The sequence below is a fragment of the Tenrec ecaudatus genome, chromosome 5 (assembly GCF_050624435.1).
Source record: "Tenrec ecaudatus isolate mTenEca1 chromosome 5, mTenEca1.hap1, whole genome shotgun sequence".
In the NCBI taxonomy this organism is placed as follows: Eukaryota; Metazoa; Chordata; class Mammalia; order Afrosoricida; family Tenrecidae; genus Tenrec; species Tenrec ecaudatus.
The window spans coordinates 7,638,311-7,760,206 of NC_134534.1; the positions used below are offsets into that span (position 1 = coordinate 7,638,311).

General features: G+C 54.5%; 2 protein-coding genes across 4 annotated transcripts; one reads left to right on the forward strand and one right to left on the reverse strand.

The window, feature by feature from the left end:
• The first annotated feature begins 39,800 nt into the window (after nucleotides 1-39,800).
• NDRG1 (N-myc downstream regulated 1) lies at nucleotides 39,801-83,646 on the forward strand. Its single transcript, XM_075549231.1, has 16 exons — nucleotides 39,801-39,931; nucleotides 54,047-54,127; nucleotides 54,870-54,905; nucleotides 63,564-63,669; nucleotides 64,926-65,046; nucleotides 66,762-66,824; nucleotides 68,139-68,199; nucleotides 69,418-69,504; nucleotides 71,172-71,228; nucleotides 73,058-73,161; nucleotides 74,438-74,494; nucleotides 74,901-74,952; nucleotides 77,269-77,316; nucleotides 78,581-78,616; nucleotides 79,423-79,474; nucleotides 81,885-83,646. Exons 2-16 carry the CDS (start codon nucleotides 54,065-54,067, stop codon nucleotides 82,094-82,096), a joined length of 1,155 nt encoding a protein of 384 aa, XP_075405346.1. The 5' UTR covers nucleotides 39,801-39,931; nucleotides 54,047-54,064; the 3' UTR covers nucleotides 82,097-83,646.
• A 602-nt stretch (nucleotides 83,647-84,248) lies between these two features.
• Nucleotides 84,249-119,890, reverse strand: CCN4 (cellular communication network factor 4). 3 transcript variants are annotated; one of them, XR_012784460.1, is made up of 7 exons: nucleotides 119,644-119,890; nucleotides 104,471-104,750; nucleotides 98,613-98,876; nucleotides 94,397-94,590; nucleotides 93,174-93,473; nucleotides 88,778-88,835; nucleotides 84,249-85,832 (listed from the first exon to the last, which is right to left on the reverse strand). XR_012784460.1 is itself a non-coding variant. In XM_075549232.1 (6 exons), exons 1-5 carry the CDS (start codon nucleotides 119,710-119,712, stop codon nucleotides 93,174-93,176), a joined length of 1,107 nt encoding a protein of 368 aa, XP_075405347.1. In that variant the 5' UTR covers nucleotides 119,713-119,890; the 3' UTR covers nucleotides 84,249-85,832. The 3 variants fall into 3 exon arrangements, 2 of the variants coding, with proteins under 2 accessions (XP_075405347.1, XP_075405348.1); XM_075549232.1 differs by lacking the exon at nucleotides 88,778-88,835; XM_075549233.1 differs by lacking the exon at nucleotides 84,249-85,832 and having other exon boundaries at nucleotides 88,050-88,835.
• Between the last annotated feature and the right edge of the window lie 2,006 nt (nucleotides 119,891-121,896).

The window sequence follows — 121,896 nt, forward strand, 5'->3', positions numbered from 1 at the left end:
GCAGTCATTCACCCACTGAACACTGATTAACTGCCCAGTACATGCCAGCCCCGGGGGTAAGTGCTGAAGATGGCAGAAAAATACAAAAGTCTTTGTCCCCAAAGCAAGTGCAGATGGGAAGCAAGACAGGGTAGGGAGAGTGCAGCTGGCAATCTGGGAGGCTTCACCGAGGAGAGAGGCTTTGGGGGATGGCTGGGATCTCACATCTAAGTGCCCTTCCCATGACCCCATCCCAGAAACCCAGACGTCCTCCTCACCCCCACCTCCAGCCACCCGTCAGCAGGTCCTGTTCTCTCTACTTGACCCCAATCCAACCACTTCTCACCACTGTCGCCAGCTGCCCTGCACCTTCCACCATTGCCTCCTCAACGGCCCCGCTCTTGTCGCCTCCTCTGAAGTGTTCTGTTCACATCCTCACCCCGTGCAGCACCCACCAGCCCTCCGTAGCCAGGGTCATCCGCTTACAGAGAAGACCCAGCCCTGGATTTCCCTGCCCAAACTCTCTCGGGGGCCTCATATGCACTTCGACTGAGGCCCACCCTCCCGTACACATCCTACACGGACTCCCACGGCCATGTCTCAGACTCTACCGTTTGTTCTCTGCTCCATCCACACGGGCCCCCTTGAAGTTCCAAGTGTTGGCTGGGACCCTCCTGTCTCAGGGCCTTTGGGGATTTTCTCCTCCACCCCTTCCCCAAAGTTGGAAGCACCAAAGATTAACTTGGAAGCAGCAAGTGAAATGCATTAAATGAGAAAGCTAAATTGGTTGGTCAGCATCCATTGTGGCCAGGAACTGAGCCAACTCCAGCTTTGTGGAAAAGAATCAGAAGGCCTCTGTCCTCCTGGAAGAGAAGCGAGAGCCCAGGGAGAAGGACCCTAACAGAGGTGGGGTGGGTATCGCGACAAGGGAGACTTGGCTGTAGGGTAGAAAAGTCAAGAGGCCCAGCACCCTCTGGATCTGGGGGAAGATAAAGCCCATGTTTGGGGTTTGGGAGGCTGGGCTGGCATCGTTCTTCTGCTGTGTGTCACCAGGCAAAGGCTTTCCTTCCTGGGCCTCCACTTTCCCATCTTCAGTGGGGACATTAACCCCATTAAACTTTGACTTGTTCACAGAAGCTCCCTGCCTCCAGGCTGGCTAGCACTGAGAGCCTTCAGAGGATTTTCTATCCAAGACGGGGCCTGGCCCTTCAGGTTTGGAGGTGCTCTGGGGGGCCCCTCGGCCCCAGGGGAACAGCAGAGGCAATCACGGGCAGAAGCCACAGGAGGTACTTTTCAGGAATGTCTGAGGTCAAAACCGGAGCTGGGCGGTGCAGGCTCTGGGAGCCACGGGACCCACCTCTCCCTTTCCTGGTTAAATATTTGCCCGCTTTGGCCTCCAGAAGAGTTCAACCAGTCAACCCAGCAAATTCTTTTGGACATGGCCTTGTGAGCACCTGCGCTTAATGCTTAGGTGGCGCTTTTGCTATTTGGGCATTTAATGAACTAGAATAGAAAAGAGCGCGGCACCTGCCTTCATCCTGCCTCAGTGGCTCGACTCGGCACTACACATGACCTTGGTGCCGCTCAGCTTCAAAGTCAACTAGAGGTTCTCAGGTCACTGAATCCTCACTCTCCCGTGGGGACAGCGCATCTTGGAAAATTCCCCTGACCTCTCCATCCCTGTAGAATGAGCTCCGAAAGGGCTCCTGAACGGAGGCGCTCTGCCTCAGCCCTCTGCTCTCATGGCCTTGCTGCGCTCTGCGGCTTGTGCTGCAGCTCTAAGGGCCGATCCTTCCCTTCCTGACTTCTGTGTTCCTGCAGAGGTGCTGCATCCCGGACAGCTACACTCTGGACTGAGCACTCTGGGTGCAGAGCTCATCTGCATTACTTATTAGGGTAGGTTGCCTAATTTCCTTCAACCAATAAAAGGAGGGGTGAGAGTGGAACCTCTTTCTTAGGGTCATTGGGAGGATAAAAGAAGGTGAGGGAAGTGCAGCGTCACATGGTAACCATCACAATAAATGTCAGCATCACTGTTAGTCCTACCACACCTGAGTCCCTTAGCCCAGGTCACTTACCCCCCGGACACTGACTCTGCTCCTCCCAAGTCCTCCTCTTCCCTTCTGCCTTCCATCACCTTAGACCAGGGACCATGCTACTTCTTTATCCTCCCTACCACCACCACCACCACCACATTTGCCTTTAGGAAAGTACAGCCCAAGTTGGATGTCCATCATTGATTCTGCCCGTTTGTCTGTGAATGCCCGTGGGCAGGGGTCAGCCAATGTTTCATTGATCCTCCAATCTCCAGGGCAACCATTTCCGGAAGGGATGAATAAATAGAGGGACGGATAAGGGAACTGCCAATGACCTTTCCAGCCAAACGGGTAAACACTCTTGGTCTTCACCAGTCAATAGTGGTCTGTGCCCCAATTTCTGAGTCATGCCCTAGAAAACCATGGCTCTGCTCCCATGCCTGACATCATGCTTATTGGAGTGGACAGCCTCTGAAGGTGAAGGGGAGTCAGTGGGGCAGTGTGGGCACAGTCTGCCCCCACCCCGAGGGTGAAGGAACTTCACTGTAGCAGCCTCCTAGGGTTTCTCTAGCAAAGTTCCACCGACTGGGTGGCCTGGGGAGAGCAGGCCTGGGTGTTATCTCACAGTTCTGGAGGGCCGAGGCTACACCGCTAGTGTCGGCTCTGTTGACCTCTCCTGTGGGTGCTGGGAGCAGTCTGTTCCGTGCCTCTCACTCTTCTGGGGAGTTCTCACAACCTGTAGCCTCCCTCGGGTGGTAGATGCATCATTCCAATCTCTGCCACCTCCTTCTCACGGCCGTCTCCCCCCTCTGGGCATCTCTGGGTTTCTCCTCCTCTGTTTCTCCAGATACAGGGTTAGGACCCACCTTGGCCAGTCTACGCCATTATAGCCCGGCCTTAATGGATGGCACCTTCACAGACTCTATTGCGAACAAGGTTCCAGGAGGTAGAACTTCAGGGTAACTTTGGTGGGTTTTGGTTTTTATAGTTGTTTTGCAGTTCAACGGTCACAATCCCATACATTTCTCCCTCTCATTCTGTGCACACCAAGGCCCAATCATCAGATGGTCTCTCTCAATGGCAGACACGACAGTTTGTGAACGATTACACATGAACCTGACTTGACCACACTAAAAGGAAGTCCTCCCTGCAGCCACACACTCATGATGCGGGGAATCCCGAGAGGTCGGACCACAGGCTGCCTCTAGGGACAACAGTGGGAAGTTCAGGGCAGCGCTGCAGGGCTCAATCTCCCGAGCCTGAGATCTAGCTGGTTCCCAGACCCACCCTCTGGTCTATGTGGAGTCTGACATGAAATCTGCCCAACTCTCCCCGCTGGAAAACATGGGGATCGGCATGTCCCAGCTGCAGAATGTTCCCGCGGACGCCAAACCCGCTCCCTCCTGCCCTCACAGCTTCAGGATCCCAAGGAGCTTGAAACCCAAGCCATGGAGAGCCTGCTCTGGGCCTCGCAGAATCCAGCCTCCAGATGAGCACCAGTGAGGGGGGATGGGAGCCACCGCCTAGCAAACACTCAGGAAACAAAGATCCACGGGGTGGGGGCATGATCAGAGACAGGAGGTGTTCTGTAAGTGAATGAACTTTCTGCTTGTAAACAAGGCCTAAATACTCGGCTTACAAAGCTGGGAGTGGCCAAAAACAGAGAGAAACCTACGTTCAGAGGAGAGAACTTGAACTCATTCCCAGCTCTGCCTTCACCAGGGGCGTCTGAGAAACACAGCCCCTCCCTTCCTCAGCCATATGGCCTGGAAAACGGGAACATTTGAAGAGTCAATGGAGGTAACACACGGGGTCCTCGTCTCCCCTCCCCCTCACTGTCTCCCCTGGGCCCTGTTGGGCAGGTCCCTCCCCACCCATTTTGTTGGCACCTCCCCTGCTTTCGTTAATTGATTTTGTTTGTGTGTGACCAGCCCAATGCTATACCTACTAATGTTTGCATTTTGCTTTTGAAATGTATGTCGTTATTCGCGGAACCACTTGAAAATAAAAAGTAGACATTATAACCTTCCATTCATAAATAGACCAGAAACTATCTTCTGGGAAAAGGGGGTGGAAATGGGGGGCCTTCTCCCCGTGTCCCTGCAATCCCATGATCTCACCTAAGGAAAGGAAGGCTCTATTCCTACAGAGGAGCCCAAACATGTGTGTGCTGGGCACCAGGAGAGGCTCCTGCCAAGGAGGCAGACCCACCTCAAGTTTTATTGTTGAACGCTCATGCTGAGCCTGCTCTCAAGAACCAGCTGGACGGGTGCTTCCGGAAGCCCACAGGCTCTTTTCCCCTCTCTTCCTCTCACAGGCTCCCAGGAAGAATTCCAATATGGTCAGCCCAAAGACCACACCAATGAACAGGCTGTCATGAACACAGCATGGTGAAGGGAGCTTGTAACTGTCCTGCGACGGCTGTGTCAGTCTGGGCAGACTGGAGAAACACAGCCACCGAAACTCACATGTATAGAACAGAGAGTTTAATATAAAGGGTAAGTGCACATTAAGAAAGCATCCCAACCCAGTGCTGTCCAAGCCCACAAGTCCAACATTCGCCTATATGTCCAACACCAATTTACAAAGTCATCCTCCATCTCACAAAACACACACAATGACGCTGACTGCAGGAGGAAAGCCGAGTCAGTGAATGTGTAAGCATCTCAACGCTGGCAGGGGTCTCCACAGGGCTGCTCCAGTACCCAGGGCTGCATCGGGGTAGGTCCATGTGGCTTCTCCTCAGGGATGTCTTGCAGGAAGTGAGCCTTGCCAGCTGAAGCAGGGAACTGACTAAGGCAGCTGCACCCTGGTCCGATCATCAGAAAACAAGAGACCCAAGAACTAGAAAGGCGAGGCTCACTGAGCCATTTGTCTCTCTGCCCTTCAGTTAATCTCACGTGTGTTTATCAGCCAGGTTGGCGCAATAAACCTTAACTATCTCAACTGTTAACTGCTTGATGTTGTAAATGTCAACCAATCAGGATTTGTTTTCCAGGTGTGTTCCCGAGTGTTCTGCATGTCGACTTTGTGAAGCATTCCGCTGGCCCGAGAACTTTGGTGAGTCCTTGCGCGATGCTGCCCACTCCCATTTCTGCATGCCTTCATGAGAACTCTGTGTGCCCTTGGACATGATGAATGTGCTCAGGAACCAGTCCACTTCCAAATGTCTCCAACTGTCCTCCCAAGACCTGTCCTCGCTCCCTCTTTATTTCTTGTTTAAATCGGGATCCAACAAAGACCTCTATCTCTCACTGCCTTACAGCCCACGCCGATGATAGGCAGCCTCTGGGGGAGGGCAGAACTGCCTATGCGGGTCTCTAACGCTGTGAACTCGGTATGGGACTAGAAAGCCTCTTCGTTCTCCCTGGCAGTGGCTGGCAGTTTTTGAACTGCAGACCTTGTGGTAAGCAGCCCCATGTGTAAACTGCTACTCCATTAGGGCTCCTCTAAAATCTCTGTTAAAAAAAAAAAACAACCAACTTCCCTCAAACTCTTATCTTTTTAGATGCCACACATTTTACATCTGTCTTCTCCTAGGAGGGTGCTCCTGCCGCTCTTGATTTGCATCTTATTCTTATTGTCCCCTCCTGACCTTGGCAGCTCGGGTAGAGCAGGCGCACGTGGAAGCACAGCCCCTACTCTGGATGTGTCATCTGTCTCCCCACCACTGGCTGCCAGTCCCCACTGAGCTTGAACCTGGTCATGTCCAGGATGGCTCAGGGCTTTCCCGGCAGGTAAAGGGCTATCAGATGACCCTCTCTGAGACAATGCACCCAGTGCCATAGGGTCAATCACAACTCACCTTCAACCCTACAGGACAAGGCAGCCTGAGACTGTTACTCTTTGTGAGAGTAGAAAGGCTCGTCTTTCTCCCTCGGAGCAGCTGGTGGTTTCAAACTGCCGACCTTGTGGTTAGCAGCCCAATGCATAACCACCGTGCCTCTAGGGCTCCCTGAGATAAGGGGGTGGTACCGACAGAGGCAGTCCTGAGGATCTCAGGGGAGGCTGGCGATGGTGTCACATTGCTTAGAAGAATAAAAGGCTGGGATAAGATTTGTACACATGGTGGAATGGGAAGCTGATTTTCCCTGCGAGCTTCGTCCAAACCACAAGAAAAGGTGCAAGAACAACCAAGACCTCTATCTCTATATTTGGGGGCACTGAAAGGCCCGTGGTGTCCCACTAATAGAATAGAGTGCGGGTGAAGTACATTCCTCATTAATTTGGTGGAACACAGTGCAGGAAATGGTATCTTAATGAATTTAGCTTTTCAGCCACCAACAGCCTCAGAATGGATGTGCCAACCTTTCCCGGCTCGTAACTGGATCTCCACCATCCGCCTCCTCGCGTGGTTTGTGCTTCGGAGAAATAAACAGAAGTATCACCTATGGAGCAGACCACCATGTCAGTGCGCGGGGGCAGACACGCTGACAAGGCCATCCCTTTGATCCCCAAGCCACGCGACGAGGTCATCAGCTCTTCCCAGAGCTGTTGAGGATGGAGGTGGACAGGCCCTGGGGACTGGGAGAGCAATTGGCACACCGGAAGCTGGTTCCATGATTGCCACCCATCCAATGGAACACAGTACAACCCACAGTGTCGTAGAGAAGAATGTAGCTCCCCTGCCATGATCTTGTTCAGAGAAATAAAAAGATTATAAACAAATGGAACAGTGTGTTCCCAATTGTGGAAAGCATTGGGGAGATTTCTGGAAATGCCAGGAAGCCTTTCTCGGACAGCAGGCTCTGAGGAGTGGGCCTTGGGTGCCGGAGGAAGCCTCCCTTGGCGACGTCATGTTCTTGGACACTCACTGGCAGGGCGTCTGGGGCCCAGTGAATATCCGACGGGCCTTCCAAGAGCATTAAAAGATCATGGGATTATTTTCAACCAACTTTTTGAAGCTCTCATGTATGTGTCTTTGTATGTGCGGGGAAAATATGCACAGCAGAAGACACACCCATTTACCAATGTGTACATGAATAATGCAATCACAAGTCATACTGCATGCTTCGTATCACATCACCATCCTGACATTCTCTACCCTTCTTGTTCCAGCAACACCGACTTAGACGCCGCCCACTAAACTTCCCCTCCAGCCCTGAGAGTGGGTATGGACGGCTTGATCCCGTGCAGAGAATTCTTTAGGGGTAGGACAATCGCGGCTCATGCGCCTTACCAATCTAAGCAGTTGTTGGGTTTAAACACGTCTTCAAGAAGCCACGTCAGTGCAGAGTTTGAAAGCTCCTTCGAAGGAATGGGCTCAGGGGTTTCTCCATTCTCCACGGCCCAGTAAGTCTGGATTCTAAAAGAAATTGGGATGATGTTCCACAATCTTTCCCCCTTTTGATCAGAACTCACCGGTTGAATCTGGGATCGAGATGTTGAGTAATGGCAACTGGGATGTATCTTAAAATGTAATTAGACCCTTCAAATGCACGGAGGGCAGGATATCTTTCTACCATCTTTTCCATTAATTCAGGGAGGCTTCCGCTCCTTTATCGATTCATTCATCAGTTTGGCACTGTGTTAGTCAGGGCTGACTAGAGAAACAAATTCATGGGCACTCATGTGTATAAGAGAGCTTTATATCAAATTGTAATTGTCTATTAAGAAAATGTGCCAGCCCAGTCCAGATCAGTCCATAAGTCCACTATTAGCCCAAATGTCTGATGCAAATCTATAAATTCCTCTTCAGACTCATGCAACAAATGCGATGATGCCCAATGCAGGAAGATCACAGGCTGGTGGGTGGAAAGTCTTGTGGGTCTCGTGGCAGTGGAAGCATTTCAGCACTGGCAGGGGTCTCCATGTGGCTCCTCCAGCTCCAGGACTCTAGCATCGCTCCATGTGTCTTGACAGCAGGAAGAGGAATCAGAGTCTGTATGTATCTGGCTTCCAGGGAGTTATATTGGTGGCACCTCCAAATAAGGAAATCAAGCTGCAACCTGATTGACAGGCTAGACTCCCCCCTTCGCAGGTTGATAGCAGATTATGTAACCACCACAGGCACCCATCAAAGGAAAGTGCCGGGGTAAAGAAGATGCGCTTGGGACCAAATACCTGGAGGCTCGAAGGGGAGTTTAGGGGTTCCTCCTAGTAGGGAGGGGTGGAACGGGAGAGATAGCCACTGACTTCAACCAGCTAGCTGCACAGTGCAGGGGTGCAGGGCAGGGGGCAGGGAGCAGGGAGGCTTCAATGTGAAGTGGCATTGGTGCAGGACCTTGAAGGGGCAGGAACCTGTGCCAGGGAGGGAGGCCAGGCAGGAACCATAGCAGCTGCACTGGGTGACACAGTGTCCTTCCAAACTGGGTGTCGGAGCCTTGGTGTTAGAGAGAGGTGAGTCTGTCTACTCCTGTCCACATGTCAAGTCTTGGAAATCCAAAGGGGCAGCTCTACTTGGCCCCAAAGAGTCACTGTGTGTCCGAATTGGCTCGTTGGCCGTGAGTCTGCACATGAAACCGAGTGTTGTCAATCCTAACTTCTGTGAGTTCCAAGCTAAACCGCTCACAAGGGCAGTTCTACTCTGTCTTACAGGGTCGACATGAGCCAGACCAGTGAGCTGAGGTGTGTGTGTGTGTGTGTGTGTGTGTGTGTGATCACGTGTGCACGTGTGTGCTGGTGTGGGTGACCTGTCCCACTTGGGATGGAGTTTTATTGTGTTAATGAGGCAGGATTAGTGTAGGGTGTATTTTGAGCTAATCGTTTACAAGAGATACAAAGAGCAGCTTCAGCATGCAGGGGTGAGAGATGCCACACCCTGAGCCAAACCCCAGGGCCAAGGACCTTTACCCTCCTGAGCTGGCTGAGAAAGAGAGCCTTCCCCTGGGGCTGCTCCCACCATGAGCCTCCTCCAGAATGAGAAACTGAACTTGTGGGTCAAGCAAGTGTCCGTCTGTGGTATTTCTGATCGAGTAGCACTAGGTCGATCGGCACAAATGATGAACGTTTCCAACTCAACTGACCTCTTTGGCAGGATCAGGGACACAGCCAATGGGAAGAGCAAAGGGAGGCATCCAGGTGCGGAAGAAAATGCAAGGTATGTTGTCATTCATCAGAGATGCAGCCATGCCACACCGTTTCAGAGTGAGATGAGGGAGTTTCTCTCACCATCCCCAGTCACCATAGCAATGGAGGTTTATCTCTTCCCCCACCCTACCCACCCCCCAACACACACACACCCTTGGTAGCTCATGATGCTACTCTGGTCCAGAGCATGGTGGGTGCCTTTTCTTGGGAACTGAAATGCACTGCAGCAGAAGGCAGGCGAGATGGGCAGTTAGCAGGGCTTCCCAACCCCTGCCACTCTGGATCGCAGGTGGAATCACTGTGGACAAGTTCCCTTCTCTGCGGAAGAACCAGCACATCCAGGCCAATCAACCCTCAGGGTCAGTGCAAAGAGGAATGGTGACGTTATCCTACATCAGGTGACACGAATGTAAAGCCCAGCAGTGGTAGTTACCTAATTTCTTGCCAACTTGAAGCTATATAAAAGTATAGGGGTGGGGTTTAGTCCGGCAATCAGGTCACAGACTGGTGGTGCCGCCTTGTGAGCCTGGCCTTCTCATGAGAAGGGTCCTGGGAACCTCCTCCCTCTCACTCTGCCTTCACCTTCCTGCTGGCTGGCCCTGGTTGCTGCGAGCCCTATGATGCAGCCACTGCCATTGGATCTACAAGACTCTGCACCCACCAGCCTGTGATCTTCCTGAACTCTGGATCATTGCACGCGGCTGCGTGAGTCTGAAGAGGGATTTATGGGCTAGTATTGGACTTATGAGTTTGAGTTCTTCTGGGCTGGGATGTTTCCCTGAGATACACCTACGTCTTGAAATAAATCTCTCTTTTACACATATATGACTGTCACTGGATTTGTTTATTCAACCAGCCCAACATACCAACCACCTTGCATTTTAAATGCCTGAGGCTGACAAAGACCCATCACTCTTCCTTTACTGCATTCTAGATTTCAAAATTGGTTTACTCTGTGTCCCGAAAGCAAAACTAAGCTTACCTCCATCCAGTCGATTCCAACCAGTCGTCACCCTATAGGATAGGGAAGACGTGCCCCTTTAGGTTTCTAAGACTTTAAATCTTTATGAGAATCGACAGCCTCATCTTCCACCCACAGAACTGCTGGTGGGTATGAACCACCAAGCTTGTGAGCGGCTCAATGCATAGCTCACTCCACCACCAGCTGTCCATACTGTATGCCCAGTAGATAAGAGTTGTTGTTGTTGTGAGGTAGCCTTGAGTCAGCTCTGCATCATAGTGATCCCATGTTCAACAGATCCAACAATGCTTGCTCTGGGCCATCCTCACAATCCTCATGACACCCACTGGGGTCGCCATTGTGTCAACCCACCCTATTGAAGGCCTCCCTCTTTTGATTACTTTTGGTTGACCCTCGACTCTTCCCAATGGGACCAGCCACTCCCTATCACATGTCCAAAGTATGTGCGATGAAGTCTCAGCATCTCTGAGGAGCATTGGGCTATGCCTCCTCCGAGACAGATTTATCCATTCTTTGGGAAGTCCATGATGTCCTTGACATTCTTTGCTGACACCACAATTCACATGCCTTCCGTCTTCCTTTTCATTGTTCCGCTTCCCTGTGCACAGGAAGCCATTGGAAATGCCATAGCTCGCCCTGAGTCATCAGAATGAAGAGCCCACCTCACTACCACTGAACTCACTCAGACTCAGAGCAACTCTGAGACACAGCAAAATGACCCATAGAGTTCTTAAGGCGATACATCGTTATGGGAGCAGAAAGCTTCATCTTTCTCCCAAGGAGCAGCTAGTTGGGTTGAACTTCTGACCCAGTGGGTTGCCGCCCTATGAGTAACCCGCCATGCCACCAGGACTGCTTTACCTTTACTCCTGAGTCCTCCTCAACACGCCGTGTTTTCTCTTGCCTTTGCACAGGCTGGAACTGCCAGCTACCCAATCCTCTGCCGAGAAAAGTAACATCAGAGGGGCCAACCTCTCTGACAGATGCCCATCCAAACGGGGGTAGGATCGCTCCTCTCTGTCTGTGTTCCTATGGTCTCTGGCTACCCAGCCTTTCTCTCAGTCCCTGCCCCCGTGCTAATTAGCTGCAGAGATGGGACGGGTGTTCTCATCTTATAGAAGAAGAAACGGATGTTCAGAGAAGTGCTCTGCTTCTGGATGGCAGCATCAGGATGAGAACTGCGGTCTTCCAGGTCCCACCCCTCAAATGTTCCCTCTAGATGACAAATAAAACCAAGCCAGGGTAGAAGATGGTAACTGATGCAGACTACAAGTTGGGCTGTGATCCTCATGGTCAGCAGTTCAAAACCACCACCAGCCCCTCAGGAGAAAGACTGGGCTTTCAACTCCCATGAACAGGTACAGTCTTGGCCAGCCTTGGCTCGATGGCAGTGAATTTGGTCTTGGAGTTTTGGAGGGTTGTACAAGAGCAGAGCAACTTAATTATTTCTAGGTTCAGGTAATCAGCCCTGATGGTGTACTGGTTTCACGTTTGGTTACTAACCGCACAGTCCTCAGTACAAAATCAGCAATGGTCCCATGGGAGAAAGATGGGTCTGTCTACTCCGGTAAAGAGTCACAGTCACGGAAACTCACAGGGCAGCTCTACCCAGCTCTCTAGGGTGGCTTTGAATCACCTTCAACTCAATGGCAGTGAGTAGGTTCAAGCATCCCTTGCTTTTTCAAGGTTTGCTTTACATCACTTGGCCTTTTCGGGAGATCCACATTCGTACCTGTTTTCTCTCACTGAGAGACGTCCAGGGAGGGTTTTTGCTTTCAAGGATAAACACAACTGGGTCTCCTGCTCATTGTTACTTAAACAGGATACAATCACTTAAGTTTTTAAGTATGCATAATTGATCATCTCAGGTATTTTAATCTAAAAACATTCCCATATATTAATTCCCCCTTATCTCATTGTAGTTTAAATTCTATACCATTGGCTAGTTTAATAATGTGACTATTAGAATTACCAAAGGCCCCCATGGAGAATTATTTATATTGTCCATCAAAAAGCTAAAAAGGCTGCAGCTAAAGTGAGGCAACAGCTAATCCCACAGTGAAGAAGCACATTAGCCTGTGTGATCCTAGGATTGTAGATGATACAACCCAAGATCAGAGCTTAAATTCCAACCACCCTGATTGCAGAAAGTTATGAATGACAGTAAACATCTAACATCAATTTGCAGAGTCCCCGCAGGGATTAAACACCCATTCCATTCCCTTGGATTATTGACCAGAAATGTGAATACCCTTAACTTCAGACAGAGTGCATCAGAAAGTGAACTAGTGCAGACATAGTTAGATAAAAATTTCCCATCATATCATTTGGGTTTCCCCTTTTCAATTGGTTCCAGTTTTCATTGTTTCTTCCTCCTTTTGGATTGAGATTTTTCTGTTTTATTTTGTCATTGTTGGATTTGTTTTTTGGTTGTTGTTGTTTTTGGTATGATTTACTCATATGAGATCCAGGACATGTACATCTGTAGAAAGAGTTATTAAGTTTCTTAGGCTGTGGCAGGGGAAGATTGGGGGAAACAGGAAGCTAAGAAAAAAGAGTACAAAAATGAAAATGTTCTAAGATTAGATGTGGTGATGACCGCACAACTCCTTTAATATATTTAAGCCAATCAAAAGATACAGCATCTGGGGTCTTAAAGGCTTGAAGTTAAACAAGCGGCCATCTAGCAGAGAAGCAACAAGCCCACATGGAAGAAGCACACCAGCCTGTGTGATCATGAGGTGTTGCCAGGACCAGGTAACAGGCATCAGAAGATCCAAAACAAAGAAACCAAAAAACATATTGTTGAGAAAGAGGGGGTTCAGGACAGAGACCCAAAGTCCTTCTGTTGACAATGGGACATCCACTCACAGAGGGGTCACAGGGAAGGGATAAGACAACCAGGGCGCAGTAAAGCACTGATGAAAAAACACAGTACTCCTCTGGTGCCTTGAGGCTTCCACACACACCCACCCCCACTATAATGACCCCAGTCCTACCATTCACTGTGGGCTAGACTAGAGCATGTGCACAGGCCCAGAGAAGAGCTCAGGACACATGGAATCCAGGAACAGGAATGGGAGTAGCAACACCAGAAGGGTAGGGGGAAGGTGAGCTGAGGAAGGGAGGAAGGGGGAACCGATCACAAGGATCTATACATAACCACACCACACCCCCTTCAGGGAGACAAACAACAGAAACCACTGGGTAAGGGAGATAGCGGTCGGTATATGACATGAAAATAATAATAATTTGTAATTTATCAAGGGGTCATGAGGGTGGGAGTGAAGAGGGAGGGAAAAAAGAGGAGTTGATACCAAGGGCTCAATAGAAAGTAAATATCTAGACGATAATGAGGACAAAATATGTACAAATATGCTTGATACAATGAATGGATTGTTATAAGAGCTCTAAGAGCCCCCAGTAAAATGATCTTTAAATAAAAATAATGATAAAAAGAAATGTGTGTGTGTGTGTGTGTGTGTGTGTGTGTGTGAGTGAGTTAAGCCATTGAGTTGCATGGTACATGAATAATGTCAACAAAATGGTTAAAAGCCAAAAGATGGAGGTGGAAAGCAAGCGGATGTTTGTGCTGGAGGCAGCGAGCTCTCAGCGAGGAAGCCTGCGCTCCGAGCAGCACAGGCAAGTAGGGTCTGCCCTCAGGCCTCTGAGGCAGGAAGCAGCAGCGCCAACCGTAGCTGTGACCTCTGCATGAGGGTCGCGTTGGGCTTGATCTGGTGTTTGTAAGATCAGACCGCTAACCACCAAGGTCTCTGGTTTGAACCCACCAGCTGCGTGCAGGGAGAAAGTTGATAAGCGTTTCTGTTCTCATAAGATTGAAGAGCCTCTGAAACCCCATCCAAGGGTCACTGTGTAGTGGAACCGATTAGACAGCAGTGGGTTTGGGAGCTTTAGCGTGGCTCAGTAGGGTCTTTGGGAGATACTCAAGAAAATTTCCTGTCAGTGAATGGTAATTTCTTCCTTTGCTTTATGACATTATGGGACATTATGGGTTTCAAAAATGTTTCCTAACCACTTGGGCAAAGGATCCACGGATGGAGCTGGACGGAAGTCCGGTGAAGAAATCCAGGGAGGAATGGCTGGTGGAGCCTCTGGGAAGCTCCCTAGGAGATGTTTCCAAGCCTGGAATTCCACGATGGTGCTCCCTGCCCCACTTTCCTCTTCCTGACCTACTTCTTACCCACAGGGACAAACAGAACACCCAGCACTAGGTGGCCGCCCATGCCTGCTCATAGTGCTGTGACCTGCCCCTCTTGACTTGTGGAATCAAAATCACACACGTTGTGAACTCCTGTGGCCAAATACTTAACAACACACATTTATGACAGTGATCAAAACGCATCACTGCAAAATAATCACGCTGCCTCCAATAAAGAATTTGATTCAATTCACCATTTCAAAAAAACAACCCAAATATACTGCCATTGCGTTGAGTCCAACTTATAACAGCCCTATAGGACAGAGAAGAACCGCCCTGCGGGTCGTCTGAGACAACGGATCTCTGCACGGGCAGACAGTCTCACCTTTCTGCTGACTTGGCTGCTAGCAGCCCAACATGTGACCCACTGTGCCACCAGGATTAGACACTTTCATAAAAGAAAAACGCCCACGCGAAGCTCTTGTCTCTTAGCATATCCTCCAGCTTGGTCATACACTCCTGAAGGCAGAGTTTCTGTCTAATGCAAGGTCAGCTGTTCGATATCACGAGCTGTCCCATGAAAGACAAGACTCTCTACTCCCATAAAGAGTTCCAGTCTCAGAAACTCACAGGGAGTGTTCTACCCTGTCCAACAGGGTTGCTAAGAGTCAGCATTACCTCAATGGCAGTGAGTTTGGGTTTTGAATAACCCTTCCCCCAAAGAATTCTGCGCTCTTTGATTTATGGAAGGGCCACTTTGCCATTCTCAAGATCTCCCAATCTTGGCGTTTTGAGAACAGAAAGAAGTTGGAATGGGGCAAGACCAGGGTTGTAGGTGGAGTAAGGTTGCGGAAGGTTTCTCAGCAAAATCCTGTAGTACAGCCTCGCTACCCTTGAGGAATGGGCAGGTACCCTGTCGTGGCAGGAATGTTTTCTCAGGGCGACTTTTTTCCTGGCCTTTTTGTTACCAGTGAAGTTTTCACTTGTTCCTATAAGCCCCATGATTGTCCCGTGTCCTTTGAGAAGATCGATCAAGATCACCCCTTGGAGATCGAGACAAAAATAACAGTCCTTCCATCGTCTGAGCTGACGTCTCTGTCTTGAGTTGAACAGGCAAATCTGCTGCCCAAGAGTGCCTTACCTTGTTGAGGAACAAGGTGGTCCCTTTGAGGACTGAGGGGAGTCTGGCCCCAGAGTGTCTTTTTCATTGCCCCACGTAGATGTGCATGTTGGACATTCAACGAGGAAGACAGAAGGAGAGTCGATGCGTTTGGAGTTTGGTACCAGATAAGACCATAAAAAGAACCAAGGTCTGCCAAAAGAACAGGCAGATCGGTCTTGGAAGCAGTCCAGCCAGAATGTTCCCGGGAAGCGAAGAAGACCAGGCTTCCTTTCACGTCCTTTGGACATGTGATCAGAAAAGATCAGTCCCTGGAGAAGGACATCCTGCTTGCTAAAGTCAATAGGCAGTGACAGTTAAAAAGGTCCTTGAGACGACATTGAATCTGCAGCTCAGGGAGAGGGACATATCTGATCGGAGCACACAGGAGCAGATGAAGGGGGAGGAGGAGAGAGTGGAGCACATCCTGGCCCACCAGGCCTTGAGGATGGTGACCCCAATTAGAGCAGCTAGTCCATAGAAAGGACCACATGGCCTTTCTATGAGGTATGACACCACTATGAGGTATGACACCCCTCACTGACCCATGGCCCTGCGGGGGACAGCACCGGAGACAGTGTGGGAATTGTGCCCGACCTGATCCCACCACACCGAGGCAAAGCACCGGGGGAGTGCAGCGGAACAGCAAGGGAATGGAGTGGCAAGGTCCCCAGGAAATGCTGAAAGTGGACTTTGGGGCCAGGGCGTGGTGCCCCAACAGACTGGACTGAAAAACACTCCTAAAGGCCAACAAACGTTCCTTGAACTAACTGCAGCTTTTCTTTCTTGTTGTGTTTTGTTCTTTGTCAGTGTTGGTTTTTTGTTGTATATCGTTGCTTGGTTTTTCTCTGTCTTGTTTTTGTGCATGTTATTATCTCTGCAGGTCTGTCTAAATAAGACAGGCTGGATGAACAAACTGGAGGAAAACAATGGGACCGACAGTTCCGGGGGGAGGGAAATGGCATAGGAGGAGGTGGTGGGGTAAGGAAGTGGTGTTAACAAACCCAAGGAAAAGGGAACAAGTGATCCAAATGAGTGGTGAGGAGGGTGTGGGAGGCCTGGTAGGGCATGATCAAGGGTAATGTAACAAGGTATTGCTGAAACCCAGGTGGGGATGGAGCATGATAGTGGGACAGGAAGAAAGTCAAGGGAAAAAGAGGAAAGAGCTAGGAGGCTAAGGGCATTTATAGAGATCTAGACAAAGACATGTACATATGCAAATATATATATGAGAATGGGGAAATAGATCTATATGCCTATATTTATAGGCTTAGTATTAAGGTGACAGAAGGCCATTGGGCCTCCACTCAAGCACGCCCTCAATGCATGAATACTTTCTTCTATTAAATTGACATTCTATGATGCTCACCCTCCTGACACAACTGCTGAAGACAAAGCAAGTAAATAAGCAAATGTGCTGAAGAAAGCTGATGGTGCCCGGCTATCAAAAGATATAGCATCTGGGGTTTTAAAGGCTTGAAGATAAACAAGCGGCCATCTATCTCAGAAGCAACAAAGCCCACATGGAAGCAGCACACCAGCCTGTGTGATCACGAAGTGTCAAAGGGATCAGGTATAAGGCATCATCAGAACAAAAAAATCTTACCATAGTGAATGAAGGGGGAAGTGCAGAGTGGAGACCCAAAGCCCATTTGTCAGCCACTGGAGATCCCTTTGCAGAGGGGTCTAGGGAAGATGTGTCAGTCAGGTGCGATGTAGCACAGATGAAGAATACAGCTTTCCTCTAGTTCCTAAATGCTTCCTACCACCCCACCCCCCGACTATGATGATCCAAATTCTACCTTGCAAGTCTGGATAGAGCAGAGGTTGTACACTGGTGCAGATAGGAGCTGGAGGCACAGGGAATCCAGGGTGGATGATACCTTCAAGACCAGGGGTGTGAGGGGCGATACTAGGAGGGTAGATGGTGAGTGGGTTGGAAAGAGGGAACTGATTACAAAGATCTACATGTGACCTCCTCCTTGGGGACAGACAACAGAAAAGAGGGTGAAAGGAGACATCAGACAGGGCAAGATATGACAAAATAACAATTTATAAATTATCAAGGGCTCATGAGGGTGGGGGGAGTGGGGAGGGAGGAGAAAATAAAGAGGACCTGATGTCAAGGGCTTAAGCGGAGAGCAAATGCTTTGAAAATGATGAGGGCAATGAATGCACAGATGTGCTTTACACCGTTGATGTATGTATGGATTGTGATAAGAGTTGTATGAGCCCCTTATAAAATGTTTTTTAAAAATAAAAAAAAATAAGAAGGCCCTTGGTGAGAGTGGTGGACAGACACTGAGGCTGCCACAATGGCTTAAACGGAGCCACTATAGGGAGGACTCAGGACCGGGCAGGGCTTTGTCCTGCTAGTCCGGCCGTTGCTTTGAGTTGGAACCGATTTGATGGTGCCTAACAACTAACCAAGCAGATCAGAAGCTGCCTTTGATTGGACCTTGATTTTGAAGGCACCCTAGGGAGGCTCAGCCAAGTGAATGACCCAGAGAACTTGTCTGCGGCCAGCCACCGATCACATAGGCATCTTCTCAACACGTTTTTGTTTTGTTTTATGAAAAATACCACCCGTGGATGGATGGACTGGAATACGAGCGGCAAGACTGTGACTTGCCCTTGTATGTGGGGCTGTGGGGGTCCTCATCCTTCGCTGGTGGGATTATAAAGTGGTGAAGCCAAGAAAGTCACTCAAATTCCCTGCCACCCAGTGGATGCCGACTCATAGTGACACCCCAGCCCCCCGTGGGTTTCTGAAACTCTAATGGCTCTTGGGAGTAGAAAGCCCCATCTTTCTCCCTAGGAAGGGCCGGTGGTTTCAAACTGCCGATCACGCAGGCAAACCATGGCCCAACAAGTAACCACTACACCACCAGGGTTCCTGGTGAAGCCACAGTGGAATGCATTTTGATCGTTCCTCAAGAAGTTAGAGAATTGCTGTACAGCCCAGGAATTCACTAAGGAATTCCCCTTCTGGGAGTGAATCTCAACGATGAGAAATCTGGGACTCAGAACCTGATGCACACGGCTCTGTTCCCAACAGCCTGCCAGTCTGCCAGCAGACGAGTAGACAGACAAAAGGTGCTCTAGACATCCAGAGGAACATTACTTAGCCATAAAGGCCAATGGAGATGACCCTTTGGAAGATTCTGAGTAAAATAAGACAGGCCTCCTTCAGGTCCGGAAATGAGCTCACCTCCCTGTTCCAATTATCCACCATTTATAGCCTACAGAGCTGCTTTGAGGCCAAGATGATGTTTGCAGACTGGGGAACAACGGGGACTGGAGAAAGTGGGCATGGCCGTGCCACACTGAGGGACGGCCATGAGGAGCTGAAGCAGGACGGGCATCACCTGTGGAGTGTACACCTAGAACCTACTCTGTAAGCCTTCACCTCATCCACAATAAAAAAAGTTTTAAAAACTATACTAATAGCAACAAGAAATAAGTTGATTGCAAGAGGACAAATACGGTCCGATCCCGTTTCAAGGAACTATCTAGGAGAGGCAATGGAATCCAAACTTGCTGAGTGGTTCCCAGGGATGGGTAGGAGAGGGGAAGAGGGTGGGGGATGTTCCCATAAAGGACACTGAGCTTCAACTAAAGTGGTGCAACAATGCGCAAACGGGTAGTGGGGTGATTGCTCAGCCCGAGGCACCTCCTGAACATCACTGTATCACACATGTGAACAGACGGTGGATGGGGCCAAGGCTCTGCAGAGCATCCCTCAGACGTGGAGCCTGCATTCCTAAGGAAGCTTCTAGATGGTTGACCCGAACAATGAAACCATGGGGAAGGTGCAGGGAGGCTACATGTGTCTGAAAACTCAAAGACTGAAAGCAGTAGAGCCTCGTGTGACGCAGGATTCCTAAACAGAGGACAGCCCTTGAAAAATCCTCTCTCTGGTTCGTATATCCCACCCAAAGCAAAACACAAGCTTCGCTAAACACGCATGGTGGTTGCCTCTTACCATTGAGGGCTTTGGGTTTGCTCTTTCCTTTCCTGTGATTGGGCGAAGGTCGACTGAGCCCGTTGGTTTTCCATCAAACAACCCACATGCATTTCACGTCCCGTGACTCGGACTGCAGCTGTTCCAGGGCACCAGGGCCCCTCCCCCACTCTCCGGGAACTCAGTGCTTCCACTCATCCTCCCCTCCCATCCCTCCCTGTGGACCGAGCCTTCTCCCTGGGCGAATGCTTCCCATGACATCCCTTGATGGGTCTGAGGAGTCAGATCACCCCCAGAGTCATGTCCACCTTCTAGACTGTCTGCTATTGGACTGAAAATGGAGCCACAGGACTGAGTTTATTTCCAGACCTGAAGGGTGGTAAGAACCATAGGGTCCAGGCTGCCAACCATATCTATCCGACCAGCAAGCTAAGGCCATCCCTTTTAGGGCACCATCTAGTGCTTCTGATCTCAGGAGCACAGAGGTTGATGCTAGTGTGGTCCATCAATCCGCTAGGCTAATTGTCTACCTGAGTCTTCAATTTCGTTCGCTCTTCTTACCTCCAGACAGTGAGAAGCCAATAGCTGCCCCTCAGATGACAGCTCAGGCGCCTCGCAGACCCCAGGCTCTGCTCTCCCAGGGAAAATGTAGAGCCTTGTCCTCACGGACCGTGTTATGCTGTGCACACCTGGTCCTGTAGCTCTCAGTGCAGCACAAGGAGACCTCTTCTCAACATCGCAGCTGACTTTGGAAGCTCCCCTCCACAACTCCCTCAACACCCGGCTTGCTAGACTCCCCCATCAAAACACCACCTCGCTTGCTTGTTGACTTATTCCACCATGCCCTCTCCTTCCATGGAAAGGTCTGTTCTGTGAGGACAAGAATGTCACGTTCTCTATATCACCGGTGACTTCCGGACGCCTTGCACAGAGCCTGGCTCGTAGCTTACACTTCATATCAGTAGGTTAAATGAAGGAACGGGAAGCTCATCCCCGCATCTCCTCTTTGCCCTGCGAGAAAGGCGAAGGCACTTCTCTTCGCGGTTGGAGGCCCTGACTTGAGCACACTTGGGACAGGACTTGACCCCCAGGGAGCCCTGGCCCTTTGGGAGGCCCTCTGTACCTGAGTCTCTTTCCTGATGGCTTTCCTGGGAGTAGGAGAGCCCCAACTTGTGGACTGTAGGACCCCGTCAGTCAGGTGGGAGGCCTCTGTGGTACTAACTTGGGTCCTTCGCAGAGTTCACACCCCACACCTGACTCATCCCCCTCCAGGCAGAGTGCACAGGGAGCTCTGTGAACGATCACATCCTAGGACAACCGAACCCCCAACTCAAATCAGGCTGCAGGCTCCACCGGCCGGTTTAAACCTCCCTGGGAAGGCCAGTCCCCTTCCCTTGGCGTCTGTCCCTGAGCAACTTGGGGTGGGGTAGGGTGGGGGGTCACCTACAGAGCTGCTGCCCTATCTGGTCAGCCTTGCAGTCCTACCTGTGATTGCCCAGAGGGGTGTTCCCTGCTCAGTGAGCTTCCTGCCTCCAGGAATCAAGGCCATACTGGGCCTAGGCCTGGGTTTTCCTTCCCAGGGCCCTTTGTGCTTTCTGCCCTGCGGAGGCACCCATCCTGCTCTGCTCCCTCCCTCCTCCAATAGCTCAGAGGCTAGTGAATTCCACCTTTGTGCCGCCAGCTTCTTGCAGGGGCAGGACTCCCCATCACCCATGCACCTGCAGCAGATTGATGGAGCCCCCACCAAGGGGGCATCAGGGACTGACAGCTGGGACCCTGTCCTGGTCTCACAATCCAGAGCAGAGAACAGCAACCAGCGGGGAGCCATCCTCAGTCCATGTTGCTCGGCAAAGAGGGATGGGTGGGGAGATAGAGAGAGAATGAAGTGTAGCTTTCCATTCCCAGGGACCCGACAGGGCGGAGCAGTGCTGCCCCACAGGGTCTCTCTCCACGGCTGTCAGTCTCTACAGAGGCAGGCTGCCACGTCTTTCTCCCGAGGAGCAGCTGGTAGGTTGGAACCACTGACCTTCTGTTAGCTACGGTGCCACCAGCACTGCTTTGAAGACACATGCTGCTGTGGAGGTGACAGGGTCGGTCACGGGGGCCCTGTAGGACAGAGCAGATCTGCTCCATCGGGCTTGTGGGACCGCCGGTCTTCAGAGAAGCTGACCACCTCGACTTTCTCCCTAAGAGCAGCTTGTGGGCTCAAACCTCCGACTTTGCCCTTAGCAGCCCCGTGCCTAAACAACAGACACACCAGACTCTTTAAAATCACATGACTGGAAAAAAATCTAAAATAAGACCTCTGTCTCAGAGCCAGCCTCTAGAGCATTTCTGAGATGGTGAACCTTGACAGGGGAGACAGTCTCCTCTTTCCCCTCAGAGAAGCTGGTGGATTTGAACTGCCAACGTTGCGCTTGGCAGCCCCAGTCAGTGCCTCACCCCCAGAGCCATGTGGGCTCCTTAGAGGACATGACTAGAGGAAACTAATGTTAAAGCTAAGAGCAGAAACGAATGGCTCAAGAGATGAAAGAAATACTAAACCGATAAATGAAGCGCAATGTTTTCATTTGGAAATCAATACTGGCTACACTACAATCCAACCTAGCCTTAAAAGGGGGGAAAGAAGAAATGAATAGAAAATGGTGCGGAGGAAAGAGATACAGAAAGCGAGAAAGCAGAAGAATCACACAAGGGACGTCGCCTGATTTTCCACATGAATGCGACGATCGCCACCGAGGAGGTGCCCTTCTCAAAGAACCAAACTCATTGCCGTGCGTCCATCCAGACGTGAGGCCACCCGGTCAGCCAGGGCAGACTGCTCAATGTGTTTCTGCGATGGTCACTCTTTACCGGAGCAGAAAGCCTCATCTTTCTCCCGAGGAAGTTTCAAGCTGCTGAAGTTAGAGTTAGCAGGCCGATTCATGACCCACTGAGCCACCAGAGTGCCTGTGGAATCCCTTTAGGGGGAGAAGAGGCAAGCCTGGTTTTAACTAAACATCTAAAACAAATGAACAAACACAAAGCAAACAATCATTTTTCTCCATCCGGTTGTTTCTGACTCAGTGACCCCATAGGGTGGAGTAGATGTTCCCTTTGGGTTTCCGAAGCTCCAAACTGTTACCGAAGAAGACAGCCTCATCTTCCTCCTGGGGGGGGGCTGATGGATTGGAACCGCTGGCCTTGCAGTGAGCAGCTCTGTGAGTATCCCATGACACCGCCAGGGCTTCAGATTAAACCTTGAGAGGCGCTTATTTTCTTTAGATTAAACCCCTGCTCTAGGGCCTTCAAACAAGGGGGTGTTTGGAAGCATGTCGGATGGGTGCTCTTTCCGTAGGGACGGCAGAAGGCCTGAGACCAGGGCTCGGCAAACTTTTGAGATGGAAGAGCCAATCCTGTCCCTCAACACAATTAAAAATTATTGGAGAGCCACAATATCGTTTTAGAAACATGCAGTCACCATGAGCTGAAGAGTATTCTTTAAACTGTTTCCGTGGGCTGTTGAGCAGACGTTCCGCCCAAGAGACGGACGGAGCTGAACGGCCTCAGAGGACTTTTGGGATGTGAATTTTACAGAAGCAGGTCACCAGGTGGGCTTGAACTTCCTACCACTCTGCTAGCACCTTCGGGAAGGTAATCGGAGTGGGTGCTATGGTGTCTCGGTGGGGTGGGAGCAGGGAAGGTGAGTTGTTGGAGAATGAATGAGAGGTAGAAGCTTCCCTGTATCTTCTTTGGACAGTGCCTACTGTTGTGATTCGTGGACCTTTAAATGGTATTTCTGATCCTGGAGGACATCGCGGACATTGAGACATTTGCAGAGCCAGCACAAATGGACCAGGGAGGACTCCAGAGCCTGCTTCTGCCCTCCGATTCTAGCCCTGCAGGGCCGCGTGTGGTGGACCAGACCAGGGGCAGGTCTCCAGACCGCAAGATTCCCCGTTCTCCTAGAACAAGCACCCAGACAGCCCCGGGGCGCTGAGTCACTGTCTGGTTTTGCCTCTCCGTGCAGAGAGATGACACCTTGAGGTGAGGCCCTGAGAAAAGCTCTCCTGGCCCAAGCTGACTTGTCTAGCTACTCACTCTTTCAGACTCATGCAGAATGAAGAAGTAAAGGGACAGGACCAATTTTCCCTGAAGGATTTGAGGCCAAAACAAAGGCTTGGGGTTCTTTTAATCAGTTCTCCCTCATTTTAAGTATTCTTCAAACAAATGTGCATGAAGGCATTTGGTGCGTGTCTTAACTCCTGCTTTTTTGAGCAGTGTCTGGGGTGATAAATGCTTTGAAGAGGTCGTCCAAGGTTCCCAGTGGATCTCCATTTACCTGGAGGGACAGAGGGAAGAGGAGAGCAGGGAACTGGAGCAGCAGGATATTGGATGCATACTTGAAACCGTCTCCTTGGCAGGAGACGAGAATTAGAAGGCACACAGCTACCATTCATGCACATGTGGATAAAAGAGTCGGTAGCAAAATCCTGATCAAAAGGAGGGAATTGTGGAACAGAATTTCTCATTCCTATAGAATCCATACTTTCTAGAGCCACGAAGGTTGGATGAAACCCAGAGAGGATTTCCCGAGGTAAATGTTGAACGGTAAACAAAACCAAATGCAAAAGCCGTGACATATTCTGGAAACGAAATCACAGTTTAGCTGAGCTGACTGAGGAAAGGTCTGCCTTGACTGCTGACTTTTCAGCTCGGTACGCTAGTCTGGGCCTCGACCGCCCGGGCAATTCTGGCCGGATTCTCTTGATTTCTGGCAGAGTGGTTCTGCAGCAAGATCTCCCCCGCCCCCACTCATTTCAGCTTATTTGATCTTTCTTTCCCTCCCCGCTTCTTTGTCAGTCTAACTGAAGGTCTTTCAATGTTATTGATCTTTTTGAAGCGCCAAATTCAATAATAGTTTTACCGACTGTTGTTTTCTTGATTTCAATTTTATTTATTTCTGTCCTGCACGTCCCTCTCTGTTTTCCTGGTAGGCATTGCTCTTCCGTTCCTGCTTCCTGGCACTGTTGAGTTGGGCGGAGCTCTGAATGCTTCTAGGAAGTATCTATTGCAGAAGGCAACACCGCCCCGGCTGGGGCCATCCTCACAGTTGTTCTGCATTGAGCTCATTGTTGGAGCCATGGTGTCAAACCATCTCAATGAGGGCCTTCCTCTTTCTTGACGCCCCTCCACTTCGCCAAGCAGATGTCCTTCCCCAGGGACTGGACTCTCCTGACAATGTGCCCAAAGTATGTGAGATGAAGTGTTGCCATCCTCGCCTCGAGGGAGCATCTGGCTGGACTTCTTCTAAGACAGAGTTTGCAACACAGGGGATCCAGGAGAGATAAGCCACTCCAGGCCAACAAGGAGAGTAGAGATACCAGGAGGATTAGGCAAGGGGGAGAAAGGGGAAATCGATCACAGGGATCAATCTAGAACCCCCTCCCAGGGGGATGAATAACGGAAAAGTGGGTGAGGGATGATGGAGGATGGTGTAAGATATGGAAATAATAAGCTATAACTTGTCAAGGGTTCTTGAGGGAGGGGGAAGAAACGGGGATCTGATATCAGGGGTTCTGATATCAGGGGTTCAAGTGGGAAGAGGATGCTTTGAAAATGATGATGGCGACATAGGTGCAAATGTGCTTGACACACTGGATGAATGTATGGATGGTGATAAGAGATGTAAGAGCCCCCAATTTAAAAAAATGGATCTCCCTAAGATCAAATTGACCACAGCCACTTGGATTCCATAGGAGCCAGGATGGGGGCAGTGGGTTCACGTTGATGGAAGAGGGGAAGGCGGGCTTGGATGGCTGCATGGCCTAAGCCCAGCATCATTGTCACCGAAATGGTAGAGGCAGAAACTAGAGTTGGTGGGTCTTCTGCTGTTGAAGTGCTCATGACACCACCACCACCAAAAACGCAGGCAGGGCATACTTTGTGCTCATCTGGTTCTCTGTCCTAGGAGCTCTGGTGACTAGGACAAGTGCCAGCTCTGTCCCCACTGCTCACCGTCCAGCTGTGCCCCAGCTTTGACTTCAATGGGCTCAGGGATGTGTGTAATTCAGACATCCTTCTCTGACCCTGGGTGCTCTCTACAGACCTGCCAAATCCTGGGACTGATGCAGACCCTCCAGCCAGGCTAGTCTCTGATGAGATGTCCCTGAGAGGCCTCCAGTTCTCAGGAGAGGACCGTTGCTAATTAGCAGGGCTAATGATTTGAGCTGGGCAGACCAGTAGAGAAGGGTCCAGCAAGATGTCTTTGGGCAAGAGAATGTTTTTCTTTGTTTAAACGCTTATCCTTTGGCCACAGAGGAGGGTTGGTGAGCTCCTGGCGATGCACACTGAGTCCATTCTGGAATTCCAGAAGGTCAAAGAATGGGACACAGGGGGTTTAGAGGGCTGCTGGGGAGGTTGGAGGAGTTAGCAGTCTCTCGGTCACTCCGTCCTGGTGGCCCCTGTTCTGACACGCCTTCTCCAACCTCGGGTTAGGGGACGTCTGTGGCTTAAGCACAAAGCAGGGAAGTCCCTCAACTTGGAATCAAATACTGGTTCTGCCACCTACTAGCTGGGTGACGTCTTCTCATCGCTGTCCCCATGTCCAGGTTCCTCCTGTCTGCCACCCCCATAGGCGGTCCTGGGGTTTCAAATATAGAACGCCCTTAGACTAGAACCTGACACCAAATTAGCACGTAAGACAAGTAAGTGGTAATTATGACGACGGTCCCTTGCCCACTCCTCCTGCTCACTTGGTTAAACCGGAAACAAGACTCTGCCTAAGGACCCCGCGCTCACAGAGCTTCCTCAATCTGCTTCCCTCCCCTTGGGGTGCAACGACCCCCTCCCATCTCTCACTTTGTGCTGCTCTGGAGTCCGTGTGTCCCCGGGATACTGGGAGGTGGGCCCATAGGACCTTAAATCCCAAAGGCTTACCTGCAGAGGACAGGTTTCAACAGAACACCCACACTGAGACACATGAGGAAGGGAGGCTTGAGGAGCTACTGAAGACTAGCCGGCAAAAACCCTGGGGTTCGCTACTGAGTATGTTCTGAGTGACCGCCGGGGCATGAGACGTTGGCTGCAAGGCCCTCAAACCACACAGTGTCCATGACAATGACTTCGAGCAGAGCAAGCATTGTGAAGATGGCCCGGACCGCGCAATGCTCCTTGCTGTTGGGCATGGGGTCGCTGTGCGTGGGAGCCAGCTCAGTTGCAATGGAGGCAGGCGACAGAACGCAGGAGGACAGCAGCGCACCTTGCTCAAGGTGGAGACGATTGCTGGACACAGGCAGGGCTGAATGGCGAAGAAATGACCACTGCTTCCAGTGCTTCCCAGAGGAAACCCAACCAAACACACTGCCGTTGAGCGGACGGCAACTCCTAGCACCCCTACACAACACTGGTAGAACCGCCCCTGTGGATTCCGGGACTCTGACTGTGGGAGTAGAAAGCCCTGTCTTCCTCCTGAGGAAAGGCTGATGGTTTCGATCTGCTGACCTTTCAGGTAATAGCCCAGTGTGTGACCACCACATCACCAGGGATTCTTGGAGGAATAGTGAACAAACTCACTGCTATCAAGTCAATTCTGACTCATAGCGACCTTATAGGACAGGGTAGAGCTGCCTCTCTGAGTTTCTGAGACTGTAACTCTTTATGGGAGTAGAAAGCCTCGTCCTGATTCCGTGGAGTGGCTGGTGCCTTCGAACTGCTGATCTGGATGTTAGCAGTTAGATAAGGCAGGGCTCAAAGGCCGTCCTATTTTGTTTTTGAGCTAGATCTCTCTAAAATCTCAGTGTACATGCTCAAGAGACAGAGGTAAAACTGCATCGTTGGCACGCGAATATCAAAGTGTGGAAGTGCGGGGAGGGGGCCTGTACAAGGAGGTAGGCATCCCTAACAGCCATCCCCTGCCCAGGTGGCTGGCAAGGGCCCAGAGACTTGCCTCTCCTCTTCGCAGGAAGAAGACGCTGGCTGCGTGGCCTACGAGGAGGACGTGACTGAGCACTTGGGCAAGCATGTGCATGCAGAGATGATAGAGAAGGGAAGAGGAGACTGCAGCCCAGCTAGACCGCCCACCAGAACAGCCACCGGCACGCCCAGCTGTGCAGGTGGATGGACAGAAGCAAGTGGGGCTGGTCTGAGCAAGGCCATCACCCAGCTGCTGGCTGCTGCGCCAGGTGGACTGGTCAGGGCCAGTTACTTCTCCCACCATCCAATGAAGAGCCTTTGGGACAGGTGTTTGCCTGCACATATCCGCAATGTGATTCTCTGTTTACTGTTCACCAACATGGACTATCTCCATGCCGGGAAAATGGGTGTCACCAGGCTTTGCTTCCGCTAGCTGGTCCACACACCCTCAGCCATAAGCCGATCCACCCCACACCATCAGGCTCTTGTCTGTCCATGAGATGTGTACCCCAACTCTCTCCTCACTGCTCTCCCCACCCCCATTTCCTGCTCATAAATTCCTCAGCTCTGCTATCCTCAGCACCAAAGCCAAAATCCCACCTAGAGATCTCCAAGGAACCCCACAGAGATTTGGGGCTCTGCGCACATGCGGGCCTGGCCAGAGTCGGGGTGTCTTTGTGGAGGCTTCCCGGAGGAGACGCAGGCTGAGTGCCTCATTATGTTGGAGGTTTTTACTGGGCCCCCAGGCCCCTTTGTCAGCAAGCTCCGGCAGGTGCAGAAGGGTCCTGGGGTCCTCCCAGCCAAAGAGGAGAGGGAGAGCTGCTTGTCAGGCTGCCCTTGGGGGCTGCAGCCAGAGGAAGTCTTCCTCAGGGCCTGTGGAGGGCCCAGGGCAATGGAGAGTCCGGCCAAGATGGCTTTCTGGCAAGAGGGGCCTGCAGACCGGCAGGCAGACAGACAGTCAGATGTGGCTAAGAGGACAAGTTGGCCGTGTAGGCCCTGTGTGCCAGGAAGCAGGTCATGTCTGCAAGCCTCCTCCCTCTGTACTGTACCACGTGTACACACACACACTCCATGCTTCTTCTTCCAGCTGACCCCAGCAGAGGTGGGTCTTCAACCGCTGCCAGGTGGGGTGGACGATGGATGTCCTTCTCGATGGAGCTGCCCAGAAGAACGCTTGGTGAATTGTCTCTGCAGCAGTAATGACTTACTTCCGTTGGCCCTGCTCCGGCAGGTAATTGGAAGGTCAGTAGTTCATACCCACCAGCTATTCCATGAGAGAGAGGCTCAGCAGTGCCCTTCCACAACGATGGTGTGGTCCTGGACGCGCTCTGAGGCAGCTCTCCTCTGTCCTGGAGAATCCCGGTGAGTCAGAGCAGACTCAACAGCCGAGGGATTTTGGGTTTGATTGAAAGATTAAAATAGCCACAGGTAACATGACGGAGTTCCTGCAGGGTGTGTACTGACCCATGAAATCATGGACATAGCAAAAAGAGGCTGAAAAAGATCGTCGTGTTCAGAGTTGATGGTTCAAACATACCCAGCAGCTCTGTGGGAGAAAGGCCAGGCGTCCGACTCCCTAGAGATTGTTGTTATTAGGTGACACTGTGTCACTGCCAACTCACAGCGACTCCACTGACGTCCCGAGACGTCCTCACATTGTTGTGCTACTGGAGCCCTGGTGGCCTAGTGGTTCCTCCTGGGGCTGCTCACTTCAAGGTCAGCAGGTTGAACCAGCAGGTCCTTCCTCCGGAGGATATGAGGCTTTCTGCTCCCGTGAAGGTTCACAGTCTCCGAATCCTACAGAGACAGCTCTACTTAGTACGGTCGGGTCACCATGAGTCAGAACCAACCGGATGACGGTGAGTTAGTTTGGGGGTTGCCATCACTGTGACTATCCATAAAGATGATGGGGGGCAAACTCTGGGGGCAGTTCTCCTGCACCCTCAGGGGCTGATGTGAGTTGGAATCGACATGATAGCACCTTATAGCAGCAACACGGGGCTCTTACCCAGGAGAAGACATCCCCAGCGATGGGAACAGCATGTGCTAAGGGCCTGGGGCAGCCCAGGTCAGGGCTGCGGTGTCTGAGGAAGAAGACCCCCAGCAGTGACAGCTTATTGAGTGCCTGCTGTGGGGCCTGGCCCTGCACATCCTCCTGAGTTAGATGTTGTCTTGCAGGGAATGGAGGCGCTGAGAGGTGCAATAACCTGGACAGGGTCTCCCAAGCTTCCAGCCATAACCCGCAGCCAGCCAGGGAAGGGCTGATGCCACCACTGGATGACGCAAGGTAACAGGTAGAAAGGATATGTTCCGGGAGAAGGGTGTCTGTCTCCGGGTAGAGAAGCCATGCCCCCTGTCAGAAGATGAATCAAGGGGAGCGTCCTGGGCCTGAGTCACCCCCAGGGCCTCGACAGAACTCCAGAAGCAGCCGGGCTGGTCTCCCAACACCCCTCCTCCCACAGCTAAGCACACACACCTTCCCGGTGTCTATTAATACTCAGCCATGGTTACTCACTGAATGATTAAACACAGTATCACTCCTCAGAGAAAACAGGCCGGCTGAGGGGGCAGGGGGAGGCGTGCTCACCGGCAACGCCCGCTTTCCCTTTGTGAAGCGGGGTTGTGGCTCTGATGACCAGACTCAGCAGGCATCATGAGACTGGGGCCTGGAACCCAGCCACAGAGACCCAGCCCTCCTCCACCGACGGTGCCTGGAAGGTGTGTGCACCACCTCAGCTATCCTGGGTGCTCCATAGGCAGGGGAATCCAGACATGAACTTGTTGCCCAGACTGCCTGGGTTCAAATTCCAGCTTCACAACCTGCTAACTGGACTCTCTGGGACAAATAAATGACTTTGCTGCTGCTTCTCCCTTGGCATGCCCTTGAATAAAGCAGGGATGAGCAAACCAGTGCTCTGCCTCTAGAGGCTGGAAGGAGGAGGACGATTTATGACCGATCCATGGCTGACCACAGCCCCAGAGGCCCAAGTGCTGCCCCAGGCTCGCCATCCTCATTAGCTGTGAATTCCTGGTCCCAGACTCACCTGTGTAGATCTCACAGCCCTTTGACAGTCAGAGTGCTGAGGCCTCTGAAGTGCCCGAACCAAAGCCAAACTCACAGGCATCAAGTCGATGCCGACGCCGGGCCACCCTGGAGGACAAGGTAGAACCACCCCTGTGGATTTCTGAGGCAGTCACTCTTTAGGGGACTAGAGAGTCTCACCTTTCTTCTGCAGAGTGGTTGATGGGTTTGAAATGCTGACCTTGGGCATCGCAGCCCTGCAGGTAACCATGGTGCCACCAGAGCCCCCCACCCCGTCTCTTCAGGAATCACTAATTCACTGTGTGATGGGACATGAAGGAGACCTGAAATCTCACATATAATTCAAGGGGGCTATTCACTGAATCTTAAGCAGGACAATGACAAAACCAAGACCTCGACAGACCAGCGGAATGAGGAAGACCATCAGCACGGGGTCATGATGGCATCCAAGGCCCTGTTGAGGCTTTTGGACTTAAGAAGGACTTGGGAGGACAGAGGGCAGACTCTCCGTAGCCTGATTCACAGCCAGTCAATGCTTCACAGTTAGAAGAGCAGTTACAGAGGTGGGAAGGGGACCATGATGGGACATGTACACCAGCCTCAAGAGCGGAATCTATAGACCTGCTCCGTGGCCCTCTGGCCCAAGCAGTCAGGCATGACTCAGGAGGATGGAACTTTACACAGGCCCTTCCTTACTCTCAATCAAGGGCAGAGCCAGCCAGCCCTTGGGAGGCTGCCCCTCCCTGGGATATCCCAGCAGGTAGATGGAATCCACTTTGCAGTCACTCTGCCTCAGGGTAACCTGTTCACACCCCTGGTTCATGGCTAGAGGGACTCAGTGTGGGGTGGAGCCACGTGGGACTCTGGGAATGGATTCTGGGCTTCCACTGCTATTCATCACCTTCTGGAAACCTGGTGCTCAGAATTGACGCACCGAATACACCGCCCATCTTCTTTCCTTCCAAGAGCACTTCAGGGGATCTACCACAAGGATCTACCACAAGGACCTCTCTGATGGGCAGGACTCAGAAAAGCCAAGGAGATGGAGAAGGTGGCGAAAACATAGGGCAGATGCCAGGGAGGCGACCCAAGGAGGGATGGGCATTCTTGGAACCTTGGGGAGTGCAGCTGGGTTGAAGCCTGAGTCTTGGGGAAGATCGGCTACCAAGTCCAGCCCAGGCCCTCCTGGTTGTGTGTGCTTGGTGGTCAAGGATGGCGACCCCTGGAGGAAGATGAGGTTTTTACAACCTCCCCAGACTCAGCCTCACAGGATCCCAACCTCATTCAATAATGGCGTGTGCTGTACAGAGACGCTGACGGTGAGGGGTCTTCTTAAAAGACCTGGGAACCAGCCAGCCAGACCTGCCTGTCTTCCCATCTTTGGATCCGTGGACAAATTCTCACGAGTAGAGTATGGCTGATGATCCTGACCTTGTAGAATTTGTTGAAAGAAACAAAAACAAAAGGGAGAATCAGAAAAAATGATTCAGAAACAGAAAAATAAAAGACGGGCCACGTCTAGTAGAGTCCCCTACACATCACGGAGGTTCACTAGCTAGTAGAGTCCACAGGGCTCGGCCACACTCAGGATACTCACATTGGCTTGTTCCAGAGTCAATTCTGTGACAGTTCAAGGACAGGGTTTCCCAGTGCTCCTAAGAGAGAAGAAAGGTGAATCCAAAGGCAGAAATGAGTGTTGAATCACCAACGCTCCTCAGCAGCGGAATCAAAGATTTTCCCTTCAGGGCTGGTTCCAAGTTTGGCTTCTAGACTGGGATTTGAAAAGTTTCTAGGTTCCGGATGGGGAAGAGGGTGAGAAGGACAGAACTCTGACCTTCACAAACATAGAAATGAGCCTGGGAAAGGGGGTTGATTTGAATAGTTGGACCCACGCCCCAGTCTAATCTTTGAAAGCCAAATCTGACACACAAAATAAATAGCCCCATGCAACCTATCAACAAACAAAGGCATGCAAATGCCCTGAGACCTCAGGGAGAGACTGGGAGCACCCACCCACCAGAGGGGCAGCTTGCACAGAGGCCAAGGTTCACATGGAAGGCCTTGGCAGACATGCAACCCAGCCTCAAGTAGGTGACCGCCCTTTGCTTTGGTTTCCCTGCGCTGTCAGAACAAGACGTCACAGAGAGAGGGTATGGAAGACAGATAGTTCATCTCACGATTCTGGAAAGCACGACAGCGTTCACTCCCTCTGAACAACTGGGGGGCCTTCTTCCTTAGCTTCTGGTGAAGGCTGAAGGCCATTCACATGAAGTGACTTCCAGTAGGCCATTCCCATCTCTGCCTCCATCCTCACCTGGTTATCTCCCCTGTATCTCTCTGTCTCTGTCTCTCCTCTTCTACAAAGACATCCACCAGCCTTCTGGAATGAGACCCACCCTAGTCCACTATGTCTTCATGTCAACTAGTCACGTCCTTGGAGACTCTTTTCCCGATCAAAGGCACAGTCGCAGGTAGGGAAAGGATTAGCACTACCATCTAGCTGTACCTGGGATGCAATCCAACTCATCATGCTCCCAAGACTTGATCTGGAAGAAGCTTTAGTTCTGTGGCTTTCGTCAAGGATGTTTTTGGAAGATCAGACACAGATAGGGCCTGGAGGGGACACCCACAGCTCTTCAGCCCAGCAGAAAACAAGGGATGGTCAAATAGTCCAAAATGCTCAATGAGTTAAAGGAACCTCTACGTGCTGCCGGAAAGGGTGTGTGTCCTCATGCTGTTGGCAGTTGGGGAACTTCTGAAGCATTGCCAGGGTCTCTGTGGGGGCCCAGGTGGTGGCATTTTGGGGGGTACTCATTTTATACTTGTTCTATTGCACTGTTCAGATATGCTTTATGCCTCTTCTGCTGGGTGCACGCTCCATTTTACACTCCAGAAGGAAAAAGAAAGTGTGTAGGCACATTTTGATAAATGGGGAGGTAGATGGATGCCCTCTATTTTTGGATGTGAAAAGCAACAGGCTCTAAAGCAGCCAGTATGCGATGATCGCATTGGTCATTGCGATCTATGCACAAGTGTCACCAAAAATGTGTCGACACCCACATATAGAGACACACAGGAGCCCTGGTGGCGGGGTGATTATGGGTTGGCCTGCTAACCACAAAGTCAGCAGTTCAAAACCAGCTGCTCTGAGGGAGGAAGAACAAATAGGCTTGTAGTCCTGTAATGAGTGACAGTCTCGAGAAGCCCCAGGGCAGTCCTACCCTGTCCTACAGGGTCCAGAGGAGTCGGCAGTGAGTTGTAAATGCATGCCTTTAGGGCAATGAAGGGCAAATGTCCAAATATTCACAGACATGAGCCCTGGAGAGTGGTTTATTTTTAGTGTGTGTGTGCTTTTGAAGGCATGTTGGCTTTTCCCATTTATTTATTTAGTGCTAATTTCTATTTTCTAGGGTAGTCCTGAAACATTTAATTATTATAATAGCAAAAACACTGCCCATGGCCTTCCCTTCAGGTCTTTCTTTCGAGCTGGAGCAAGAAGCAGTGTCCACCTGGATGGAAGATGCTTCCATTTGATGTCCACTAGGGGCTGAGCTTCCTTTGGGGCATATGGGTCACTCAAGGTCCCCTGTCTCCAGGTGTGCCTCCAAGTCGGTCTCCTCCTTGGTCAGGCAGGTGGCTCTGGGTTTGGGCCTTTCTCTGTGGAGTGAGAGGTCAGCTGGATGCTTCATATAGACCCGGCACCTTCCCTCGAGAAAGAGGCAGCGGTGGATCCCCACTGGTTGTTAAGGCGACCACCGGATGCTGGCAGGCTCCTGCCACTCACATGCACTCAGTGACATCGCCAATCACAAGTCAGGTGAGATGCTGAACTACCAGGGGGGCAGGGCAAGGAGAAGAAGATCCTGAACTGCGTGCCCAGAGGACCAAAGTCTCCACAGGGAAGGGGTGTGGAGCACACTTGTAGGCACAGCCGCACTCACCTGAGCACACACATGTGCACGCACACACACATATATGTACACACAGAGTCACAGAGTCACTTTCAATTTCTAGACCACTGGCTGAACAGATCCGATCCTTAGACTCTGTCCACTCTCATCCTAACAAGAGCAGGTCAACAGAGCGTTCCCAGCATCTCCAGGAGGGTCCGGAACTCCCACCTTAAGCTTAGCATCAAGTGAAAACCATGAAGTCATCCAGTGAGCGTAGGCAAAGAATGTAGCTTCATGCAAGTCCCCGAGGTGGGGGCCTGAGGGGTCTGTCTATTTCAGAGACAGCTGGAGCCCCAGGTCACTGGAGCAGCGTGTGGGGTGAGGACAGATCCAAGCCCCCACCTTGGCTGCGGAAGGAATAAAGCTTGGGGCAGGAAAAACCAGTCTGGGTACCAGGGAGCCTGCTGAGCCCTAAAAACAAACAACCCCCCCTGTCATCGAGTCATGCCAACTCCTAGAGGTCTTACAGGATAAGCAGAACTGCCCTTGTGGGTTTCTTAAACTGTAATTCATAATGGGAGTAGAAAGCCGAATCATTCTCTCTCACAGAGACTGGTAGCTTTGAACTGGTTAGCAGTCCAACTTATATTACACTCCTAGGCTACCTGGACCCACCAGGCTGTGTAACAGAGGGAGGTGACTCCTCCCCCTTTCACATCTCCACCGTACAGAAGGGAGTCAGGAGGTAACTCCGTCAGTGGAAACATGAGAGCACAGCATGTCACCATGGTGTTCAGGCATATGGAAGGAGGAAGGTCTATCCGGAAATGATCCTAGAAGAGCCCACAACACCCCCACCCCCAAACCAAAGCCAGTGCCTTGCAGTAGACTGGCTGGAAGATGCAAGAGTTAGCATAAGGGAGGAGTGAGGGGCTGGGGTGGGGGACTGAGGGCTGCCGATGTCCAGAAAAAGCTGTGTGGAATGATTTGACCCAATCAAAGAGAAATTTGATCAACTAAATGCGGAAACGTAAAATGAAGGGGAGGTGGGGAAATGGACTACAGCACCCAACAGCTTTGGGGATAGAGAGCGACAGGAATTGGGTGACAGAAACTGAAGGGGGACCTTGGTCCCAAGGGAGGCCTGGCTCAGGTTGGGTTTAGTTGTGTGGGAAGTGATGGTGGGTCACTGGGGGCATTTCCCCCATGCTCTAGGGTGACCCGCCTCCACCCCGAGCTGGTGGAACTCAAGGGCAGCCCTGACTGGTGCATCCTTAGAGGCTTTCCAGTTGCTGACTTGCCAAACCTGGCAGTTCCAGACTAAGACAGACCAGGAAGAAAGGCCTGGCAGCCATTGGAAACCCTATGGCAGAGCACAGCCCCACTCTGATACGCACCGGGGTCACCATAGGTAGGAGCAGACTCCTGGACAACCGGTGTACAGCCCTCAACATATTTTGTGATGCATCTAGGTGGCACCGAGGAGGGTGTTTGGGAGACGTTAGTTCAGAGAGTCCTTTCTTGCCCCTGATGGGTTTGCAGCCTGCGTGTCCCTTAACAAAGCTCGTTTAACGCCACTGCTGAGTGGCCAGAATGACAAGGATTGGAAGGGCTCCATTCGCCTGCCCCCACATTCCGCCTGCCCCCACATTCCGCCTGCCCCCACATTCCGCCTGCCCCCACATTCCGCCTGCCCCCACATTCCGCCGCAAGGGATGTGCTGCCTCAGCGGCCAGAACTGGGATATGGGTGGCAGTGGCCTGGTATGGGCACTTGGGCAGGGGCCTCTCCCGGGGTTCAGCACCCTCCTTCCCGCCAGTGCAGCCAGGCAGGTGCTGAAGTCAGAATTCCCTGCAATTGAGTCACCAGACAACAGGAAAACAACCCACGAAGCGCTTGATTCAATACCGAAGGCAACACCGGCTGGGGTGGGCCTCCTGCCAGGACAATCGTGTCCCCTGGGGACCCCACCAAGGCGAGCATAACCCGGAAGCCATCTCTCTGCTTTGTCCACAATTGGGACTCTGCTGCTGCTGGTGGAACAGCCCCCCACCCCACTGCTATGATCCCCTAGTCGCCTCTCTGTGCCCAGGTCTAGAGGTTACACATTGGGCTGCTCCCTGCCAGGTCAGCAGTTCGAGCCCAGCAACCACTCCTCGGGAGAAAGCTGCAGTTTTCTGCTTCTGTAAAGTCACAGTCTCAGAAATCCACAGGGCCAGCTCTGCTCTGTCCTACAGGATCACTGTGAGTCTGAATCAACTCAATGACAGTGAGTGTGGCTAATTTGGGCCCCTCCAGCAGAGAGCCCTACAGGCATCACGGTTCAATACTCGATTGTTACGGGAAAGGTCTGGGCTTAGACCCCACCATCCTCCTGATATTTCTGCTTCCCGAAAAAACCATGGCTCTGCAAACTTATTTAAAAAAAATACACTGCTACCCACTGGTGGTCCATTCTGACTCATAGGAACCCTATAGGACAGGGTAGAAATTGCCTTGTGTGTTTCAAAGACTGTAACTCTACAGAAGTAGGAAGCCTCAGCTTTCTTCTGTGGAGCAGCTGGTGGTTTCGAACTTCTGACCTTGAGGTTAGCAGCCCAATGTATAACCACTAACAAGCCACCAGGACTCCCTTGGAAGCCCTTTGGGGTAGATGGGTTATATCTTACAGAGTCATTATCAATCATCAAAGGCACCCTGGTGGCACAACGGCTCAGCTATTAGCCGCTTAATGAAAGGTCATTGCTGTGACCCCAGCAGCTGCTCTGGCAGAGGGAAGGTGGGCAGTCTGCTTCTGTAAAGATGGCAGCTTTGGAAATGCCGTGGGGCAGGTCTGCTCTGTCCAGCTGGGTGGTCTCAGGTCAGAACCCTCTGGACTGTAGTGGGCTGAGTCAGGATGGGTGCCCCCTGCTGCTGGGGCTTGTTCTTCCAGATCACTGGGGTACTGCAGCATGAGCCAGCCCTCACCAGGCCCCCAGGCCTGTCTGCTCTGGGTCCTGTCCCACGGGCTTCTCGAAGGGACGGAAACAGACTCTCCAGGGCACACACTGGCACTCTCCTCATACTCTGCAGTGCCAGGTAGCCACCCCAGGGGCTCTCGACAGGTGTCTGTGGGGATTCAGAAGCTCTGGCTCCGGCTTGACCTCACTTCCCTAGATTGCATTTTGCAGACTGCGGATTTTATGCAAATTGAAGGTTGGAGGCAACCGTGAAGTGAGTAGGTCTGTCTTGGCATTTTCCCAAGGGCACTTGCTCCTTCTGTGTCTCTGAGTGACATGCTGACCATCCTCACAACATTTCAAGCTGGTTCACAATGCTATCACACCCTCCATGAAGTATAGACACCTCGTGTAGGCACGCTGGCACGCCCCAAAGTCACATGCCTTGTCTTAGTCCATTGTCACCTTCCTGCCTTGGCCTGGGGCCTGGGTCCCTGAACAGAACCTGCAGAATCCCCCAGGGTCTGACTGTGAGGGAAATGCAAGTACCTGCTTGCTAGGCGTGAGAGGGTGGTGCTATAAACAGGACTAGCCCGCAGGATGGGAACTTTCCAGTTAATTGTATTGATTTTTAAAATACTGCGGTGTAAAGCTTACTATCAGATGTTTGTCTGAACATGGTTAAGTGTACAATTAACTCGGTGACACAAATGGGTTCATCCTATTGGGCGGCACCACCACTCTCTCCTACAGCAATCACTCCATCCCCTCTCCCCACCCTCAGCTCCTGATCACCGGTAATACACTTCTGTCTGTCTGCATTCACCTACTCTTATATTTAATATAAGGAGGCCCAGCAGCCCTGTGCGCGAGGTGTCAGGCTGCTAGCCATAAGGTTAGTGGTTCAAACCCACCAGCCACTCATTGAGAGAAAGAGGGGGTTTTGGGTTCCCAGAGTTGCAATTGGCCTGATGGCAGTGAGTCACCTGTCAACCATGTTGGGTCACACAGCAGTGAGCGGTCCTTGGTTTCTGACATTGTTCTCCACAAGGCATTTTCAGGGCCCATCCATCATATAGCACGGGGTCAAACTTGATTTTTCTGCATGGGGAGTAAATGGTGAATCAAGAGTCCATTGTATGTATGTAACATCTGTTCATTCTTCTGGCAGTGCGCACCTGGCTCATCTCCACCGCCTCGCTATTGTGAGTCATGCTGCCACCAACATTAGCATGCACGTGTCACCTTGAGTCCTGCTTTCGTGTCTCTGGGGTAGACGCCTAGGGGTGCAGTTGCTGGATTATACAATGACCCCACTAGGGGTCCTCAGGAAGGGGGGGGGTAGAATGCCATTGAGTGGATTCCGACTCATAGTGACCCTCTAGGGCAGCGGTTCTCAACCTGTGGGTCACGATCCCTTTGGTGGTCGAATGACTCTTTCACAGAGGTCGCCAGATTCATCACAGTAGCAAAATGACAATGATGAAGTAGCAATGAAAATAATGTTATGGTTGGGGGTCACCACAATATGAGTAATTGTATAAAAGGGTCACAACTTAGGAAGGTTGAGAATCACTGCTCTATGGCATCCCTGAGATTGCAAATCTTTATAGGAACAGAAGGGACTGCTGGGTTTGAACCACTGACCTTGCAGTTAGCACCCCCATGCTTAACACACTAGGCTACCAGGGGCCCTTCCTGCACACACCTTATCTGGGAAATACAGCAGTTGCAGGTCCCAAGTAGATGGTGGTAGAATAGTGGATAGTGTAAGGGGTCACCTGGGGGGCATTAGGAATGCCATTGAATGGTCCATACAGATGGAGGTGAGAGTGGCTTGTAGCTTTTATTTATTATGTATATTTTCACCAAAGAAAGTAAAGTAAAAATAAAGGAGGTTAGAAGGAGGCTGGAAGGTCCTTTTATGGGTAAGAGACTGTGACTTTATGGGTCTGGGGTCACAGCCCCCATCTTTGTCCTCGGGTTCTCCCACGGGAACTCTTAACACGCAGTCAGGACCTCGACTGCTGCTTGGTTGGTCCACCAGGATCGCGTGGGCCCTGGTCAACACAGCTAGGGGCAGAGGAGGCGCGCTGGGGCTGCACAGGGTGTAACGTTCCTTCCAGGAAGCAGAGGAAGCAGGGGCAGCTCCCCCTGGCCAGCCTTTGGGGGAGCTGTGAGGGTAAGACAAGGTGGGTGCGCTGGGACAGGGAGGCTAGAGTGGCGCTGGAGAGGAGGCCTTGGAGGGCTCAGCTGAGGCCAGGCGGAGGCGGCCCTGGGAAGGTGGATGGCAGGGACTCCGGGCTAGTCAGAGACCCGCAGGAAGGAGGGCAAGCGGGCAGGCGCCCAGCAGGGCTGGCGGGGCGTGGCACCTCAGTCCTCCCCGGAGGAGGAACTCCGAGATGGAGGTGGGGCAACTCAGCCACCCAAGTCCACCTGCGCACGAACAAGCGTCCCAAGCACACGTGCGCGCGCGCACGCACACACACAAGCACAGTGCACCCCCCCCCCCCCCCGCCACCCCGCCCCGGGCTCCCTGGAAAGGGGGCCGGGCGGCGGAGCGACCTGCTGTGTCCGCAGCCCCTCCCCGCTCAGCCTCTGCACAGACTTGCGCAACAGGCGGCGGGGAGGGGGGGAGGGCGGGGACCAGGAAGGGGTGGGTCCCCGCTGCGAGGCCTGGGAGGGTCGGGGAGGGGAGGGGCAGGGGCGGGGCGGCAGCGCCTATAAAGCAGCCTTCAGCGGGGCCACCGCAGACCTCACCCATCTGCGCGCTTCAGCTCCGTTGGCTCGCCACTGTCATTGCCACTGCCACTGCCACAGCCGTCAACCGCTCGGTCTTCCTCGTTCGGTCTCAGGTGAGCCCCCCGCGTCCCCTGCCCAGCAATACTGGACGCCGGCCATCCTGGGGGAGGGCGGGCTCGCCAACTCCTGGGGCTTGAGCACCGCCAGGCTGGGGTGCGGGTGTCGACTGGCAAAAAGGAGACAAAAAAAAAGACACCGTCCTTGGAAGGGGGTGGTGTGAGCGCGCAGGGGACCGCTGGGGGAGCACACTGTGAGTGAGTGGGCACCAGAGGCCCGACCAGAGATGTGTGCCTGTGTGGGGTGGGCTGTAGCCCCGGGATTGCACCTGGGGACAAGGCTGTTTGAGCGCCTGTGTAGACGGGGACCGGGGGTGGGGTGTTGAGTGGCGCTGCGGCTGGAGCTGCGGGAGAACACTCGGGAGTGGCTGGCTCCCAGACTGCGTGGGGATGTGTGAGGCGAAGCTCCAAGGGGCGCGGGCGGCTCCAGCACCCAGACTGGTGGTGTGTATATGTGTGTGTATGAGACACGTGGGAGCCACTATCCGAGAGCGCTCATGGGTAGGGTGTGGTCCTCGTGAGTTGCGCTGGGTTGGAGCTGTGGGGGGTGGGGGTAGAAGTGGCCGGGACAGAGTGGGCGGTGGGGTCCTTTAGCACCTGGCTGCTCCTACTTTGGTGGCTGCGGTAAGGGGTAGCCTCATTTTCACCGCTACCCAGCGAGCTCCCCTGGTTTGTTTGGCCGCGCCCCGCCCCCCCCCTGCTCTCCCTGGGGAGAACAGCTGGACAGGCTCCCCATCCGGGAGAAGCGCCCTGATCTCTGATTCACCCTCGGAGGAGACTCTGGCAGGGCGCATGGAATTCTGTGGCTGGTCTCCTGGGGACAGATGCTGGGTTGCTGCTGCTTCTGCTCAAACAGATTAGCAGCTGGCGCTGGGGCCCAGGACCAGTGTGTTCCCGCATGGTGGTGGGGGTGGACGTTGTGTTTCAGACCGAACTGGGTGACACTGCGCTGGGGGTGGGTGGGGTTGGGGCACCAAAACGGCTGCCTGTAAAATTTGGGGGGCAGTGTAGAGCAGAAATGTACTAATTTTTATGCTCCAGATCTCTGGAGTCCGGTGTAACAACAAAAACATTTTTCATAAGCAGCTTTAATATCAATAGACTTACCAGGCTGAAACCTCCAGGCTCGTTTACTTTTTGAATCTTCTAGAAGTCCTGGCTGTAGAGTTGTGACTCATTGGGCTACAATGTTCTCCTGCTGTCTACTCCGTAAAGAGTTACGGTCTCGGCAACCCACAGGGGCAGGTCTACCTTACCCTGTAGCGTGGCTTTTAATGGAATCGACTTGATGGCGTGAGTGAGCAGGCTTAGGTCAGAGCTGTCATTAATCCTCGGTGACAATGACATTTTCAATCTTCCTGCTTTCGTCTGCACTCTGCCCAGTGCACCCTCTGCCAGCCCTCACTCTCTTTCGGCTGCTGCCCTATGTGTTTAAAGTGCTCTCTGCTAAGCCACAGGGTTGAGGACCGCGTCAGGAGCAAGCTGTGGCTTCCTACACGATTCACAGCCTGGGAAACCCTGTGTGTGTGTGTCTGTGTGTGTGTGTATCTGTGTGTGTGTCTCTGTGTCTGTGTGTGTGTCTGTGTGTGTGTGTCTGTGTGTCTGTGTCTGTGTGTCTATGTGTGTGTGTATGCGTGTGTGTCTGTGTGTGTGTCTGTGTGTGTCTGTGTGTGTCTGTGTGTGTGTGTCTCTGTGTTTGTGTGTGTGTCTGTGTGTGTGTCTGTGTGTGTGTCTGTGTGTGTCTGTGTGTGTGTGTCTCTGTGTTTGTGTGTCTGTGTGTGTGTCTGTGTGTGTGTCTGTGTGTATCTGTGTGTGTGTGTCTCTGTGTTTGTGTGTGTGTGTGTCTGTGTGTCTGTGTCTGTGTGTCTATGTGTGTGTGTCTGTGTGTGTGTCTGTGTGTGTGTGTCTGTCTATGTGTATGTGTGTGTGTGTGTGTGTGTGTGTGTGTGTGTGGCATGGGGTGCCGGGGAGGGGCAGTTATCCCCTGTCCTCCAGGGTCACTATGAGTCGGGATCAACCGCAGTGGTAATCGGTCACGTTTTGTCACATAGTCTTGTGACAATATTGTTGGAAGAAGAATTTGTTAACTTGTGTTCTTTTTTTCTTTTGAGAATGAAGTGACAGAAAAAGGTGGACAGTTATTTTAGAAAACATCCGCTCAGTTACTAATGCCCTCACAAATTGTGTAACCATTCAACGTAGAAAGGGTTTATACAGCAATTGTAGTGTTGGTGTGCACATACGCTAAGAAACAGGGACCGTAGGCAGTCCACCACTATATTTAGCCCGTATGATTCTTTGATTTTAAAAACCTAAACTCACTGCCATTAAGTTGATTTCCACTCATAGCGACCCTATAGGACAGAGTCAGAACTGTCCTAGGGATTAGAAACCTCATCTGTTTCTCTCAGAGCTGCTGGTGGTTTCGAACTACTGCTCTTACAATTGGCAGCCCATCGTGTAAGCCACTATTACGCCCAGGATTCTGTCTTGGAAAAAGTACAGCCGGAATGTTCCTTTTTGAAAACAAGGATGGCTAGACTTTGTCTCACATACATTGGACGTGCTTCGGGAGAGACCAGAAAAAGGGAAAGAGGAAGACGCTCAATGAGATGACAAGACCGTGGCTGCAAAAGTGGGCATGCACACAAGAGCGATTGTGAGGGTGGCAGTGTTGTGTCCTGTCGTACGTGGGAGCTGCTCTTAGTCAAAACAGACTCGGTGCACCTAACACCACCACCACTATTCCTTAATGGCAAACCGGATTGTGAATCTGGACTCTGTATGCGTTGTGTGTTCTCTTGTTCTGGGATGGGAGGTCTAGAGGGAGGTGAGTCGGGAGGGGGTGGGGTTGATTTACAGCTCTCGGTGATATGAATCCTAGTAAGGCCATCGTTCCCACCCGCCAGGGCCATCGTTCCCACCCGCTCGGGTCTATGTCCTTCTGTCTGAGGTCCCTGCAGGCTGGGGAACACCCTTTTGGTGGCCTGGCTGTTGGTGACCCCCAGTTACCTTGTGCCTTTGAGTAACCTGTGCCCACAGGCTTCCCAGGTCCTGGTTGGGTGGTTCCGGCGGGTGTCCTGCCAGCGGTCCTGCAGGAGAGCTTGGACCTCCTCAGAGAGGCCATTATCCACACGCCACCTTCTAAGCCCACCACTAAACCAGTGACCGGAGCACCATGGCATGTCTGAGTCAAACTGCCCAGGGAACTTTCAGGACGGTGACCCCTGGGAAGCAGACAGTCAGGCCTTTCTGCTGAGGCACTCCCGAATGGATCAAGCTGCCAACCTTTGGGTTAGCAGCCAGGCACCTAGTTTTGGCAACCCCCACCCTCGATCCGGGACGCCAACCTTCTGCTGAGCCCCGCTCAAGTAGCCATCATCTAAATTGAGCCCTGCTCTTCCTCGGAGACACAATTTCAGGACCACAGCCCAGCAGCCCCGGCTCCTCCTGCCTGCATGATCTGCAGGCTTCACCTGCCTTCAGGGGGCTCAGCAGTCAGTGGGGAGGGCACAGACTGCAGTGCTGGCTGGTCCGAAGTGGGGCGCATAGGAGCCAAGGGCAGGGAAGGCAGCCAAGAGGGAGGAAAGTAAAACCCAAACCAGTTACAGCTCCCTCACTGATACCCCATAGATTCTGACCCCTGGAGACCTCGTGTGCATGCAGGGCCACTGACGAAAGTGGTGAAAGCTATCCAGAGGACCCTTGGAAGAGAGGCCTGATAATCAGCGCTGAACCACCTGGAAAGCCTATGGAGCATTTTCACGCTGTGATGGGGTGGCAGGAGCTGGGCCTGGGTGTAAGGAGTGGCTGTAGCCTCTCAGCTGTCACATGGCAGTTGCCGGAGGGCGGCACAGGCCCTCCTGCCTCACCCTGTCACCTGGCACCTACTGACTGCCATCTCAGTGATTCTGACTCATAGGGTCCTTTTAGGGTAGAGTGGGTTCCCGAGACTAACTCTTGACTGGAGGAGCCTCATCTTTCTCCCACAGAGCGGCTGGTGGGTTTGGACTGCTGACCTTGCAGCCCATCGCTTCACCACTGTGCCAAATTCCCATGGAGTGAACTGAGCCATCCCTTCCTTTACCCTGGCCCTTGTAAGCAAGCAGATGGCTACCCCAGGGGCCACTGGGCTGCCAGCAAAGGCCTGGACTCTGAGCTCGACCTGGGCGGATCCTCTCCTAGGACCCCTGTCCTCTTCAGCAGCAAGAAGAAACACCTCGATCGCTGAACTTTGGCTGGAGGACTTGAAAGAGAACACAGTCATACCTTGACTTCTTGTACTTTGCCTCCAAAGAGACTGCTTTTTGTTTTTGTTTGTTTTTTAAACAAATGGAAGGTTCCTGGCATCCCTGCATGGCGCTCACGTTGGGCTAGTTTGGTTATACGCACATCTTTTCATAGTTCCAGTGCGCACCTCACGGGTTAATGTAGACTTCGCCTTGGCACTGGAAAAGCAAAACAGAAGGCGTGGGGCCCCCTTGGTGGCGATGTGTGCCGAGTCGCTGGGGTCTGGGATGAACCGACAGCATCCCAGGCTTGGCCTCTGTGGACACAGTGTGGCCTTGAGCTGTTTCACAAACAGACTGAGGCCACTCAGAGGGAACTACCTGCCTAGGGCTTAGCAGGGGCTCAGGCTCGGTTCTCCAGAGCCCGTCTCCACAGTCTGTTGGCTGGGCCCCCAGGTGGTGGCCTGCCTGTGGTCCCGGTGCTGTCAGAAGGCAGTGCTGCCCAGTACCTTTAGGAAGCTCCCAGTGAGACAATGTTCCAGGTGTAATGTGGCTGTCCCTCCTCTGTCTGCTTGTCTGTCTACCTTCTGGTGTGAATCAGATGTTCTTGAGAGGGGAACAAAAAGGGTCTGATTCTAAATGGCTCAATCCCAGAGGCCTCGGCCTGGCCACAGGCTGCCCCCTACAGGCTGGCCATTACAGCCCAGTGGAGCCTGTGTGGAGCTGGGAAGAAAGATGGCCCTGTGCTCTCCTGAGGGCCTGAGGCAACCATTTTTCTTGGGATCCAGTTTCAAAGAATCACATTCAGGCAGAGAGACAAGGCAAGGACATCTCCCGCTCTCTCGATGAGCTGCGATTTCTCCGCATCTCCTGCTTTGATCCCAGAAGTTCCTGATCTGGGCTGAGTGTCCCCATTCCATGGACGAACAAAGTGAGGAAGGGGAGGTAGGACCAGAGGAGGTAGGATCTTCGCCTGTTACTCTCTGGCTATAAGGGGGCATCAAGAGTCAGGCTTTGAACCAAGGAAGCCAGATTCAAAGGCAGTGCCCTGTCCCACGACATCCCGTTTAGCGAGACCCGAGAAACCAGGCCAAAAGGAAGGGCACAGGGAGGCAACCAGGGGGGAACTGCCAGGGACTCCTCGCTGCTGAATGGTGAATCCAGGTAGAAAGCTGCGAACATGCCTGCGGGGCTGCCCAGAGCCACGAAGACGCACTTTCAACAGTTCCTCACCACACGCAGGACCTCAGCTGGGCACCTTCTCCTCTGCCGTCACTGAAGTCTCCCTGGGCTTCAGGGCCAGGCTGGCAGGCTGCTGCTGTCTCTCAGGGACCTGCTAGGCTGAGATCTACTTGCCTCCTGGCCCTGTTGGACCTGAGTGTCTGGAGAGTTAACATACTGGACTAGGAACCCAAAGGTTGGAGGATCGAGTCCACCTCTTGACCCTTCGGGAGAGAGGCTCGACCAGCTGCTTCTGAGAAATCAGCCACTGAAAACCCCACGAAGCCCCGCTCTTCTGCGACCCACGGGGAGCACCATGAGTCAGGGTGGATTTGCGGGTAACCAGGGTTACGATCCGCAAAGTCAGCAGTTCGAAACCACCAGCTGCTCCCCAGGGAGGAAGATGGGACTTTTTACTCCCATAAACAGTTGTAGGTTTGGAGGCAATAAGGCAATTCTACTCTGTCACTGTGAACTGCTGAACACAAGATCTGTAGTTCCAGCCCTCCAGCTGCTCCTTGGGAGAAAAACGAGGCTTTCTGCTCCTGCAATCAGGATCTCAGTCCCAGCAGTCCATAGGGACAGCTCTACTCTGTCGTATCGTGTCATTAAGAGTTGGAATGGACTCGAAGGCTTGGGTGTCTGGTGGTACAGTGAGTTATGGACTGGGCTGCTAGCCCCAAGGTCACCAGTTCAACTCTGAGGATGGAAGATAAGGCTTTCTGCTCCCAGAAGAATGTCCAGCTTTGGAACCCATGTGAGCAGTTCTACTTTGTCCTGTAGGGTCGCCCCGAGTCAGAACCAACTGGATGGGAGTGGATGGTTTTGGTTTGGGTGTCCCCCACCCCCACCCCCATGCATAGAATGCACATGCTTGTTTTAACCTAGTATGTAGTAGACAACCAATACTGGTCCAAAAAAAGTTATCTCGTATCGGACAGCATCAGATTGGAGGGCCAGCCCAGAGGGTAGGGCCAGCAAGGTCACCTTGGGGAAGCATTCCATCAGTGTGGCCAGCCCTGACCGCTGGGACAAAGGCATCGTTTGGTGACCCTGGCTGTGCGATCCTAACAAAGCAACTAGGAGACACCCCAGTCTTGCGTACAAGTGTCCCCCAGAGTCACAGAAGCCCCTCGAATGCCACCAGGACCCTCCTTTACCTTCAGATGGTGGTCTGCCGTCAGCTGGAACCCCAGGGCGTGGCTGGGGTGGGAGCCAGGTGTGGAGCCCACAAGGGATGGGCACTGGCCGGACTGGTTGGACTGCTGAGCCCACACTGCCTCCTCCCTCGGTCCAGACCCTTCACCCTTTACCTGCCCCCTGGTCTGAGATCGCTCTGAGTTCTGGCTCCAGCCAGCACCCAGAGGGTGGCTTGCTGACCTAGGGTGGGACTGGCATTTGTCTTGTCTGGGTACTGCTCCGTCCTTCATTCTCTCCGTATCAAATGTCCCTCCAAATGCCGGAGCCCTCCAGCACCTCCTGTCCAGGGGGTCTCTTGCCCAGAGGGGCTCCTCTGCTGTGCAGGTGGTTTGAATGAGCATGATGGGGTGTCCGTGATTCAGATGGTGAGACTCCTGTTTTTGACTTCCCCTCCCCAAGACTGGGGAGCTCTAGGGGAGGTCTGGCATAGCCTTCATGTTGTTTATGAGGCTGATTACACAAGAAAACATTGACCACGAGGGCTGCCAGCTTCCTCACCCTCCCCAGAGCCCTGCTTTTGTAAAGGCCCCAAACAAAAACAACTCAATGTCCAGGAATCCCGAGAACTGCCCTGTAGCACGGCTTCAAAGCCTGTTTGGCAAAAACATGAAGAAGGATGTGTCCCTGAAGGTTGGGGACCCAGGGCCTGTCCCCGAGCTAAGCTACTTCTTTCCTGCAGGCTGATGCAGCCACGGGTTGTTTTCCAGAAGCTTCCAGTCTCTGCCTAAGGGGAGAGAGTATGCTAACGCAATGAGGCATACTGCTTTCTCTCTCTCTCTCTCTCTCCTCCCTTGTGTCCAGGAGAAAGCCACCGGCCTTCATGTGGCTGGGAGCCAGCTGTGTCACACAGGGGACGGGATCTAGGCCAGTTGCTGACAATAACAGTTGGTGCTGACTTGTCAACAGCCCCTTCCTAGCCACCCCCCCCCCCCTTTGCTCGTGGATTAGCCGGGGTGCAGAGTGAGAGGAGAGGGTTTACTGTCTGCCCTCCCCAGAGCTCTTCACCCCCCACCCCCACCCCTCTCGAGGGAGCCAGTGCCACAGCTTCTCCTGGCGGGAGGACCTGGACGTGTGGCCTCCGGGAAATCTGTTGACTTACTTTGTTCTTGCTGTTAAGACGGTGCACAGCAAAACACACCGGTTCAACCGTCTCTACAGCGACCACCCAGCAGCCACGTGGGTGATGTTCTCCAAGCTCATGGCCATCTTTGTCTTCTGCTGGGTGGTGCCAGGTGCAGGGGGCAGCACATGACTCCTCCCACAGCTCACCACACACACCAAAGTCTCAAGGTCACGCACAGCCCACCCCCTGGATGCAGGTGGAAGTGAGGGGTTTCTGTGTATTTAGAGCCTTATACTACCTGTCCCCTTGACAGTTGATTGAACCGATGCCAGGGTCAAGCCTGCTGAGAGCCTCTGGTGCCTCAGTTTCCCCACCTCTCAAATGGCAACTGTGGTGGTACCCAGCCCTTTGGGTCGCTTGAAGCTCACGAGGGCACAGTAAGCCCTGTGTCAGTTCTTGTGGCTGTTCCTATCTGGTGTCTTATATGTCTTATATGTCTGATCATCTTCCTGGGCAGGAAGGAGGAGCCTGGCGCTCCCAGGCCCAGGTGTGAGGGTCTGCTGGATGGCAGCTCCCTGAGCGGCCACACGGGGGCTTGGCAAAGAGGATGTGTAGGGGGGTCCTCCTGGGTGGTCTTAAGACTGCGTGGGTGGGAGGGGTGCTCCTGTTCTTACAGGTGGAGGACAGACGTGGGAAGAAGAGAGGGACTTGGTCCACATTTCAGGGCCTGCGAGAGTTAAGGTTTATTGTGTCAACCTGGCCAATGAACACATGTGGGATTAATTGAAGGGCAGCAAGAAATGGCTCGGTGAGCCTTGCCTGTCTGGTCTCTCGCTCCCTGATGGTCTGACCAGCTGCAGCTGCCTTAGCTAGTAGTTCTCAGCCTTAGCTGGCAAGGCTCACTTGCTATGAGGGATCCCTGAGGTGAAGCCACAATGACCTACCCTGAGCAGCCCTGGGTGCTGGAGAAGCCACGTGGAGACTCCTGCCAGCACTGAAATGCTTACACACTCATGATTCAGCTTTCCTCTGCATTCGGTGTCATTGCCTGTGTTTTGTGAGTTTGAGGAGAACTTTGTAGATCGATGTCAGACTTATGGGCTTGGACTGGACTGGGTTGGATGCTTAATGTAGAATTACCCTTTATATAAAACTCTCTCTTATACAATATGAGTGTTTATGAATTTTGTTTCCCTAGTCTACCCAGATTAACACAGGGCCCATCAGGCAGAGCTGAGCCGGGCAGTGGCCTGCCTGGAGTCCTGCCATCCCTGAGTGAGTTAAGGACCCTGTGGTGGCCACATGCCACACACGATGGAGCAAACTTTCCTGCCTGCCATACAGTCCATTCCGATTCACGATGACCCTCTCAAGACAGAGTGGAACTGCCCCTGTGGGTTTCTGAGACTGTAACCCTTTACTGGAGTAGAAAGTATCATCTTTCTCCCATGGAGCGGATGATGGTTTTGAACGGCTGACCTGGGGGGCAGCAGCCGAATGCATAACCACTACGCCGCCACCAGGGCTCCCAGAGGAAGCTTTACAGATGGAGAGACTGAGGGCCAGGGTGAGAAATGACTTGATCACAATCATATAGCGAGAGAGACGCAGAGTGGTCCCCACCTGCTGGACTCCCAAGCTAGTGCTCTGGGCTCTTTGGGAATCCAGCCATGCCGGGTTTGACCACGCTTCTCTCCAGTGCGCACCATGGAGGCTGTGTTCTCTACTAGCCGCAGAGCTGCGGCTTCGCCCAGCACGTGTGTGGGCACCGCCGTTCCAATGGCACGTGCTCACTTCCCTTCTCACTGTGTTTTCACCTACCCCGCCTTGCTGCTGCTGCACACTTTCAGGACTGTACACATACAAACTGGGCTGCTGGCTGTGAAGTCAGCAGTTCAAGCCCACCCGTCCCTCCGTGGGACGAAGATGAGGCTGCATGCGCCTATAGAGGTTTACAGCTCCAGAGACTCACAGGGGCCCTCCCATTCTTGCCTAGAGCACCGACTAGCTGCAACCCCGTGAGTGTGCTTGCTTTGGGCTTTTAAGTAGCTAGAAAGGTTACGAGTGCACCGTAGTGTCAGGTGTGCGGACACAGCATCCTGAAAACACCTGAACTCTCATGAGACCGACCACACGCTGGCACGGAACCTTGGAGTGAGCCCGCCTGGCAGAAACGGGGCTCCCAGAAACTTGCCCCCCAGATTTGCTCCTTTGTTCTTGTAGTCAGGAGTTCCGAGTCACCTCCACCTCCACCTCGCACGGGGACAATGGAGGGAAACACTGCCCGATGCTGCTCCAGCCTCTCACGGTTGTTCTGTTGTCTGAGCCCATTGCTGCAGCCGCTGTGTCAGTCCATCTTGCTGAAGGGCTTCCTGTCTCGCTGCCCCTCCACTTTACCAAGCAGGATGTCCTTCTCCAGGCACTTCTCTTTCCTGACAACGTGTCCAAAGTACCTGGCATGGAGTCTCGCCATCCTTGCCTCTAAGGAGCTCTCTGGCTGTACTTCTTCCCAGACAGATTGCTTTGTTCTGTTGGCCGTCCGTGGTCCTTTCAATATTCTCCACCAGCACCACGGTTTCAACTGCATTGGTTACTCTTCCTCTAACCGTCACGTGCTCCGTAGGCTGCTCCAGAAACTCACTAATGACCACAGAGTCCATTCCGACTCATAACGACCCCATAGGACGGAGGAGAAATGCCTCCGTGGGTTTCCCAGACTCACTCTTTAGGGGAGTGGGTAAGCCTCCTCTTTCCTCCAAGGGGCAGCTGGTGGTTTCAAACCGCCAACTTAGTGGTAACCACTGTGCCACCAGGGCTCTGCCCTCCACTCTCTAGGATAGATGTTTCAGAAGTGAGAGCCTCCTTCATTGTAAGAGAAGACGGCCCCTGTGGTCCATTGCCGGCCCTTCGTCACCGTGTGGGCGTGACCGCCTTTGCCCACGTCATTGCCCACAGTGGATCTGAGAGGTGCGGAGAGACCCTGGCCCACTCTTGTCTCACGGATCCAGTGAGTGTCTCGGGATGGCCTTAGCTGATTGCTCTCTGGGGTGTAGCTCTTGAGGGATGTGCTCGGATTTGGATTTTGGTAATTGCCCCAGCTGGTCGTAGCTAGGTCTTTGTGTACCGTAGCTACTAACCCTTCTCTTTGTTCACCCTGCCCCATCCTTCTATGGATCAAGTTTCTGATGAGACTTTGGGAATCTGATTGCCAGGCCTTTCTCCCGAGGTGCCCTGGGTGGGCTCGAACCGCTGATCTTTCATCTGGCCGAGCCTGTTAGCCCTTTGACTCCCCCCTGGGGCTCCAGCCATTTAAAAGCCAATTTGCACTTTCAAGAGCTGTGTGGACAGCCAGGTCTGTGCCAGCCAGGTCTGTGGGGCCGCCTGGGCCTTGAGGCCTCACTCTGCTTCTGTGTCCGGTGGCGGGGGGTGTGAACTGGGCTGGTGACCCACCTGCTTTGCGGACTCAGTGAAGGGACAGGGCTGAGGCCACTCGGGCAGGGGCAGAGGTCCAACATCCACCCCATGTGCCCAGAAGGTGTGAAGACCCCGTGGAGTCTGAAGTTCCACCAGCACCCCCCCCCCCACACCCCATGCTGCAGGCAGGGTTGACAGTGCCAGGGCACTGGGTTTCTGGGAGATTCTCTGGGCAATGTAGGCGAGGTGTCCCACAGGGCAGGGTCTTGGGACCTCGAAGGCGCTGAATTAGCAAGGCCCACAGACCTTGGCTTTTCAGAGTCCCCTGCCTCCGGGCTGGCAACTGCCCCGGAATGTTCGAGAATATAAGGCTGACTTTGTTTTCAGAATGTCCTGTAACATAGAGACAGGCTTGTGGGGCTGGTTATCTTCTGGAGAGCAAGCTGGAGCCCGAGAGCCTGGCATGGAGGTAGAGGGCCTGGTCCGCCCGGGGCCGAGGCATGTGATGGCACGGGGGGGGGCTTTGGGGCGAGATGTGACTCAGCTCTGCTGCTGCCTTGCATCTGAGGTGCCTCCTTGTCGGGTCCCGTGGCCCACGAGCTGCATCCCAGAGGCTGGCAGGGGCTGGCGTGCTTGCTTCCCAGCTGCCAGTACCTCCGTGGCACCCTGGGCATCTCAGAATGCCAGCTCCCACTTGGCAAAGCGGCGGCAAAGGCCCGTAATGGGAAAGCATCAGCATGAGCCCCAAATCCCCACGCACCCCTTTGGTACTCAGTCCCCACACCGGCCAGACAGACCGCTGTTCTTTTTCTCACTTGCCGCCCGGGACTAGGTCAAGTTAGAAGTCCTTCAGGCTTCCCGGAGGCCCCCAGGTGCCAGCCTGGGAGGGACTGCCCTCCTGGCCTGCCGGTGACACATTCTGGGCGTTCTCGCTTCCTTCAGGGTGCTGCTGCCTGTAAGACCAGGAGCAGCCGCCCACCCCCCGTGACCTCCCCCTGGTTTGGCCTGGCTCTAAAGTTCTCTGACATCGCTCCCAGAACTGGTGGGAAGCCCCAGCCCTGTGCCTACAGTTTGTTGAAGGAAACTGCACAAAGGAAGAGATCCCCAGGGAGGCCTGGGAGCTTCCGTGTCCCAGAGCAGGAACCCTGGGGGCACAGTGGGTTATACATCAGGCTGCGAACCACGAAGTCAGAAGTTCGAAACCCCCAGCCACTCTGCAGGAGAAAGAGGAGGCTTTCTACAGCCTCAGGAACCCACGGTCCGTTCTCCTCTGTCCTGTATAGTGAGGATGCCAGGAGCGTGGCCGGCCAGGAATCCCAGGGAGCCTCTGGGCTCAGCTTGTTGGGGAGGCAGGGTGGTTTCATTATGTAATGCCCTCCCCTCTGAGGTCATCAGTGCCATCAGGTGACCATCCATTTGAGATTACTGGGGGCTCTCTCTGGCCCGATCACCTGACCACCTTGACTGGCCGTTGCCGTTGAGTTGTGGTTTGTGGTTTGCAAAGGCACTTCCATCCCAAGGATTGCTTGCTTTGTTTTTGCTTTTTAAGAGATCCTGTCTCCAGAACTGAGCACAGTGATTTCTGTGGATGTTACTTGAATAGGTCCTGGGTGGTATAGCGGTTATGAACTGGGTTACAATCCAAAAGGCTAGCAGTTCAACACCACCAGCCGCGTTTCGGGAGAAAGACCAGGCTTTCTGCTCTGATAGAGAGCTACAGCTTCAGGACGCCCACAAGGCCAGTTGTACCCTGTCTCGTAGGGCCTCTGTGAGTCGGAAAGGACCTGAGTGTTTGGGAGGTGGCCAGGCCAGGCTGTTCCATACCGAGTTTTCCAGTGTCCAAGGGTTGGGTGTGTCCTGACAGGCTGGCCTGACACCTTCTCTTGTCACCACTCACCCCTTACCTGGTTCTCGTCTGCCCGACCAGAGTCGCTCACCCCTAGCTTGGGGTCTTGGCACCCCACCCAGGGGCTGGTGAGGATCCCATTTCCCCAGTGGACCACCGATGGAAGTAGTTTTTCAACATTTTCCCCTTTTCTCCTGAGAAATTCCGATCCCGGGCAAGTGCTGCCGGAAGCACCTCAGATTCCTGGTGCCTTTGGTTTTGAATTAAATTGTGGTCCTTGTTCTTCGGAAAACGCTTACTGTTGCCAGATTATGCGTGACTCCCCACATCCAGTTACTTGACCCCACGAGGGGTCACGACCGCCATTTGAGGGGGTTTGACAAAGCGCAGTCAGTCTGCTCTGTGGTCGCAGAGGGAGCTCCGGATGCCTGCACCCCACCCCGCCCCTCAGGTGCCATCCTGAGCTCCGGGTTAGCTCTTCACCTGCCACCTTCCAGCGAGCCCCTCCTGGCCCAGCCATTAGCTGCCTTTCACCCCGAGGGCTGATCTCTTGAAATGAGACTACTTCCAGTGCCTGGCTCACCCTGGCCCTCTTGTCACCCCTCTCCGCAGGCCAGGGCAGGGTCATTTCAGGGACTGGGCGGGATCGCTGCACTGCCCACCTGTTGGACTTAGTTGTGAGGAGGGAGCAGGGTGAAGCACCAAATGTGCCTGAAGTGGCGGATGTGGTGGTGCTCTGCGGACTCCCCTCCCACCTGCCCTCCTGGTGGTCCATCTGGGGAGGCCTGACTTGGGGCCTGTGAAGCAGGGTCTGCTGTGGTGGGTGGGGCTGGACCTGGGGTGGGGACCTGTTTGCAGGTGGACCTGGAGCTGGGGTGGACACTTGGTATGGGTCCTGCCTTTCTGTTTCTTGAGAAAGGTCATTATCTCCAAGGACCTGTTTCCCTGCCAGGTAAATCTTCTGCTCCAAGCCCCCAAGGTCATTCTGGAACAGACCCCCTTCCCCAAGATGCAGGGGCCCTGGGAAGAGTCAGCCCTCACCCTTTGACCTGTCTCCTTTGCTCACCTCGAGTTTGCTGCTTCAGAAAACACCTCTCAGTGGCAAGGCCTGACCGATGCCCCCTGGTCTCCCTAAGCAGGTGACAAGCAGGGACGACATGAATCGGGACATGCACGACGTGGACCTCGCCGAGGTGAAGCCTTTGGTGGAGAAAGGAGAGGTGAGTGGAGATTCTCTTGTTACGTCCCGTCACAACACACGTGCACACACATGTGCACGCTAACACACACACACACGCCCACCGTGCCCTTGTTTCCAGTAGGTCCCCTCGACCAGGACTGCAGAAGAGGCAGGGCAGGTGCAGGTCCAAGTCTTGGCCTGCCCATTTTGCGTGAACCCTGACTTCCCACGGGCCTCCTCACCCATAGTGTAGTGGTTGAGGCCAGACCACCCAGGTTCACATCCTGGCCAACCCTTCAGCTTCACACATCTGTCTCCCACCTGCACAGAAGCGTCGCTGAGTCAGACTGTGTGGGGCGGTCAGGGCATGAGTGACAGTGACAAGAGAGAGTCCAACGCTGGAACTGGCGAGGAGAGCGAGGCCCCCAAGCCAGGCTGTTTATGAGTAGTTCACGACTGACTGGATCTCGATCCAGACCCTGGGCAGCCACGGGGAAAAGGTGCATGAAGGACGGTGACATGGCCAGGGAGGGCAGCCACAGCTCCGGACCTCTCAAGCTTGTGGTCATCTTAGACCATCTGATCTTTGTTCCCCATCTTAGAGGCTGGAAAAGACCCCGGCCCAAGTGTCCGCTCTGCTAACAGGGGCTGCCGTTGTCTGAGGGGAAAGCACCATCTCTGTTGGTATTCGAGAGACCCCACAGGGCGAGGGCATGGACTCGGGCCCCAGAGGGCCCGTCCCAGGAAACGGGCCACTGACTAGCCTTCTTGTCTCTCCACAGACCATCACCAGCCTCCTGCAAGAGTTTGACGTGCAGGTAAGTAAAGGATGTGGTCTCTCTCCCCTACTTCCCTGTCTGTTCTCTCTCTCCTCCTCTTCCTCCTCCTTCTTCCCCTTGGCTTTAAGGAGCTCACTGCTGAAGCCCGTGGGGACAGGGTGGAAGGAAGCCGTCTCAGTTGGTTTCCCACAGCCTAGGTGGAACAGTGTCAGCTGGTGTGGGTTTGGGCCAGAAAGTAGGAGCTGGCCAGTCGCTGGACAAGCAACACGAAGAACCAGCCCCCCCAGCGCCCTTCAGCATGGCCAAGTGGGTCTGCTTGGAACCCCACTGGGGAGCATAAGAGGGAGCAAAGTGGGGTGATCACTCTGAACCACCTCCTAACAGCCGTCCCCAGATTGGGGGCCAGCCCCCGATTTCCCCCGCCTTTTAGCCGAACATGGACTTAGGTAGTAGCCGTTAGAGAAATGTTCATACATAGTGTGACTTTCTATGCATGGAGCTGTGGGGGCGGGGGAGGCTGCCAGTGGGCAGACAGAGGTCCTGCTTCGTGCTGGGCCAGGCTGGCTCTTCAGCAGTGTTCCCAGTGGCCCTGGACTCCAGCTTAACGAGACTAGACTGGCTCAGCCGCGGTGAGCCTGCAGGGTGGTGTTTCCTGGCTCTCTTGACTGCCCAGGCAGACCCTCCCTCCCATCCCCAAAGTGGTGGACATTTTCAGATATAGTACAGTGCAGCAGGAGGAGCCTGGGACACAGGGCAGCCGGAGCAGATGGCTCTGTGGCCTTATCTTGTTCCCCTGGGTACTGTTTGCCGTGGCCCCAGTGAGGCAATAGGGTCCATAAATGAGGGATGTGCATGATGGTCCTGCCAGCTGCTCTCAGGACCCTGCACCACACCTGTCCAGGAACGTTCTGGAGCCTGCAGAATACGGGCTGGACAGGGCAGCCCTGAGATGCATTAGCCAGGCTCAGCTGAAGGTTCCATGTGCTGATGTTTGCCAACTTGGTGAGGGGAAAATGTGGGGGAGTATCTGGGATTCCGCCTTATTTTCTTTGGCCAGAATCCCAGGACTATGCAAGTTGGCAGATGTAACCAGATCTCCTGGTCCAGGTTGGAAAACACCGCACAACAAAATCTCACTTCCATCAAGTTTATTCTGACTCAGGGCAACGGGGTTTCTGAGGCCGCACATTTTTATGAGAGCAGACAGCCTTGTCTTTCTCCTGAGGTGCGGCTGGTGGGTTTGAACCTCTGACTTTGAGGTTAGCAGCCCAGTGCTTGCTAATCAGTGCCGTCAGGGCTCCAGGTATAGAGGTTGAAAGCCTGAGAGAAATCTGAGGCCCCAGAAAGGCGTGGAGATGGGGAAGGGGTATAGGTTTGTCCACCGTGGTCTCTCTGCTTCCGGGTCAGGGTGTTTTCAGGTTCTGAGAAGCTCAGGACCTGCAAGGGGCGGAGGTAGAATCCTCCTCCCTGTGGGAGGAGCCACTGTTTCCGGAAGTGCAGACACCACCCTGTCTGTCAGGGAGGCTGCTGTGAAGTTGAACACGTGTCGGCCGAATATGCAGACTGGGATGGACCAGGACAGGCCTGGCAGTCCTACTGGAAGCCTTCCCAGCTGCCATCTCTGGGGCCCAGGAGCAACCCCAAGCCCTCTCTTACATCCTCTCCCCATGACCCTGTAGGGCAGGGGTGGGGAACCTGTCTTCTGCCAAGGGACGTTGAGAGATTTATAAACATCCTTCTTGGGTCAGACTATCCAAACATTTAATTAACTCAAGCATTGGCCTTCGATCCACAAGGTCTGATCAAAATCACCAGCTGCTTCTCTGGAGAAAGACAAGGCTTTCAACGCCTGTCGAGAGTGACAGTCTTGGAAACCCACAGGGGCAGTTCTACCCTGTCGTGTCGGGTCACTATGAGTTGGCAGCGACTTCCTGTGCTGGCTAGAACCGCTTCTCTTTGGCAAGCTGTGCGATGCTAGCTGGTATTGACGACTTCAAGAGTCTTCTGGGGTCTGCAGGCTGGATGGGACCCATCCCTGCTGTTGGGGGAGACCTGAGACTGTCCTCATTGTAAACTGCAGATGCACGCCTAGAGAAGTCTGGGCATCACAGGGTGCGGGGAGGATGACAAAACCGGGCTCGGTCCTCACATCCCTGCTTGAGGGGCCGCTGCCCAGGCTCCCTCCCTCCGAGGGACGCCTTGCCTGCTGCATTCATTTCAGCTGAGCACTGCTTCTTCTTTGGGTGACTGATCTGATTTGGTTTCCATGGGAAGCTGTGTTTGTGTGCTCCCTTGGGCTCTCTGGGAAGGAACTGATGTCACCCCGGGGGGCGGGGGGAGGAGCAGGGGCTGGTGGGCACGGCCTAGCCTCTGAGGTCTCCTCCCCACTGCCAGCCTGGTGCGGTTCAGCTGTGGGACTACTTCCCTGCCCCTGGATGCAGACCAGCCCTTGGGAGATGCCAACAGTACCCTTTCCCTGATTGCTTCTTGTTCCCATGCCCGCCTGGCTCAAAGTGGGCAGAGCCCAGAGGCTCGGAGGTCTTCAGCCGGCCACTTCCTACCCCTGCCCCGCCTTGCCCCACTTTCCAGCAAAGCTGGCAGGGGGTGGAAGGGGGGCTTTAGCACTCCAGGGACAGATGGTGTGGGCGCTCATCTGGGTCAGTGTGACCGGAGACCTTGGGAAGTGAGCCTGGTTGGTGCCCTCCAGGGAAGCAGGGAGGGGAGGAGGGATGCTCACTGCCCCGCGGGGTCCCCCGGGACCCTGTCTGGGCTGGGTCAGGCCCTGATGTCGACACTGCTGCAGAAAGGGAGCAGCCAGGAAGACATGGGTCTACATCTCTGTGGTCAGTCACTTGACCTCCCTGGGCTTAGACTTCTAATCTGGGAAAGGAGGGGAGGGTACCCCAGCCCTTGGTGTGTCTGGACCACTGGATAAATACCACAGTGGACTCAGCAGTGGGCGTTCTTCGGGTTGCCCCTCCCAGACCCCATTGGCCCCTGCTTTCTTCTCCCAGGAAGGACGTTCCCTTCAATTCCCTTTCCCGAGGAGAAGTGGGGTCTCCCCTGTGTGCCCCAGCCTTGCCAGATGGACACTCTGCTCCACACAGCAGCCAGGCCCTGATGAATTCCTCCTTTTCTTACATCTCAATGCAGAGGCCCTAGAAGCCAGAGGAATGGCCACAGGTCCAGCCTGACCTCCAAGATCTTCCTCTAGAGCAGTGGAATGCCACCACCCTTTCATACAGTCCTTGTGGTGGTGACCCCCCCAACCATAAAATTGTTTTTGTTGCTATGTCATAACTGTCATTTTGCTACTGTTATGAATTGGGTGACCCCTGTGAAAGGGTCATTGGACCCCCAAAGGGGTTGCGACCCACAGGTTGAGAACCGCTGCTCTAGATCTTGCACGCGGTGTTGGGGGGTGTAAAGGTCAGGGGTGTGTGGCAACCCCAGGGCTGGGGTGGCTACTTCTGTCTTAGATCTTAGCCCTCTGACCCAGAGCTAAGGAGCCCTGGTGGCGTGGTGGATTACAAATTGGGCGCCTGACTGCGAGGTTAGCAGTTCAAAACCACCAGTCGTTCTGCCTGAGGAAGAGCAGTCTTAGAACCCCTAAGGGGCTGCTCTCCCCTGTGAGTCGGCCTCAACTCGATGGCAGTGAGCTTGAGGTGTATGTAGTTCCTTAGTTCCCAGGGGCATCCACCGATCAGCAATGTGGGGAAAGACCTGGGGATCGAATTTCATAGCCCTGGCAACCGAGAAGGTCCCAGGGATGGGCGGGGGCAGCATTGTGCTGTCTCCTGGGGCCGTGTGAAACCACTAACAACTCATTAATGCCCACCAACAAGCCACAGCCACATCCTGGCATGCAGCGGGCTTTTATCACCCCCCCCACACACACACACACACACACACTCTGTGCCCCCTCCTGGCTGTGTGGTGTTTGCTCAGGAGAAAGTGTGTCCTGCACACTCAGCTCTAGGGTCAAAGGCACAGATTCACACCCCCCTCCTGGCCCCTGTAAGGACCATAGCCAAGGTGGGAGTCAGGGAGAGCTCTTTGGGTTCCACCCAGGTATTGATTGGGCTGGTAGCTGGCTTCTGCTGCCTCATAGGCTGGGTCTGAGGCTACGTCCGATGAACCAAGATGGTAGGCTACTCTCTAGAGTGTCCCCCCACCCCCACTGGCCACACCTTGACCCCAACGCTTGCTGAATGAAAAAGCTGGACTCTAAGCAGCCGGGTTACAGTCTCTAACTGTGTCATCCTCTTACCGTTCAAGTGTTGTACCGTGTCCCCCTGAGCCTGCTGGGAGTGGGGCCTTAAGGAGGAGGCTGAGGCAGCTGGTCCCCAGAGGACCGGGTCAGGCAAGCTGGCCCTTATGGCTTCATCGTGATCGTGTCTAATACGCTGTCCCTCACCGTCAGAGTGGAGGGGCCCGTTGCTGTCTGGGGATTGACTTCTAGCCACGGCCTTTCTGGAGCAGGGGGGCTTGCTGGTCCCCTCTGAGGACAGAACTTCTCTAACACAGAGAGTGTTCGAGAAGGCTTAGCACTTGGACAAGGTTACACGGCCAGCTTATCAATAGGATTGATTAAGGTCACTCCACCCACTGTAGCTATTGAGTCTGTTCTGACTCCTTGCTCCCCCCTCCCCACAATTGTGTTTCAGAGTAGAATGATGTGCCCTAGAGCTTTCAGTAGGAACCCTGGAGGCGTATGGTTACGCATTGGGCTGCAATCATCAAGGTTAGCCATTCGAAACTACCAGCTGCTCCTCCGGAGAACAATGAGGTTTTCTGCTCCTGTAAAGAGTTACAGTCTCATAGCCCACAGGGGCAGTTCTGCCCCATCCTATAGGGTCCCTGTGAGTTGGCATCAATTTTGCAGGAGTGGATCACTAGGATTTTCTTCAGAGGGGCCTCTGGGTAGACTCGGACAACCAGTCTTTCAATTAGCCTGTGGGCCTGCTTTATCCAGGGAACCCTAACAACCCTAAGCAGGTACGTGTTAGCTCCTCAGTAGCCTGGAAGCCCCAGTACCACTGGTCACGGCTGTTGCCAGCCCCAGATTCCTGCCAGCTCACGGTCAGCCCGAGCCTGGAGCTAGTGTCCTCCTTGTCGTGCGATGACCACTGGAGCCCCAAGCATCTCCTCCACGGTCCAGGTGGATGCCAGGGTGGGAGATGGAAATCAAAAAGCCCAATGTGGCCCTTTAAGAAATCCCCCCTGAAGGCCTGCATCTCCCACTCGTCCTGGGCTGCAAGGAAGTCTGCGGAGGGAGAAGTTAGTACTTGGCTTAAAATTAGATTTTTGTGTTTTCAAAAGAAGACGAGAAGAGCACACGTCTGGGAGGTAACCCAGGAGTCTGCTGTGTCAACAAAAGCGACCGCAGCATCATGTCCTACCTCCCAGCATCCCTTGCAGGACCGAGGGGAACCGGCCCAGAGGGTTTCCGAGACTGTAAATCTTTATGGGGGCAGACCGCCACCCCTTTCTCCCTTGGAGCTGCTGAGGGGTTTGAACCGCTGACCTGGAGCATATGACATGCCGCTGGGCTGCTGTAGACCAGGAGAAAGCTCCCAGGCCGCCAGGGGTGATCGACGTTGGCTGCAGTCAGCCATTTTCCCAGCTGGAAACCGAGTGGACTATGTGTCAGGAAGCCTGTCCTGAAGTGGACGCCGAGGCCACAGGGCCAGCCTCTCCCCAGGCGGTCACTCAGCAGGCATGTGGTTATCCCTGGCGGTACTATAGACAAGAGAACCTGGACTCCGTGAGGGACAGGCCTCCCCAGGAAAGCGCTGTCTGAGGGGGTGATGTGCCAGGCCCACACACCTACCTGCAGGGACAGGAGGTGGGAGGCTGAGGGGCAGCAAGAGGGCTGGGGTGCTGATCACAGACCACGCACAACCCCCTCCGAGGATGGTTCACCCTTTCTTGATGCCACCCCTCCCACGGAGTGTAGAACAGGGGGCTGAAGACCCCAGGCTTTTGTATTCTGTTGCCTGCCTTCAGATCCTGCTCTGCCAGTCCAGCTGTGGCCTTGGGCAGGTTCCTGAGCCTCTCTGGGCTTGTTTCCTCACCTGTAACTGCGGACAGAAGTGAGAGAACAGCCTGCTGCCAGCTGGCCCCATTAAAACCTGCCCCAAATGCGGACAGACCACCAGCCCCCTCTGCCTGGGACCGGGTCCCAGACTGCAGAATGCGGGAGAAGGGCCTGAACCCTGAGTCTGCAGGCCGGTAGGGAGCACTGCCTGGCAGGTGGGCATCTATTTTTTGGAGAGTATGGGGCGGTCAGCTGGGCAATGAGGCCAGTGAGCCTGAGGGAACAATAGAGACTGTGGAGCCCACAATAGACTGTTGTTACCGCCCAGAGTCAGAGCCAGGCTGGCCCTGCAGATGCCTGGGGGCCCCATGGGGGCTGGTCCAGCACCCCGACCTCTGGATTTTTCCAGCATTTGCTAATGAGATGGAGGCTGGGGCAGGCCGGAGCCAGCTCTGTCTCCCAGGGCTCTTGTTCTGTGATGAGACCTCTATGCTGGGGTTGGCCCCGCCTTTGCCCATGGGAAGGGGTACTAGCAGGCCCAGGGGAGGCCAGAGATGCATCCTTCTGAGTACCCCACTTCCCAGGTGCCCCCGGGGAGTTTCAGGTGCTTGCTGTAGGGGTCCTCAGAGTGAGGGCAGGGGTCCCTGGCAGGCTCTGGTTGAAATCTGGCTGCTACTCTTTCACAACCTGAAGGAGGCACCTGTGTGATGGGAGGGGGTGTGGTCCTGTGTGATGAGAGCTGGGCAGGTAGGCAGGGTGGGGGCTGGTCCTGTGTGATGAGCAGGTAGGCATGGCGTGGTCTGGTCCTGTGTGATGAGCAGGTAGGCATGGCGTGGTCTGGTCCTGTGTGATGAGCAGGTAGGCATGGCGTGGTCTGGTCCTGTGTGATGAGCAGGTAGGCATGGCGTGGTCTGGTCCTGTGTGATGAGCAGGTAGGCATGGCGTGGTCTGGTCCTGTGTGATGAGCAGGTAGGCAGGGCGGGGGCTGGTCCTGAAGAAGGTCCCCTACCCAGTCTTCATGGAGATTGCCAGCGTTGGCCTTCCCCCTGTGTAGGCGGCAGTAACTGGCACGGCTTACATTGTCGCTGGCTTCTAGGTGCCGGCTCCACGACTCCCGGAGCCTTCCCCGCGTTCTCGGATGCCTCAGTCACTCTTTGGGAAAGAAATGTCATGCACTGACCCACGGTGACCTCCTGAGGTGTGAATGCTCAGCAGCCTTCAGAGCCAGTGAGGAGGGTGGGGGTGGGTGTCGCCTCCCAGCTCCTGACTGGGGGTCTCTGCAAAGTTGGCTGCTACTGCCTCTCAGGCTTGTGGCTGCCCCTTGTCTGCCCATGTAGAACAGCCCTCGCTAGAGTTTCCAGGAACGGGGAATTCAGAAGTCTGTCTTCTGAACTCCCCCAGGAGGATTCGAAGCTCTAACTTTGGTTAGCAGCCAAGGGTGTTAAGGGACCCGGGACCCGGACGGGTGACTGACTTGATTTCCGTGTCTGCCGACTGGCATCACCTACCCTTAGCAGGACTCTCACGATGGCGGGGAGGGGCAGTGCCACATCTGGGTGGAAGGTGAAAGGTCATGAAAAGTCAGGTCCCAGCGGCTTCTCCCACATGAGCCCTGCGGGAGGGTACCACCATGGAGGGGAGGTCTCTGTCATCAACTGTGGAAAGGGCTGGATGAGTGACCTTGCTTCTGGACGCTCCCAGGGACCTCGAGAGGCACAGGTGTGGGGGAGTGGGTGGGGTCTGAAGGCAGGTGTGCCTGCAGGTGATGGGCTCAGAAGGGGTGGCACAGCAGTGAGGATGTGGTCCCTGGTGAGACGGCGTGTCGGATGGAAGTAACAGAGGATTCTGGCTTCTGAGTCCTTGAGAAGTCTCCCAGAGAGGCTGCACTGCAGAACATAGATGGGAGTGCCTTGCTGAGTGATCAGCTCGACCTCACAGTCTGGGGAACTGGCCTTGGCCAGGGAAAGACCTTCTGGGGAAGGAGGGCAGGAGAGAGGGAGCGTGTTACGTCACTCAGGAGTGGGTTACGTCACTCAACCTGGATGAAGTGGGAGTGCGGTACCTGTTGGCCCCTGAGGCCCCCAGGTGTTGGATGGCATCATGACCAAGTCCTCTTTTCTCAGTTTTTCTCTCTCTGAGTTGGCATTTTCAGACAGGCCCGTGCCGCATGGGCACAAAGGAGCTGCTCCTGCTGCTCCGGCCCTTCCCTGACCCTGTAGATCTGAGTGGTCAGCCCCAGGCAGCATGTGGAAGGATCAAGGGGCTTGGGGGACTGGGGGAGGCAGTGAGGCAGATTCCAAAGGAAAGAGGCCATGTTCTTGGAATAGGGAATGAATTCTGGGCAGCCCCGACCCAACAAATGTCCCTCGCAGTTAGGGTCCCCTGTGGGACAGGCAAGGCACGGGGCAGGGCATCCAGGACAGGCCAGATGGAGAAATGGCCCTGTGAAGAGAGGGCTCCCGGGTCGGGTCTGCCTTGTGAGTTCCAGCCAGGCGCCTGCCTTCTGCTTCCTGGTGAAGCTCTTCTGCCCAGTCTCGGGAGCTCTCCTCGCGGTCGATGAGAGGTATACCCTGAGTGCTCTGGGAACCCGGCAGGAGCACGCTGACCTGTTCCCATAGGTCCCCACAGCCCTTCCAACAAGATCCGTCTCTCTGTAGGAGCAGGACCTGGAGACTTTATTTGGATCCATTCACGTCACGCTGTGTGGGACCCCCAAGGGAAACCGGCCCGTCATCCTCACGTACCATGACATTGGCATGAACCGTGAGTTCCCAGGAGACACAGCCCCTGGTTGGAGGGGATGTGGGGGCAGGGGGAAGATGGAGAAGGGGTGTGAAGGGAGTGGCAGGGGTAGGCTGGGGAGTATGAGATTGAAGGAGTGCATGGGGAGGGGTGGTGGAGGGGGTGGCAGCGAGGGTCACCAGCTGCCTCATCTGGGAGGAGTCCCAGCCACCGTTGGGACGAATCAGGAACGCCATGTCCGGAGGCTTAGAGCGTGTGTCACAGGCTTCTGGGCTGTCTATTCATGAGAGGGATTGTTTGTTTGGTTTTTTAATTAAATAAGCAGCTCGGTGATTTCAGGGTGGTCACAGGGCAGTCACCACTGCTGTCAGCTTCAGGACATTGTCAACACTCCACACAGAAACCCTATGATGTGTAGGTGCCACCTGCCACCCCCTGTGTCCCCCCCCCCCTCTGGCCACCCTGGGCCACTGCCTGGATGTGTCCATCGTACGGCAGCACACTGCAGAGCTGAGCCATGTGCATCCTTCCATCAGTGTGGCTGCAGCAGCTGCTGCCTCTCGTTGTTAGGAGCGAGGCTGCCGTGAACATTTGGACAGCCAATCCAGGTGTTCTCCCTTACCCACGTGACTGCTTTTAGAATCCAGCATGGAGTGAAATCCCAGACACCAATCCATTGCCATCAGATCCATTTGGATCCATGGTGACCCTACAGGGTGGAGCAGGACTGCCTTAATAGTCCTTACGAGAGGGCCCCAGCTTCTCCCAAGACCTTCAGGGCCAATATTGACTGGAAGGCCCCTACTGGGAGTCTGACGTCTGGTCCTCATGTCTGCTGACCACCTCTCCCCACACACCCACTCCGCTCTATAGTCTATAGTCTTTATCTCCCGAGAACATGGGGCAGGGCCACAGAGGGGCTGCCCACATTCTCCCCTGTCCATTCTCCCCTCCCACCCCCAACGCCCCCCTGAGGAATGAAAGCACAACAGCAACAACAAAATCTTGGCTCCCAAGTAACCTCCTGAAGGAGCCGTGGTGGCACAGCTGCTTGAGTGTTGGGCTGCTAATGAGAAGGTGGGCAGTTCGAGCCCACCCACCACTCCTCGGGAAAACCATGAGGCAGGCTGCTTCCACGAAGATTTGTAGCCTGGCCAGCCCAGGAATAGCTGGGTAACGGGGACCGTGCAAGACTGCTCTCCAGGGAGGGCCACTGTGAGTCGGTGTGGCATGCTCACCAGTGAACCTCCTGTGCTCCCCCTTCTCTCCTCATCCAGACAAAACCTGCTACAACCCCCTCTTCAACTCCGAAGACATGCAGGAGGTCACCCAGCACTTTGCTGTCTGCCATGTGGATGCCCCCGGGCAGCAGGATGCCGCCGCCTCCTTCCCCGTGGGGTAAGAGGGGGGGCATCCCAGGAAGCTCAGGGAGGAGGAAAGCCAGGCAGTGTGGGGAGCAGTGGAGGCATTCGACTAGATGTGTGGTCGGTCACAATGCGTCCCCCAGTTCAAGCTTTCTCATGTGAATCCTTCATGGATATCAACCATCTTTCTTCTTTTTTTTTTTTTTATCAACCATCTTTCAAGGAGCCCCAGTGACCTAGTGGTTACACATTGGGCTGCTAACGTCAGGGTCAGCAGTTCAAAACCACCAGCTGCTCCGAAGGAGAAAGATGAGGATTTTTACTCCTTAAGAGAGTTACCGTCTCGGGAACCCACAGGGCCAGTTCTACCCTGTCCTGTAGGGTCTCTATGAGTTGGACTTGTCCTGATGGCAGTGTTTTGGGGACCATCTCCACCAGGCTGTGGGACCATCCCTCTCATTTCCAAGCGTCCTGCCGTCCCACCTGCCTCTAACACACCAGCTCACTCCAGTTAGAGACCAGAGCTCGGCGGGTGTCCTCTTACAGCCAAGAGTGGACCCACTGTGTGGATTCCAGCTGTCAGGCTTTTGGTTAGCAGCTGAGGGAGTTCTGGCTATGTGTGCCTCTCAGGGGGACCCCTGTCCCCCAGACTGCCTTCATTAATAGGGGCCTGTGAGCAGGCGATTATGGGAGGCTTTCCCTTGCATGCCTCCTGCACCTGCTCCGCTAAAACAGGGTTCGAAGTCCCCTGGGAAAGTCCCTTGCTGTGACCTTGGGCACAAGGACAATGTTGTTTGGGTTCCTCCTGAGGAGATGGGAAGGAAAGAAAGGGGGAGGGATCCACTGCTGTCAAGTTCATTCTACCTCATAGTGACCCTGTGGGGCAAAGCAGAGCTGCCCATGGGGCTGCCAAGGCTGTCTTCTTTACCAAGCCAAATGCCCAATCTTCTGCGGAGGAGCTGGTGGGTTTGAACCACTGATTTTTCGATGAATGCCTCATGCTTATCTATGTACCACTAGGGCTCCTAAAGAGATTGGGGTGGGTGGGGGCTTCCCCCAGGGAGGGCAGCAGGGAGAGCTGAAAGGGAGGCCTGCTCTGAGAGCAATGGAGTGGTGAAAACGAGGCCTTTGAAGTCTCCACCCCACATGAGATCCGGGTTCAAGCCCCTGCTCTGCTGTACGGACACACCACATAGTCTCAGTAGGATTTGTAGTCTGTGCTAGGAAGGACGGGTGACCGGATGATATTTGGGGGATTATGGGAGCTTAGTGTAGGCACAGGAATCCATCAATCAGTAAGAAAATCCAGTTGCCATTGGACTGACCCCCACCTCAAGGAGCCCTGTGTAAAAGGTTGGATAGAACTGGGCGCACAGGGGCATTCAGTGGCTGATCCTTGTGAGAGTTGATTGCCAGGGCCTTCTCCCGAGGTTATCTGGGTGGGATTCAACATCCAACCTGCTGGTGAGCAGCTAACCACATGAACTCTGCACCACCCAGAAACCTCAACCAATAAACAATAAAAGGATGAGAGGCAGGGACCAAGTGGGGGTATGTCACCTTCTGGTGGGGACTTCCTGGGTGCTGTAGGGCTGTGGGTGCCTGAGTGAGAGTCTGAAGGGAGACTAGACTTGGAGTCAGGGTGCAGGTGGGGTTGTTTCATGCTATCTCCCTTCAATCCATTTCTGGGTGAACTATCCACTCCCACCGTGGCTTGACTAGCTGACTGCCTCTTCACACCTTCCCCAGGTACGTGTACCCTTCCATGGACCAGCTGGCTGAAATGCTTCCTGGAGTCCTCCACCGGTTTGGGTAAGGGTGACTCTCCCATTGGGTAAGGGTGAGGGGTGACTCCCCCATTGAGTAAGGATGAGGGATGACTTCTCTCACTGAGTAAGGTTGAAGGATGACTTCTCTCACTGAGTAGGGGTGAGGAATGACTCCCCCATTGAGTAAGGGTGAGGGATGACTCCCCCATTGAGTAAGGGTAAGGGATGACTCCCCCATTGAATAAGGGTGAGGGATGACTCCCCCATTGAGTAAGGGTGAGGGATGACTCCCCCATTGAGTAAGGGTAAGGGATGACTCCCCCATTGAGTAAGGGTAAGGGATGACTCCCCCATTGAGTAAGGGTGAGGGATGACTCCCCCATTGAGTAGGGGTAAGGAATGAATTCCCCATTGAGTAAGTGTGAGTGATGACTTCTCTCATTGAGTAAGGGTGAGGGATGACTTTCCCACTGGGTAAGGTTGAAGTATGACTCCCCATTAAGTAGGGGTGAGAGATGACTTCCCCATTGAGTAGGGGTGAGGGGTAACTTTGCTTCTGGGTAAGACTGAGGGGTTGAGTCTCCACCTGTTGGTTGAGTGAGGAGTCAATTTCTCATTCGTTGGTTAAGCGTAAGGGATCCATTCATTGGTTAAAATAAGGGGATGACTCCCCACCCATTCGGTATGAGTGAGGGGTTGATGCTAACCCCCAATTGGGTAAGTGAGGGACCAGCTCCCCACCTGTAGACAGAAGGAGAGCTCTGAGCCCCAGCTCTCTGCCCTCTGGCCTGGATGCGGTTGGAGTTGGCAGATCAAGGAAGAACTCAGCTTCTCCCACTTGGTGGCGCTATTCTTAGCACTGCCTCTCTAGTCCTGCCTGCCTCATGGGACCCAGTCACTGATGACGCCCGCCATCCTCCTTTCACTGTGTCCGGTTCCTGGGTGTCCTTTCTTTCTGGTGGGCCACACTCTGTTCCTCATCCTCATCCCTCCAGGGCCTGCTTTCCTCTTAGTGAGCCTCGAAGGTGATGAGAATGTCTCACTGTTCCCTTTAAGTCTTCGGGTCCAAGATAAGCTTAGGTGTGGGAAGACGGACATGGTCGGGGGTCTTCCACAGGGGTCCTTGGCAGCTGGCGGAGGGAATTCTGGGGCAAGATTGCACCCCTCCAAGGACACGGCCTCCATCAGTCCCTGAACGTGACCTGTCCCCAGTCTTTGGTGGGAGCGGCAGGGCAGGGTGGCCCTGCTCCATCTAACTTGTCTTCAGGGAGACTTCTCAAGGAGCAGGTGGGGGTCGGTGGGCTCTCAGGGCCCGCAGCTCTTTCCTGGCATTTCCCGGCCTTTGTTTTGACTTCAGGCTGAAGAGCATCATTGGCATGGGAACGGGGGCCGGCGCCTACATCCTGACGCGGTTTGCTGTGAGTTCATTAAAACATTTGTGTCATTGCCTTTCAAATAACAGCCTTGATTCAAGATTCGGGAAGAAGCTTGAGGAAGCATCAAAGTCCAAAGGGAAAAAAATTACCCAGAGTTCCATTTTCTCTAGCGTATGCTGGGCGGTGTTGTGTGGTCTGTGCCGCGTGTGTGCGCGTGTTGTATGCCTGCCTTCCCTCCTCGTGTTCCAGAACCTTACATCAGTACTGGCCATTCCTGGTCAGAGCTGTTCAGATTATTCTAACCCAGGTCTTCTCAGACCCTAAAGGACGCTATGCTGGGAGTGGAGGCACGTGTGTCGACATGACAATTGTCATTTGGTTGGCGTGGTGGTTCCAAGTCAGGTGCTGCAGGGAATTTTGCAGGCTTCACAACTAAGAGGAGGCTGCCTCCGTGCCGCACTATGGCTTTGCTAGAGGTTAGAAGTACTGATCCAATTACAAAAACAAGCACAAAACAACCAAGGTCTTAAGTATATCCTGTAGATGCTTACGTGTAAATGGTTGAGTCGGTTTGGACTCAGGACAAAACACTGCCACCGAGGTGCTGTGCCATCCCCACTGTTGTGTTTGAGCCCATTGTTGCAGCCACTGTTGCCACCGTCGCCTGCAGGGTCTTCGTGTGTGTGTGTGTGTGTGTGTGTGTATCCTGTATCTATACCTTTACTTCGATATTTCCCTACAAGGTCCCTGGGTGGTAGAGCTCTCCCCTCACTCCTAACCCTAAGGTGGGCGGTTTGAATCAGCCCAGCAGTGTGGCATCAGAGAAGGTGTGGCAATCTGCTTCGGCCAAGATGCCAGTCAGAAAACTCTGGAGGAATTCTGCCCTGTAACGTGTGGGGCACCGTATCTTGGACTCACCCCATCTATTTATGTCTTCGAAGCTGTAGGGCTTCCGAGGCCAGCCAACTATGTGTAGATAGAGTGGGCTGTATATCATACCCATTTGGCAGATGGAAAAGCTGAGGCCCAGCCAGAGGAAGCAACTTGGGCAAAGCAAGACTATAAAATGCAGGCATCTTCTACTTATCCCATGGCCTCCTCTTCCCACGCTCTCAGGGACCCAGCCCAGCCTAGTGCAGGGGTGCAAGGGAAGCCTGGGCCTGGGGGGACTGGCCAGTGACAGCCCTGCAGGGACCGTCTAGTGACTTTGGCTTGACTATCAGGGCCCTCGCTCAGCTCACTTGGCATCTTTCCTTGCAGCTGGACTACCCCGAGATGGTGGAAGGACTGGTCCTCATTAATGTGAACCCTTGTGCTGAAGGCTGGATGGACTGGGCTGCCTCCAAGGTGAGCCTGGGGTGGGGCCGGGTCAGGGCCGGCTGGGTCCCTGCAGGGAGGAGCCGAGGAGCTAAGAGAGTTCTTTTTTTAAAAACAATCATTTTATTGGGGGCTCATACAACTCTTATCACAATCCATACATCCATCCATTGTGTCAAGAACATTTGTACATTTGTTGCCATCATCACTCTCAAAGCATTTGCTTTCTATTTGAGCCCTGGGTATCAGCTCCTCATTTTCCCCCCTCCCTCCCTGAAGAGAGCTCTCTTAAGCCGGCCAGCCGCCATCCTCTGTCACCGCGCTGCTTCAAATGACAAGCATCCGCAGAGGTTTGTGACTCAGCCAAGTCAGGATGTCCGTGGGACACAGTTCCCGGAGCCCGCTTCCATCTGGGTGCTGAATGCATACCAAGCTTTGCCCCAGATGCCACCGATAAAAGACTAAGGAAGACCTAAGTCACTAAGCCCAGGCATCCGCAAAAGAGTGACGGTGATATAAAGCAAACACACCATGATGTCATAGTGGGTATGTCCTGGGCTGCGATCCACAAGGCCAGCAGTTCAAAACCACCCACCGCTGAGAGGGAGAACAAGGAGGCTTTCTACTTCCACAAAGACTTCCAGTCTCAGAAACCCACAGGGACAGTTCTACCCTGTCCTAAAGGGTCGCATGGACTCGGTGGCAGTGAGTTTGGTTTCGTGTCTGTTATGTGGTCATTAGGAGTGGGGTTTTATTTTTAAGCTATGGCACGGACTAAAGGTTGCTGGTTCAAGTCCACTCAGAGGCACCTTCTCAAAGAGAGTAGCCCAGTGCTGGCTACTCTCACCTGGGATGTCCCTCTGAGCCGGGCACACTCCCTGGACTCAAGGGTTTGTTTTTCCAACAAAGGCATTGAACGTCCCACCAACCCGTGACTGTTCTGAGCCCGTGGATACTGGCCCCATAGCTGTCCTACCTCCATCCCAGGGCCAAGAAACCCTCCTGAAAGTCCCACCCAGTGGTTGATCCTGCCTGGGGTCAGCTTCAGGGCCATGTCATCCTCACCATGGCTCTGTGTCTGAGGTTCCCTCACTTACCCATAGAGGTCAGGAGTCTGAGGTCCAGAGCTCCCAAATGGGATGTGGCTACTGGGGCAGCCTGTGACTGCCAGCCCCAGAGCTTTCCACTCCTGCCGGTGCCTGTTCAGTGCTGACATCGTCAGCACATGTTTATGGAGCTCCTGCTGTATGCACAGCATTCACGGAGTCTGCTGTATCCACAGTGCTCTTGGAGCCCCTGCTATATATCCGATATTCATGGAGCCCCTGCTGTGTACCCGGCATTGTTCTTAGGAAGAGAGGCGAGGAAAGTCTTGTTACCCCAGTGTCACAGAGGAAACTGCCTTGCGGGACAATGTGGAGGAGGGCATGGGGATCCCTGGGGCTAGGCAGGCACTGGGGTACAGCCTGAGGAGCTTGATGTATTTAGAAGAGGGAGCACCTTCCTGAGATGGGGGCCCTCCTGGCTGAGCCCTGAGTGAGTTTCCCAAGTAGGGAGAGCTGGGAACACTGTGGGTCTCTGTCTCAAATGTCCATCCTGGGTCTGGGGCCTGGACGGAGACCCTGAATACAGCCAGTGACCAGTCCTGGCAGGGGTTCCTGTGACTGCTGGCTTCTAACGGCCTGCTCTCCCCCTAGATCTCAGGGTGGACCCACGCGCTGCCGGACATGGTGCTGTCCCATCTCTTTGGGAAGGTGAGTACGAGACCAGTGTTGGCAAGCTCTGTGTATTTTACAATGTGGGCAGGGGACATTGTGACGTCATGCCCCTGAAACCACCCCCAAAGCCAGGCTAAAGAACAAAACCATGGCCCACTCCTCCCTGACCCACCCCCACCCCAGCAGCCCACTGTGCAGCAACCGTGCCTCTAGCTGGCTCCGCCAATGAGCTGTGCACAGGCCGGGCCATCGGCTGGCTCATGGAGTGCTTATCCACCCGTGTCTACTCTGAGCCCAACAGGAGTTTGCCAAGACCAACACCAAGGCCTGCAAGTCCTCGGAGGAGGGGTGTCAAGTTTAGCATGAAACTAACCTGATTGTATCCCCCAAGTCCCTGGTGGCCACCTGATTGTGCCCCAAAGCCCCTGCGGCCACCCTGCATTGCGGCGAGTGTCCTTGGGTGTGGGACCCCAGCGCGGCCCTTCCGTCCAGCTTAATCTCGGCACAGCAGCGGCCGCCGTTGCTGAATTGGCAGCAGATGGTTGTGTCGACAGCATGGGCTGGCCACGGCCTTCCTGTGGCTCCTCTGACCCCCTGAGCACCGGGCCAGCCGGGGAGCCAAGGCGCCCGTGACGTGCAAATGAGGACCAGAGGCAGCCTGGCCTCATCTCTCAGTCCCAAACCACATTGCAAAGGAAGCGGAGCGGGCTTGCTCCGTGGCCGGGGGCCCGGGGGCCTCAAGATCGCCCTTCTCTCCAGACACTCCCGGTCACATGGGTTGGTTTTGTTCCTCAACCCGCGGCCCTCCTTTGCGACTCTGCCAGTCCTGTCCTGGTCACCGAAGGGCTTTGTCTGTGAAGCCTCAGTGGTGTTCCCTCCTGCTCCTTCCCCCGCTCCTTACAATCCAGTTCAATTCTTCTCCATGGGACATGTATGCGTCAAGCAGGACAGTGACCGTTTCAGTCTTGGCTTCGGATCCACCGGCCAGTGACGGTGCTACGTCTGTCCTGTTGTGTGGCCACAGGACTGTCCATTTCCATCGCCTCCACTTTCACCAGCAACTCTGCTCACCGCCGTCCCCAGCAGCGATGCCCTCCTTTGAGCCCCCTCTCCCCTGGGGCTCCCCAAGGGACTCTGAAAAAGCTGGGGTGCCTTCCCAGGAGCACAGGCACTGGGTCGCCTGAGAACATCTTTGCCAAACCTCCAGACCAGACCATCGGTCCCTGGAGCCGACGCACCCTCTCACCAGAAATGGACGAGGGTTCTGGTTCTGCCACCCCCTGACCGACACAATTGTTGGTCACTGTTTTTAAAAATTGTGGCCATCTCAGTGTGTCCGCTCCCCAGACCCTTCTTAAGGGTCTTGCGGTTCACAATATAAGGGGCTCTGGTGACGTGACCAAGTATCAGGCTGTGGACTTGGAGCCGTTCAAAACCTCCAGCTTCCCTGAAGGACTTCTTGCTCCTGGAAAGGGCTTCAGTGGAAAACCCACGGGGGCAGTTCTCTGGGGTCACTGTAAGCCAGAATGGACTCAATGGCGGTGGCTTTTCTGGAAGGTTCACTGTGGTTCAGGGACCTGCCCAGGAAGGATTGGTGGAAGGTGGAACTCTCCCAACCGCTAGGTCTTGGTGGTTTGATTTCAACCCTCGCTCCCTGAGTGGTGAGCTCTGCCAGGTGGGTGCACTCCCGGCTGCCAGTGGCTGTGCCCACACCTCCAGTGCTTCTCTGGAGCTCTGTCCTGGCTTCTCGGCCGGCTTTGGACTAGGCATTCTTGGTTTCACCTTACACCGGACAGACTTAGAGCAGGGAGAGGCTGAGTGGCCCAGTGACCACTCCTATGAGCCATGTCCTTCTCTCCCTGCAGGAAGAAATGCAGAACAACGCAGAGGTGGTCCACACCTACCGCCATCATGTCGTGAATGACCTGAACCCCACCAACCTGCACCTGTTCATCAATGCCTACAACAGGTACCTACTGCCGTGTGGCACTCAGCCACATGGGCGCTGGGTCCAGGCTCCTTGGGACACAGAAGGAGGTGGGGGGGGAGGATGATACAATTGATGCGGGGAGCATACACGTGAACAGGAGGGGCGCCTCCTGAGCCGTCAGATGCCCCCTGGGGTTCCGAGAATGCGCCAAGGAGCCAAGCTCCTCCTCTGGGCCAGTGGGCACTGGAGCATGAGTCAGGGATGGTCACACGCTTAAGTGGAGAGAGCTGTATTGAACACAGCAACGAGCTCGGCGCCCAGATCAGATACTGGGAAGCAGAAGGAGGGGCCCTGGTGGCCTGGCAGTCAGGTGTTGGACTGCTCACCACGAGGTCAGCAGTTTGAAACCACCTGCTGATCCTCAGGAGAAAGCTGAGGTCCACTGCCCTGAAGATCTACAGCCTTGGAAATTCCCAGGGGCTTTCTCCCCTGCCCTGTGGGGTCACTGTGAGTTGGCATCGACTCAACGGCAGCAGAGTTGCATGGGTGATAAGTGAGAGAGGCAGGCTGGTGGTGGGCGGTGGACCTGCAGAGTAGATCAGCCACCACTTGCAAGCTCCAGTTGGTGGGAATACATCTCCCCGGGAGCCTCTCCACGCCCTCTGAGCAGGAGCGCTGTCTCCAGCCATGGAAGCCCAGGCACAGAGAGGTTTGACATTCTGCCCAAGGTCACACAGCTCACACCCCAGGAGGGTTGGGTGTGGCCACACAGTTGGAACCTTGGGTCACCTAGCGGGTTTCAGACCATGGCGTTCAGTGACCCTGAGGGCGGGGCTGTGGAGAAGTGGTGCGGGCCACTCCGAAGACCAAGCCGTAGCCAGTGGGTCGTGACCCCACATGGGCCCCTAACTGCATGTGGGGGTTACAGAACAATTGGCAGCAGGCAAAGGTTTCCAAATGCGCCACGACCGAGAATTAATCCGAGAGGGTTCAGCACCCGTCCAGGTGGCACGTTTTTGGGCAAAAAGGGGTCTCAAGCAGAAAAAACTCAAGGAGGTCAGATGTAGAGGACTTGGGGCTGGGGAGGGTAGAAGATCCAAGGGCGTGGGGGCCTAGAGACCATGTTGGCCATTTACAGGACAATGGGGCTGCTTCTATGGACTCCAGGATATAACCACGTGACCGCACCCAATTTGGGTGGAATGGAGGTCTTTGGCCAAAATGGCAGTGGCAGGTCCCCTGGGCCTTGGGTGGGGCTGCGGGCTTCCTCCAGGGGAGGGTGGGCTGATGCTATTGGTGTGTCCACTTTACGTAGCCGGCGGGACCTGGAGATCGAGCGACCCACGCCGGGGGCTCACAGCGTCACCCTGCAGTGAGTAGCTTTGCTCCCCACTGCGGGCCACCCCCTGCAGATGCTCTCAGGCCTTCTTCCTTGGGGGGGGTGTCATCCTCCGTGAGGAGCTCCTGTGTCCTACCAGGGGCTGGGCATGACCCATCTGCTCATCTGTCCCCACACTGAAGATGCCAATTCCCTGGTACCCTTGGGAAGCTCCACTCTCAGGACTCATATAGCTTCTAAGCTATGTTGGCATCACAGCCCATGGGTTCTGGGGACCCAGGAGCCACCCCAAAGAGCCCTCCCACTGGTGTCACAGCCCACGGGTATTGACTGCTCCGGGTCATCCCCGGCCTAGTCAGTCTGGGGGTGGGGGTGTGTGCAGCCTGTATTGAGCCCTGGACTAAGACACCCTCTCCTTCATCCTTCTCGCTCTGCCCAGGTGCCCTGCTCTGCTGGTGGTTGGGGACGACTCTCCTGCGGTGGATGCTGTGGTACGTAGCCATCCATTCAGGCCAGTGTTCAGCTCAGAGCCCCTCTGCCTTGGACGTTTCTGTCCAGTCTCTTCTCTCCCCTCCCCTCCCCTTCCCCTGAGGATGACAAGGTCCAGAGGTCCAAGAGCAGGACACAGACTCATGGTCCAGAAGAGCCCAGAGAGCAGAGAAGGGCCTAACCACTAAGAAGACGGGACTGGGGGAAGGCCAGGGAGTCCCAGTGGTGTAGTAGGTTACAAGTTGGGCTGCCAGCCTCAAGACTGGCAGTTTGAATCCGCCAGTCTCTCTGAGGGGAAGAGTCGGCCATCTGCTCCTGTAGAGACTCACAGGCTTGGGAACCCACAGGAGCGGCTCTCTGTCCTAGGCGGTTGCTGTGAGCGGGAACAGGCTCCATGGCAGGGGTTGTCTGGGGGTGGAAGGAAGGAGGCCACAGTGGGACAGGCGGGTCCAGTGTTTGGAGCAGGGAGGGCCTGTGGAGTTTGGGGTCTTGGACTGTGTCCACTCTGCCTGTGATTGGCAACTGGAGTGACCACGGCCAAGACCCCTCCCGCCCCCCCATCAGTCTCTTTGACCCTCTGCTTTCTGTTCTGAAAACCAGTCCCCCTTATGTCTGAGGGCCCAGGGAGGGATTAGACAGGTAACAGAAGAAAGAGGGACCAGCTTGTTGTCCGTGTCCTCCAGCTGACGTGTGTGTGATGGATGCCCTAGACCAGTGGTTGGGGAATCGGAGACTCAGGTGCAGTGGAGGCCTGCCTGTCAGTCCCCAGCCTCGGGCTCTGTTCCGAGTGGCCTTCCTCCCTCATGGCTGCCCCCTCCCTCTTCGGTGCTCCAGATTGGCCTCCCCCCATGCCTGGGGCAGGACGGGGACAGGTCATGGCTGCGGGTTCACAGTCTGTTGGCAGGAACCCCAGATGGACCAGCCAACACTTGGCTGGGGGCTGGTGGTCTGTGGAAGCGGCTCTCCGCGGCCTCTAAGGCACGCTGCCTGTTAAACACGTGTGAGCGTTTTCGTTGTGGTCTGCCTGAAAGTGTCCCATGTGCTGTTGTCTTCAACAGTGGACGTGCATCTTGTCTCCTCACCTGGATTGCTGTCCCTGCCACGCGACGACCTTCTACTCTTGCCAACCCCTCCATATGGGGCTCCCCTCTCCCACATGCTCTGTCCTTCTGCCCCACCACAGTTGTGTGTTTGGGCAGATGGGACCACCCCCCACCCCACCCCCGGGGCTCTGGTGGATGTGGAGGGATAGAACCCCTGCCTCTGGGATCACGGTCTCTGAGCTCAGCCAGTCCCCGGGGGCCTGGAAGGAAGAGCCTTTACTGTGGAGTCCCTGACACCTCTACCTGCCCCCCTCTCCCCCTGGGGCAGGTGGTATCCTTAAAGTGATGCCATGCTGGCCTTTGGGCAACCACTGGCTTCTTCCTCTGGTGACAGGTGGCCCAGGTTGCCTGGTAACAGACCTGCTGTCGCCACTCCGGGCCCCTCACGCCCATCTGCTCCTCGCTGGCTTGTTTATATGGCCGAGTTTGCCACTTGGCTTCCAGGCCAACAGGTTGTCATCCCCTGTGGGGATCAGCTGGGGCTTTCCGATGCAGCTGGTGCCTGGCACCCTGACAGGGCACAGAGGCAGCCAGGAGTAGGGCTGGGACGAGGTGCTCTGGGTCAGAATTCCCCGTAAATCCCGCCTGTGGTACTGTGGAGGGTGCTGCCCTTCTGAAGCCAGCCCTGCCCGTGGTTGTAGAGACAGGGAAAGGCGTGGCCATCACAGCGAACTCTGAGTTTCCTGAGGGCTGAACCCAGTGGACATAATCATGGGATGAATCAGTAAAGATATATCGCCCACAAAAAGGGAGGTGATAGTTGCCCTCTTAGGCACTTTGCAGCTTATGGGCAAGGGTTCTGCCCAGCTCTGGATGGCACGATGAAGAGACCATTGATGGAGAAGGCAGCAGGGTCGAGTGTGGCCTCCTCGGAGGAGGAGTGTCTGGAATTGGGGGAATGGGACCTTTGGAATCTGAGAGCTGGCAGAGAAGCAGAAGGTTAAACAAGGCCCTTCAGGTAGAGAGCACCTGCTGGATCTCGGCCACTCTTTCCGGCAACTCTTTGAGAAAGACGGCATCTCCTTTTGTATACAAGGGAACTGGGGCTCTGTTCAGCCATTGGTTTGGGGCACAGAGCTGCAATTTCCACTCAACTCAGCCCCACCCCAGTAAGGACCCTGGGGTTTCTGACCACAGTGGAAGAGGGATGGGGAGGGGCGAGGCTGGGACTTTGGGTAGCAGGTGAGGACATTTTCTCTCCCTTCCCTTGTACAGGTGGAGTGCAACTCTAAACTGGATCCCACAAAGACCACCCTCCTTAAGGTATGGTGGGGGCTGGGGGTGGTCAGCCAAAAGTTACACCTTTTCTGTCTTACAAAGCCCTGGGTTTCCTGCGGAACTGAGGGCCTCCGGTGGAGGCAGAGCTGGTGGTGAGCACCACAGTTGATCACAGACTAGCCGGTCATCTGAGGCCACCAGAATGACCCTCTCTGGGTCCCCAAGAATCTCCCAACCACAGGGAGCAATCCTGCTAAATTCACGGGAGTGCCCAACTGGCCCTAGCGCCTATAAAAGACCAGAGAAAACTCAGCTGCCCCCATGACACTTTCCCTACATCTAAATGACCCTCTTCTTCCCAGGATGCCAACGCCCCTCCCTGGTGGCGTAGTGGGTTAAGTGCCGGGCTGCGAATCTCGAGCTCAGTGGGCCAGAAGCCCACCAGCTCCATGGGAGACAGATGTGGCTTTCTGCATCTGTAAAATGTGTCGTCTCAGACCCCCGCAGGAGGGGCCAGTTCTAGCCTGTTCTTCAGGATCGCCCTGAGTCCGAGTCGACTCAGGTGGGTCATGAATTGGGTGTCATGAGGACACCAGCTGTTGGGTTACAACCTCGTTTCATTGAACTGCATGATTGGAGGGGGCTTCAAAAGCTGTGTGGGAAAGCCCCCGTTTCATTCCATTTTCCACAAGTCTCTTTGTTTGTTTTTAAACTATTTCTTGTGAATCGGGCAATTCAAGACAGGTTGGGTGTGACCCATCCTTCACCACTCCCTCACGGAATCATCCCTCACCTGCCCCCTCCCTCGGACCGAGTCGCTCCAGACCCGAGCCCTCAGCCCCATCTCTGCCCTGACTGCCCCCATTTTCTGTCCCTGGGTAAAGAGTCGCGCTGCCTTGAAACAGCATTAATGATGTGGAGGTGGCTCTGGACTCAGCAATTTCCTGGTGACGATGACAGGTGGAAAGTCTCCTGAGAAAGTCCAGTCGGCCCAGGGCCTGGGTCTCGCCCCGCAGTTTCCTTTACAGAGAATCTATGAAAACTGCCGTGTGCCTGTGGGAGGCTCAGGAAGATCCTGGCTGGATCGGGCCAGGCCCTCACCTCTCTTCAGCCCACATTCTGCCTCTAAGGAGGAGAAAGGGAGGGCTGCTAGCAAGGTGCAGGCGGGGTTCCCCCCCCCCCCATTCCCCAGCAGGATACATCAGAGGGCAGGCAGGGCGGAGGTGGGCCGAGTGGAACTGGCCCATGCAGGGCCTCATCCCTGTCCCCCTCTGTGGGCATGTGCATGACCAGCTTCCTTCTCCTCTAGATGGCGGACTGTGGTGGCCTCCCTCAGATCTCCCAGGTGAGTCCACCTTCCTTCCCGCCTCCAGGAGTCCTGGGGGAGTGTCGGACAGGGGGGCAGAGGTCCTGTCCGGTCGGGCTTCAGCTCACGGCAACAGTCTGCAGGGAGCTTGCTGTGTGTGTGTGTGTGTGTGTATGTACATACACACATGCTGCCTGCTCTGGGTTTGCTGCACACACATGCTGCCTGCTCTGGGTTTGCTGCATGATCACAGAGTCTTCCCTCCCTCCAGCCCAACAGCACACCACTTTAGAATTGTATCTCATTAGAAATCTCTTTTAAAGTTCAGTGTGATGTTATTTTTGTGGTCTTTCCCATCAAACTCTCCCCTGCCTCTCTGTGGGTCTAACAGCCCCAAAAGGGGCCTCCAACATTCTTAAATCCCACGATTTCTTCAGGGATGAGAATTGAGGCCATGGGGGGAGGGGTGCACATGCCTCTTCCCCAAGTCGGATACAGCCCCGTGGTGGGAGGAGAGGGTGGGCAGCCATCCCTGGCACTGGAGCCCTCTGAGTTCTGGGCTCTGCAGAAAGCAGGGCTTGGCTCAGAGGTGTGATCCCACCAGAGGCCAGCTTCCTTCTGAGGTTCACTGGGAGCCTGGAGAAGAAGCCGAATGGCCATGAGGCAGCCCTCTGCATCAGCACACGGTGACCTCAGGTCTCTGCTCTGGGTGCCTTCCTATGGCGACAGCAGTCAGCCCTCCATGGACTGCCTAGGGCCCGGTTCTCGGCGGCTGGTGGCCATGTGGCCTTGGTGCTCCGGGCGCCCGGACACTCAGGAGCTCTCTCTCTCCTCTTCTCTTGCAGCCGGCCAAGCTTGCTGAGGCCTTCAAGTACTTTGTGCAGGGCATGGGCTACAGTAAGTACCACCTCGGCCAGCGAGCAGGGGCTCGAGGCGCAGGTCCGGGGGCAGGTGACTGGGCACCTTGGCCAGCCCCAGCTTTTTGCACACTGGGCAAGGCAGGGGCTACACCGAATCTGTGTAGAGTTTCAAGTATAGAGCTGCAAGATTCTCTTCTGACCTCTCATGGCCCCTTATCCTCCACTGCTGAGCCCTAGAGCAGCCCTGGTGGTGTAGTGGTTTACGCTGTGGGCTGCTAACTGTAAGGTCAGCAGTTTGAAACCACCAGACAGGGCTTTCTACTCCCATAAAGAGCTCCAGTCTTGGGTACTCACCGGTGCAGCTCCTCCTGGTCCTAGAGGTTCACCATGAGTCCACATCGACTCCCTGACGGTGGGATTGGCTTTTGGTTTGGGGCTGAGCAGAACCACTGGGGTTAGGCGAGGGGCTCGCTTTTAGCACCAACAAGCCCAGAGACAGACAGCCGTAAAGTATGAGAGGTTCTTTAGTTTGATGACAACTTTTTTAAACGACTGTCAGTTGTCGGATGACGAAGAAGAGGGTGCTGATGGTGGTGGTAATGCTGGTAACTAATGCACCCTGTCTAGTTCCCCAGTGAATCATCACAGTACACAGGCCCTTCAGGTAGAGAGCACCTGCTGGATCTCAGCCACTCTTTCCGGCAACTCGTTGAGAAAGACGGCGTCTCCTTTTGTATACAAGGGAACTGGGGCTCTGATGACCTGTCCTCCACATTAGAAATTGTGGGGGGCATCAGCGGTGAAACAAGGGCTAGAGCGGGGGCTGGATCCCTATGCTGCCGGTGACCAGGCAGTCGGCTGCTAACCAATCATGGACAGCTCAGCCCACCAGGCACTTAGCAGGAGGAAGAGCAGGGATGACTGCATTGGAAGTCCACGGAGTCAGTGTCCTGTGCCCGACAAGGTCACGATGAGGCAGAATTGAGTCGATGATCATGGGCTTGTCTGTGGCTCAGGGTATCTGTGAGCTTTCTTTGGAAACTGCGTGAAGGTGTGATAAGGTCGCCTATCTCGAAGGCCTGTCGGCACTAGACTCGGGAACCAAAGAGAACGTAGAATTCATGAACTTAGTGGTGTCTGGCTTTCTGAATCATTTATTCTTTCGTTAGACACAGCTGGGCTTTCTGTTCCAGCAGTGCGTCCTGTGCCTAGCGCTCAGACAAGATCACATTTAGCCCTGTGCCTGGCTCAGATAAGGTCAAGTTCAACCCCAGTGTTGAGAAGCAGCCACAGTCCAGGCTGAGTCCAATTAGAGCCCCACTGTTTGGCTTCAACCTGCTAGCTGCTGGGAATTCTCATCGCTGTGCCGGCTGTGAAGGCCCGTGCTCTTTGTTTCTCTCGGTTGCTCTTGTTTCAACTAGTAACCACATGCTGTCTTCAGCTTGCCCTCAGCCACGGCTCCTTCTCAGGAGGCTGCTCCGGCTCCTTCTCAGGAGGCGGCTCAGGCCTGTGTCCCACGCCCCAAGCAGGAATCCTTGTCCCAAGGTGCCCCCTTCCAACAGAGCACTACCCCAGGACCTGCCCCAGTCTAGCACACTGCCTGTTGGGCCGGTGGGCGGGCCAGGGCAGGAGCTGCAGCAAGCCCAGCTGGCCAGCCACGCAACCTAACCCGCAGGCTTGCACTGTAGGACTTGTCTCTCAGTCAACTCTCTTTGAGGTTTCCGGGTTCTGGAGATGGAGGAAGTAAAAGCCAGGCCTTGTGTTTTGGCCTCTAAAATAGGGGTGCCCTTTCCAGAAATCTAGAGCACCCTGCAAATGATGGGGGGGGTAGGGCGGCCACAGCGGGACAAGCCAATGGGTTTAAACCGTCCACCTTGTGGTTAGCAGCTCAATGCCTAACCCACTGCACCACCAGGGCTCCTTTGACAAATAACAATCCAAGGCTAACTTTATGCCCTGGGAAGCCGAAGGCATCTCCGAGGGAGGCTCTGTGCCACAAGGTTAATGAGTGTTGTGACCAAAGGCTTGTAGGCGCCTGGCCCCGTGGCTCAGTATTCACTAATCCAGTGTTTGCAGCGACTTGACCTAGAGCACGGTGCTGTGGTCAGTCACCATCAGGCTGGCTGGGCCTGGAGGACACCCCATGGATGCAGATTGAGGCAGCTGCCCGAGGTGTTCACAGCTCTGACCTTGTAGGAGATCGTTAAGCATTAATGGGAATTGACTGGGTTAAGCCTGTGATGGAACTGAGTTAGTCCTTGACCCTGTCCAAGCCTGGCTCCCGCCACTCTGGGCCAAGGCCAGGACAGGAGGGAGCCCAACGGCTCATCCCTGTGTATCACCCTGCCGGTGTCCGGGTCCACGTGGGTTCTGGAGCCTCAGGTGCAGGCCAGCTGGCATCTCCCGAGCTGTCCGCTGTCCCCTCACTGGGCACTTCTCTCCCCTAGTGCCTTCTGCCAGCATGACCCGCCTGATGCGGTCCCGCACAGCCTCGGGGTCCAGCGTCACCTCCCAAGAGGGGGCCCGCAGCCGAGCCCACACCAGCGAGGGCTCACGCAGCCGAGCCCATACCAGCGAGGGCGCCCGCCTGGACATCACCCCCAGCTCCGGCACCACCGGCAACAGCGCTGGGCCCAAGTCTATGGAGGTGTCCTGCTAGGCGCTCTGCGGTTGCCACCACCCCTGAACTCTGATCTGTAGCGGCCCCCTCCCCCTGGCCCCTTCCTGCCCGCTCCCTGCCACCCCACACATTGCTTGGCATGAATCCAAAGCCGATTGTCCCAGGTGGGCTCCCGCCCTGACAAAGTGAAGTGGGTTTGGGCTGACCTTGGTGGCAGGGGGCAGGGGTGGGCCAAGAAGGAACCATCTCTGCTCTTGTGTTTTCTTAACAGGTGGCAGCCAGGGTGGGGGGATGGCGGGGTGCTCTGTGCCCTTCCCTCACACACCCAACTGCCAAAAAACAAAAAGAGCCAGCCCTGGCTACCCGGAGGCAGAAGGGTGTTTTGTCAGGCAGAGGAGATGGGCCCACCTACTTCCTGTTTCCCCTCCAACTTAAAAAAAAAATCAACCCAGCATCCGAAAACAAAATCCCTTTCGGATTTGGATTTGGGAAGGGGGAGAGCAGGGACTTGTGGGTAGCCCTTTTAACTCCAGAAACAGGAAGCAGCAGCAAGAGGGGGAGATGGGATTTATATCCGGCCACCAGTGATTTGCAACCAGACCTGCGTCATAGGCCTCAAGCAATGGGCGTCTTCAAGTTATGCCCAGGGCTATGTGGACTCGAGCCCCAGGGGCTGGACGGATTCTCGGTCTCAGCTGGTGGTCAGTGTCCGCAGTTGACCGCTGCGGCTCTGCTGTCTGCCTCCCCCTCCACGCACACGCCACAGAAGGTCGCTTTTGCTGTGGGCTCAGGAGACACACACACAGCCTCCCAAGTGGAGAGAACCATTCCTGCGGGCTCTGCCATCCCCACATAGTGGGGTTCACAGTGTTGGGGTTGGCGGGGTTTAGGGGTCACTCAATGGAAGGGTTCCTTCATCTGTGCAGTTTGGAATTCCAGAAACGCCGCCCTAGTTCCCAGGAATCTTGTGTAATTGAGAGTCCAACCCAGTGTCCAGCATGAGCTGGAGCCTAAGCCGAACCAGAAATCTGGCTGTGAGGACCCGGTCTGGCATTGCTGTGGTGTCTTGAGATAAGGCCAGGGGTCTCTGTGGGGAGTGGAGTGGCAGCCGAGAAGACATCCAGATACTGGAATATACGTTCCATAGGAAACCCTTCCCTCAGCCCAGCCCCTCACCCCCTTCCTGGCCCTGCTAACCTCCCCCTGCCCATCGGGCGGCCCCAATGACTGAGCCAGGCGGCATCCATGTAGCTGTCAGCCCCTATACTACTTACTGCCTTTTGATTTTCCTTCTGGCTAATCGTGGGTTTTCCTAGGGACGTTTGATCAAAATGGGTTGAACATGACGACTCAGCCACTATGGGCTTCTGGGCCCCTTGAGCTTGGGAGGACAGCCTCATGTAGTCCTTCTGGGTGGCTGGAGAGGCCACCCTGGAGGTGTCCTCAGACCTGATGCAAGAAGGTCAGGGACAAAGGCAAGCGAGGCTGCACGGAGCCGGGCAGTTGTTGTGTACAAGGCTTTCCGGAGGACTTTCTTAATGAGATATTTGTATTTATTTCCAGACCAATAAATTTGTAACTTTGCAGCGGCCTGTGTCCTTTTCTTTAACCTGCGGGGCCAGGAGATAGCAAGTTACAGACGGGTCTTTTCCCAAAGAAGGGATTGCCAGGCCTTGATACCTAGGCCCCTGCCACGCAGCCCTGCCACATCTGGAATTCTGCACTGAAGAGCAGAGCCCTTCCACAGAAATGCTGGCGTGATGCGATCCACTGTACACCTCGGAGGGGACCCATACATCTTCTAGCCCAGCAAAGACCCCTCCAGTTCCCCAGTCCCCTGCATGTGTCAGAGCAGCACCGGGCTCCGGGGAGGGGGGCAGGGTTTGGTAGCGGGTTTCTCAGCAGCCCTGACCTCAGGGCAAACTTGAACCTGCAACCTGTCATCAGCAGAGCACAGTAAAGAAGAATATAAGAAACCCTTGTTTTGCCCTCTGGTCCACTTTGACTCCTGACTCTGTGACCTCGTGGGGCCCTGTAGACCTGCCCCGGAAACTGTCATTTCCTTTCATAGTTGTTTGAAGCCAGCTCTCTCGGATCACAAAATAATTCAACCCGCTTTCAGTTTTGCATTTCACCCTTTCATAACCACTGTGTTAGTCTGGGTACTTTAGAGAAACAAATCCACAGAAACTCATGTATAAGAGAGTTTTATGTAAAGGTTAAGTGCGCATCAAGAAAACATCCCAACCCAGTGCTGCCCAAGCCCACAAGTCCAACATTAATCCATATGTCCAACACCAACCCACAAAGTCCTCCTTCATCTCACAAAACAGACACGATGCCGACTGCAGGAGGAAAGCCGAGTCAGTGAATGTGTAAACATCTCAGTGCTGGCAGGGGTCTCCACACGGATGCTCCAGCACCCAGGGCTGCATCAGGGTAGATCCATGTGGCTTCTCCTTGGGGATGTCTTGCAGGACGTAAGCCTTGCCAGCTGAAGCAGGGGGCTGCTAAGGCAGCTGCACCCTGGTCCGACGATCACAAAGGAAGAGACTGGAGAACTAGAAAGATGAGGCGCACGGGAGCCATTTATCCCTCTGCCCTTCAATTAATCCCACATGTGTTTGTGGGGTTATTGTGCCAGGTTGGCACAATAAACTAACTCAACCACTCAGACTGGTGGGTGCTTCGATCCGAGGGGTCAGGAAACTAGACTTGTTTTTAAGGAGGTGAGCTTTCTCTTCTTCTTAGCTGTATTTGTTCCCCTCTTGTATTTCTGGAGTGGAACACATCAAGGAAAGGGATCTCGTTGCTACAGGAGCTGGTGGCCAGATCTCTTCTCGCACCACACCATAAACCAAAGCCAAAACTCATGGCGCCGTCAACCCTGTCCTGCGGGTCACAGCGGTCCTGTACAGGGCTTCTGAGGCTGGCAAGCTTCACCGGAGTGGGTAGCGCCGTATTATCCTCGAGCTGTGGCCGGTGGGTTTGAACCTTGGCCAAGTTATCAGGCCAACGCCTCACACAGCCTGCAGTCACATGGGTTTCTTTAGTCACACGCTGATTGGGCTGGAGACCCCACTCATCACCATGGCTATTTTAAAGGCCTGTGAGAAGCCTGCCAGGACCATGGCGGAGCTAAACAGAGGTGGGATCCCTGCGAGCCACGTTATCGGAGCCTGGGGGACACGTGTGCTGTTGTCAGGTCGGTGCCCACCCATAGTGAGCCTGTGCCTATCAGAACGTACCATTGCCTGGTCCTGTGCCATCCTGGCAATGGTTCCCGTGCCTGAGCTCATTGATGCCAACACCGTGCCCATCCATCTCTCTGAGGGTCTTCCTCTTCTTCCCCACCCCTGTACTTTACCAAACACGATGTCCTTCTCCAGGAACGAGGCTCTCCTGCTAAGTATGTGAGACGAAGTCTTGCCATCCCTCCCACCAAGGAGCACTCTGGCTGTACTTTTAGCAGTCCATGGGACTTTCAATATTCTTCCAGCACCACAATGCAAATGCATTGATTCTTCCACGGTCTTCCTGATTGAATGTACAACTTTCACATGCATATGAGGCAATGGAAAATACCCCGGCTTGGGTCAGGCGCAGCTTAGTCCTCAAAGTGGCATCCTTGCTCTTCAGTGCTCCAAAGAGGTCTTGTGCAGCAGATCTGCCTACTGCAGCACAGCTTCGATCTCTTGGCTGCTGCTTCCGTGAGTATCAATCGTGGATCCAAGCAAGAAAATCTTTGACAACACCAACGTTTTCTCCATTGATCCTGATAAACAGAGAAAAGATTGCCCATGTTTGGGTAGGAAGAAAGGCCAACCTCTCTTCCACGCAAGGGAACCCAAAGGGGTCTTTTTCCCATTCCAGGCTGTGGTCCCTCCACTCTATCCTTGGGCTCCCTGGGGGTCTGTGTGCCCTGAGTGAAGAGACCTCGCTTCAGAGGCAGAGGGGAAGAGTTGCTGGCTCATGTTTATTCAGCAGATGCAAGAAGCGCCGTCTCTGGATCTGCAGTGGCTGGAGGAGGAGCTAGCCAGACCTGCAGGACCTTCCGGGGGAGTGAGCTATTGCAGGTGTTCATCTGCCCCGGATACTACTTAAAGGCCACCTGTGGCCCATCTGTTTTTCCAGTGGGGATCGGTTTCTGTTCCCACAGATGCTGGTCTCAGTTTTGACCCTGGGAGTTCAGCTGCAGCTGGGAGGCCACTTCTGTACCACAATCACCCAGCTGTCCAATCTAGGGATGGCCAGGCCCTCCCCTTCCCCTCCTTGGCCACCGAGTCTCCACCTCGCGGGCCACAGGGAGACCCTTCAATGTGTCACGTGCAGAGCCCGAGGGCAGAAGGTGTGAGCAAGGCTTTTGGAGTGGAAGCTGGGAATGGGTGAGCAGCCCCAGCACCCAACGGGTAATTTCTCGGTCCCTTAATATAAGGTGGCGGCCTGACCTCAGCAGCTGGCTACCTGGACCTGTTAGCTCTTGAGTCTCCAATCAATCAATATCAATCAATTATTCTGTAGCATCCTTAGGACGGTAAAAAACATCTAAATGGCCCAGGTTCCCATACAGTGTCCAATCAGCGGTGACAGAGCTCATGCTACGCCTCCCCTCCACACAGCAAGGGCTCTGAGGAATCCAGAAAGGTGCTTTGGGGAGAGCTGGCTTGGCCCTTACATGATGCAATCCACCCACAGCCATCATCCCTGTTACAGAACAGGCCTTTCCAAATCCCTGCTCTGGGAAGCACCCCCTCCCTCTCCCAGTTGGGTGACAAGGGTTCTCCGTGGAGATGGCCTCGGCCGACCTCTGGTATTCCCAGGCCCAGCACACACCGGGAGGTTTGGGTCGTCAATACAGCCTACATATCATTCTTTCCTCTGTGGGGGGAGGGAGAGGGGAGGTACAATTCCTTATCTATAGGTGTAAATTATTTTTGCTTCGTAGATAAGAAAGCTCAGGATTACAGGGCTTGTCCGGTCATTTCTAAAGCTGATTTTCACCCAGCATTAAACCCTAAGTCACCACAAAGGCCACCAAGGACTTGCACCTTGGCCCACTGAGCACCCACTGGGTCCCAGGACTCACAGGCGTAGCCCCACGGGAGACTCTTCCTGCCTGTGGGAGTGTTCTCTCCATTAGAAGGTCCCACTGGACGCAGCCAGACTACTATTATGTCTCCTGCCTGCCTTTCAATTTGTCTACCTCCTCTTTGGCTAGCTGGTTGGCATTCTGTCCATAAACTTACTTCTAGAAACCTCCCGTCCCTTTCTATTTTCCCTGGGCCAATACCCACCCCCACTCCCTTGTTAGCTTTGTGTGGGAAACAAGAGCCTGGTGGTCCGGAGGAGAGGGCTGGGGTGAGCTAAACTCCTTGGCGGGGCAAAAGGAAGGACCAGCCGCCTGCCCGAGGGCTGATGGTCAGCTCTTCCGTCTTGGAAGGTGTTTCTCTCAGCCCTCTGTGTAAAAGGAGCCCCAACACAGCTAGAACTCTGAATTCGGGTTCGCCTTTTCCTCTCCCAGGACAAGCTTGGGGGAACCCTGCGGTTCTGCTCTCTGCTTGTTGATCTTCATTCCCAAAGTCCCCTGACCATTTTCTCTGAAGCTCATAGCTCCCTAAGCACCCATCATCTGCTGTCATCAGAAATCCCCCCCCCAAAGACTACATACATTTTGGTGCGAGCCCCCCAAGGGGACTCCACAATCAACCTTCCAATAAAAAGAATTGAAGTGTCTGTCAGAGTGGAGGTGTGCTTGGAAACCATCAGGTGACGATGTCTGGCGGTTGGCATTGCTTCTCCCCTTGTTTTGCATTATACCCGCTGCCACGTGTGTGAGCTGGGCTGGTAGCAGGGGTCCGCATCAGGCTGGAGGGCCTCACACAGGCCCTTGGCTTCATCGACCCCGCCATCGACATGCTTGTTCCTACAGAGGAGCACACATGCTGGCAGGTACTGAGCCAGACTTCTGAGACAAAAAAAGATGCCAGTCCTATTTTAAAGAAGCTGGTTATTAATCAAGGAATGGCCTCAAGACCAACACCCGGCAGTTAAAGGAACAGTGGTCTATGATGTCAGTGAAAGCTGGAGGCTAGTGACATTTTGTTTTGTTTGTGTTTGCCTTTTTGAAATAGGGCTAAACACATACACCAGCTGCAGTTCTTAGCCTTAGTGGTTGGTTTAGGCTCAGATGGATTAAGTGACTTGAAGACCGAGATTCATTTAACTTTTGAAGTCACGACCCTTTTCCAGACTCTTATTTCTTTTCACTTCTATCCATCCATCCATCCATCCATCCATCCATCCATCCATCCATCCAATCATCATCCATCTATACATGCATCCATCCATTATCTGACTATGCATCCATGCATGAATCCATCCACCCACCATTCATCATTTGTCCATCATCTATCCATCCAACCATCCATCCATCTATCCAGTCAACCGACCGCCAGGCACTTTGCTGTGCTCTCCAGATGCAGCCATGCCCTCTGGTCCCAAGGCGCTCACAGTCTAGTTGCAGTTACAGGACACTGCATAAACCAGCAAGCGAACGAGTGCTCAGGACTCCACCTGATATTTGTAGGCGGCACCTTCCAGACTGGACCCATAGACACCTCTGGTCTTCTTTGAATCCCAGATTGCATTTTCTAAGCACAACATGAAGCTGCTAATCTACTTGGATCGCCCCATGGGAAAGATCTGTGGCCTCATTCTCACCATTTGCACAGGGATCGAACGTGCTCCACGCTCCATCGTTACCTCACAAGGGATGGCTCTGCAGGAAAATTCACCACACCCAGTAAGTCATTGATCGCTTTAATGAGAAAAGCTGCTACCACGGCGGCATCAGTGGAAACCGTTCATCAGGCACAAGCACACTGTGGCAGCACAAACCCACAGAAGTCTGCGGAAGGTTGTAAAGCCCAATGAATTCCAATAAAATGATTAAAACACACACACACACACACACAATTAATTGCTTCAAGGGCTAATATTCCCCTACGGGGTAAGTACCACTTACGAAAAAGGCTGTAAGGATTTTTAAATAGTAGGTCACAGTTGAAAATAGATACATACATGTACATACATACACATCTGCACACACATATGCCTAGAGAGACAGCGGACCATTGTGATGGATTGGTGACTCCCAGCTATGCAGGGGTCAGTGGAGTTCTTTTTCATCAAGATAAGTCTTCCATAAAAAATTTTAAAAAGATGTTATTTGAGATAATAGCCAGGAGCCACGTCCTTTCCCCATAGTCCACTCGTGTCATGGAGACAATGTTAATGAGATCATAGACCAGCCCATCATGGGAACCTTCTCTCTTTGACCACTCTTGGAAGCCCTTCAAGCTGAGCTGGTGGCTGTGCTACGCCTTCCAGAAAGGGGGTTCCTTTGGACACAGGAGAAGGGGTGCTAACCTCAGAGCCAGGCAAGAAGACTGAAGCAGGAGACTAACCCAGGTTCACACCCAGGCTTCCATTCACTAGCCCGTAAGACCTTACCTCTGGAGTTCCACTGAGTCTATGAGCATTGATTGCTCGCCTCTAAAATGGGGGTGACGATAACCAACGTCCTCACAGGTGTGCTCTGACGATTAAAAGAGGCATGGCAGTAAGAATGTGTCTTTTGCTGAATTGGAGTCTCTTCTCCCCAGCAGGGAGCCCTAGTGGCGTAGTGGTTATGCACTGGGCTGCTCACCCTAAGGTCAGCAGTTTGAAACCACCAGCCACTCCTCGGGGGAAAGATGATTTCGGATTCTAGAAAGATTGGCAGTCTCAGAAACCTACAGGGGTGATCTCCCCTGTCCTGGAGGATCGCCATGAGTCAGAATGAACGCAATAGCACCGAGTTCTGTTTGTCCCCACCCCCACTCCCACCCAGCCCCAGCACGCAGCACAGTGAGGTGTTTACTCTAAGTGCCAAGGTGATTGCCGTTACCCCTGTCCCTTTCCATCACCTCACAAGAGGGATTTTGAAGGAAGTGTGCAGCTGGCCGCTTGAAGCCTGGCCAATGCGGGAGGGCCCCTGTGGCCCTCCAGCAGTCTTTCAGGCTTGGCCCAGTGGCCTCCCCTCCTTGACTGGGGATCAGAGCTCCATTGGACCCCTTTTGGCTGCATGTTCAGCCTCTGTGTCTGATTGTCTGCCTCTCTAAGGAACCTTGGTGGCACAGTGGTTATGTTTCAGGCTGCTAACCACAAGGTCAGCAGTTTGAGACCACTAGCTGATCCAAGGGAGAAAGAAGAGACTTTCTACTCCTAAAACAGTTATAATCTCAGACCCTCACGGGGACAGTTCTACCCTGTCCTTTAGGGTCACTGTGAGTTGGCATCAACGCCATGGCAGTGAGTCTGGTTTTAGTTTTGAGGGCCGCCAGGAGTTGGGATCGACTCAATGGCAGTGCGGAGTCATCCTCACCAGCAAGCCCAGCGCAGAGCTCGGCTCCAGATGGATGGCCGATGAGTCAAGATTCATTCCCCTCATCATGGTCCTAGTTCTTAAATGTCGCCAAGACAAACCCTACCTACCATTGCTGGGAAATCCCAGCCGCTGGGAAGAGCTTCATCCCATTGGGCCAACATCTCCCACTGACCTTCGCTGCCTCTGAACTTGGTCCCTCGCCCAGATCACAACAGATGCACTTCTCACATCTACCGAGACTGGCTCCCTTCAGCAGCCCCCTCCCACACCTTGGGGAGAACCCCGGATTCTTCCACGATGCCCCTGTGCGCCAGCAAGCTCCGGTTCCCAATGGGGAGATGCCAAATCATGAAGAACCCGGCCCTGGCGTTTTTCCTGGACATCCAATCGGCCTCCCAGTCACCCAGTCCAGCAGGCATTTCCATGTCAGGAGACGCCATCAGGGCCCACACAGAATTCCAGAACCCTTGATGGGTCCCATTCGCTTTACACTTTCTTTGGCATACAGGTGCATCTCCTTACACAGCAAGTGTCTTCTTCTAGGGCACGGGGGTGGGATTTGGATGATAGAACATGAGATGCTCGCGTGACTTGGAGGACAGCTTCTGGACCAAGCAGGGACACCTACCCACTTTTTTTCTCTGAATGTGTGCTGAGTATCATTGTACCCCTTGCGCAGGGCTGGCCTTCTGGGTGGATCCAGGGAGGTGGGTGCTTTGGGAGTTCTCATTTCCAGTTGGGGAATCCCTCTGTTGCTGCAGATTAACCCCAGGCCAACGACTGTACATCACTGGTCCATCAGATGTCCTCTAAGCGTGCAGGGGGAGCTGGACTGGAGCTAGAACTGGGCTGAGGATGTGACGATTTCTGTGTCTCTAGACACCCACTTACCTAAGTGGCCCTTTCCTCAGATACACTCTCCTCTGAGGAAAGTAGCTTGAGAGACAGTAAGGACAGACATGGAGGCAGGGAGCCGCGTGTCCCAGAATGCCCGGTTCTGACATCTCGGGAAGCTCTAAAAGCAGTGGGCAATGAACTTTGGCATCAGTTCAGCATGGGTTTGGGCCCTAACTCTCCCACTCGCCAGCTGGGTGACTTTTGCCAAGTGTTTTTCCCTCTCTGGGCTTCTGACTCACACTGGCAGGAGCAGAAATAGTTCCGGCCTGTTCACACGGCTGCCCCACAGATTCAGCGAGAAAGCACCCTGCCTGGCCGAGAAGACGGGCTTGGTAAGAGAGAGATATCAGAAAGTCTTGAGATTTTACTAATCACAGAGGTTTGCGCCTGGTTTCCATTTCCTTAGCACCCCCCTGGTGCAGCGATGGAAGCGAGTGGCTGCAGACACAGAGGTATGCAGTTCGAACTCCTCACCCGGTCCATGGGAGAAAGACAAGGCCGCCTGCTCCCGTCAAGATGTGCAGCCTAGAAAGGCTTGTGGGGCAGCTCCGCTGAGACCCACAGTCTTCTCCACGCGACGGCAGCTGGGTCTGCCTTGTTTATTTTTGGTTTTTAGCTTCGGAACCCTTGTTAAATATGTTTTTTGGTTTGAGCGACTGGCTACCACCCGTCTTTACACCAGGAAGTGGGGCTCTTTGGGTGATCAGGTCCCAAGGCCGTGAAATGGGTCCCTGTGGCAGAAAGTGACCCTCCGGGCCCTGCAGCTTCCTGAGGGAGGCCACTCCAGACTTCGTGGTGTGGATATGTGTCTTGTTTGGTCCACCCCTGACCTGGGCCTGCCTTGGTCATTCCAGAATCAAGGATTATCCCAGGACACCACCCACAGGGCACAATGAAGCCTTCCCAGGGCCTCCCAGGTGCCCCCCCACCACCTGAGCTGCCCAGCCGCAGGAGGGTCTGAAGGCAAGGGGAGTCGAGCCTGTGCACTACTGACTCCTGGTCCACAGCAGGCTCACGCTGGAGCCAGGGGCTCTTTCTGGAAACTGGCTGGGCTTGCTGTACCCCTGGGGTGTCCACAGGGGGCTGTTCCCAGGATCGACAACAGATGGTCCCATTTCATATCTGACGGGGGTAAACCCGATCTCTACCCTTCAGAGTGAAGCTCAGAGGGGAAGCTGTACCCCAACAGCCCCGGGTCACTGGACCCAACTTTCCATTGAAAAGTGAAACAAAAACCCATTGGCTTCTCTGGGCAAGTATGTGGGGTGCCTACAGCTTTGGTGTCAGACTCGCTTTGGGTGTGGTATGGTCAGTCCAGCCTAGGTGGGCGTCACTATGCAGGAAATAAACCTCTCAGTCCTTCTGAGGGAGCGCAAAGAGCTCGGGGTTTGGGATCTAAAGAGGGGATTCATACTACGGGGACTCTAGACGGTTCTGCTCACTGGGACTCCTGCAAACCCCAGCAGGCCTATTAGTGACTTGGGGGAGTGGGTCAGGCTTGGGGGTGGCCCACAACTGCTAGAGGCAGGCATTTCCTTTGGAGCAGACAAGGAAGACTGCTGAGAAAGGGACCCCCATGCCTGGAGCATCATCAGGGCCCATCTGGGTCACCGGAGATGGGCCACGGGGGCTGAGGAGCAGGGGCATGGTAATTAGAGGTGGGTGTGAAGTGAACAGAACAAGGCTCAGTCATGAGAGGGTTTGGGTCACAAGGGGATTGGGGGGGGGGGAAGGCTGTCTGACTTGCAAACTCTGGGCCTGGCCCCGAGCTCCACGGCCTTTTACACCCACCTAATTGGCAATTTCTGACCAGTCGGGGTAGGATTCCAAGTCTTGAAAGATATCGTTGGGGTTTCTACAGCTCAGGTTGCAGAAGCAGGCATTGATCCATAGGACCTGGCGGGAGAAGCCGGGCCCATCCGGACACTGGAAGGCGACTTCGATGGTCTTGGACTTGTAGGGGACGCAGCACCTGGTGTCTGTGCAGACGCCGCAGTACTTGGGCCGGTAGGAGCGCGTGCTGACGCAGCCCCCCAGCGTGAAGTTCCGGGGCGCCTCCGGCTGGTACACAGCCAGACACTTCTTCCCTGCCTGCAGGAGAGGAAGAGGAGCAGCACTCAGTCGGGACACCCAGGGACCCTCCCGGGCAGCAGCTGCCTCCTTCCCACCGAGCCCCCGGCTCTGCCTTCATCTTTGCACATGGAAAGCTCAGAAAACACCCAGCCATCGAGTTGTTTCAGACTCGTTGGGACAGAACGTGATGGCCTCTTCAGGTTACCGAGGCTGTAACTTGTCACTGGAGCAGATGACCCCTCCTCTGCCTCCTGAAGAGCGGCTGGTGGGTTGGAACCACTGACCTTATGGTTAGCAGCTCAATGCCCTGTGCCACCAGGGCATACACAAGAAAAGGCGTTTGCAAACAAAGGGAGACCCATGGTTCACTGAGGCACACAGAGGGGTTGCTAGTGCTCGGGCTGCCTCTCACCCTGCAGGTCCCCTGCTCTTCTGCATCTCAGCCTTGCCAAGGACTGTCTCTCCATCTCAGGAGCTCCTTCCACCAGCCCAGCTAGTCGGCCACAAGACTAGCCCTGAGACCCCAGGTCAGGGAACCTGCTCTCTGTGACCCCCTTCTTCTCCCACCTCCAACAGCACCCCCTTATCTCCCCACCTCCCACACACTCTGATCGGGGAGTTTATTCAATGGGACGGGTGCTGCATAAACACCACCCTCTCCTTCCGCTGGGCCACAGCCAGCCACAGGGGCACCCTCAGTCTCCTCATGGCTGAGTGCTCCGTGGGGCTCCCCACAAGAGCCTCCCCTGGGTGAGAGCCCAGTGCAGGAGTACTCTGATGCACACAATCATAAATGGCCGCTCTCCACGGAACTTGAGACATCCCCCGGGCGGGATTGGACCCGTTCTGCAGATGGAAGTTCAGGAGCCAAGGATACAGGCAGGTTGGCCTTCTTGCTGCCCTGCCCTGCCCTGCCCTGGCCACCCCAGGAGAGGACGCACCTTGATGTGTGCACGGATGTCCTCCTCACAGGGCCGAAGGTTGCAGAGCCGGCTCTGCTGCGCTGGCCAGCACTGGGCGTTGGCGTTGGAGATTCGAGTGGAGACCCCCAGGCCGCAGCTGGTGGAGCAGGGGCTCCAGGGGCTTGTGAAGGCCACGCAGTTCCTGTGCCACGGCTCCACCTCACTCTCAGCAGCTGTGTGGGAGAAAGTCCCCGTGAGTGCCTGGGGGCAGCGTCCCCCAAATGCAGATGGGACGTTCTGTGCAGCGCCCTCCCCCGCCCCCCAAGCCTGTGCTCCCAGGGAGAAGAGGGCAGAATACCTTAGAGAGACAGGAGGACCTGGATTCCCTAAGAGGAGGTTTCCATTCCTGTAAATAGTTACAGCCGCAGAAACGCGCAGGGGCAGCTCTCCCCTGCCCTGTAGGGTCGCTATCACTCAGAATTGACTTGATGGTAGTGAGGGAGAGGTTCGAATCTGGCCCTGCCCTGCACGTGGCTGTGTGACTTCAGAGACTGGACTCAGCCTCCCTGAGCATCTGCCTCTTGGGCAGAACAGTGGTCTCTGTCTTGTGGCTAGTTCCTAGGGAGAGTCCCGAGGTATAATGAGCCTGTTCCAGGGGTCGGCCAGCGCCGGGGTCCAGTCAACCCACCACTATTAACTCCATTCTGACCCAGAGCCGCCCTCCAGGATGGAAGGAAGCTACCCCCGAGTGTTTCCCACACTGTAGCTCTTTATGGGAGGAGACAGTCTCGTTTTCTTCCTGTGGAGGGGCTGCTGGGTTCGAACTGCTGGCCTTGTGGTTAGCAGCCCAACCCTTAACCCACTTTGCCACCAGGGGTGCAGTGCTTGGGACAAGGGGCTCCAGAGGCAGTGGCTGTCCCCTGCAGAGTCCCTCTGGTTGGGAAGATCAAAGGCGAGCATCCAGCACCCAGGCTCAGAGCCAGGAGCCACTCACCAGCAGTGTAAGGGCCAACAAGCTGGGTGCACCTCGGAGCCTCAGTTCCCAGCAGCACGTGGCCATGAGGACACTTTCTCCCCACAGGCCGGTGACCCTGAGGAGCTGACTCCACACAGGTGAGCATGCTCAGGCTACATCGCCCCTAGGGAACCTCCAGAAAGGGAACTTTCAGTTTGATGTGAACAGCTAGCCCACCCACTCTTGGACAGACGGCTCTGTGAATGTGGCATCCTGGGCACAGAGCACCCCATGGTGGCCGACGGAAGTCTGGAAAACGGAAGTGCCTGAGAACTGGAGGCATTGAGGAGCCAGGGGCATGAGGAGGGGAGGCCCAGAAAGGTGGGCAACACAAATGCAAGGCAGACCAGAAGTGGAGGCCAGTCCAGATGCACACAGCAAACCACAACACACATACCACAACACACACACACAACACAGCAAGACCACAACACGCCACAGCGCACACACATCCATATATAGTTATATAGACATGCACCACACAGAACCCACATATACACAAGTACATACAAAACACACATGCACACATACAATGGCACACATACACACTACAACACAACACACAATCCACACATCATAAACAGTTTCATACACATACAACACAAAAATCACACATACACACAAACACACACAGCACACACATGCACACAGCACAGCACACATGGGATCAGAAGAGAGGGAGGAGGGGAAGGGAGGAAGGCAGGCAGATGGAAGGGTGGGACAATGGAGAGAGGGGAGGGGCTGAAGAGAGGAGGGAAGAGAAGAGGAAGGGAGGGCTATCAGGAGAGAGAAACAGAGGGGGGATGAGGGAGGGAGAGCAAAGAGGGGAAGAGAGGGGTGGGGGAGGGGGAATCCTCAGGACTGAAAGGAAGAGAAGAGGGGGCCATGCTTAGGACCCTCCAAGTCTGAGGAGCCCTGGACAAGCTGATGGGCAAATGCAGGGAAGAATGAGTGAGGGAGATGAGAGAGAGGAAAGAGAAGAGAGGCCCCAGACAGGCCTCCAAGGGCAGGGAGATGGCTCCAGGAACAGGGAGCCTGGCTGAGTCAGCTCCAAAGGGCCTCGGACTGGACTCGGAGACTTGGAGAGCTCTGACCTGGAAGAGTTCTGACCCATGCAGCTGCTAACTGACACTGGAGGAAAACGGGCTTGGGTTTCTGGGTCACCTCACTTGGGGAGGGCTCTGCATGGGTCAGAACAGGGTCACTGAGCCACACACAATAGGCAGGTGGCCCTGCTTTCCCCTGTGACCCTCATGCGGCCCTGCTAAGGGGGCTCAGGGGACAGCTCCTTCAGCCAAGCCCAGGCCCTGCTGCCCTAGGTGTGCTGGGGACACAGCTTCCCAGCCTCCTCTCACCGACTCAGGCCTGTTTTCTCCTGGGAAAGTCGTTGCTCACCCTCAGGTCCCACCATGAGGCCCTGCTGGGGAGGGTCCACTCCTGGTGCAGGGGCTCCTGTCTGCAGAGATATCCCTCTTCATCCTCTGCTGGCCGCTTTACACCCCTCCCCTTCTTTCCTGCTGTGCCCCTAGTGGAGAACTGGTCCTGTCTGGAGACTTTAGGGGTTGTCACAGGGGAGTGCGGTGCTGGCATCTGCTGGATAGAGGCTGGGAACGGGGCTAAACTTCCTGTGATGAACAGGACAGCCCCCCAATGAAGAACCTTCCCATCTAGGTGGAGACAGTGCAGAGGGTGGGGCAGCCTGCTCTCATGGCTTCCCTGAGCCAGGGCTGCTCTCATATAAAGAGAAAACTGCCCACACCTGTAGGACCCCATGCTCTATCGACATCTCCTCACAGCTTCCTGTCCACTACAAGGTGGACACCTTCTTTCTAGAAATGTCCTCCAGAGCATCAGTGCCCCAGACAGTAGGTGATCACCCCAGTGTCCCTCTTACACATGCCCCTCCTTCTGGCCTCCCAGACCTCTCTCCCTGGGCCTGGGAGCCCTAGATCAGCCCCGTCCCCCCCATAACCCTCCAGCCTCAACCATCTGCAGGTCCAGAAAAGACTTCCTGTCCAAGCTCCCTCCTCCAGATGAGCACCTCCTGCTTCGAACTCACCTGTCTCAAAGGAAGTCACAGCCCTTGCTCCAGAAATGCTCCTTCCATTGTATCCTACTCCAGGAGGCTGCGAACCCAAGTCACCACCCACTCTTGCCACCATTCATCCTTAGGATCGGCTCTGGACGCCTCCAGTCTTATCCATGAAAGACCTCTCCTATCTGTCCCTTCCTTAACACCCACTGCACTAGTGAAGATCTTCATAAGACTGTCCGTCCATCCATCCACCCATCCATCCATCCATCCATCCATCCATCCATCCATCCATCCATCCATCCATCCATCCATCCATGCATCTACCCACCCACCTATCTATCCATCCATCCATCCATCCATCCATCCATCCATCCATCCATCCATGCATCTACCCACCCACCTATCCATCCATCTACCCGTCCGTCCGTCCATCCATCCATCCATCCATCCATCCATCCATCCATCCATCCATCCATCCGATATCCATTGACCCACTCATCCAGCCATCCACCCATCCTTCCACCCACTCTTCCATCCATCCACCCATCCTTCCTTCCTTCTTTCTTTCCTTCCATCCATCAACCCAGGGATCCAACCAACCAACCTCAACTGGGTACCAACTAAGTGCCTGCCTCTAGGCTTGGCTCCAGGGAAGCAGTGGTGGAACAGACAAGCCTGTCTCTGCCCTCCCATTGTCTTACCTGGCTCATGCCTCACCTGCTACAGCCTCTCCTGCCCATTATCCTCCTTAGTCAGAGAAAGCCCCCAAGCACCGTGAATCCTGTCCTCTAGTTAGCCTGCACGCACTCTCTTTCCCTGTACCTGCTGCGCCGGTGTCCTCGGCAGCTTCATACCCACGGCACTGTTGCCCACCCCACGACCTCTTTCCTCAGGTCGGGGACATAAAGGATTGCTTATAGGCCTTTGGCCTTGTTCTTTTCTAACGGGATCCTTATTCTAGGCACAGCTGACCCCGTGTGCCACTCAGAAATGATTCTTATTCCTTCCGTTCGACAGATAAGCAGACAGGTCCCCAGAGGGGCCACCTTCCCAAGGCCATCCAGGTAGGAAGAGGTGGGTTGGGAACAGAGGCCAGGCTGTGTCAATCCCAGACTCCAGGGGCACCGAAAGGGGCACACAGTTGGATTGACTGGTTGCCTGGCCGCAGCCCTCAGGGACCGCCCCAGCCTGCGCAGTGCACCCACCGAGGGCATCCGTGTCGCGCGGCGTGGTCCTGCGCGGCTTCGTGGTGTCGTCGTCGTCGCAAACCCAGTGCTCGCAGCAGCGGCCGGGCACGCGCACCCGCCGGGGGCGGCGGCACCAGAGGCGTGGGGGGCTCGCGTGCAGGCACAGAGGCGAGCAGCCCAGGGCTCCGTCCAGGCACGTGCAGTTGTACTTGCAGTTAAGCTGGAAGGACTGGCCGTTGTCGTAGCGCACGCCGTCCAGGACGCAGCCCACACCCACCACCTCTGCAAGCACAGGCCACCAGGGCGGGTCAGGTCAAGGCTCAGGATCCGGGCCCTGGACAAACCGCCCCCAGCGCATCCCCCCCAACCGCCAACCGCCCACCAGGACCCCACCCCAGCCTCTCCCAGCCTGGGGCCCCATCAGGCCAGGGGCTTCAGGAATGTCCTCACCCCTATTCCTTCAGCTTCACCCACAGAAGGAGCCTGGTGGCTTAATGGTTAAGCACTCGGCTGCAGACCCAAAAGGTGGGCGTTTTGAGTCCACCAGTGGGAGAAGTGTGTGGCATTTTAATTCTGGGAAGGTTATGGCCTCTGAAACCCTGAGGTTCAACTCGACTGTGCCCTACAGACAGGGTGGCCCTGAGTCAGAATCGACTCCATGGCCCCTAGCCAAGGGCAGTGCAGGTCCCTAAGTGTGTGCTGGGAGCGGCTGGCTCTGCTCCCCGCCCTGTCACTGCTAATGTCATCTTACAAGGAACTCTAGAAAGAAAGACACGCTGAGTCCCTAGAAAGGAGTTAAGAGTTGAGTTGCGAATCACAAGGTCAGCCGTTTGAGGCCACCGTGTGCTCCCCTGGAGAAAGATGAGTCTTTCTACTCCCATAAATAGTTAAACTCAAAAAAAAAATAGTTAAACTCTCAGCACCACAGGGCCAGTTCTACTCTGTCTTGTTGGGTCACAGTGAGTTGAAATCAACTCGGTGGCAGTGAGTGTGGTTGGCTTGCTTTGGTGAGTCCCTGGCTGCTAACCAAAAGGTTACTGGTTCAAGTCCATCAAGAGTTCTCCTTGGAAGACAGGCTTGGAAAGCCTCTGAGAAAGCAGCAGTGAGAACCCATGAGGCATGGATTTACTCTCATGACTTGGAGTCAATCTGATGGGGATCCATCATTGCTGTCACATGACCGCTGTCACTTGGCATGAAGCTAAATTTAGTTTTGGGGAGGCGGCCACAGGCTCAGGGCAGGGCTTCCAGTCAGGTCATTCCACTTTGGGCCCCTGCTGAGAATTTGTGTTTCCACCCAGGTAGACTGCTCCTGACCTAGATCTCTGAGGGTAGGACAGGGTGAGCCTGTGGGAGACCCTGACCCAGAGACCTGCTGGGATGGAGCAGAGTTGCAGGAATGGGCCTGCACTGTGACCACCTGGCTTCCCTGGGGGCCTGATACTTGGGGGAGGGACCACAAGGAAAGGTATAGACCACTGGACCCTCTCATGGGTCACTTTTCCAGCCTCAGGAGAGAGTGGCATTTTCTTTGATTTGGGAACAAGAAAACTCGGGAAGAGCAAGCTTAGCCTTAAAAAGGATGTGCTGGTACTCAAACCAGGGGGTCCAATCCATGGTCTCATTTTCCTATTGGATTCTAAAGTCCACCAACCCATGAAGTGGTGGTGGGGGAGCAGGAACCAAGGGGAGGAGGCGCCCTACAGAGCATCCTCTGTGCCCTAACTCCATGAAAGGATGTGTGTGGATGTGTGCTTGTGTGTGTATATGTTTGTATGTGCATATAAGTGTATGTTCATATGTGTGTGTATGTGTTTACATATCCCATGTGTATGAGTGTGTGTGCATGTATTTGCACAGAAGTGTGTGAGAAGGAAGGCATGGATGAAGAAGTTGGTGCCTGGACCTGGGAGTCCCTCCTACCTAGAAGTGGAGTCCCTCCCACCTAAAAGTGCTCCATCCTTGCTGCCCAGTGGAAGTGACTAGGGGAGGGGTTCTGACACACCAGATGCCCACAGCATGGCCCAGGGAGAGGGTGACAGCTAGGTCTTGTCATTTTTCTTTGGCTAATGCCAAGAAGCCCGGGCTGAAAGCCTCTGGGTCTCAGTGAGAACAGGGTGGCCTTCCTGAAGCTGGGCAGGGGGCAGGGGGCAGGAGGTAGGGGTGCTGTGCTGGCCACAGGAGGACCCCAGATGAAGACTTGAGCCCCCTCCCCATGTGCTATCTTTCTCAGGGGAAATCAGCTCTGGGTAAGATGAAAGGGGGAGGGGGTCTGCCTGGTTCTCTTCTTCTCCAGGGACTTCCAGGGAGCTGGCCTTCCAGGGGACTAGGCCTGTCCCTTCATTTCAAAGTGACAGTGTGCCGAGATGGCTTCTCCATGGGAAAATAAAAGCAAAGCAAATGAAGCAAAAACCGCCACAGCCAGTCACATCCCAAGCTTCCAACTTTCTCCCCCCACTGCTTGTTGTCCACAACCTGGGAGCTGCTTCCATCCTGCTCCTGAAAGCAGAGTGCCCAAGGTCACGTAGCTTAGCCAGGGCAGCGCCTGGGTGTCAGCCCAAGGCTGGCTGCCTGGAAATGTCCCCTTGCCACCTCCAAACCACACTGCCCTCGGGCCAGACCCAGCTGTGTATCCACTGTCCAGAGCCAGCATCCCCTCCTGCGGCAGCGCTCTGCCCATAGTCATATTTAGTTTGGCCCAGAGAGTGTATTCTCAAAGAATTCTGTGTCACCAGCATTGACCAATCAGGTACAAAACTGGCCTTCTGAACTCCTGAAAAGACTGCTCAGTCTGGACAAGGCCAAGTGGGACTTTCTCCCAGAAACAGTGGGCCGAGGCCTCTTGTAAGGACCTCCGAAAGAAAACGCTTCATTCCCCACTCGCCGGCCATCCTCTCTGTGTGTCCGAGTGTCCTGTGCTTTTACCAGCCTTGCTCCTCCCAAAGTACAGGTAAACCTTCAGGGGACGATCCACGGGCCGAGCTGACCATGTGCTAGGAGGCTGCCTGTGTGGGGGCGGGGGGGGGGGGGGCGGACGTGGGGGTTGTGTTGGCTGAGAGCACGACTATTACCCTGAGGTCAGGAGTCTGAGGATGTTCCGCAGGAGAACTGTAGCAGCCTGGTTCCAGAAAGATCCACAGCCTTGGAAACCCACAGGGGTGGGGCAGCTTTGAGTCGGAATTGCCCCTGCAGGAGCGCGTTTGGAAGGCTTGACTGCTCCTCGGAAGGACTCTGCTCTTTCCCATGGACATCAGGCAGCCTCTTCCGATGGCCTTCAGGCCCTGGGATTGCTGTGCTGTGTGTGGTGGGGTCTCACTGCCATTGAGTCAATTCCGACTCATAGGACAGGGTAGAACTGCCTCTGTAGGTTTCCAAGGCTGTCACTCCGTATGTGAGTAGAAAGCCTCCTCTTTCTCCTGCAGAGCACCTGGTGGTCTCGAACTGCTGACCTTGTGGTACCCATTACACCACCAGGGCTCCTACGATTTGGCTCCTAGTGACCCTATATGATGGGACAGAACTACTCCTGTGGGTTTCTGAGACTATAAAGTTCTAGGGAAGCAGACAGCCTCCTCTTTCTCCCACGGAGCCAATGTGTCACCCACTGCACCACCAGGGTGGTGTGTGTATGTGTGTGTATGTGTGTGTGTGTGACGACAGAAAACTCACTGTTGCCAAGTTGACTCCGACTTTACCAGGGTAAAAATGATCAGTGCTCAAAACTCTGGAAAAGAAGAGGCTTCTTATGATGTCTCCTTGTAGGAGAGAGACTCTAGTGGCACACTGGGTTAAGCGTTGGCATCGGCTTGTTTTTGGCTTTTCTTGTTCCGATGTTTGTTCATCTCATGGTCAGGGAAGCCCCTGGATAAGGGTAACCCCTGTTTTCATCACTCTCAGACCATAACTGGGTGTTTAGGGCCTCTTTTCTACACCCCGTCTTTTCTGATCTCTTTCATGCCCTCAACAAACCCGCCTGAAGTGTCCTTTCTTGAGGCCTTAGGCACTTGAAAGCAAATTGACAGTCTCCCTGAAGCCCACTGCTTAAGGGAGAGACAGAGTTTAGAGAGAATTTTGTACCCCAGGACCATAAGCACCATGGGACAGGCTGGGGCCCGGGAGGCCAAGCACAAGGAAGGCTGTGCGGAGCCCCCAGATCAGTGTACCTCACCCCCATCTCGCTCAGATCGCAGTCTTCGTTTTTCCAATGGAAGGAAGGAAAATTGCACTGGCTGATGAGGAGTCAAGGACAAAAATAAAGAAAAACTAAAAATCAAAATTCTCTGCCATTGAGTTGATTCTGACTCATGGCGAGCCTGTCGGACAGTATAGAACTGCCCCTGTGGGTTTCGGAGACTGTAAGTCCTTAGGGGAGTGGAAAGCCCCTTCTTTCCCCTGTGGGTGACTGGGGGTTCCAAACTGCTGACCTCAAAGTTAACAGCCCAGCATGTAACCATGAGGCCACTAGGGCTCCTCATCATAGCGCAAATAGGGTCCCTGCAGCCTTAGAGCTAAGGGGTGAGGATGAGCAGGGAGCTGGTCGAACAAGTTCCAGGGTGGGGCTGGGGCATGAGCATCCCCCCGCCAGAGTAGAAGCAGGAACCAAGGATCAATGTGTGTGAATGCTTGGACCCATCCAATTGACTCCACCCCAGGCAGCCGATAGGCCGGAGAACTGCTTCTAAGGTTTCTGAGGCTGTCAATCTCTCTGGGGACCCAGGTGGCAGTTTTTCTCCCATTAAAATGCCTGTTCATTAACCAGGAGGCGAAGATAAAATGGTCTAGCCTGGAGTTATCTACATAACCCCCATCAGCAACCCACATCTGGCACAGGATGGTTTAGGTGGGGATGAGATTCTTGGCTGTTAGGCAAATATGTAGCGAGGTGTCCATGGACGCCTGGTGGCACCGATTCTACTACGGAGAGAAGGATGGCCTTGGGATTGAAAGGCGGGTCTCTAGGCAGCATTTCGGAGGTTGGGCAGCTGTATCAGGGTGCTCAGTGAAACTGCATCCTGCTAGGTGACTATCTTACTAGGACGAATGTTGAGTGACTCAAGCTCAGTGAATGCTGGTCCCGATGGAAGCAGGAGGTCAGAAAGCCCTGAAAAGACTGCCTCTGGGCACCAAGCAAGGACAGATTACCCATGGTGTTGCATGTCAATAGCAAACAAGCTTGCCCCCCACCCCACCTCCACCCCCAACCCCAGGCTATTCTAAAGGGCCTCAGGGGCAGTTCTACTCTGTCCTTCCAGGGTCGGCATTCCTGGGAATCAGCTTGAGGGCAACAGGTCATCTTGTAAGCATGGATTGCTTGCATAACCAGAAACGGAAGACCCTGCCTTGTGGGAGCAAAGGGAGAAGAACAGAATGGTGTCAGGGAGCTAAATCGTCAGCCATCAAAAAGAACACTAATGGGGTATCCCGAATGGACCTGCCAAGGTAATCAAGGCATAGGAGAAGACAGGTATGACATAAGGAAGGGTCAGGGCCATAAGAAGTCGCCGAGAGTTGTAAGGCACTGAAGCATGAGGGACGCGGGGATGTCTCACAACAGGCTGCTGGCTTGCACACTTCCAAGGTTACTGGCTCTTTTTTCCTTTCTCTCCGCATGTGGTGCATTTGCAGTAGCTCTGCAGTGCCTAGTGCTCCCTGGGTGGTCAAGGGCCTCCCCACTAAGACAGCAAGACCAGCCTGAGGTCTTTGACTAGTGTCTCCCTCTTCCCTGGAGACAGAAGAGAGAGTAGACAGGACCTCACACGTCCCCCTCCCTCTGGACTGAAGTAGGATCATCGCTTGCCAAGCACAAGTGTGGGCAGGGAAGAGCCGGGGTGTTCCCAGGGAGAAGGGATATCGGAAGGTGAGGAGGTCTCACTTACGTGCACACACTCCTATTGCGTACCTCGGACGGTCCCCGCTGTAGTCGCAGTAGAGGCCCCGGTGGGGGTCACAGACGGTGGCCTCTGTGCAGTTGTCCCCAAGCTGCTGGGCACACGTCTTGCAGCATTCACAGCCGTCCGTGACGAGGCTGACCCCCAGTGGGCAGACGGGCGGGGACGGTGGGCATTCACAGGGCCACTTGCAGAATTGGGGGCGCGAGGACGTGTCTTCCAGTGGAGCAGAGGTGAAGGCCATGGCCGCGGGGGCAGGAGAGGGGGCCTGCAGGGTGGATGGGAGCAGTGAAGAGGACAGTCCTGTGGACCTTGTGGTCCCAGCTCATATCCCCTGTGTTCAGGAGGCTTTCAACCAAGAGTTAGTTACAGCTGAGTCTCATCATCGGCAAGAGTTATATTCTGCAGCATCCCTGCATCAGTGTGTTTGCTACTTAATTTCACGTCAGCCTGAAATATACAAATGTGTAGGAGTGGGGTTTAGCTCTCTCTCTCTCTCTCTCTCTCTCTCTCTCTCTCTCTCTCTCTCTCTCTCTCTCTCTCTCTCTCTCTCTCTCTCTGCAGATCGAAGTCCCACGGATAACTAGTACACCACCAGGCTCCTGTTTAAAGGTACCTTCGTATTGTGGATTTGTTCATACTCAACCATAGCCTGTGGGATATAAAAAGACTTTTCCCCAGCTTTGTCTCCCCCAAAGATATGCCAAACCTAAGAGGCTGTTTGCCAGCACATGGTGGGAGGTCAGATGCTTAGAGATCTTCTCCCTGAAGCCATTCAGCCATCCAGGGCAATCAGACTACTGTGGGGTCCACTGCAGGTGGGGCTCACTCCCTATTGATAGGTAGTGATTGTTTCTCTGGAGAGCCAGGAACAGGTCAAATCTGCTCAGTGACATCCAAAGTTAGGTTGCCATTCTGAATCTGGGATCTGCCCATCTTGTCACATGTGTGCCTCCAATCCTTCACCTTCCTATTCCATGTATACCCCTAAATCGTCCCCCTCCCATTACTGTATTACCTATAGTACTACCCCTTCCTGTGACCTATGTCTTTACCTGTAATCGGGGACTTGCATGCCTCCAAAAGATATATAAGCCTTGGTTAGAAATAAATCGCTTGCTCTCCTGCCATTCCCACCTTCCACATCCCCATGTGGACCACCAAGCGGAGCTGAGGTGGGCATGCTACCATGAAATGTGTCTGACTCCTTCATTTTACTCTCTCATCGCACGTATTCGCTATATCTTTACTGTAACCCTTACAGAGGATGGCTGCACAATTGCGTCTGCCGGGGCTGGGATGATTTGTTAGGGGCTGGCTACCCTGACATTGGCCAGCCACACTGTGGCGTGTGTCTGCGGGAAGCCCGTTTAACACATACATTTTTCTATATAAAACTTGGCTGTCTGCTTCAGGAAGGCCAAGCCGTGAAAACCCCGTGCAGCTGCCCCACTCTGCACCCATGGAGGGTCCTCAAGGCCTAACCAGTGTGATGGTACCTGTGTGAGTCCAGTTAGACTAGAGGAACCAATTCCTTCACATGCACATGTGTACAAGAAAGAGCTTTATCTGCAAGAGCAATTGAACATTGAGAAAACATCCCAGCCCAGTCCAGATCAAGTCCCTAAGTCCGATATTAACCCCTATGTCTGATACCAATCTGTAAATTCCTCTTCAGATTCACGCAACACATGAAATGACGCTGAATGCAGGAAGATCACAGACCAGTGGGTGGAAAATCTTGTGGATCCAATGGCAGTGGAAGTATCTCAGTGCTGGCAGGGGTCTCCATGTGGCTCCTCCAGCTCCAGGGCTCTAGTGTAGCTCCATGTGTCTTGTCCACAGAAATGTCTCCTAGGGAGTGAGCCTGTGCCCTGCCCCCAGTAAGTTATTCATCTCCTTAGTGACCTCCAAATGAGGTCATCAAACTGCGACCTGATTGACAGGCTAAACTCCACCCCTTCACTCTTAATCCTCTCAAATTGACACCAGATGATGTAACTACCACAGTGAGTGACCACAGCACCGTGTTCTAGATAAAGTCACTGCCAACACTGGATTATCAAATACTGAGCTATGGGGCCAGGTCCCTGCAAAGCCTCTGGTCACAACATTCCTATCGGCCCTGCGACACAGAGCCTCCTTCTGTGTGTTTCCGCTTTGAGGGGCCCCTTCCTTGTCTAACATTCTTAACCCGTTGGCACCAAACTCCCGGCCAACAGCTGCTCACACCCTAGCGGAGTCAACCTACGATGTGCATTTTCTCCATAAAGAACCCCACAGGCGCCTAGCCTGTAAGAGCACCCAAGAGCACTTGAGCAATGCCTCAGAGACAGTTTAAACCAGAAAATCACCACCAAAAAGCATAGCACTTCAAAGCCGCGTGGCACCAAGCAGACTCTGAAAAGGACCCTTGCTTACGGCCCGAGAGCCAAAACAGGCAGGCAGCGTGTCCCCTGATCCAACCTCAGTGGGCAACGTGTGCTGGGAGACCCCAGGATTCAGTTAGACGCTTTCATTGCCTGTGGGTGGTGCAACGGTTCATCTGTTCACTGATCACCCACCCGAAGCACCTCGCAAGGCAGGCGTAGCAGCCGGCTTCTGAATTCTCCGTCTTGGAAACCCCTCGGAGCGCAGATGTACTTCGACACTCACGTGGTTGCTCGGAGTCAGGAATGACCTGCAGCAGCGGGCGAGGCAGGATGGCTGAGCCTCGGTCATTTCCCAGTTTCTCTGCCTCAAAGCCTTTGCCGTGCAATTCCCTGTGACCTAAATGTCGTTCCCACTTTCCTTCTGGATACCTGCTGCTCATCCTTCAGGTCTCAAAAGCCCTTCCCTTGGAGAGGACTCCCCTCACCCTAAATCACAGCCCCTGCCCGAGGGTCTCGTGTGCATGTTGCGTCAGGGGGTGGCAGTTGGTGTTAGAACAGGGACCTTCAGAAGGATAGGGCAAGACCTCCCCAGCTCTCTCCTGCTCCTAGGAACCCGCTCAGTGCCAGCACAGAGTACGGCCACAGAAGGAGGCCTGTAGGGTCTGACCCCTAGGTCTCTGGGTGTCCCTGAATCCTCTTTCCTGTTCTGCTCTGTCCTCACTGAGACACGGACTGCCATTTCCAGGCTGCACAACCAGCTGTGGGCACCTTGGCACTGAAAGGTCTCACGAACTCAGGGCTCCCTGGGGTTTGGCAGCTTTCATCCAAGGTTGCCTGGGAGTCATGAGTGCACCCTTGTTTGCTATTCCAAACCTCCATCAGCAAACAAAACCAGACACACATACACACGCGCACACGCAGCACACATGCATGCATGCGCTCTTCGTTCTGGAGAAAGGCTGTTTCTTGTCCAGCGGTGGCAGGGCAGCCTTCCACCTTCCTGATGACCACGGCCATCTCTGGGTGCTCAGTCCCTCACGACAGACTCTTGGCAGGGAAAATAAATGACTGTCTACTCCAGGAAGCTCTCCCTCTTCGCCAATTCCAAGCTTCCTTGTTCCCTCTTGCAGTGGTCTGTCTTCCTGACTGGCCTGTGAGCCTGCAAGGCAGACCTGTGCCTGCTTGCTCTCGGGGTGCCTGAACCCCAATCAATGTCCAGCACAGAACGAATCAGCTTCCTCTTTACTAGTTGAGTGATTGGAGGAGCGTGGCAGGGAGGTATCCGGGGAAGTTCAGGGCAGCCGGAGCTAGGGCCTCTCCTCTGAGCACCAGTTCAATGTGGGGTCAAGGAAAGAAGAGGGGGTGGGGTGGAGCTGAGGCAGTTGGGAGTAGGCTCCAGACCCAAGTCTGCCTCAGTCTGTCAGTGTGGCTGTGGACAAGCTCCCCAACCTTTCTGAGCCTCAGGGGGTGTGGGCACAATGCTGCAATCGTACCCAACAGTGGGTCAGGAGTGCTGAGGGCCTGTAACCTGGTGGACACCCCCACGTGGTCACCATCCAACCTCCTGTCTCCATAAGGAGTAGAGACACACCTGGGACCTCCCCTGGAAGGAGCAGATTCTTTGCTGTTGGTGCCACCTAGTGGTGAAGGTCTCGGGCCCTGGGCCCAGGAAGGAGCATGCTTCACAGGAGCAGGCTGGACCCCTGAGAAAGGGTTGTTCAACCCCCAAAGGGGTCTTGACCCACCGGTTGAGAACCACTGCTCTAGATTCTAGCATCTGACCTTATAGAACATGCCCCTGTAGGTTTCTGAGACTATAACTCTTTATGGGAATAGAAAACTTTATCATTCTCCCAGGCAGCAGTGAGTGGTTTTGAACTGCTAATCATAAGGATTTCAGCCCAATGCATTACCACTACACCACCAGGGCTTCAACAGCTCCTGGGACTCCTTAACTATAGGGATGGTGGCCTAGTAGGCTATGCACTGGCTGCTGACCACAAAGTCAGCAGTTGGCAGCTCAAGGAGGCTTTCCACTCTCATAAACAGTTCCGGTCTCAGAAACCCACGGGGGCAGTTCCACCTTTTCATGTAGGGTCGCCGTGAGTCAGAATCAATTCAATGACAGTGAGTTTGGGGTTGCTCTAGACATGGCCCAGAGTCTGCAATGGGTGGCACCCTTGCATTTGATATTGGTTGCACCCACACTTCTGTGCATCTCCCAATGACACTGCCCACCATAAGCGGAACACAGGCCCGAAGGACGCCTGCTCTGTGATGTCACAGGCCATGCTCTGTTCAGGATAGTTTGTGTAAGGATGGATGATGGGTGTGTGGGGGTGCAGGGAATGGGTTTGACGGCAATACGTTTGTAAGTCTGTACCTGGTGGCAGCCTTATCTCCTCATTTATGAAGTGGGGGAGATGAGGTCTTCAAGCAGCCCTTGGGTCCTTCCTGGTAGATTTCCATGTAACAGGTGAGGACACTGAGGCTCAGAGAGGCTTAGCAACTCGCTGAAGACCTCACAGCTGGGAAGTGACACATGGCCCTGCGAATGCCTCCAGAGTCTTCACGCCTAAGTACCACACTGCCCATTCATTCGTTCACCCACTGAACAGGCCATGAACACCTACCAGTACCAGGTAGGTGCTCAGGTGAACAGGACATGGACCTTGCCCATGGGGACCACAGACTAGAGGGGTCCTAGCCATAACCTCCAGAGCAGAGGGTTGTAATGAAGTTGGGTCAGGCTGCTGAGAGCCCCAGCAGAGAAGTAAGCCCCCTTGTGGGTCTTCAGGGGCCCACTGCCCCTTCCTGTGTCCTCCAGGCCTGGCCAGAGGACTGGTCCAGCCTGGACAAGCTCTGGGTGAACAGTATCATATGCTTGGTGCTCTGGCTCCATCTCTGGTCTGGGAGTCTGACTCACATCATCCATGAGGGGGCGGGGTTGAGGCAGGAATGACCAAGCCTGCCCAGCGGAGTCCCTGGGATTCTTTGGACAGGATGGTCAGGAGCACTGGGATCAGTTCACGCAGGGGGTGTGGGGAGTCATGCAGATGTGCAGGCCCCAAGCCAGCCCTCCAGGCCAGCGGGACGCTGCCCACAGCTCCCCATCCTCCCCCGTGTTCCCCTCTGTCAGTGCTGTTAAGGACAGCAGCTGTTTAACATGCCCTCCCCCAGGGGCTGGGTCCCCTCAAAGAGCTGCCCCGTCAGAGGGTAGCCTAGAGCAGCAGCATGCCCTGAATATCCCCATCCGTGCAACCAGGTGATATCAGCAACAGTAAGGTTAGATGAGCCTGGGCGGCTGCTAGCTTAAGTCCCCCAAGGGTAGCATCCACAGGACCAGCAGGCAGAGAGTGGCGGTCAACTCAGAAGACAGCCCCTGGGCTCACTCGCTGACCCAATTGCTGTATGTTGTGCTGTGCGCATGTGCAGCCACAAGGAGCCCTGATGGCCCAGTGGATTTTATGTTGGGCTGCTCCCTGCAAGGTCAGCAGTTCGAAACCACCACCTGCTTCTCTGGAGGAAGACGAGGCTCTGCTCCCCCCCAAAGGTTTGCAGCCTGGGAAACCCACAGAGGCAGCTCTGCCCTGTCCTATAGAGTCACCATGAGTAGGAGTTGACTTGGTGACAGTGAGTGTTTGCAGTACTGACAGGTCCCTAGATAGGGACAAGGAGGGTTGTCTCCCCCAAATGCCTATGCTAACTGAAAATGAGCTGTCCATGCCGCAGTAAAGGGGTTTGCAGGCAAGTCAGGCACACTGATTAGACATGCACGGGAAAATCCAGAACTGAGCATGCCCAGACCCAAGTCACCTAGGCCCAGGTGGGAGGTACACCTGGGCACACAGACTAGGTACCTGTGACACGACATCACACAGATGCACCTAAACTCAGCCAATAAGATAGGCCAAGACCCTCAACCCCCCTACTCCCCGACGCCAGTGGGGACTGCAGCATATCAAAGCTGGCCAAGGGCAGGCCGCTCTTCAGTTGTTTGCGTGGGCTCTGTCAATGAGGGTGAGCATCTCCCATATGAATGGTGCTTGAGCACCTTTGGGCTCTCTCTGGGCCTGCGTTCGCTGGCCTCTGGGGACCACCTGCTCTTGGTTCCGCACGCATGGTTTTCATGCTCCTGTTCTGGGATTCTTCTCACGCATTTTCTAGACAGCCAGGGGCACACCTGAAGTCATGGCCACGAGATCCCCCCGACCTTCTAAGCATTCGGCATCCCGAGAGGTGCAGACAGTGACCTCACTCTTTTGGCTGCTGAGCAGAAGATTCCAGGTTCACTCCCCCAGAGGTCATGCAGAAGAAAGGCCAGGGGATTGTCCCTGAAAACCCTAGGGAGCTCCGTCCTATTAGGACACATGGCGGTCGCCACACATGGGAGCCAGCTCAATGGTCACTGATCACTGGCCCAGCTCCCCATGTGAGCCCACTGGTCCTCCCACAGGTGGAGTGATGAGTCCCGCACAAACCAAACATCAGTGCTGCTGACCCCTAGCAGGCCCGCAGGACCCAGGGGAGCTGCCTCCCGGGGTTTCTGAGCTGTGGATCCGGTGGAAAGCAGACTGCCACGCCTTTCTCACACGGAGCTGCCCACCTCTCGGTTTCCAGCTCATGGCTTCACCCACGGCGCCTCCAGGACTCTTCTCTGAGTTCCGGTCCTCAGATCCCTCAAGCTCGGGACCATGCAGCCCCAGGCAGACATTGCCCCCTCCACTCCTGAGTGTGGGCAGGCCTGCGCTCTCATTTACTGTCACCCCACCCGCACTGCGCCCAGCCTACCTACTATTAGCTTGGAGCCCAGACTAGCCCGGGGCTGGGTGGGGACAGATGGTCTCTGCGTGCTGGAATCTTCAGAATTCTCTTTCTCTTGCTGATGGTCTGTCACCCCAGCTCAGCCCCGTCACAGAGAGAAGGGAGGCCAAAGGTCATAGACCCTCAGGCCGGCAGAGACCCCAGAGCCCCAATTCAGAGCCTGACACCAACAGGTGTACAACCTCAGGGTCACCAAGGAAGGCAGGCTTAGGGCCCGGGAATGGGCATTCCTCCTCTGCCTTCTCGGCCCAGCCCAGCTACACCACTCTCCTGCTGCCACTGAAGACGCTGCAGCTCCGACAGGCAAGCGCTGACCGGCTGCTGTCCGGGGCCTCAGGGCGCACACAGAGACTGAGCTCTGCTGCTCAGGGAAGAGAGGCCCGGATCTGTTTCCAGAGTCAGCCATTGCAGACTGTGTGGAGCACTGTTCTATTCTCACAGACACACACACACACACACACAAATACACATACACACATATACACATATATACACACAAACACACATACACATAAATACATACGTACCTACATACACATACACATACATATACATAGGCACACATATAAACACAAACATGCACACACACATGCACATAGACACAAACATACACTCCACACACATATGCACATACACACACACAGAGCAGGGCTGACTGGACAGCCATGTTTTTGTTTCCAGAGAAATAGAAGGGTTCTCACTGCACAGTAGCAATGGTCAGCACCAGGGACAAACAGGACGGTGGGCACAGACATTGCCATCGGTCACCTAGGGCTCTCTGTCCTGACGGAGGGTTGAGAGGGATACATCTCACCCATAATCCAAATCTTCATCTCCTTCCTGAGAAGCACCACCAGCACTACCATCCCCGCAGTGGTACCTACACTATGTCATGTCAACTCGACATATAAAAGTGTAGGGGTGGCCTGCCAATCAGGTCACAGCCCCAGGACCTCCCGCTCTCTGCCTTCACTTTCATGCCAGCGAGTCCCTCTGAGACCTGTCAGAGTCCTGGCAATGCTTCACTGCCATTGGATCCCCAAGGCTTTGCATCCATTAGCGGGTGATCTTCCTGCAGTTGGCATTATTGCTTGTGACTGCGTGAGTGTGAAGACGGACTTATGGACCAGTATCAGACTACTGGACTTGGAATGAGTGGGGACACTTACAATTACTTCTTGATCTAAAGATCTTTCTTATACGTATATGTCACTGGCTTTATCTCTCTAGTCAACCGGGTCTAACACAACCACCACCACCTCCATCATCCCCATCACCACCAACACCAGGACCATCACCATCATCCCCATCACCACCAACACCAGGACCATCACCATCATCCCCATCACCACCAACACCAGGACCATCATCCCCAGCACCAGCAACACCAGTGTTTCTTTCTCCCACTCAAGCTGGGATCCGCCGCTGTTCTGAACAGTGCTTCACTCTGTCCACTTCACTCTCTCCTCCTACCGCAACCCCACAGAGGCGGACTGATACTCTGCCTGGTTACAGAGGAGGAAAGTGGCTCAGAGAGGCTGAGCCTCTCCGCTGAGGTCACACAGCTGGTAAATAAAGGTGTTGGGGGGAGCCCTGAGAAGCGTCCCCTGCTCCCCTATTCCTGTGCCTGAATGTTCCCCATGTCAGCTGCCACCAAGGCCATCCCTGAATCACGGTGGCCCCCCACACAAGTCCACGAAATGCAGCCTGGTCTCTCCGGGGTCCCACACTGGGACCCTGCTGCCCAGCAGGATGGTGAGGCTGCTGGGGGATGCCCAGTTTTCCACCTGCATGATTTCCACGGCCTTGTCTGAGGCCAGGGAGGGGAGACTGCAGGACCAAGGTGCTGCCTGGCCCTCGGCACAGCCTTGTGTCTCCCAGGAGACCAGATTTTCCTGCCCCAGACCTGGCCCGGTACCCCAACCCCTGAGCCTGTACTACAAGCCCTGTGCTGGCACCCCAAGCCCTGGGCCAGCACTCCAAGTCCCATGCCCGCCCCCCAGGCCTGTGCCAAGGTAAAAACTGAGGTTGCCTGCTCTTCCCTGAGGACTCTGGTGACAAGCATTTCCAGCTGAGGAGCTGAACCTTCTAGCAGCCTCTGCCCATGGAGATGGGGGCGTGGGGGATGCACGGGGCCTGAGCTGGGGTTTGAAAATCTCACTCAGATCCAAGTAAGATACAGCAGGTAAAGCAAGGCAGACTGTTTAAGTTCTGCCCTGCTTTCAGAGGAGCTATTTTGACCAAAATAACACACACTCTGCTTTTTTGTAACCGCACCCTCTCCCTGTGAGGGATCTTCAGAAGCTCGATATGCTAATTTTTCCTTTGCATGTTGTAAAAAATTAGCATAAAAATATGACACCCAAACCCACAAGTTCCAGGAACGAAGAATGAATTTGCATTTCACCACCCCACCCCCCATACCTCCTGCGGGCTTATGCAGACACCCCACCCCCTCACACACACACCTTACACGCACCACTGTGTGGGCATACACCCTGAGACACCCCGCCTCTTGGAGACACACATGCGCACAGACACACCCCGCCCCTACCTTGGCAGCTTCGACCATCCCACCTGCACTTTTTTGGGGGGAGAGCAGGGAGGGAGTTGTAAACCTACTATGTGTCAATCCACACCCAGCACCACAGACCTACTGCGGGTCCGGGGCTTTACCTTACAGCCCTGACTGTCCAGGTCCACAGTTGTGAGACTCCCCTCAAACACGCACACGACCACCCCTCAGGGACAGGGAGCTGGCGAGGGGAAGGAGTGAGTCCTGATTACCTACCGAAGACACTGCATCTGGTGAGGTAAGGGACGTGCCCGGGGCAGAGCCCAGACCCTCGGATATTCACCAGCTTCCCCCTGAGGCCTCCCTCAGAACTGTGGGTACATGCCAGCCATCCCAAAGTCTGCAGGCAACGTGGGGACCGACAACATGTGCACCTTCTTTCTGCAAACCCCGTGGGGCAGTGAGTCAGAGGCTGGATTGCAAACCTGGGCTCCACAGATTGTTGGCTGTGTGACCTTAGGGAAACCACTGTCCCTCTCTGATCCCAGCTTTCCATCTACATCTGCTGCCCCAATAGCACTGAGATACTCGTGGTCATCAAGGCGATTCTGACTCATAGCCACCCAGTCGGACTCATCCCGACCTTAGATCAACGCTGCCCAGGCTTTCCCAGGAGGTGGTCTTTACAGAAGCAAACTGCCACAGACTTCTTCCACAGAGAGCCGGTAGGTTCCAAACCACTGACCTTGTGGTTGGGAGCCAAGCACGTAGCCACTGGGCCACCAGGGATCCAGAATATTGCTGTGGAGATTACCAAGAGTCAACCAGCTGGAGTCAGTTTTGATTCATAGCAACCTGTCTGTCAGGGTCTTGGGTTTTCCTTAAATGTTAGGTATTTCGTTGTTAAAATTATACACAAGGCAACAGTTTCCACCTGTACTATTTGGGGACATTGGGGACAATTTTTTTAGTGCGTTCTCTCTGAGTTGATCCCCATTCACGTCAACTCTCAGCCCACTAAGATTCCGGTCTAGTCTTTGAGTTGCTGCTGTCAATTTGGCCCCATCGAGATAGTTCTTCGAAGAGCAAGTGCTCAAAGCCAATCTTTGTCATGATGTCAGCTAAACTATCGCTGGGTTTTAAGCAGACTCCAGGGGATGGTTTGGGTTTAAGGTTTAAGGATTTTCTCAGGGCAGTAGTTTCAGGGGCTTATTCAACATCCAGGGAACCAGAAAGGCTGGATTCCAAGAGAATGTGAAAATCCATTTGGCAGTTTCCTCTCTGTCAGCCAGGATTCTGCTGTGGGATTTTTAAAAATCATAATATTCAGCAGTAGGATTTGGGCACCGTCTTCTTCCGGTCCTCATGGATAAGGCAGTCACTGGTGGTAGACTCAATTGACCACACGATCCATATCCTCCTAGCCCGGGCTCTACTTCTTCTGCCATTCCACGTGACTAGGAACCAATGTCTGTGTCTTGGGCAGCTGCTTTTAAGCTTTGGAGACCCTGGACGCCACACACAAGCTAAGAGGCAGAACAGAAGCACCAACTAGTTTCTTAGGCCAATTAACTAGCATGTCCCCAAAACCATGACCCCAGCTCTGCAGACCAAGGAACCAAAGCCTGGGGAGTGTTTCAGTGTACATCAGCAGCCTCGACATCTACACTTGACAGGTGTACAACTTACGGAGAGCAATGGCAATACAACCTGGTCGTGAAACCTCATGCTTAATCAATGTGATCGTCCCCTTATCTGTAACCTTCTCCATCCCCTCCTTCTCACTCTTGGTCGTCCCTTGATAAATGCTAGTTTCTACACGCTTGCCTTTTCTTGCCTTTCTAGGTAAGAGAGGTCATGCAAGAGTTGTCCTTTTGTGGTTCGAAACCAGGCACTCCTCAGGGGAAAGGCGGGCTTTCTGCTCCCATCAAGAGTTATGGGCTCTGAAGAGATCATCCGCCCTGGATTCCTGTTTCCAGTTCCTATCTGTACCAGTGTACATCCTCTGGCCTAGCCAGATTTGTAAGATAGAATTGGGATCATGATAGTTGGGGAGGTGGGGGGGAGGAAGCACTTAGGAACTAGAGGAAAGTTGTATGTTTCCTCATTGCTACATCACACCTGACTGGCTCATCTCCCTGAAACCCTTCTGTAAGGGGATGTCCAGTGGCATACAAATGGGCTTTGGGTCTCCACTCCACACTGCCACCCTCATTACAATGATATGATTTTTTTGTTCTGATGATGCCTGATACCTGATCCCTTCGACACCTCATGATCCCACAGGCTGGTGTGCTTCCTCCATGTGGGCTTGGACCAGTGGTGTGAGTGGCAATACTGGGAAGGTGGAGGGAGGGTGGGTTGGAAAGGGGGAACCGATTACAAGGATCTACATATAACCTCCTCCCTGGGGGACGGACAACAGAAAAGTGGGGTGAAGGGAGACGTCAGACAGTGTAAGATATGACAAAATAATAATTTATAAATTATCAAGAGTTCATGAGGGAGTGGGGAGCAGGGAGGGAGGGGAAAATGGGGAGCTGATTCCAGGGGCTTAGGTGGAGAGCAAATGTTTTGAGAATGATGAGGGCACTGAATGTACAGATGTGCTTTACACACTTGATGTATGTGTGGATTGTGATAGGAGTTGTCTGAGCCCCTAATAAAATTAAAGTAAAAAAGAGAGTTTCCCACGGGGACAGCTCTCCAGGGCAGTGAGTTTCAGTCGGCGCGACACACGTCTTCCAGCTCCTTGCACATTGAGGCTGGTATCGTGACCTCACTCTCCCAACGAGCTGAGCGCGGAGAGCGGGGCGTGTGCACGGACATGCGCTCCGTGCTTCGGGGATCCCGTCACCTGCTGACGGGCATTTACACTGTTTTCACCGTCTGGCTGCTGGGAGCAGTGCGGCAGGGCGAGGCTGCGCGCCTCCCTTTGAGTCTCTGCTCTTAGGGTTTCAACAGCAGCGGATTCTCCACCAGCTGGTGGCCAGACTTGCTCTTCCAGGGGGCTGCCGTGCGTGCTTAACCAGCTTAATCAGCAGCCAGGCATGTTCACTGCTTCCATGATCCCGGGACTGACTCCATGGGGGTGATTACTAAGGGTCAACAAATGCTTGTGAGACAAACGGAATTTATGTATCCCACACTGTATGCCTCGGGCCATCGGTCACAGTGCTGGGCCACACTCACACAGACAGCCCCAGCAGTGCAGGTAGGGAGAAGGGAGGAAATGAAACGCCGCCCCCACCACCGCGCCCCTCCCTCAGAGAGTACGTTTCTGATCCCCTTTGGTGCAGTTTCTGAAGTCCTCTCCCCAAGATGCCCTCTGCTCCTTTGCTGGGCTGTACCAGTCTCCCTCCTCCAGCAGCCTCCTCCGACTCACCTCCCTCCCTCTGGGCTCTTGGCAGTTCCCACACTCCTCCCCTTCCACGGCAACACCCCAGATCACTTTTCCACCAAAAATGAGTGGGGGTGGAGGCTAATTGGATTTGCATTTCTGAAACTTCCTAGCTCCAGAAGAAAGGGTGCCCATGGATGGCGCTGGCTGGACAGCTGGGGACGGGCTTTCATTCTGTCGCTCCTCTGCCCTCCCTGGGGGCTTTCAGGAAGCTGGAAACACCCAGCCCTTTGCTTTTGTTCCAAAGAATCACCTGGTAAAGAGGGGGAGGGTCGTCTTGAGTCCCTAGAGAGGCTCCCAGGAGGGGCTGACCCGGGGGAGGGGGGAGGCATGTCCAGTTCTTCTCAGGAGCCCGAGCTCCAAACCCTGTCTGCGTCCATCTGGGATCTACTTTGCAGGAATTCCGCCGCCAAGCCTGGCGTGTCCCCAGCTGGACTGATCAGGAGAAGGGGGCAGAGATCCCAGAGGACACAGGCTTCTCCGGGGACTCTCCATAGCTTCTCCGGGGACTCTCCATAGCTTCTCCTGGCCCAGCCTCCTGCCTCCGCCCCTGGTCACCTCTTCTCCGTCCATTCCCTGCCCTCCCAGAGGAGCGCCCTGCTGAGGAAGCCACCTTCCTGAAACACGGGCGGTCTGCGCCCTCTGGTGGTGCCTGGAAAATGCTCAATCCCCCCCCCCCACTCCCCTTCCCCACCCCCAAATTCACTGCCACCCGGTGGATTCCATTCTGACTCCTAGTGACCCTGGAGGACAGGGTAGAGCTGCTCCTGTGGACTTCTGACACTGTCAATCCTGCCAAGAAGAGCAAGTCTTCTTGGCCCCCCCACCCCCACCCCAGTGGCCGGTGGTTGCTCATTGCTGGCCTGGCGGTTCCCAGCCCAAGGCCCCTCCTAGTAAATCTCAGGTTCTCCTAAGAGAGAGCGAGTTTGCTGCCCCTGAGCCCCAGCCGCTTTCTAAGTGGCCCCAAGGCTTCATTTTTTCACGTGTAAAATGGAGCCATGCCTGAAGCTGGCACCATGCCGGGCGTGGCGAGCACACTCACAGGCAGGCTTTCCGACGCGTCCCATGCAGCACTCTGCAAACTGCAGGGGCCCCTTGCCCAGCTCCCGACGCTGGCCACCAGCCACCCTCCACTCAGCTCTCAGCCTCAGCTCTGTGTCAAGGGGAGCCTAAAGCCCTGGGCGTCCGGGGCTTCAACCGGAGCCTCCGTTTTCTCTGGTGAACCGGCATATTGACCTCCAGGAAGCCGCAGGGTAGGATGATCTCTTGGCATTGCCACTGGCACCAGGCCGTGACCAAGCCCCGGGTCTCAGATTCCCTCGCTCAGCCAGCTGTCCACACCTGGCTCTCTCCCGGGGCTGCCACAAGTCTGCTCCTCTGGCATCTTGGGCACGCCGATGTTGGCCCCTTCCTTGCTCTGCCCTAGATGGAGGTGGGCGAGAGAGCCCTCACTCCCACCCCAGGGAAAGTGCCGAGAGCCAGGTGTCCGGGCTGTGTCTGCCCGCAGTGGCAGCTGTGTGGCTGGGAATCGCCTGGCTCTGTCTGCTCAGCACGGAGCTTTATTGAAAGGCGGTGTGTGTGTGTGTGTGTGTGTGTAACTTTTCTTGCCTTTTCCTCTCCCTGCTCCCCACTTAATTTCCAGCTGCCCCCAGAATCTGTCGCTCAGACTCCTCTTTCCAACCCAGAGACTTTGGGAGTATCCCTACCACCTCCTCGACTTCTGAAGCTCAGGGAGGGTGAGTGACCAGCCCAAGGTCACCAAGCCAGCTGAGTCAGTCTCATTCTGTCTGGAACTCAGACCCAGGGGCTGTTCCTCTTGGCTCTGTCTGGGGTGGGAGAGGAGGGCATGGAGGGCCAGGCTGGGTGCACCCCTGAGTGTTGCACCCCACTGCCCTTCCCCCACACTGAGCCGCACTCTACTTCTCACTCTCAGGCCCTCCTTGCCCTCCCTGCCTCTCCATACCTCCTCACATGCCCCCACCCAGGGGCACACAGCAGAATGGGGAGCAGAGCTGGCCCCTCTCTGAGCCTCCCCCCAGGCAAGACTCACCGAGGCCAGCGAGCTGCCCACCGCGGCCACCGTCACTGCTGCCAGCATCCAGGGCAGGAGCCACCTCATGCCTGGACGGCAGTGGCAAAGGCGTCCAGCCAACAGCCCACCGATCCGGCCACCTCTGGGGGGAGCTGGCTCCACACTGGCCCATCAGGAGCCCCAGCTATGCCTCTTCCCCCGCCCCTGGGGGGCTTTTTATTAAAGCAAGATCTGACGTCAGGGTTAAGGACAAGCCCAGCATTTTCCTCTGAAAAAACTTTCCCTGCCTCCCTATTTTTTTTCCCCTCTTTCTTCCCTCTGTCCCCACCTCCAGCCCAGCTTGGCCAGCCTCCCTGCCCTGACAGCTCTTAAAGGGAAAGTGACAGCCTGGATCTCCTACGGGGGAGCCCAACCGACCCCCAGGATCTGGGGCCGTCTGTGAAGGGCTCTCCCAAGGTGGGGTGGGCGGGAGTGGGTAGAGGTGGGGTACAGTGGTTACAGGGGCGGGGTGGGGTGGGGTGGAGGGAGTGCCTTTGAAAGGGCTCCCAGCAGCAGAAAGGCAGAGTTCTCTCCTTGCTCCCGTAGGTCTGCTTCTGTTTCTCATTTGCCTTCCTTCCCTCTTCTCTCCCTCGCTGCCGGCCTTGAGACCCGCCTGCTGAGCCAAACACACGCTGCATCTTCCCTGCGCTGCAGCACACGGCTGGGTCCCTGGCCGGTCCCTGGTACAGTCACCTCCCACGCCAGAGGCCAGCGCTCCTGTCCTGGTCAGAGCGCCTTATGCACACCCACGGCCGCCTGCCAGTGGAGGCTTCTCTCTTGATATGATGCTGGACTGGTTTCCTAGCCAAGTGAACCTTCCAGGCCAGGAAGAAAGGTCAGGCAATCTAATTCCAAAACCCAGCCAGTCAAACTCCTGTGGAGCACTGTGATCGTTCAGGTTTCTCAGATCTCAGTTAAGACCTACATCAGAATTCCCCCTGATGAGATCTTGAGATCTCCTGAGTGTGTGGCCTGCTTCCCACATAAGCGAGTGATGTGGAAGAGCTTGCTGCTTTGGGCTGGCTCTGGATCCTGCATCTGGCTCATTATCTGAGCGCCAGTTTCCTGAACTTAGAGCCTGAAGATCCTGGGAATCATCAGTAACCCGCCATCTGACCTGCCGCCTTTGGATTCATCAGCCTCTGTGTCTTAAGCCAGAAGATGCCTCTAGACCAGCGTCTGATCCGCAGAGTTGGAACTTGCTGTGGCGTGAGTGGTGTCTTCGCTGTAAGCCTATCTGCATGCATAGATGTATCTGTTTCATAGAGAACCCAGTGAGGACTGCATGACTCCATCTGCAGCTCTCTTCGTTCTCTACTGCTGCTGTCTGGGAAATACCACAAGTGGGGGCTGTTATAAATGTATCCATTCCGTTTAGGAGTCTGGGTGTCTGAATTCAGGGTGCCAGCTCTAAGGGAGGGCTTCTCTCGCACTCGGCTCTGGGAGACGGTTCTTGTGTCCTATTCACACCTGTGGGTCCAGCGTTTCTTGGAGATCTCCATGTGTCCTGGCACCAATCTTCCCTGGGTCCAGGTTCTCAGCCCAGGGGCCCTGGGCCCAAAGGACAAGCTCCACTCCCAGCTCTGGTTTCATGATGGCGGTAGGCCCATGGGTTTCTGCTCCCGTGTCTTAATCTCTGTTATATCTCAAAACGGACTGACACGGGCGGATACAGTCTAATTCTGTAGTTCGCCTCCTGCTTCGTTAATGCAGCTACCGCTCATCATTAGTTTCATAGAGGTCAAGCTTGACAACACAGGATGATTACAGCAGATCACAACATGGAAGACCATTACCTACTCCTGAGCGGCGTGGCCTAGCCACGTGGATATCTATTTCAGGGGAAATAAATCAACCCATCACGAGGATGGCATAGGTCTTGGCAGCATCTTGTCGCTTCCTAATCTGTCTTCTGACTGCAGCCTCCGTTTCCCCCGTGTGCCTCTCTTTGGTTCTCCTCATGTGGTCTACAACCCTCCACCAACCCTGCCTCCTGCCACCAGCAGGCCCAGACAGCCTCTTCGGAATGATGGGAGTTCTCTGGGTTGGGAACTCGACAGTTAGCTAGTTATCACTGTAGGTGGCTGAGTACCTACAGGTCTGCCACTGTGTGACCTGGGAGGAGTCATGCAACCTCTAGAAAGGGGGCTGGCAGAGGCACTGGTCACTCTCAGCAGCTCTGGGTCAAAGGAAGCACCATGCTTGAGTCCATCAAGCAGGCAAGAAATGAAG

What these genes read in the sequence shown, in the direction of transcription:
- NDRG1 (XM_075549231.1), top strand. Translation starts at nt 54,065, where the DNA reads ATGAATCGGGACATGCACGACGTGGACCTCGCCGAGGTGAAGCCTTTG. An exon ending in GGAGTCCTCCACCGGTTTGG is followed by an intron (nt 66,825 to 68,138) that starts GTAAGGGTGACT and finishes TTTTGACTTCAG; the next exon opens with GCTGAAGAGCATCATTGGCA. An exon ending in TTCATCAATGCCTACAACAG is followed by an intron (nt 73,162 to 74,437) that starts GTACCTACTGCC and finishes CACTTTACGTAG; the next exon opens with CCGGCGGGACCTGGAGATCG.
- CCN4 (XM_075549232.1), bottom strand. Translation starts at nt 119,712, where the DNA reads ATGAGGTGGCTCCTGCCCTGGATGCTGGCAGCAGTGACGGTGGCCGCG. An exon ending in CGCAATAGGAGTGTGTGCAC is followed by an intron (nt 98,877 to 104,470) that starts GTAAGTGAGACC and finishes CTGTGCTTGCAG; the next exon opens with AGGTGGTGGGTGTGGGCTGC. An exon ending in GCGCGACACGGATGCCCTCG is followed by an intron (nt 94,591 to 98,612) that starts GTGGGTGCACTG and finishes TCTCCCACACAG; the next exon opens with CTGCTGAGAGTGAGGTGGAG.